The 144179-nt window shown below is 38.1% G+C and overlaps 1 protein-coding gene across 6 annotated transcripts; it reads left to right on the top strand.

Annotated features, from left to right (window-relative positions):
• Positions 1 to 69529: 69529 nt before the first annotated feature.
• SLC38A11 (solute carrier family 38 member 11) lies at positions 69530 to 143651 on the top strand. 6 transcript variants are annotated; one of them, XM_079924289.1, is made up of 13 exons: positions 69530 to 69963; positions 70446 to 70563; positions 72319 to 72393; positions 78582 to 78716; positions 79588 to 79653; positions 83087 to 83193; positions 85193 to 85272; positions 106134 to 106204; positions 107223 to 107384; positions 110414 to 110526; positions 113882 to 114013; positions 134487 to 134564; positions 143565 to 143579. In XM_079924289.1, the coding sequence occupies exons 1-12, from the start codon at positions 69925 to 69927 to the stop codon at positions 134517 to 134519; spliced, it is 1131 nt and encodes a 376-aa protein (XP_079780415.1). In that variant the 5' UTR covers positions 69530 to 69924; the 3' UTR covers positions 134520 to 134564; positions 143565 to 143579. The 6 variants fall into 6 exon arrangements, with proteins under 6 accessions (XP_079780415.1, XP_079780414.1, XP_079780412.1 ...); XM_079924288.1 differs by lacking the exon at positions 134487 to 134564 and having other exon boundaries at positions 143565 to 143651; XM_079924286.1 differs by lacking the exons at positions 78582 to 78716; positions 134487 to 134564; positions 143565 to 143579 and adding exons at positions 78717 to 78743; positions 122176 to 123867.
• Positions 143652 to 144179: the final 528 nt, after the last annotated feature.

Raw genomic sequence — 144179 nt, 5'->3', positions numbered from 1 at the left:
GAAAGAGGATGAAACATGATGAGAGAAGCAGAATTGAAAGAGGGAGAAAAAGCATTCTGGTGGCATTGCAGACCCTGGTGTCGGGTTGTTCAGCTCCACCATGCACAAACCCTTTTCTGCTTAAGCTGGTTCAGGAAATTAAAAAGTCAAATGGCACAGGAAATCCTTTCAACCTCACTAAACTCACTCAAGGATTCAAGTTTTCCAACTTCTAATCAGAATTATTAGTGTTGGATGGCAATCAGGTGTCAAACTGAAACTGCGGGTAGTCATCAGTTACATCCATTAAACTATATCACCTGCCACCTGAAGGTCATTCCGGTTGACTGAGTCCCAGACCAAATAAACAAAGCCTGCTCCTTCAGCAAATCCTCCAATAGATGGTCCCCGGTAGAAGGCCCTGTGGATATCTGTCGATGCTGTAACAAGGGGCGCTGTGGCCTTCCAGGCTGTTCCAGGAGGCTGTCCCACCTGGAGGGACAGTCTGTTCCCCGCAGTCGTAGGCATGTGACAGAAGAAGCAGATGTCACAGTGGAGCCACTGATCTTCCTGGGGAAAACTAGAGACCATGGTGTGGAAGGGCCCACCTCCCTTCCACTTGCTTAATAAGCAATAAACTGTAACCTGCCTTCACTGATCCAGCTCACTTTAATTGTTTATACAAAAATTTGCATATCCTCTAAGTGTCACATAGCCTAAACAATAAGTAAGAAGACCCCTTTACTGTCCCTATAGAGAGTATCTCTGACACAAGAGTCTTAAGATGTTTGCTCAAGTTGTTTTTCAGGAACTTGGAGTCAGCTGTAGTCTAGTTTGAGCTCAAACCTGTTAAGACTGGTTGGGACCACCGCCCCTCCAGCTGGGCATGCACAAGTGTCTAATCGGTGACTTTTTGACGTCAGAGGGCCAAAAACTCCACCCTCAGAACATACTAACACAGCTATTTTCTGAACATGCTTCCCATGAAGAAGCATGTACCTTAGTTGCACCTGCACAGAACGACAATTACCTCATTTTTTTCATATCTCCAATCATTTTTCCTCATGCCTTAGGCCACCCTGCTTCTTTTTCCCATAAATACCCCAAGGCCCTTGCCTTTCAGGAGGCTGATTTGCGACTTGTTATCCCATCTCCTTGCTTGGCTGTCTTGGGAATAAACCCTCCCTCTGCTGCAAACCTTGACGTCTCAGGTTGACTTGCTGCACGTTGGGCAAAAATACATGGTTCAATAACGAAATCTTCAGGATGGAATTTTTTTAATAAAGGTTTGTATGAACACAAGAATCTACTAGGCAATTCACACAATAACTATTAGAAAAGAATTTTAAAACTCCTTGCTTTTAAGTTAAAAGTTCTCTATTTACAACTCAGAAGTCTTCCAGAATTAAAAAAATATAAATATGTGGCTATGTTAATTTGGCCACTAGCTTCCAAAAGTTTGTAACATTATTTTGAGATGAGAATAAAAGCAAATTGCAAATTTTGCTCTAAAATGACCAACAATTTGAAATATTGAAAGGTTAATACAAAAGGCTCTTTGAGTCTGATGGATATTTTGCAGTTCTGAAAAAGATTTCTATATTGATTGAATATATTCTAAATTGATTTTTGAAATTTTAGAGTCTAGTAAGCCATGTGTAGGTTTTTCAGGTATACACAAATAGCACTGACCTGTTTACACTTCCCCTTAAAACAACCAATTCTTTAAATACTGGCCCTCGCATTGACAACCCATTGTATTTAATCATAGTGTAATACGCGCTAAAAGCAATATGCTAGGCGCTGGCTAGAAACCGCAGATCCAAAGTAATTTTTCAAATGGAAATTAATTCAGCAGTCTAGGGAAATACTATCACAAAACAATGCCCTGCTGAATCTCATTAAATCAATTTGGAAAGGCATATGGGTGGAAAGGTAAAAATAAATCAATAAGATTAAAAAGGAAGTATATTACTTCACAACAAAAAGAGAGGAGTTATAGTATCTGGTTGCTAAGTAACAGGATTTTAAGTAAGAATTATTTGTCTTCCTTATAGGATAAGGCAATTTTGAGGATTAGAGCAAAATACTGTTTGCATATGGTCCAATTTATACAAACTGCATTTCCCTCAACAAGACCTCACTCCACCTTTGAAGAGGGAGATGAGCTTTCACCGGCAGAGCCATTGCCTAGCAACAAGATGCTAAGAAGGCAAGCTGAGTCCTCTCCAGAAAGAGCTCTCTCTTTCTCTCCCCATTGCATTGCAATGACCTCTAGCACAAACTGATGCCCTTGAGAGAACCACCTTAACAACCAGAAAGCTACGGGGGAAGAGTTTTGCTAAGATCGCTACAAGGTCTAAGCTTCTTCTTTTGTTTTTAAACAGATGACACAGTGCTCACTCCTCGGTGCTTAGCACTGCACAAAGCATTTTCACAAACACGCTTTTATTTCTTTTTAGCCCCTGACTCTCATCAGTATTGAGTCGTATGACTAGTTATGGGCCTTGGGTCTATCTGATCTTACCTGACTTCCAAATGTTTGCTGAAAAGAACTGCTCTCCATCAGCTTTGCTTTGGCTTCAAATGTTACATTCCCCACCCCCGCCATACAACATGCAGGGTAGCAAATCCTCTTTTAATCTCTCCTTCACAGTGTGAAGAGTCCTCTGCTCCTCTTACCCTTTATTCCCACCTCCTTGATAAAGATTCTAAGTATTCTTTTCTTAAATTGGGTCCCTACTAAGTACTCAGTGCTAGGTGCTGGAGATAAAATTAGGAAAAAGACATAGCTCCCATTGGAGCTTACAGGGCTCCATGGGAGGAGATAGGAGAGGCACGCAATCGCCAAGAACAGTGAGAAGCAGTGGGGCAGGCTGCCTGGAGAGAGTACCTCTACTGTGACCTGACGAGTCTGGAGGATTTAGTCAGGCAAAAGAATGGAATGGCTGGAAAGTGAGGTGGGATGGAGGTGGGGAAAAGGCATCTGGCTGAGAGAACAAAGACGTTCTCAAGAGATAGGGATCCTGTGGCAGGGAGACTAGGTTACCTCTATCTTTATAGTTCAATATTCACTAGTTTTCAGTTATGAGTCAAACTGATCCAATAACTTTCTGTTACAACCTAGGATACAGCCAGAGATGGTTCACAAATCTAATACAAAAGCTGTTGCACTTCACCAATCTTTTATTCAAACTGTGTTTCATCGAAATGTGCTTCCATGTGTCTCCAAACAGGAGACAGGGCTTGGACTGTGCTCAAAATAATTATTCTTAAGGATATAGGATGGTACCGTTGAATATTTATTAAGTAAATCTTCTGTCAAATTGTAACTACCCAAGAAAAATTAGGAAATGTATTCTGAGCAAACACTGCTTGCAAATGCCTGTGTTCACAGGTACTTAGCTATTCCTGGACACAGGTCCGATTTTTCTTTTAAAGGAGAAAAGCAGGCAAATCGATCGACTACGATTGTTTAAAAAGATAAAACATGCGATTTAATTTTTGAAGGGGTGTTTCTGAAAACGCTACGCCCAAATTTAGAGCTTCAGGTTTCTCTGATTTGCTCTTCAGGGTGAGCATCTACTCTGCCCCTCTGCTGCCCTCATGCGAGTTGATGGAGCATAGCAGCACAGAAAATCTGGCCTCCGAGAAACCTGCCAGGTCCTCGGGCAGGGATGACATGACAAGCAAAAGCCTTTCTCACAGATTCCAGGAATCTGGATTTGTTGTGACTCAATCACTGTGCAGATGGGTTTCTGTCGAATAATATTTTCAGGGCTTGTTTCAAAGAGACGAGAGTTTTTCCAACATCTCAAAATATATATTTAGATAATAGTAAGGATGAGGAAAGCAAGATTTAATTGGCTAATTAAGGTTTCAACTTGTACAATTACAGAACAATTATTGCTCCGCCAAGAACTAAACCTTACTGGGGTTTTTTTCCACCTTAGAAGTGTTACACCATTCTTTGCTAGTGGAATGGTATACATCAGGGACTTTAACCTTCTTATTTTACTTGAGCTATTTCCTCTAAAAAAAAAAAAAAAGAAAGAAAGCTATCTTTGTTAACTTGTATTGCGTAGAAAATGTGAAAAAAATTCTTCCTGAGCTAACTTTCCTGGAATTTCCTTCAAATATGCCAGTTCCTTCTTCTTTATTTCTATTCTGCGCCTTACAGATTGTAAGTATTGTCATAGCTCCATAGATCACACTTCTGCAGATGATTCTCAAATGGTCCTCCAACTTCTCTGTATACTAGACACTAATCTTTGAATGTCTCAACACAATCTTGATATAAAAGGATGATTCCTCTTGCCTTAAAACCTGCTTCCATCCTGATTGTCCTATATTCTTGGGGAGTATTCTTGTCATTTTTCCAGGCTTAACATTCAAAAGCTTTTTTTGAATCCCCTTTCCTCTTTCCTCTGTATTCATTTTCCAACCAGTCAATGCTACGAACACTGCCATGGGCTTGCTTACAATAGATTGAAGATTCCTGGTGAAAATAGATGCTTAGGAAAGATTTATTGAATGGATGATTCAGCAGATGGATGGGTGGATGGATGGGGAGGAAAAGATAGATATTAGATAATCATAATTTTGAAAACATTCTAAGAGGAGAAGTAGGCTGTAACAGGGAGGTGGAATCGAATTCGAGTCAGGAGTACAAAAGGAATAGGCTTCCATGATGAAGTGATTTTTAAGCTAATGTTTATAAGACAAGAGATTGTTGATCTGGTAAAAAGAAGGAGGAAAGCATTCCAGGCAGAGAGAATGGTCAGTTCTTAAACTCTGAGGTAGGAAGGAGCTTGACATATTCATGAAACTGCAGCATGGACAGAGGAGAGAGGAGGGCAGGTTTTTCCTCTCCTTTGGCATATTTACAGTTTACTCTGTTTTATTTTTAATCAACTCTGAATACCTTTAGATAGGAAATACAGCTTCAGAAGCCCCAGGCCCCCACCATTCCCTATAGTCTTATAGGCAGGTGGATCACACACTCACGCCTACCTAATTTGGGGCTAGACACTTTCGTTAACCTCCGAACTGGTCACCCTGCATCTGGACACTCTCTACTCCACAACACTCAGCACAGTTTGGCAAATTACATATCATAAAGACTAAGTATTATAGTTGAGATGAAAATCGAGCCTTAGAACCCATGTGATTAGAGATTTATCCTCAGAGGGGGGGAAAAATCTGTGGAAAATTTTTAACAAGGGAAGTGACACATTCTGATTTGAGTTTATAAAATACACTAACGCCTTTCCATAACAGAGTAAGTGTGGTCCAGAATTTTCCACTGCTATTATATGTGGAGTTTTGTTATGGTTAGGTTAATGAAGTGACCTGGATCAGCCACAAGGACAGTAGGCTGTCAGTCATTGGAGTGCAGAAGAGCTGCCCAAATTCCTCCAAATTGGGTGGGGTCTGCATCCTAGCCTCTGTTTGGCACCATCTAGTGGCAGCTGCCCATTCTAGGTTAAATACTGGTAGGGATGATTGAGTGCTTTGGAAGGGATTTCTAAGACAGTAGCAGCAATGTCAGAAATCTTTTGTTTTGCTGATACCATCTAGGGAAATAGGACTGGAGAAAACTGGGGGAGTGGAAGTCTCTTTTCCACTTCCCAAAATAGGAGTTCCTAAAATTCAGTGGGCCTTGAAGTTCAGTGGGCCTTGCCGTCTTGTACGGGCCTCTCTAATGAAAGATAAAAACTTTACCCCACCTCTGTTTGAAAATGGCGGAAGGATGGGAAGTAGTAACCAATCACATCCTCTCCAAATTCGCTTAATTACTGGTGGGTGTCATGGGCTTTTACAGTAATACTGCAGCTGTTATGTGGAAAGTGGATTGTAGGTGGAAGAGAGCTTGTTTAGTGAGCAAATCATTAGGAGGCAATTGCAATGGCTCAAGTGAGAGGTGAAGGTTTACGAAACTAAAGTGGCAGCATGAGAAATGGAGTAAGGGGGCAGAGTTAAGAGATTTAGAAATCAGAATCAGCTTGACTCAGTGACTGGATGCCAGCAAGTAGAGGAGGAAAAGTGCCAAGAACTATCTGTGATTACCCAGGTTTCTAAAATGAAAAAGTTGGTTATGGTGGCCAGTTTACTGAAATACTTGGGAAAAGAGATATGCAGGTAAATATCACGAGTTCAGTTTTGAACAGGTGTTTGAGATCCTCTGAGACATTGAAGTGGATTTGTTGCTTAAGCAAATGGATATGCATGTCTTAGAGCTCAAACAAAGGATCGTGGCCGGAGGTGTAAATTAGGGACCTGTCACTGAACAGATGGTAATAAAAGTGGTTAGCAAGAATGTGATTGCTTGGGGAAACGGGGTTGATTAACAAGAAAAGAAGGACTGAGACTCAAGAATGAGGAAAATGAGGAGAATGAGGTATTACAGAAACCAAAAGAAGAAAATGCTTCCAGATAGGATGAGCCATAAACCATGCTGAAGCCTGTTCAGAGGTGAGGCAAGTCAGGACAGAAAACAGTGTGGCTGTGACTTCTGGAGGGCACTGGTGACCTTAGCAAGGAGAGTTGTATGCAAGAAGTGGGAGTAAAACCCAGACTGGAGTTATTTGTTAATTTATTAAAAAGTTAGGAAATGCAAAGTAACCTGTTTGATTTTTGTTTTTGTTATTAATTGAAGTATAGTTCATTTACAATGTTGTGTCAGTTTCAAGTGTACAGCAAAGTGTAACCTGTTTGATTTTATATAACTGAGCAGACTTAAGCAGTGATCCTCAATACTTCTTCGAAACTTTGAAAAACCTGAGCAGTAAAGAAAAAAAGGCAGAGCTATAGATGAGAGGAATTTTTGCTTTTCAGATAAGAGAGATTTGAGAATGTTGAAAGAAAGGGACCAATAATGAGGGGGAAAGGAAGGATAGAGGATAGAGAAGAGAGATGACAAGAAAGGTTCTTGAGGAACTGGGAAAGAATGGCGTCGAGAACACAGGAGATCGGCCTTTGATTAGAGGAGGAAGAGTCCCGCTATTGCTTTAGGAGAGGAGGGGTGCAGACCACAGGAGTCTCATAGATTCTGTGGTTGAAGTTCCCACTGTCTTCAATAAGTTGGAGCTAGACACTTTCGTTAACCTCCGAACTGGTCACCCTGCATCTGGACACTCTCTACTCCACAACACTCAGCACAGTTTGGCAAATTACATATCATAAAGAACTGCTTCAATAATGTCACTTCTCCACTTAAACATCTTCAGTGACTACAGAGAAGGCTACTGAAGAAGAGATGCTGGATACTCTATTATATAGAGAATGGATAAACTACAAGGTCCTACTGCATAGCACAGGGAGCTCTATTCAGTATCCTGTGATAAACCATAATGGAAAAGAATATGAAAAAAGAATGTGTGTGTGTATAGATATAGTTATAGATATATGTATATGAACTGAATCACTTTGCTATACAGCAGAAATTAACACAACATTGTAAATCAACTATACTTCAATAAAATCAATTTAAAATAAAAGAGAGATACTGGATACTCAAAGTTAGAATCAGGTCAAATGGGGGAATTGGCCTTAACTCAGCTGTATACTCACCTAAATCTCTTCACTCCTCTGTCCCTGTCTAGCCAAACTCTTTTCTTTATGCATTCCAGCCTCCCCGAGCTGTTGCCACTTATGTCATGACATATCATTGATCGTCAAGGTTTACTTCTTATTTTCTCCATAACTTTCACTGGTGACTCTCTTAGGGAAGCCCAGCAACTCTCATTTGGTTCTTCTGTGTACTAACTTACCTTTCATTTGAACTTCTCAGGACTTTACCCAAAGCCTCCAAAGGCAGGTACCATATTTCCATTGGTCATTATAACTAAGAGACTAGCAGAGTACAATATTTTTGCAATAGTCACAGAGAAAGAAAAACAAGAACAAGACAAGGGGTCTTCAAAAAGTCACTTCTTTTGCAGCATTGTGCTAACACTCACAGCCATATTTTTATAGGAATGTTCAACACATATTTCTTAATGGAAATATGCTCAAAAGAATTCTCTTCAGAAAGTCGGAAGAATTAAATTGAGTCTAGTCCTAGTGTAGCTCTAATTAATTGTTTAACCTTGGGCAAGTCACTTCCTCTCTGGGTCTCAGAGTCCTCATTTGTACCAAAAAAAAAAAAAAAAATAGAACAAGTAATCTCTTATTTTTCTTCTAGTCATAAAATTCTATGAACCTCTTTTTGAGAACGAGGCTGATTGTGGGTGAATAGGCATTTTATGATTTAAAGATGGCTACTACAGTGTGATAATTCTTAAAAGGCATAGTCCTTTCTCTGCATTTGGAAGGAAAAAAGTGCTGAATGATGCTTTCATTTTTTTCCCTGAGCCACGTCATCCTTCCTGGGGAAAGCCTACTGCCACCTTTAGAATATTGGACATGGAACAGTGAAATGATAATACTCCTGAATTGCTTGCTGAGAAGCGATGTTTGATGATGATTTCATGGACAGTCTCATGGTACTACCTAATAGGGAAATCTGCTTTTAGATGAGACTCTAAGCATTAAACTCTTCCCATGAAAAAAGAAAAAATCAATACCCCATCATTAAACAGCAAATAACTCTAGTAACAATAACAATTATTTCGCCTCTGCAACTTGTAGCAATTTGTATCTGTGTAAAATAATCAGCTAACATTTTACAGAATTTCTTGGAAAGAAGCACACTTTCAACAAAATAAATAGACTCAGTTTATTGATTAAATGAAGGCATGAACTCATGAATAAATAAAAAGAGCTAAACCCTATTCATTAATAAATATTTAAGCAAAGACTAGGATTTGTAATTCTGTGGTTAGAAATTAAATCTCTGGACCAAGATAGCTACATCCCAGCTCAAAGATCAGTAGCACCTAACAGAAGAAGGGCATTAGTGTGTAGGTATAGCAACAGCCTCCCAAAGATGCCTACACCCTAATTCCTGGAATTTGTGATTATGTTACCTTACATGATAAAAGAGACTTTGCAGATGTGATTAAACTAAATATTTTGAGGTGGAGAGATTATCCTGGATTATCCTGGTGGATCCAATATAACTACAGGGGCCCTTATAAAAGTGAGGCAAGAGGATCAGACTCAAAGAAAGCGATGCAATGAAGGAACCAGAGGTCGGAGTGTTGTGGGCTCATGAGACAAGTACATTATTCACCACAAGCTGTTTTATTCTCCTTCTTCTGTGTGAGTTCTATACACAGCTTTAAAAAAGTGAGAAAGCAAACGCAGAATTATGTGAATATATTTGTCTTACTCTTTAAATGGCTCTACTAAGTCTTTTCATGGTTTATTTTTAGGTAAATGTACTGTTTCCTATTGCTGCTATAACAAATTACCACCACCTTAGTGAATTACAAACACTATTAAAGATTTTCATGCAACGAGTCATAGTTTTTTTCAGTGTGTATGTGCGTGAGTGGGTGTGTATGTACCTAAGTTAACTTGTATAGAAAACACCCAAAGTTCTTATAAGTGTGTGTTCAATCCATCTCAACAAATTCTTTCACTATCCTTATTCTAATTAAAGACCTCCTCTAGATGTTACTAAATATAGGAACATGAGCTGTTCATATCAATTTATCACCAATAGATATAAATGTGATTTTTTTCTGAATAGCAATACTTTACAGCTATCAACATTTGATGGGATCCTATGTTGTAGGAATTCAGAGGCAAAGAAGATGGGACCCATACTCTCAAAGAACTCAGGTCATCCTAGAGGAGAGGATGATTTCAATTGTTTCATAATTTTTTATGAGGATAGTATATCAGAGTAATATTTTAAGTTATTTTAAATCTTATTTCTAGACACATTGTGCCTTTGAAAAAAATATTATAGCCCCTAATAAAGATATACAATCTGTAGAAAGCATTAATTTTGAAAATGCTTCCTGACGGTGCATGGCTTACTTGTATGACTAGACATGGAATGCATATTAAAGCTTCGTTTAGTCTCCAAATACAGTGGAGAATATTTATTTTACCTTTTTCACCGAAACCACAAAACTAAGCACTGTTAAATGTTAACTGCTGAGAGATTCCATGTAACAAATCACCTGAAGATAGGACGGCTCTCTCATTTACACGGAGCCAACGGTCCTATTCCGGAATCCACAACTCAGTAGCAGAAGGGCTTCAATGAATTTGATAACCCCTTGAAACTGCAAGCAACTCTGTGTGTGTGTGTGTGTGTGTGTGTGTGTGTGTGTGTGCGCACGCTTTTGGCTATAGGGTCAATAAACACAATCAGCGCTTAAAGGGGTCTGTAAAGAGAACTATACCCTTCCATAGGCTAATTTCAGTAAGCAAAAGGTTATGTACTTGAAGCGAGTTTCATTCTTAACCTAATTACACCTTTCCGGTTGTACCTAGATCAAATAATTTTATCTTTTAATGTATCAATATCACATTTTTACTTCCTAAAATAGGGCTAATGATGATTCCCTGATGCCCCATATTATCCAAGGCTCCATTTGGAGACAGATAGAGGGAATAAATACCCTGACCTCACTCTCTTTTTTCCCTGATCTCATGCTAGAACTCCCTGTCAGCTGAACGTAACTGTAAGCCAAAGTGCAAAATTGCCTCTTGATGCGGTCCATACAGCCTGTCTTCCCCATGACAAAAAGAAGGGTATAGAAGGGTGGAGAGTGGATCCTGGGGTAGTGAGTAAAAGAAAGCTATCTGGCACATGCCCTCAGGTATGAAGTTCTTAAAGTTCAATGTACTAAGACATGGTCTTTACATTTGCTCTTCCAGCTCCTTCAAGTCCTTGCTCAAATGTTATCTCTTTGGTGAGACTTTCTCTCATCACCTTATTGAAGTAACAACACATGCCCCTGACTCTCCACCTCCCTTTCCTGCTTGGAGTTTGATGGTAGAACGATCACTTTAGATGAGCTTCACACTTCACTTGCTTATTTTTTTATTGTCAGTCTCTCCCCACTAGACCATAAGCTCCAAGAAAACAGAGAATATTTTGTCTCCTGGAACATCGCTTATCTTCAATGCCTATATCAGCAACGTCTGGTACCCAGTAGGCCTCTAAGCTATGGCCTGGGGTTGCTGCAAGAATTAAATAAGATGATACATTTAAACCATTAGGAATAAATGCTCAAGTGTACCTATTATTAGCCTAGTGTGTGCTCAGTATTTGTTAAACAAATGAATGGCTATAGTAAGACATGGAAAAATGAAATCCATACAGGATGTAATTTGTCCATGTCGTTGCTTAGTGATATATGAGGGGTCTTTAATGTGAACCAGAAAATAAATCTATGTTAGAGTGAGGGCTTTCGCGTCAAACTGCTCACAATCAAATCCATCCCTTACTACCTGTATGACTCTGACCAAGTATTTAACTTTTCTACCCCTGAGTTTTCTCACCAATCTAACCCAGAGAGAACAGAGCCTTGGCATACTAAATGATCAATATCACTTGTTACTATAGACACTGAAAGCCAAACTGAAAATAAAAAAACTTTTCTTTTAATCTGACAGGCTGTCAGACATTCACAAATTTTAAGAATTTCGTTTGCATGCTGATAAATAAAAAGCTATAATTAATCTATTCAGAACTTCTCATTGCCAAGGTCCTTTCCTTTCAAGACAGGACTAAACCATAGACATTTAGGGAAAAATACTTCAAAACAAGCAATGTTCCAAGAGGTAAAATATAACTTCAAAAATCCTTTTATGTGTTTGTTAAAAGTAATCCTCAAAGCAGGTGTTATTAAAACTTTCTATTTTCTGTCATCCAACAGTGTTATTTCACAATCATTAATAATTAATCATAGGTCTCTGATTCATTCTTGCACACTCTAAAAATAGGAACCCATGAATAGGCTTAGATCCTCAGCAACAGAATATTGAGTACTCTATCAGCCTAACCTGGGTACCTATTCGCATTTTGCAAACAGATTTGTCTTGGGATTGCTAAATTGGAAGGTATCTCATGGCAAAGTCAGACAACATATTTTTCTTATGTGCAGTTATTTCAAATTCATCTCACTAAAAGCCTCTACATTTCTTCTGTTCTCTCTGCCTGGGGGTTGAGAGCAACAGAGTTTGTGCTACCATCTTGAGACCTTGAACATGGAGGCCAAGCATCAGATTTGAAGCCTGCAAAACCAGCACCAACCTGGCCAGCTACCTGATGGGATTTTCCGATGTCCACCATGTGGCAGATATTTGAACGAGCTCTGATGAGTGAGAAAATGTCATTAATACTGGTAGCATCTAACTTTTTATTTAAATTTTAATTTAATTTGTTAAAATAAACAGTGCAAGGCACTACTCTATACACTTTACAAATATGAGTTTATTTAGTCTTCATAACAACCCCCTGGTGAAACCTATGGAAAAGTTTAAGTATGCCTCCAAGAGTCACACCATAATAAATGAGTCCAGGATTGACACCCAGGCAGCCTGGGTCCTGAATCCAAGAGCCTAAGCCTCAAGCAATCCAACAAACCAGTAAATCATGGATTTGGTTGACAAATTTCCATACAGCTCTTGCCTTAACAGCAGGACAAATGTGGGGATGGGTTGGATGTGTATATGTGTTTCTTAGCTTAGTATTCAAAATATTCAACTTACCAAGTGATAGCCTATGTATGGACTTCACTAACATGAAATAATAATCAGGGGACAATAGAGTTGAGCATAAAGACGTATAACATAGCCTGATATAAAATAGTGGTGCAATAGCTTAAGATACTTGACACTTTGCAATAGGTAGTTCTGGGCTCACCTGAGAGCAGAAAACAGCATTTGCTTTTTTTCCCCATGAAAAGTAGTCATTCTCTTTCTATCTCAGATAGATGACAGACAGAGAGGTGGATAGATAGTATCAATGAAAAACATATTGCCTGCCAAATCAGTAAACAAAGGATGTTGCAGAGATTACACCCCTCAACCACCCACCCCCGACGGTGCACCCTGAGGACACTCAGCATACTGGCACCAGATAACTGAGGTGCGCATCAAAGGAATGATTTCAGGGAGCCCAGACTCTTGCATCTTCTCGTACATAGAAAAGCGATAAATTCCTTAACTTGAGATATCAATTTTTCTTTAACTAACAGTAATTCTGGACTTCCCTGGTGGCACGGTGGTTAAGAATCCGCCTGCCAATGCAGGGTACACGGGTTCGAGCCCTGGTCCGGGAAGATCCCACATGCCGTGGAGCAGCTAAGCCCACGCACCACAACTACCGAGCCTGCGCTCTAGAGCCCGTGAGCCACAACTACTGAGCCCGTGTGCCACAACTACTGAAGCCCACATGCCTAGAGCCCATGCTCCGCAATGAGAAGCCTGTGCACCACAACGACGAGTAGCCCCCGCTCGCCACAACTAGAGAAAACCCACACGCAGCAACGAAGACCAAACACAGCCAAAAATAAGCAAATAAAATAAATAAATTAAAAAAAAAGAAAAAACAGTAATCCTTTGGTGTTCTGACTACCTGGTCTTTGTTGCAAAAACCCCTATATAGCCTGGCTCTCCCCTGCCTCTTCAGAGAAGTCCCTCAGAACGATCTGAGAGGCAGCAGTATCCCAGGCTTAAGTCCTCAGTTCTGTCCGCCGAATAAAACACAATTCTCAACTTGCAAGTTGTGCATTTTTTTCTGTTGACACTATATAGATAGAGATAACCCCCACTTCCTCATGTGACCCAAATTCCTCTTTTTTCTTTTTCTCTCCCACAAATTAGATATACTTTCAAGTCTGAGCTCACACACGTCTCTCTGGATACCTGCAGCGTCCAGTACAGTAGCCATGAACACAAGTGGCTACATAAATTCATTAAAATAGGCAAGTTAAAATTTTATTTCCTTGGTCCATTTGACACATGTGGCTAGTAGCTATCACTGGATAGCACAGATATGGAGCAGGTTCATCACCACAGAAAGTTCTGCTCTAGAGAAAGATGGGAGCCACTGCCCTTTCTGTCCCCTGAAAGTGGTACTAATTCATTCATCTTGTCTGAGTTACTCTATTTTTGTCATCACAGAGCTACACAATTAAGTTTAAGAAAACCATCTACTATAAATATTGAAATTATTTGGCAACATTTACTTTATCAGACACTTCCTTCAGTCTGCCAACATTTCTTGATCAAGATCATTGGCAAGATTCCATGGATTTTTCAAGTATTTTTTTTTTCTTACATGACATCCTTCCAAGTAGCTAGAATAGAGAACTTAGTATATGTGAATTTTTAAAATCAAAGCAAATACAATTACAGAGCTTATTCTTTTCTTTACCCAAAAGTTTCATTTAAATGTATGCATTATTAGGGAAAAATCATCTTTACCACATTGCTTTCTATCCTGACGTGGCCTCAACTCACTTTGTCTCTCAGAATTGTGTCCAAATAAATGAAACAATTGCTGTGGGCTTTCCACATTTTTTCACTGGTAAACTGGCAACAATTAAGCCACTGAGTCAGCAACTAATAAAATTTAGACAAGAAAAACATGATTATTTTATTCTAAAGATTAGACTAGTTCCTCCATAATCTCTTTTGCTAAAGTGAATTATAAAATCTACTAATGCATTTATCCATCAGATGCTTAATTATCACTTACTATATGCCTGAAACTGTATTAGATGTGCCCTAAAATTTCTTACAATACTGTTGGGCTAAAATTACTGAAATAAAAAAGTGTTAGCCATTGCCCTTTGAGTTCCCATAGGGTGACGGTGACCACCTAAATTCAAATCTCTACTCACATTCTCCAAAGACTACACAGATTCAAAAAGGGAGCAAATAAAACCACTGGACCGTTGGTAACCCATGCCTACAGCACAATCAGGAGACAGAGAATATGACAAACTTCCATTTACAATGTAAACAAGGAATAAACCTCCAAAGCTGTAGAACCACGCCGGGGCTCAGGCCAGGGCAAAAGCGAGGAGAGGGCAAGCGAGGAGAGGGCAGTGGGGCCCACTAGCAACAGAACCCTAAAAGATATAAATCACTCCTAGAAGGAGAAAGTTCCGCCTGGACTGGAGAAATACTTAGAACAGGGATGAGACCTGGGGGATCAGAGCATTGGCTCCTGAAGAATTGACAGGAAGGGACAGAAAAGTGCACAGGAGCAGAGACAGCAGTTTGGGAAAGTATGGGCTCTGGGGTGGAGGCAGGGAACCTGGTGGTGGGGTGGCGGAGGCATCCCTTGGAGGCTTGGTGGTAAAGGAGGAGCAAGGGTTAGAAATTAAGGAAAACTAAGAAACCAAAGAGGATCAGAACCAGAATGTATACCAACTGGTCTCACCAAAAAGTGCTACAACAGGATAAGGCATTCTCGAACTAAGAATCCCAGCAAACCACTCAAATCTCTCACCTCTGCACACAGAGAATCAAGGTGATAGAAAATAATTTTAAACATGGAACAACCCAGAGAACACAGTACTCGTGAGTCCATCCTTAGGATCTACTAGCGGGGAAGTTTCAGCCCGCCAGATATGAATTGGGAAACTAGAAAAAGGACTTATGGTGAGCACTAAATATATATAATATATATATTTAATGGTAGATCAAAGACTACAATAAAGGTGGAAAAAAGGTGAAAGAATAGTATGTAACTGTTACATATTTGGGTAAAATTTTAAAATATAACTAAAGAAATGGGAGGAAAAAGGAGAAGAAAAAAGAAACACATTCACTGAATATCATATAGTAATAAAAGGGTATCATTTTCAGGTGACAAACAAAATAGTAGAAGTGTAACCACTAGAAAAAATACAAACTTTCCTAAACACCAAATTGAATACTCTGCCCACTCCAGCTCCCTCAAAGAAAGCAAAGAAACAGACCACATGGAGAAACATGGAAATTATAACAATAAGTATATACAGTAAATATAAAAAACAATGGGTTGAAACCAAACATCTTAGTCATACCAATATATGAAAATGAGATTAATTTAACTATTAAAGAGATTTTCAAATTGACTCACAAAGTAGAACCCAATTCTGTGCTACATGCGGTAGATACACGTGAAACAGAGATTCAGGAATGCTAAAAATAAAGGGATGGACAAAAATTTTTTCAGGCTAAAAGAAAAGCAAGGTTGACAATCAAGGAAGGGCATGCTAAAATGATAAAGGTCAAATTTATAATGATGATAATATATATGGTTTTTTTTAGCTGTACGCGGGCCTCTCACCGCTGTGGCCTCTTCTGTTGTGGAGCACAGGCTCCGGACGCACAGACCCAGCGGCCATGACTCACGCACGGGCCCAGCTGCTTCGCACCATGTGGGATCCTCCCAGACCGGGGCACGAACCCGCGTCCCCTGCATCGGCAGGCGGACCCTCAACCACTGCGCCACCAGGGAAACCCATGATGATAATATTCTTAAATACTCATGAACACCACGACAACCTTCATAAAACAGAAACTCCAAGAAATGCCAAAAGAAATGGTCAAAATCTCAGTAATAATAATGAGAGTTTACTGTATCATTCCCAGGCCAAGAAAACCAAGTGGACAAAGAACAAGGAATGATACCATTATTCATGTTATGTATGAATAAGGTAGATCCTGTGAATCTAGATTTAATTTTACTACCAATAATAATTTACATATTTTCTTCTCAAGTGCATATAGAACATTCACAGAAATTGACCATATTTCACATAGAAACCCTCAGTAATTTCCATAAAAGTATAAATAATTCAAACAATATTCTTTAATCAGAGTACAATATAAATAGAAATTAATGACAAAAATTTTTAATGTCTTTTCCAGCTGAAAATGTAAAAACTCTCTACTAAACATCTCTTTGGTAAAAAGGGAAATACTAGGTTAAACTGAAGAATTTCTTTTTTAAAAGGTGATAATAAAAATATAATAAATGAGGGCTTCCCTGGTGGCGCAGTGGTTGAGAGTCCGCCTGCCGATGCAGGGGACACAGGTTCGTGCCCCGGTCCAGGAAGATCCCACATGCCGCGGAGCGGCTGGGCCCGTGAACCATGGCTACTGAGCCTGCGCATCCGGAGCCTGTGCTCCGCAACGGGAGAGGCCACAACACTGAGAGGCCCGTTTACCGCAAAAAAAAAAAAATATATATATATATATATATATATAAAATAAATGAAATATAATTTAAGCTATGATCAGAGGGAAATTCATAGCCTTTAACAGTTATATCAATAAAAATAAAATAATAAAAATTTATGAATTTAAATCCCAACCTGAAATTCTAGGAAAAACATGCAAACAAACAAACATTGTAAACCATAAGAAATCACAAGAAAGTAATAAAAGCAGAAATTATTAGAATTAATAAATGATAATGCTGGGCTTTGTGGGGGAAACCACTTGCTAACTTATTTAGGAATAGGATAGGAGGCATAAATGTATAAAATAAGATATAACCACTGATAGAGAGGGAATTAAAATATTTAAGAGCCTATTTTGTACAACTCAGTGCTAATAATACAGAGATGAAATACAAATTTCCTAGTAAGTTTAATTGATCAAAATTGATCCCATTAAATATAGGTACTCATTTCCATTGAAAAAAAGACTAATTTCCATTGAAAAAAATAGAAAAATTATCAAAAAACTACCCTATTGAACAGGCAATAGACCCAGATGGCTTCACAAGAGAATTCTACCAAACGTTCAAAGACCAGATAATTCTAATTATGCTTAAATTATTCCAGAATATAGAAAAAGAAAGAATACCTCCAAACTTTTTTTTATAAAGCAGGTAGAACATTGCTAATTAAATCTAACGAAGATGATACCAGAAAACCAGTTAGTTACTCCTCACCTCACAAATGTAAGAAATTGTACTCCCCCAACCACAAGGCTTAGGGAGGAATAAGTATGGAAAGCCCTGAGATCAGCTTCGCACAAGCACTAGGCGTCTACACTGCCCTACTTGCCCTGCTGGGGATACCTAAGCCCAGGATTGAGTCTGCAGGTACAGAGCCGGGGTATTGCATCATCCCAAAGAAATGGAAGGAGAAGCTTTTAATTGAGCCTCTTGCAGACAGGCTAGGCTGCCTCCTTCCCCTGGGCAAAGCTATCATCCTACATGAGTTCAAAACATCTCCCTTTTCCCCATCCCTCAAGTCAGGGGTCTCCCACAGTTCCCTCTGTTTTTCTCTCCCTATTCTTCTGGGGTGGATTTGGGAGGTGGGGGTCAAAGAGTCAGTATTCCTGCTAGATCCACCCCTTAGGTGAAACTGGAACCTCAGCAGAGAAAGAAAATTTGACTGGTTTGACTAAAAGTCAACATTCTTGAAAGGGAGTGGTGGAGGATAAAGTTAAAAAGTTGTGTCAGAATTATGAAGGTTGGCAAATGACTTAATTTTGGCTTTAAACTAGATTTGGTAGACCTATGAATGTTTTCCAGTGAAGGAAGATTTCAATAGTGCTATAGAAAGATCAATCTAGTGATCATCACATAGGAGGCTATTGTAGTATCCTGGAGAGCCCTGCTACTCAAAGTATGACCCACAGGCCAACAGCATAGGCATCACCTGGGAACTTGTTAAAATGCAAACTCCCAGGCCCGACCCCAGACCTATGGAGTCAGATCTGGATTTTAATAAAATCCTCAGAGAATGTATGTGTACATTAATATGTGAGAAGCAATGCCCTAGACATAAAATAGCCCCTGAAAAAAAGAAGGGATAGATGCAAAAGAAACTGTGCTTCAAAGAAATAATAAAGGTCAGAGAAGTCAATAAGGTTTCAAGATTAGGTTGCAGGAGTATGTGAAAACTGGCCCAAGAAGAAAATTCATAATGGGTTTGACTGTAGTTAATGGCTTACAGCTGCATTGCTGCTAACTTTCAAAATAATTTAAATTGTTAAATCATAGTAATATTTCAATTTGGAAAAAAAATCAATGGAAACCCTGCTATTACTACCTTAACTCTCGAAGATTTTACATGGCTTATGTTTTAAATGAAGCTATCCATCAGATTTTCCATTTTCTGTCTTACAATGTGGTAGATTTAGTCTTCCTCCAAATTCCCTTTGTCACTAACCTGGGCATTTCTCCAAGCCCAAAGATAGTAATGAAAATTATAGGCTCTTCCTACATACTTTTCTTTTTTAAGCAACTAGATCTGGGTTCCATATTAGCAAGCCTCAATCTTTCCCAATTTGCAGAGGCTTTTTTTTTTTTTTTAAACACAAGCAACTCCACAGTCCTGTCCAGAATAAAAAGCCTTCAAAAGAAGCTAAGCTCATTAGTGTGCAATTAAGGATGCTGATTTATATGGTTTATATAATTTCTTACCAGACTGACTTGAAGTATTATAAATATCATGATAGAATTATAGAAATGTGGAAGTATCTTAAACAGTCAAGTGTTGAAAAAGCCAATCAATATAGAGTGTTGTCAATTTGGTTAATATGATATAAACAATATAGAAATAATAATACAGAAATAGAAAGGTGAGCCCCTCTGTGTAACACAAATGTATCAACACCACTCTAAAAATGTTTTACCTTCAAGCTAAAGTCAAAATTAAGAAAATTTAGCTGATCTCAGTAACATACTGGTTCCCTCTCAAAAACAACAGAAAACTTATCTAAAGACATGTTGAGCAATTAAATCTATGCTTACACTTAAAACTGAATAGTAATAGAAAAAGACAATTTTTAGAAGTATCTCTGCATTTTAAAAAAATGCCCCTTAGAAGAAAGAAAAAGATGTCTTACAACCTAATAATTTTTAAATTAATTTTCCATAATTACATATCCTCTTCCTTTGATCTCTTAATCTTTTAAAATTTCTACTCTTTTTCTCTGAGACTCACCTTTCACTTCCACACTCATCTTATGCCTCCCTTGTCTGAATCTGTTTTTCCTCATTCTATGGTCATGATCTACAACAAACACACTTTCATATAATCTCTCTAATTAAAACTTTATTACCAGGACTTCCCTAGTTGTGCAGTGGTTAAGAATCTGCCTGCCAATGCAGGGGACACGGGTTCGAACCCTGGTCCGGGAAGACCCCACATGCCGCGGAGCAACTAAGCCCATGCGCCACAACTACTGAGCCCGCGTGCCACAACTACTGAAGCCCACGTGCCTAGAGCCCATGCTCTGCAACAAGAGAAGCCACCACCCTCGCACCATAATGAAAAGTAGCCCTCAGTCACCACAACTAGAGAAAATCCCTCGCACGGCAACGAAGACCCAACGCAGCCAAAAAATAATTAATTAAAATTTAAAAGTTCACACTAAAAAAATAAACTTTATGGCCTATATTTCAGTATCAAAAACTCAAAAATTGGTGCATGGGGAGTGTTCAGGGATTCTGCTGGTCTCTGTAATTCTTCTATGTAATTAGTTTTATTACATATCTAAACAATATAGGATACACGATCTTTTCTCCCTGAGCACTTGACATGCACAAACTCGTTATTCATCCCTTGCTCACAAATTTTTCTCAAAAGTGTTATGTGCACATTCCTTTAGGATATACTGCTTCAGAGAAATTATGAAGACTGTGTATGGAATGTCTCACTTTCCTTTATGCTGATTGTTCAGAAGTTAAATTGCTTGTTGGACTGTGTTAATATCTTTGCTTCACAAAATTTTTGGCTTCCTGATATTAAAGACATGGACACTATCAATTCAAACATTTGTTATTAGAACAGCATTATTCTTACAGAATGGCAGAGACTATTCAGGGAATAGCTTTGAAAAAACAATTGTTACCAGAATACACCTTGACCCTAGATTATGCAAAATAATTATTCATCATATAAAAATCTCAGTGGAACCCAGAAGTTTTAATTGGTCAAGGCAAAGGAGAAAAATAAATGAGGCAACATTTCCTAGATAAGAGTCCTGGGACTTGCTTGCAGGATAATTAACTTTTAATTAAACAAAAGGTAAAAGAAGTGCTATTGAAATCAAACTGGGTGAATAGGGAAAGGGATCTAAAATATACATTTATGCTGACATATATATGGTCTTGGAAAATGGGCGAATTATGAGTGGGTCGTTTTGTATAGTCAGTGATGTAGATATTTCATAAATAAATAACTTTTTATCAGTCTCAGTGGAATGGACCTAGCTAGAAGTCATTTTCACTCTCTCATCATATCCCAAATGAAGCATTAATGTCTACAACTCTGTGCTTATAATAAAATTTGCATGGGTTTAGCCCCATATTTGAACAATCTAAAACTTTCCCTGTAGGTTTAATTTCCTTAGCTCCCCATTTTAAAGACTTTTTTCAGTAAAGAGAATTATGGTGGTATGAATTGTCTTCATTTGGCTTGTTATTATTCATTTTTCCCACAAAATTGCTTTGTGAGAATTCTCTGGTGCTTAGAGCTTTCTTAGAATAAATAAGCATGCTCCTTTTTATTCTGCCCTATATGCTTTTTAAGATGGAAGTAAAATTTGAAAAAATTTTATTCTAGCAAATGTAATATCCCTCCACATTCTTTTTAGCATGCTAAAACAATTTGATTTAAATAAGCCACATATTAAAATCTTAAAGATCAGATAATCAGTCTTCTATTTAAACTATTCCATACAACAGAAAAAATAAATTCCCCCAATTAATTTTATGAAGATATGATGAGCAAAATTTTTAAATCCTGATAACATAGTTTTTATTTTATTTTATTGGAGTAAAATTGCTTTACAATGTTGTGTTAGTTTCTGCTGTACAATGAAGCGAATCAGCTATATGTATACCTATAGCCCCTCCCTCTTGGACCTCCCTCCCACTCCACTATCCCACCCGTCTAGGTCGTCACAGAGCACCAAGCTGAGCTCCCTGTACTAATACAGCAGGTTCCCACTAAATATCTATTTTACACATAGTAGTGTATCTATATCAAACCTAATCTCCCAATTCGTCCCACCCTCCCCATCCCTGCCATGTCCACATGTCTGTTCTCTACATCTATGTCTCTATTCCTGCCCTACAAATAGGTTCATCTGTACCATTTTTCTACATTCCACACATAAGTATTAATATACGATATTTGTTTTTCCCTTTCTGGCTCACTTCACTCTGTATGACAGACTCCAGGTACATCGACATCCCTACAAATGACGCAATTTCGTTCCTTTTTATGGCTGAGTAATATTCCATTGTATTTACGTACCACACCTTCTTTACCCATTCATCTATCATTAGACATTTGGGTAGTTTCCATGTCCTGGCTATTGCAAATGGTGCTGCAATGAACACTGGGGTACATGTGTCTTTTTGAATTATGGTTTTCTCAGGGTATATGTCAAGTAGTGGGATTGCTGGGTCATATGGTAGTTCTATTTTTAGTTTTTTAAGAAATTTCCATACTGTTCTCCATAGTGGCTGTATCAATTTACATTCCCACCAACAGTGCAAAAGGGTTCCCTTTTCTCCACACCCTCTCCAGCATTTATTGTTTGTAGATTTTTTGATGATGGTCATTCTGACTGGTGTGAGGTGATACCTCATGGTAGTTTTGATTTGCATTTCTTTAATAATCAGTGATGTTGAGCATCTTTTCATGTGCCTCTTGGCCATCTGTATGTCTTTGGTGAAATGTCTATTTAGGTCTTCCCCCCCCTTTTTTTTTTTTTGCGGTATGCAGGCCTCTCACTGTTGTGGCCTCTCCCGTTGCAGAGCACAGGCTCCAGACGCGCAGGCCCAGTGGCCATGACTCACAGGCCCAGCTGCTCCGCGGCATGTGGGATCTTCCCGGACTGCGGCACGAACCCATGTCCCCTGCATCAGCAGGCAGACTCTCAACCACTGCGCCACCAGGGAAGCCCCCCTCATTTTTTAATTGGGTTGTTTGTTTTTTGATATTGAGCTTCATGAGCTGCTTGTATATTTTGGAGATTGGAGATTGTCAGTTGCTTCATTTGCAATTATTTTCTCCAATTCTGAGAGTTGTCTTTTCATCTTAAGTTTTTCTTTGCTGTGCAAAAGCTTTTAAGTTTAATGGGTCCCATTTGTTTATTTTGTTTTTATTTTCATTACTCTAGGAGGTGGGTCAAAAAATATCCTGCTGTGGTTTATGTCAAAGACTGTTTTTGCTATGTTTTTCTCTGAGAGTTTTATAGTGTCTGGTCTTACGTTTAGGTCTTTAATCCATTTGGAGTTTATTTTTGTATATGGTGTTAGGTAGTGTTCTAATTTCATTCTTTTACATGTAGCTGTCCAGTTTTCCCAGCACCACTTATTGAAGAGGCTGCCTTTTCTCCATTGTCTGTTCTTGCCTCGTTTGTCATAAATTAGGTGACCATATGTGCATGGGTTTGTCTCTGGGCTTTCTATCCTGTACCATGGATCTATATTTCTGTTTTTGTGCCAGTACCATACTGTCTTGATTACTGTAGCTTTGTGGTATAGTTTGAAGTCAGGCAGCCTGATTCCTCCAACTCCGTTTTTCTTTCTCAAGATTGCTTTGGTTATTTGGGGTCTTTTGTGTTTCCATACGAATTGCAAGATTTTTTGTTCTAATTCTGTGAAGAATGTCGTTGGTAGTTTGATAGGGATTGTATTGAATCTGTAGATTGCTTTGGGTAGTATAGTCATTTTCACAATATTGATTCTTCCAATCCAAGACTGTGGTCTATTTCTCCACCTGTTTATGTCATCTTTGATTTCTTTCATCAGTGTTTCATAGTTTTCTGAGTACAAATATTTTGCCTCCTTAGGTAGGTTTATTTCTAGGTATTTTATTCTTTTTGTTGTGATGGTAAATAGGATTGTTTCCTTAATTTCTCTTTCTGATTTTTCGTTGTTAGTGTATAGGAATGCAAGAGATTTCTGTGCATTAATTTTGTATCCTGCAACCTTACCAAATTCATTGATTAATTCTAATAGTTTTCTAATGGCATCTTTAGGATTCTCTATGCATAGTATCATTATCTGCAAACAGCGACAGTTTTATTTCTTCTTTTCTAATTTGGATTCCTTTTACTTCTTTCTTTTTTTTTTTTTTTTTTTTTTAATTTTTGGCTGCACTGGGTCTTCGCTGCTGAGCACGGGCTTTCTCTCGTTGCGGTGACCGGGGCCTACTCTTCATTGTGATGTGAGGGCTTCTCATTGCAGTGGCTCATCTTGTTGCAGAGCACGGGCTCTAGGCTTGCGGGCTTCAGTAGTTGTGGCTCATGGGCTCTAAAGCGCAGGCTCAGTAGTTGTGGGGCATGGACTTAGTTACTCTGCAGCATGTGTGATCTTCCCAGACTAGGGCTTGAACCTGTGTCCCCTGCATTTGCAGGAGGATTCTTAACCACTGCACCACCAGGGAAGCCCGGATTCCTTTTATTTCTTTTTCTTCTCTGATTGCCGTGGCTAGGACTTCCAAAACTATGTTGAACAAGAGTGGCAAGAATGGACATCCTTGTCTCATTCCTGATCTTAGTGGAAATTATTTCAGTTTTTCACCATTGAGAATGATGTTTGCTGTGGGTTTGCTCTTATTATGTTTCCCATTTTCTGGAGAGTTTTTAACATAATAGGGTGTTGAATCTTGTCAAAAGCTTTTTCTGCATCTATTGAGATGATCATATGGTTTTTATTCCTTAATTTGTTAATATGGTGTGTCACATTCATTGATTTGTGCATATTGAAGAATCCTTGCATTCCTGGGATAAATCCCACTTGATCATGGTGTATGATCTTTTTAATGTGTTGCTGAATTCTACTAGTATTTTGTTCAGGATTTTTGCATCTCTGTTCATCAGTGATATTGGTCTGTAATTTTCTTTTTTGTGATATATTTTTCTGGTTTTGATATCAGGGTGATGGTTACCTCATAGAACGAATTTGGGAGTGTTCCTCCCTCTGCAATTTTTTGGAAGAGTTTGAGAAGGATCAGTGTTAGCTCTTTTCTAAATGTTTGATAGAATTCGCCTGTGAAGCTGTCTGGTCCTAGACTTTTGTTTGTTGGAAGATTTTTAATTACAGTTTCAATATCATTATGTGTGATAGGTCTGTTTATATTTTCTAATTCTTCCTGGTTCAGTCTTGAAAATCGTACATTTCCAAGAATTTGTCCATTTCTTTTTGGTTGTCCATTTTATTGGCATATAGTTGTTTGTAGTAGTCTCTTATAATCCTTTTTATTTCTGCAGTGTCAGTTGTGATTTCTCCTTTTTCATTTCTAATTTTATTGATTTGTGTCTTCTCCCTTTTTTTTCTTGATGAGTCTGGCTAAAGGTTTATCAATTTTGTTTATCTTCTCAAAGAACCAACTTTTAGTTTTATTGATCTTTACTATTGTTTTCTTCATTTCTATTTCATTTATTTCTGCTCTGACCTGTATGATTTCTTTCCTTCTACTGATTTTGGGTTTTCTTTGTTCTTCTTTTTCTAGTTGCTTTAAGTGTAAGGTTAGATTGCTTATTTGAGATTTTTCTTGTTTCTTGAGGTGAGATTGAATTGCTATAAACTTCCCTCTTAGAACTGCTTTTGCTGTGTCCCATAGATTTTGGGTCATTGTGTTTTCATTGTTATTTGTTTCTATGTATTTTTTTTTCTTCTCCGATTTCTTCAGTGATCTCTTGGTTATTTAGTAGCACACTGTTTAGCCTTCATGTATTTGTGGTTTTTACAGTTTTTTTCCTGTAATTGATTTCCAAACTCATAGTGGTGTGGTCAGAAAAGATGTTTAATAAGATTTCGATTTTCTTAAATTTTCCGAGGCTTGATTTGTGACCCAAGATGTGATCTATCCTGGAGCATGGTCCATGTGCACATGAGAAGATAATGTATTCTGCCACTGCAGGTGGAATGTCCTATAAATATCAGTTAAATCTATCTGGTCTATTGTGTCATTTAAAGCTTGTGTTTCCTTATTTAATTTCTGTTTGGATGATCTGTCCATTGGTGTAAGTGGGGAGTTAAAGTCCCCTACTATTATTGTGTTACTGTCAATTTCCCCTTTTATGGTTGTTAGCATTTGCCTTATGTATTGAGGTGCTCCTATGCTGGATGCATAAATATTTATAATTGTTATATCTTCTTCTTGGATTGACTCCTTGATAATTATGTAGTGTTCTTCCTTATCTCTTGTAATAGTTTTTATTTTAAAGTCTATTTTATCTTATATGAGTATTGCTAGTACTCCAGCTTTCTTTTGATTTCCATTTGCATGGAATATCTTTTTCCATCCCTTCACTTTCAGTCTGTATGTGTCCCTAGGTCTGAAGTAGGTCTCTTGTAGACAGCATATATATGGGTCTTGTTTTTGTATCCATTCAGCCAGTCTGTGTCTTTTGTTGGAGCATTTAATCCATTTACATTCAAAGTTATTATCTATATGTATGTTACTATTACTATTTTCTTAATTTTGGGGGGTTTGTTTTTGTGGGTCTTTTTCTTCTCTTGTGTTTCCTGCCTAGAGAAGTTCCTTTAGCATTTGTTGTAAAGCTGGTTTGGTGGTGCTGAATTCTCTTAGCTTTTGCTTGTCTGTAAAGCTTTTGATTTCTTTGTCAAATCTGAATGAGCTCTTTATTGGGTAGAGTAATCTTGGTTGTAGGTTTTTCTCTTTCATCACTTTAAGTATATCCTGCCACTCCCTTCTGGCCTGCAGAGTTTCTGCTGAAAAATCAGCTGATAACCTTATCAGGATTCCTTTGTATGTTATTTTTTGCTTTTCCCTTACTTTTAATATTTTTTCTTGAATTTTTGTTAGTTTGATTAATATGTATCTTAATCAAAGGTGTGTCTCCTAGGGTTTCTTCTGAATGGGATACTCTGCGCTTCCTGGACTTGAGTGACTATTTCCTTTCTCATATTAGGGAACTTTTCCACTATAATCTCTTTGAATATTTTCTCAGATCCTTTCTTTAACTTCTTCTGGGACCCCTATAATTCGAATGTTGGTACATTTAGTGTTGTCCCAGAGGTCTCTGAGATTGACTTTATTTCTTTTCATTCTTTTTTCTTTATTCTGCTCCTCAGCAGTTATTTCCACCATTCTGTCTTCCAGCTCATTTATTCATTCTTCTGCCTCAGTTATTCTGTTATTGATTCCTTCTAGTGTATTTTTCTTTTCAGTTATAGTGTTGTTCATCTCTGTTTGTTTGTTCTTTAGTTCTTCTAGATCTTTGTTAAACATTTCTTGTATTTTCTCAATCCGTGCCTCCATTCTATTTCTGAGATTCTCGATCATCTTTACTATCATTACTCTGAATTCTTTCTCAGGTAGGTTGCCTATTTCCTCTGCCTTTATTTGGTGTTGTAGGTTTTTACCTTACTCCTTCATCTGTGACATATTCTTTTTGTCATCTCATTTTTTTTTTTTTTTTTGATGGGTGGGATTGTGTTCCTGTCTTACTGGTGGTTTGACCTGAGGCTTCTAAGACTGGAGTTTGTAGGCTGTTGGGTAGAGCTGGTTCTTGCTGACGAGATGAGGACCTCTGGGGGACCTTATTCCAATGAATATTCCCTGGGGTCTGAGGTTCTCTGTTAGTCCAATGGTTCGGACTCAGAGCTCCTACTGCAGGAGCTCAGGCCTGACCCCTGGCTCAGGAACCAAGATCCCACAAGCTGCATGGGCCAGCAAAAAACAAAAAAAAAGAAAAAGAAAAAAAGGAGCAGAACAATAACAAAGAGTAAAAAATAAAATAAGATTAGAAAACTAACAGATATGTTAGAAAGAATAAAAAAATAAAAATACAGATGAAACAACAACCAGAAGGTAAAACAGAACCACAATAGTAAAAAAAAAGGAGAAAAAAGAGAAAAAAGCCAGAAAAGGCCTTGGCTATGGAGGGCGGGGCTTAGGCAGGGACTGGGTTTAGGTGGTGGTTGGGGCCTATGCTTAGGACCCACAGAGTCGGAAAAGGCCCTGGAGGGTTGGGGAGTGGGACTTAGGCTCAACGCAGCAGGAGTTGAGTTGGGCCCAGGAGTACCTCTGGCCTTGGAGGGCTGAGGACCAGGTCCAGGACCACAGCAGGCTCACTGGGCCCAAGTGGGCAGGGGAAAAGCTAAGCGTGTTCTCCCTTGATCCTCCACCCTGGAGGGCCCCACACCGCTGGCCTCTCTCCTTCCCTCCCCCCACCCATGCCCTCCTATGTCCCTAGGACCCACGCAGCCGGAGGGGGCCCTGGAAGGCAGGGGACCAGACCTGGAAGCCCAACAGGCTTCCTGGGGCTGAGTGGGTGGGGGCTTCCCCTGATCCCTTGGTCCTGGAGGTCCCCCCCCCACCGTCAGCCTCTCCTCCTCTTCCCCCCCTCCTCCCTCCCTCCTATGCCCCTAGGACCCCTGCAGCCAGGTGGTGGGGAGGGGGGCCTCAGAGGGCCGAGGACCAAGCCCAGGAGCTCAGCAGGCTTCCCAGGGCCCAAGTGGATGGGGGAAACACCCGCCGCACCTCCCCTGATCCTCCAGTCCTGGAGGGTCCCCCCCCCACCGTTTGCCTCTCCTCCTCTCCCCCCTTCCTCTCTCCCTCCCATGCCCCTAAGGCTCACGAGGCTGGAGAGGGCCCCGGAGAACAGAGGACCAGGCCCAGGAGCCCAGCAGGCTTCCCAGGGCCCAACTGGGCAGGGGAAACGCTAGGCACGCTCCCCCCCGATCCCCCAAGTCCCTGAGGGTCCCTCTAGGCATGGGAACCCCTCCCCACTCCCAGCCACCCCTCAGGGGTGGGTGCCAGTCCTGTCCAGCCTCCACTTCTCCTCCCCCCTCACTCCCCACCACGTCCTACCCAGTCGCTCAGGGGTTCCTCCCATCTCCTTGGGTGCCAAGGTCCCCCCCCAGCATCTGGCAAGAGCCCTAGTTGTGAGGAGACACAAACTCTGTGTTCTTCCCCCGCCGCCATCTAAATCCTGATAACATATGGGTTGATCGATGTCTCTTACAAATTTGGATGCAAAATTATAAATGAAGTAATAACAAGTCAATTCAACAGTATGTTAAAAGCCTGATATGATGATAAAGTAGAATTTCTATTAGCAATAAAACTATTGTTCATAATTGGAATACGTAACATCACATATACAAATACAAGCAAAAGGTATATGACCTATAAAAAGTCAACTGGAAATTCCTACAGTTATTCCTGTGTAAAGAACTCTAAGTAAAATATGATTAAGAAGAAATTAAATATGCTAAAGACTAAAAGAAACAGAGAGAAAAAAAGTAAAATCCTGAAACCATTTTTATTAAAGTCCAGAATAATGTTGGAATACTTACTAGGACTATGATTATTTAAAATTTGTTTGGAATTTCTAACAATTGCAATAGTATAAAAAAGTAAAATATTTGCTATGAATGTTGGAAGAAACAAAATCATCTATACGTGCAGATGAAATTATTATGTAGCTAGAAAACCCAAGAAAGTCTATTGAAAAGCATTAGAATTAATAAGAAAATTTGATAAGGGGCATACAAAATAAATATGCTACAATCAATAGTTTTACTATTTTATCATTAATACAGATAGAAATGAAAATTAAATCAAAACATTCTCATAACAACAGAAGCGTGAAGTTCCTAGGAAGGTACAAGGGCTATATAAAGAAAACAATAATATATTACATATTATATCCATATTATAACCATTCCAAATTAATAAATACATGTAGCATAATTCCACAAACATTAAAATTTACTATGAAGCTACTGAACAGAAACTCTCCATTTCTCCTCAGTATAATTCATTTTTGTCATTCCATGTCAGTAAAATTTTAAAAAATTCAAACTAAACAAAAACAGCATCATTTTTCAGTCTTCACATTCTCAATTTAAAAAAAAAAAAAGAAAAAGGTAACCCCAGTGCTGGCAAGGATGCAGGGAAACCAACACTCTTTTACATCAATGCTGGGAGTCTAAGTTATCGCAAACATTTTAGAAAGAAATCAAGAATTATCTATTAAAATTAAAACTTCATGGGACTTCCCTGGTGGTCCAGTGGTTAAGAAACCACCTTCCAATGCAGGGGACACGGGTTTGATCCCTGGTTGGGGAACTAATATCCCACACGCGGCGGGGTAACTAAGCACGTGCACCTCAACTAGAGAGAAGCCTGCGTGCTGCAACAAAAGATCTTGCATGCAGCAACGAAGATCCCTCAAGGAGCAACTAAGACCCGACTCAGCCAAAAATAAAATTAAATAAATTTTTTTTAAGTTTAAAAAAAATTTTAAAACTTCACATACTTTTGACCCCCAAATTCTATTTTTTTAAATGTATCTGACAGAAAGAAAAAAAAAAAAGGCATTATTATGTAGTGGTATTTCTATAATGATTTTACTGAAGTATTATTTATGGTGATAAAAATTAAAACTGAAGATATTTATATGTCTATAAGCTAGGAAATACATCTTAGTGATGTGTTTTTCTACTATTTTTTTTCAGGCAAAGAAACATATATTTATATATGTTTATATATGTTTATGTGTACCAAGAACAATGCTGGAAGGATATACAGCATATATTAAGTTGATTACCTCAGGAGGTGGGGAGGTAAGACTGGAGACACTGGAGTAGGGGGATGCTACTGTTTTTCCTTTATTTATCCTGGAAATCTTCCATTTGTTAAAAGAACATGATAGGACTTCCCTGGTGGCACAGTGGTTAAGAATCCGCCTGCCAGTGCATGGGACACGGGTTCAACCCCTGGTCCGGGAAAATTCCACATGCCCTGGAGCAACTAAGCCTGTGTGCCACAACTACTGAGCCCGCACTCTAGAGCCCACGAGCCACAACTACTGAGCCCGTGTACCACAACTACTGAAGCCCATGCGCCCTAGAGCCCGTGCTCCACAAGAGAAGCCACCACTCACCACAACTAGAGAAAGCCCGTGTGCAGCACAAAGACGCAACGCAGCCAAAAATAAAATTAAACTTAAAAAAAATATATTTTTAAAGGTGATATTAAAAAAAAAAAAGAACGTGATAATAAATCATGAAAATTTTTGGCCAGAATAGAGTTTAAAGTTATCTTGTCCATTCACCTTATTTTACAAATGGGTAAGTAAAGCTCAATGTTCAGGTTCCCCAGGTTATGCAGCCATGGCTCAAAAGGAGAGTTTTGACTCTCAGATCAGCACTCTAACTCAAAATATAAAATCAAATTCTGAAAATAAGTTTCAGCTAACTCTATAGCAAACTCTTTTATGAGCCCATTGCATGATACTACTAATTGCTTGTCTTCTGATCTGCCTATGTGATTTACACATGACACACACACATTCTTTCCCTAGCGTATAATGTGTTAAAATTCCAATAAGTTAATTTAAAATCAATACTCCCTTAGATAAATGAAGTTATCTCTGTTGTCAGAAGATAAAAGACAAAGGTGATATTCAAAATATTTATCAGTAGGTATAACACAGCCTTGAACAATCAGCCCTCAGACACCAGCCCAGTCAAAACAGGTACCAAAGGTCCAGGTGTAAACATGTTAGAAACAGCAATATCAGACCTGCTTAATGCTTAAATATGCTGACACATTATATCTTTAAAAGGATTAGGATATCTTACTTGAAAATCTCATACCATACTAAATCAATTTTCCTACTAAAGCACCATTTTTTTTAAAGAACCATTTCTTTTAATTAATTAATTTTATTTATTTATTTATTTTGGCTGCATTGCGTCTTCATTGCAGTACGCAGGCTTCTCAATGTGGTGGCTTCTCTTGTTGCAGAGCAGGGCTCTAGGCGCGCGGACTTCAGTAGTTGTGGCGCACGGGCTTAGCTGCTCTGCGGCATGTGGGATCTTCCCGGACCAGGGCTCGAACCCATGTCCCGGGCATTGGCAGGTGGATTCTTAAGCACTGCGCCACCAGGGAAGTCCCTAAAGAACCATTCTGACAAACATTTTGGTTGTCACTAAGAGCCAAGCTGCTAATGGATATGGCTTCGTAATACTATTTGACATAAATAATACTAATAGTAGAAGTTGACTGATTTACCTAACAAGGTTTTCATGTATAGAACAAGAAATATAAATATTCACTCCACAAATATTTACTGAATGTATTCCATTTCCCAGGTCCTCCCCTAGGTACCGGGCATGCTGAAGAACAGATTTGATTCTTGCCTTCATGGGGTTCACGAACTATGAGCAAGACAGTCATTGATCAAGTAAACAAAGAGGTGAGTATACAATTCCAAATATGAACAGGGTGCCATGAAATAGAGTAATGAGGAAGGGGGTTCATTATGTAGATTAGGTGGTCAGGAATGGCCTGTCTGGGAAAATGACATTTCATCCATTAGAGTCAAGAAGTCAACCTTACGAAAGTAGGGAACAAGTTCTCCAGCCAAGGCAAGTGGTCTGCTTTTTACTTATGAGACTGGCTTATTTTTTTTAAATGAATCACAATGCCTAATTGGTACTTCACTGGTGCTCAATATACATTTACTTATTGAATCTAACCATTGGATCCTGTGCACTATTCCATCCTCTTAGCAAAGGGCTGTTTATGTGTTGAACTATGGTACGATGGGGCACTTTAAGAAGAAATAAAATATTTTGAAAGTACTATAAGTTTCACATGTTTATTTGCCACTTACACACTGACAGTAAAAGACCTAAAGCATATATACAAATAATAACATAATCAAACATATATACAATTAACCCTTTATATAGTTCTGTCTTTGTGGTTCTCATCCTTTTTCCCCCATGTCCATAATATTCACAGTTCAATACCTCCCCTTCGGTATCATCTAATTACATGGAATGATTCCCATCTGGGAAAAGGAGTTGAGAGGGGTCACAGAGGTCTGCATCACAATGAGTGAGGATCCTGTGCAGTTTGAAAAGAATTCCTTGGATACCGTGTTATGCTGTCTTCTAGGGAGTGTATCCTTCTGCTCCTTCCCATTTAAGAATAACTGTGGTGTATTATGACTATCTCAGTTCAGAGCATTGATTGCTTACCTATCACATGCTTAGCACTGTGCTTGGCTCTGTGGAGAACCCCAAAGCACGTTCATGCCTCAGCTCACTACAGGCCATGTTCAACCCCTATGGCTCTTTTGAACAGGGCCTTCTAGCTGCATAATGCAAGTCTTACCTATCTTCTCAGACCTACTATTAACTGAGCTCTTTTGACCACACCCTCCTCTTGAATCTATATTCTCCCTTGGCATCCATGACAACAGTCAGGGATCCTTTGCTTTCCTGGCTCATCTTCCTTTCCTTGCCCCATGGAATGCTGGTTTTCCCTGAAGTTTCACAATTAGTCCATTAATGTCAGCAATCTCTTACCCACTTGGAGCTTCTACCATCACACACACACTGGTGGGTCCCAACTCTGCATCTGTGGCCCAGATCTCTCTCCATATTCTACATTCTGACCTCCTGTGCCCTCCTGACATCTCCACTTAGATGTCTCACAGATAGTTCATGATAAACGCAGACTCTTTTACTTTGCCCTGGATCTATGCTTCCTCCTCTAACCCCTATACTTATAATGGCTCCTTAGACCATTCAAGAATCTGGAAGTTATCCTAGTCTCTTCCCTCCTTCTCGCCTTCCATATTCAATTGATCACTTGATCCTGAGAGTTTTGCCCTCTTAAAATTCCTTTATGCTTTTCTTCTTTTCCTTGGTTAGGCTCTTAAATTTAATTTCCTTGGAGAAATTCAACAGTAATTTTAAACTAGTCTCTGCCTTCCTAATTACCTTCTCCAACTACAAGTCATCCAATGTATCTTCCATAAGACCACCAAAGGGACTGTATTAGAATATGAAAGTACAGTATCAAGTTAAACTTAGTGTTTAGTGGCAATATTAAGGGTTAGAAAATTCAGGAAAGAGAAAACTACATCCCCTTTCCTCATCATGGACTCCCTCCAACAGGATTAGGTTTCTAAGAAACAATGTCACCTGAAATACCTCGCTTGTGAACTCTACAGGAACTCTGACCAAGAAATTTCCATCATTGGGCTTCCCTGGTGGCGCAGTGGTTGAGTCCGCCTGCCGATGCAGGGGACACGGGTTCGTGCCCCGGTCCGGGAAGATCCCACATGCCGCGGAGCGGCTGGGCCCGTGAGCCATGGCCGCTGAGCCTGCGCTCCGCAATGCGAGAGGCCACAACAGTGAGAGGCCCGCATACCGCAAAAAAAAAAAAAAAAAGAAAGAAATTTCCATCATTAAGATTGGCTATGGAGACTTCCCTAGTGGCACAGTGGTTAAGAATCCGCCAACCAATGCAGGGGACATGAGTTTGATCCCTGGTCCAGGAACATCCCACATGCCGTGGAGCAACTAAGCCCGTGCGCCACAACTACTGAGCCCGTGCACCTAGAGTCCATGTTCCACAACAAGAGAAGCCACCACAGTGAGAAGCCTGTGCACCACAAGGTTTTCATGTATAGAACAAGAAATATAAACATTCACTCCACAAATATTTACTGAATGTATCCCATTTCCCAGGTCCTCCCCTAGGTACCGGTCATGCTGCAGAACAGATTTGATTCTTGCCTTCATGGGGTTCACGGTCTATGAGCAAGACAGTCATTGATCAAGTAAACAAAGAGGTGAGTATACAATTCCAAATATGAACAGGGTGCCATGAAATAGAGTAATGAGGAAGGGGGTACGAAGAGTAGCCCCTTCTTGCCACAACTAGAGAAAGTCCACGGGCAGCAACGAAGATCCAACACAGCCAAAAATAAATTAATTTAAAAAAAGAAAAAATACTGGCTATGTGTAAGGACAAAGGAAATGGAGTATAGGACATTGCTTTAGTAATTTACAAGAAATCATGCAGTTATGTTTCAGGGACTAGTCTCCACATTAATGCTCTGATTTGTGTCCTGATGAAATGAGACAAAAACCAGGAAAATTGGAAAGTGATATAGAGATGCAAGAACAGGCTCTAGGAATGAAATTGAAGGTCTACTATATAATTATAGGGTCCCAAAGATGTCCTTCAGGTAATTCCCCGTCTAACTTTTTGCTTGTCTTGCTGATATCACCCTTCTTTTCACTTCATTCAGGAGATTTTCATTGAGCATGTCTTCTGTGCCTTACCCTGAACACTGTAGGGTATCAAAGAGAAATATAAAACATAGTTCCCATCCTCAAGGAGCTTACAATCTAATTGAGGAGATAACACATACAAGGCAAACACACATGAAAATATACTAAATGAGGAGTTACAAAAATAAGTGGTAACAGAGGGCTTCCCTGGTGGCACAGTGGTTGAGAGTCTGCCTGCCAATGCAGGGGACGCGGGTTCGTGCCCCAGTCCGGGAGGGTCCCACGTGCCGCGGCCGCTGAGCCTGCGCGTCCGGAGCCTGTGCTCCGCGACGGGAGAGGCCACGGCGGTGAGAGGCCCGCATACCACAAAAACAAAAACAAACAAACAAACAAAAATCAAAAAATAATAATAAGTAGTAACAGAGAGTAGACAAGTATAGTAAGGATGACAGAAGAAGCAGCTCGCATGTGGGGTCCACCAGCAAGGCATGGTGAAAGGGAAATGGAATCTGCACTGGTGTCACTGCCAAGAGATTTTGTGATATGTACACATTTTTGTATGTAGCATATTTGAAGGGGGGCATTTAGAAGGTCCCCCACTCCAGAGGGTGATGATATAGACCAGAAAAAGTACATCAAAAATGTACTTTAAAAGCAAATCATCTTGATGGGGCTCTGTAATTATGAATTTCAATTTTAAATGTCATGATAACTTCTCACACATGAAGACTAACAACTTGGTCTAATTATTTGGTTTTCTGCCTAAGTATTGGTAAAAGTCACATAGAATTATTTCTTCTGCTCTTTGAATATCAATCAGGGAGTGGTGGGTTTCATCTGAAGATCTTCCACACCACAAAGCCCTCCAGATACAGCTCTGCATTTTGTAGAGCAAATCTTAAAAGAAGTAAAATGCTGCCCTCTAGTGGTCAATGTACAAAACTGATGAAAACTTTCATTGACCCTTACTCATTATTCAATAGCGGCTGAGGCCTAGGCACAGAGCAGTATTCAGGTTTTAAAAGGGTTTGCAATTTAAAGGACTAGAGCACTTTGATGTGATACAAGTAAACCCTTCAAGAAATGAAATTCTGAATCAGACCGGATTAAAGTGTTTCAAAATGGGGCCCAACACTCTAATTACCATGATAGCGTATAAACAGATTTTTCCTGCAAGGAGTTCAAAATTTGACTTAAAATCCAATTATCTTAATTTATGATCCAATCCTTACCATACAGAGAACTATTTAGACTAACTGTTCCATAGAAAATGTATCAGAACCTATCTCTTGTTGTTCCCAGCCAGATGTGTTCTTTCCCTGATCCGAATTCCAGTCAGACTTGATTCAACATTTGTACAGGTCTTGTGTCCTGTTGGCAAGGAATATTTTTAGTCTTTTTGTGCCCTCTAGGATGGGCATGGCGCTTGGGGAGTACTTAATAAATGTTTGAATGAATGAGGAATGGACAGATGGATATGTGATCGAGGGTAGAACAATCACCCTTATTTAAGGAGAGAAAAAAATACTATTCATTGCACAAATACAAATACTGGCTCAGAGGCCACAGTGCACAGCTTTTTTTAAAAAATCAGAAAGGCAAGAACAACTCCAAATCAAGCCTAGGATCACTACTGTACTCCGTTGACAGCAGAAATGGACACTGGCTCTGCCTGCTACTTCTGTAGGCCCTACAAGGATTATGCAGGTGCTTGAGCACAAAAGCAGAGGAGTAGAAAACCTGAGAAGGTTGAAACAGGTCCCTCACCCTACTACCGTTAGCTCAGGCACTGTTTCTGGTCCAGGTGCTCTGTGAATGATCGGTGATGTTGGTGGTTGTGATGCAATAACATGTAACAATATTAAAAGCCTGCCTGCTTCAGACTGTTTACATGACCCCTGCTTGCCCTTGAAGGAGCCAGCTGGGAAAGTGTGGAGTCTTCAGCAGGCATTTAGACTTGGCTCCAGGCTTCTCCACACAAGATCCCACTTGTTCCCTCCACTGCGGGTTGTTTGAAGCTTCCTGCTCTTCGGCCCCATTCCTCTAAGCTCAACTCCCATTTTCTGGAAAGCTATAGATAACTTGACTTGGTCATAGTACAACAGACTCCAGCGTAGTTTTTTGTATCTACCTCTGCCTCTCAGCACCACGGTGTGAATAAAAAACTCAGTGTTGTGCTCTGCTTGGGCAGTGTGACAACTAGACAACAGGCTTGCCTTTCAGCCAGGATTCCAGTTCCCTAGAGATCAGGAGGTATTGGAAGAGACAGGGCATAAGAGGCAAAAATGAACAAACTAAGGGAACATGCCCCCCCTCACACAGAACATATACAGCACAATCAACACACACACACACACACACACACACACACACACACACACACACGTGCAATTCTAACTGCCAAACTCTCTTCTAAAGGATGTTTGAGACCAGCACCATTTTCTTACCGTCTACTAATTCCTTGACTTCCTTTTACCACAATACACAGACCTCTCTCTTAAGGAACTCCGGTGATCTTCTTGGTGAATACCGTGATCTTTTCTCAGTTCTTATTCTCTTTGGTGTCTCTTCAACATTGGACACTTCTGATATCTTTGATCACCCATTCCCAGAACAGTCTCATGATTTTCCTCCCAAGATAATCATTGGTTAGCAGGAGTCCAAACCACTTCCATTTTTTAATAGTCCAAACAATTTGGTATGTTTTAAATGTGTGCTGTTATTAAATTCAAAGTTTTAATACATACTCACAAAATACCGTGGTGTGATCTCACTTGGAGATCACATCATAAATCTAAACCTGAAGTCATGATGACTGTGAAGGCCCACCATGCAAGGACAGTGACAAGCGTGTCCTGCTTTTCTATCTGGCTTCTGCCTCTCCTTCAGTAACTCTTCTTCCTCTTTTTTGCTGCAAGATTCAGTCCTCAGTCCCAATATCAATTCACTTACATTCTGTTGGCCTACTGCTCCTGCCTTCTAATGCCAATGATCATTTCCTACTAATGACTACACAATTGATTTCCCAAACCTAACCTCTCACCTAAGCCTGGATTCCAATACCTCCACAGTTGCCTGCAGGACATCTAAACCTTTCTATCTGCAAACTGAACACATCACCCTCCTTCTGAGGAGCAAACTAGCTTTCCTATTTCTCCTGTCTTAAATCTCAACTCAGCAAAAGCCAAGGGTTCCGTATATGGCTACTTACCTGTCCTATTTGATGAGAAAATAGGATGCTGCGATAGAGAAATACAACTGAAGGAGCTTGAAGCAGAGAAATCTATCTGAAGGAAATTGGTAGATAAAGCTATTTATAATGTGATGGAAGGAAGTTGTTATACCGTTCCAGAACAAGAAAGCCCACAAAATAAAAGACAGAACTCTCAACTTTTATAAGGACACTGGGGCATAGGTTATGGGTAGAGAGGGAACTGTTAAGGTTGTCCAAACAGTTTAGGTATCTCTTAACAAAGTAGGAAGCTATCTCCTTCATGCCATAGATCCAAGTCCTATTCCTTAACTACACACATGTCATGGTAATAAGCTGAAAAATACAATTTTAAAATTACACTTAACTTTTGTTTATCCCTCCATAAATTATTCATTCTGTGGATTTTTATAGGCAATTTTCAATCCCAGTATTAAAATAATCTCTCAGGAAATCTCATTATAGTGTAAGGTCATCCAGCAGCACCATGTACAATCTGTCCTCCTCAAAGATGTACCAGAGTCAATCTTAAGCAAGTTATTGCAGCCACGAGTGTCTTCACTGAAGACACACTATGCATATTACCACAAGGAAGGAGATCATGTGATGTTGGCAACTTCCCTGTGAAAAACCCTTCTAAGATGAGAGATTATGATTTCTTGCTTTCTTTTTTTTTCAGATGTAAACACTTTTAACAATGTATGGGAACATGCCTCACAAAATGTGTTAGTAAATGAGGGTTTTTTAAATTTTTATTAACTCTCAAAGGCCACTCACTGACACAATAAACAAGATTATCAGAGCAACTTTAGTACCATTCCTGAGCAGGTGAAAAATGCCTGATATCAGCACTATTTTAACATAGCAGGGAAAGTCCTAGTCTATATTGTTAGATATGAAAAACAAACTCAGAAGTATGTATCTGAAGAGAAAACAATTTTTCAAATTTACAAAATATATCTGTACATTGAAATCGCAAAGGAATCCACTATTAGACTTTAGCATGGTGTCCATATAAATAAAAAGCAATCAGGGGAAACAAAGGCCTAAAAACAGAACTGACTGAATGGACCACCACCTCAAGGATGAGCAGGCTTTTCAATATTGGAGAATCCCTACAAAGGGTCTAGGAAACTGGATAGGTGGTGGGAAAGCATCCTATGGGGTAGACCCTCAACCCCAGTCTTGCCCTTCCAGCCTCTAAACCCCGCCCTGGGCCTGGTCCCGCAGCCCCGCCCCTGGGTGTGGGCAGGGTCTTCGGCCGGTAGCCCCGTATACAACACTGTTTCTAGCCTCTACCTCGTCCCTTTGTCCCCAGTTGCCGCGCTTAGCGGAGCCAAAGGCCCATCCACATCCACGCCAGAGGGAACTACGTACAACTTGTGTGAAGTGGTCTAACCTGGCTGATGCCCGAAGCCCCGCCCCTACTCTCTGAGGCAGGGAACGGAAGTGACGCAAGCGGTTCAGTCTGTCTGTCTGGCACCGAGTCTCTGTCTCCCAGAGCGATTCCACTTTCGTGGGGGTCAGTCCCATCCCGGCTTGGTGAGGCCCGCGCAAACGAGAGGGTCCTGAGCTGGATGAGGGCGTCCAAGAACAAGTTTGTCCCAGGAGGCTTCAGGGGCCTCCTTGGGGCGGCCTGGCCCGCTCTGCTCACGTGTGCTGGGACCGCGGGTCCTCCAGGTCCAGCTGTGACCTAGAGATCGCTCCTGTGATCGGCTGAACCGAGTTGGGAGATGCATCCAGACAGCGTCCACCAGGTCTTTCCACCCGTTCTCTACCTCTGTTCAGAAGTCTTCAGAGTCAGGTTTGTTCATTTTTTTACGAACACGGCACAATCAGTACCTTCATGATAACCAGAAGGCGCGGGGGCCTGAGCAACCTGGCTGGAACAGCGGATATTCATGTCCTCATGGGCTAAAGGCACAGGCTTCCGAACAGGGAAGCACGTGCCTGACAGAACCCATAGACGCCTCTTGCCGCACCTACGACCTCGCTGAAGGCGGGGGCTCAGGTCCGGGCGAACGTGAGAGGAGGGGCCAGGCCTGACCAAGGAGACCCCTCTGAAAGCCCGAGCCAAACCTGTCCTTTAATGCGCTCCGTACATCCCAGAGCACTCTCTTAACGCGGGCCTCACCAAGGACACGCTGCAACGCAGGATGACCAAAGCGACTCCCTCCTTCTTGCTTTCTGAAGTTTGCATCAAACAGAAAAATGAGCTTCTTAGAGTCACAATGAGTATTACCTTGACCTACCCTAAATGAGGTAAGATAATCGTGATTGGATATCATCATTGGACCACAATTTCTGTCCTGAGAAAAGTAATAAGGATTGAAACTTTAGAAGAGCCACCCATTCTTATTTCAGAAACCTGGCTGTAGGAAGTGGACCCTCTCTGCTTAAAAATCTGGAGTGGCCTAGGCTACTCAACCAATTTTAGGGATCTAGATTATTCAGATAACTGGAGATTCCTAACTTCACAGAAAACGCAGGAGCAGTGCATGAAATACCTGAGTATGGCAGGGCGTTGCATTTTGTAGGAAAGAAGGGGAAACTGAAACCCTTTGTACAGTCTCTTCCTCAGTGCACTGTACTTTCTCTTTTGTTGTAATAAGAAGGTCTGGCCCAGAGGAGAAAAAGCATCCCAAATTTTGGCATTTCCTAAGACACCTGGCCTGAAATTCCATAGCCATCCAGGGCTACATCATCAAAAAACACAAAAACTTTTAAGTATGAGCAAGATATAATTATGAAGGAGAATTTCCTTTTATATATAACAAATCAGTATGTATACGTTTCAAAACTAAAGGTAAGTTATTTTTAAATTATCCATTTTTAAATGCTCTGTACAAATATTCCTGTAGACAGGATTTCTAAATATAAACTGTTAATTCTATTTACAAATGAAATATAATAGTGTATTGAACAAATATGTTTAATATGCAGGAATGTGAACTGAAGTTCAACTTTTACTTTGGGACAACAGCTATTTTTCCAAGAGATTTATCAAGATTATAGAGAAGGCTATGTGGCTGGATTCCTCCAGCAAATGGTGGCCTACCTCTATAAATTTCTATCACAGAGTTTTTTTGTCCTTATTCTAACCTGAACAAATTAATAACTCAATTTCCATCACAAATAAATCAGAAAGAAGCTTTGGTGAATTTACCTTGTAAGAGGAAAACTTGAAAAAAGAAAATAGCACAATATTACATAATGTGTAACAACATTCACCAGGAAAATTCTACAATTAATATAAACCAAATATATTTAGTAAAATAAGAGTTTATTATTTATCATTCAGCTATCAGTTCTAATATATTTTCTTCACTCTTCTAATTTTTTTCTATTTTTAATACACCTATTCCTACAAACATGCCCAAGTCTCCATGAGCCAACGTGAGATGGTTGCTTGATGCTATCTTAAATTATAGTTTCATCTTCATCAGTCTCATCACATGCAAATATTTGCAAAGATACTGACTCTAAACATCTTTCCTCAATTTCCATAGTTCCCTTACTCCCTGGTTTCCATTCCTACAACTCTTTTGAAACTTGCTCATGAAGACTGTTACTAATAATCTAACTCTTGAGTCCAATAACATTTTCTCCATCTTCATCTCAGTCAATTTTAATCAATATTTGACCCCACTAATGTCTTCCTTTTCCTTGAAACTTATTTTTCAGCAGTTTTAATCTGGCTGATCCCCTGCATTTCTTTATGGTAGTTCCCTTTCATTCCCTACCTCTCCCACTCACTGAGAGCTTTTCTCTGGTTCTCACTTCTCCTCTCATATACAACCCCTAGTTCATACAGCCCCATTTTGTATCTCCGCTCTCTCATTTTCCTAGGCTTAAACACTTGGAGAAATTTTCTCTTACCGCTCCCCTAAAATATGAGTTTACCTAATGGAGATTTAATAGAGCAAATGCTTTCTCCACAAAGATATCTTTGGACCTCTAAAAATTCAACACTGTTCTCAAATAAATTCTCTCCCTTTGTATTATTAATGGAAGCTAAACACAATTCTCCAAAATCACAGTTCCCCTCCCAGAATTGCTTAAGAAAATCAGCCCATATAGTCAGCTGAGATCTAAGGGATATTTAATAACAGAAATATCAATGCATCTCTGTGCTCCTTTCGGATATTGACAGCAACTTTCATTTGGGGTCAGGGTAGATGCTTAAACATTTTAGCAAGATGATCTTTTATTCATTGGCCAGGACTGATGCAGACTCTGCCCACTTCTTCCCTAAATTCACCCACATAATACTGAACTAACACTGTGATAAAGCAGGAATATACAAAAGCATACACCTAATAATTAAGATCCCAGCAAAGCTTTGGTGGTATAACTTGAAGGGAAACCCAGTCATTTAACAAGATGAGAGAGAAAAAAGTAAATCATAGTCAACGACAGATCTATTCTTAGTTTCAGTTCTATGCCATCAACAGTCCTGAAACCCAGAAGCAAAGGTTACATGCCTGACCCTACCTGAAAACTTCAGTGTAGTCCAGTCTTAATGCAATCTTGAATTCATCCAAAATTAGCAACAATGGTCCCCCTCTTAAATAGGCTTTTATTGTCATTGTCATTTCCCCCTAAAGTCATTGCATTCACCCATTGTGTGTTTCATTTGGGAAGTCCTTGACTGGGCTATGAATCTCTTTCCTCACTCCCAGTAGTTTTTTGGTTTTTTTTTCTTCAAACCTTCAAGTGTTCCCTTGGGACTTGAGTAACTTCATGCTCAGGATATGTACAACGTGAAGGTGACTGCTGGACAAAGGATGGGTTCCAGGAATCCCGAAAGTTTGTGGGAGACCTTACCAAAGTTTAGTCCTAAAAGTCATGATGACCAAACATTTTATAGCTAAACAATTGGTGTTCCTACACCATAAGATCATCTTCTTGGTAGGTGACACTTTGACCGATATAAGTTATTATTTAATTCCATGAGCTCCTACAACTCATGCTTTCAGACTAGAACTTCTGGTTCCAGCTCATTTGTAGAGATTCACGATTTATGCTCTTGTGATGGTTAATTTATCTTTAGCATATTTCCATCAGAAAAAAAATGCTCTAAATCCACATTTTAAAATGACTCTATCATTGCAGCATTATTCACAATGGATAAAAGGTGGAAGCAACCCAAATGTTCATCAATGGATGAATGAATTAAAAAATGTGGTCTATACATACAATAGAATATTACTCAGCCTTAACAAGTAAGAGAATTCTGACACATACTGCAACATGGATGAAACTTTAGGACATGTGTACAGTGAAATAAGCCAATCACGAAAAGAAGTTACTGTATGATTTTACAATACTTATATGACTTACCTGGAGTAGTCAAATTTATAGAGACATTAAGAGTGGTGGTTGCCAGGGGCTGGGGGAGAGGAGAATGGGGAGTTATTGTTTAAAGGGTAAGAGTTTCAGTTTTGTAAAATGAAAAATGTTCTGAAGATGAATGGTGGTGATGTTTGCAGAACAATATGAATGTGCTTAATACCACTGAACTGTACACTTTAAAATGGTAAAGATGGTAAATTTTATGTTATGTATATTTTAACACAATGAAAAAATTGGGGGGGGAAATGACTCTGGTGCCGTATCACTATCCTAGGACAAGTGTGTACTTTTTCTTCCCAATGCAATGTTTTCTCATAATATAAAGTACTCATCCTCTCAGACACCCCTATTCACACTGCATACATCCAGGTTCTGATTTCAAATATAATCATTCCAGTCATGGATTATATATAGTTAATTCTCAGTGGTACAGGTTGAAGAATGACTTACCAAACCCTCAGATAACAAAAGACAAGCAACAGAGTTTTAAATAACCTAGGTGGTGATCACTTGCCCACCTGGTGTTTATATTTACTCACCTCACTGAGTAGCCATCTCTCTTTTGTCTAGTGAACTTCAGTCTCATTAACCCACTTAGCAGCAAATACGAGCACAGCTGGCTCTGATCAAAAGGTGTTCCAACTTTAACGAGGGACTTTGGATTTGTACAGAGAAGTCTGAGTCCAGAGCCATGCTTTTAAGCCACTCCACTATATTGCCTGGATGAAACATAAAAACACTTTAAAAATTATAATTTATATTATCAGCAATGTAGTCATATTAATTATAATCATTACAAAGATTTGAGTCATTAAATCTATTTAAAGAGAAAAATCTGAGATCATTAAGAGTAGTTTCATAAGGGCAAAAATGTGCATGTCAAATTTAGAAAGCCCATAGAAACAAAAAACAGTAAATTAACTCCTTTAAAATAGGGAGAAAGGGATAATTTATAAAATCAACTTTGGAAATTTTTCCAGAACTAAAAGGAAAAGAAAATGTATTAATAGTTGAAGATAATAAAGAAATTAAGAGACTTGCTAAACAAATTGTGGAACATCCACACCCAGGAATACTACTCGGTAATGAAAAGGAATGAACTGTTGATACATACAACAACTTAGATGGATCCCAAGGGCTTTATGATGAGTGAAGCCAATCTCAAAACGTCACATACTATTTGATTTCACTTATTCTCAAATTACAAAATTATAGCTATTGAGATCAGGCTAACAGTTTCCAGGGACTAGGGATAGTAAGGGGTAAGGAGTGTGACTATAAAGGGAAGGAGATCTTTGTGTAGGTGGACTAGTTCTATATCTTGATTGTGATTGTGCTTACACAAATCTATGTATGCGATAAAATGGCATTTAACACGGTATTAGATTCCTGGTTTGATACTGTAATATAGTTATGTAAGGTGTAACCATTGAGGGAATATGGATGAAGCATACAGAAGATTTCTCTCTATTATTTTTGCAATATACTGTGAATCTGTAATTACCTCAAAATAAAAAGTTTTAAAAAATGATAGATGTGCTCACTAAATTGAAGAGATCCGATACACATACATGAAGGAAGAAGTTGAAGAAAGTAACAATCAAGAAGAAATAGAGGAAAATTATGCTAAGCCAAAGAAATACCTGTTTCTATTTTAAAAGGGCCAATCAGGCAAAATCAATGTAATGTAACCCACAGCTACAAATATATTTGATATTTACAGATTTCAAGGATAATGAAAATTCCTATAGGCAGAAACTACAAACAATACACAAAGGGAAAAATAATTCAAGTTGACATTACACTTTCTTTTTATAACACTAAATTTCAGTAGTGACTAGAGCAAATTCTACGCAAATAGCTTTTAAAATTTGAAATTACTTTGAAACCTTATTTAAAATACAGATTCCTGGACCGTATTTTTGTAGATTCTGAGGCAGATGGCCCAAGAATCATTATTTGAATAATACTGTTCTACTGAGTTTTGCAGAGAAATGATTTATATTTAAAAAAAAAAAAAAACCTGAAGCTAGTTAAACTTTTATTAGAAACCAGGAAAGCAAGGATCCTTTGACACTTCTTGAAAAAAAAAAGTACTTGATACTTAAAAAACTACTACAGCTGACTAAAAGAACAAATAAAAATTATAAAATCTCAAGAGGTTATATGATATTTAAAAATTGGTAACATGTAATTCACCCATTAAAATTAGCATTAATACGTAATCAGTAGTTTTTAACACAACTGTGTTACATAATTATAAAAATATTTCTTGGGAAAGAGAATACATGATATTAAAAAAAGAAATTCTTAATGTCAAAGAATTTGATCTAAATAAAATCATTAATACATGTTTTGTGGCTTTTTTTGGTGTTTTTATTTTATTTTTTAATTTATTTTATTTATTTTTTAACATCTTTATTGGAGTATTTATATTGTTGTGTTAGTTGCTGCTGTATAACAGTGAATCAGCTATATGTATACATATATCCCCATGTGCCCTCCCTCTTGCGTCTCCCTCCCACCTTCCCTATCCCAACCCTCTAGGTGGTCACAAAGCAGGAGCTGATCTCCCTGTGCTATGCGGCTGCTTCCCACTAGCTATCTATTTTACATTTGGTAGTGTAATACGTGTTTTGAGGGAGGAAAAAAGGGGAAAGTAAGAACTTTATGAGTCTTGTGTTATACAGGAGAATTAAGAGTAACCTTATATTCTTGTCATTGGTTTAAAATTACATATATATGTATATTAAGCTGTTTATATATAAAAATTATACATTTATGTAATATGTAGAAAATATATGTAAATTATAAAGCTAACACCGTAGAACAGAAATGGGACAAACGCACATTCTACAAATACTTGTAGGAAAAAATAAGTAATAGGAAAAAGATAATTTTCAGTGACACATAATACACAGGTGAGAAGAAACAATAAGTAAAAACCATAAATTATAAAATAAAATGGCAGCGGGAATTCCCTAGTGGTCCAATGGTTAGGACTCAGCGCTGTCACTGCCATGGCCTGGGTTTAATCCGTGGTCGGGGAACGAAGATCCTGCACGCCATGTGGCATGGCCAATAAATAAATAAATAAATAAAATGGCAAAATAAAACCATAAATCATTTGCCATAGTAAATGTAAATGGCTTAAGAGGAAAATACCGTCAGATTGGATCAAAAGGTAAAATTGAAGTCATTGTTAATTACAGGAAGCATACATATAAACAAATTGAGAAAGAAATGTTGTAAATTTCCCTGGGGTTCAAAGAGGTTCAGAAAGTTTCTTCAGTCAAAATAAATATTTAAAAGTCAGAGAAGCAGAGAAGTAAAAACATTAGAATCAAAGTGTCATGTATCATGGCCAAAAATATGAAATGAGAAAAAATTATTATTATATATCTATAAAAGTTATAGTGCACAATAAAAATATAGTAATTGTGAGCAATACATATAGCATAGAAATACGTAAAATATAAACTATTAAGAAAGAAATTAAAATTTACTTAAAATTTAACATAACTTTTAACAAGTAGATCAAGGAGATGAAACAATTTCAAGAAGAATTATAAGAATTACAAGAAGAATTACATTATAAAGAATGCACACTTTTCCACAACATGCACAGAACAAATATTAAAATGCCTCTATCAGTTTTAATAAAGTAGCATTTTTATTCATCCACCCCAAAGGGTATATTCTTTTCATATCCATCATGAAACTCAGGATGTTTAGAAGTAATCAGTATTCTCCAATCCTTAAAAGATCTTAGCCCTAAAGATGGGAGTTATCCCCGATTTGGTTGCTGTCTCATAAGACTCTTAGAGGCCGCATGTAAATAAAAGTCACACCAGCCTCTTTACACACTTTACCTGACTATACTAGACTGAATAAAAGCCTCCAAATATGTCCCAATCCTAATACCCCGAAACTGTGAGTGTTACCATACATGGCAAAAAGTTCTCTGCAGATGTGATAAAGGATCTTGAGATGTAAAGATTATCCTGGATTATTCAGGTGAACCCTAAATATGATCACAAGTCTTTTTTATAAGAGGAAGGCAGAAGGAAATTTTACCGCACAAGAGGAGAAAGCAATGGGACCCTAGGGCAGAGACTGAAGTGGTAAGGCCACAAGCCAAGGAATGCCAGCAGCCACTAGAGCTAGAAAAGTTAAGGAATAAATTCTCGCCTTTGGCCTCCAAAGAGAATGTGGCCCTGCTGACAGCTTGGTTTAAGTCCAGTGATACTGATTTCAGACTTCTGGCCTTCAGAATTGTGAATTAATAAATCTGTGCTGCTTTTCTACAAATGTTAGGACATTCAGACAAGTTTGAGCAGGGAGATTCAAGCATTAAATTCAACCCTCTCTCCGCATATATGAAATAAGAGGAGCTTAGTGATTTATCATACTCCGTATTTTATTGTACTGTCATTTTTTGTTTATTAAGTTTGGTTAATACAATCTTGACAGCAGGGTGGAATGTAATTTAAATTTTAATATTTTCAGCTACAACAACAGCAATGTATTATTTCTGCATATGGAAAGATACCAGTTCTCTGATTGACTGATATAGCAAAGGGGACCAATATATACCCTCAGGTTCCTTTTTAAAAATAGAAGTGAAAGATCATCTCTCCATGTCACTGATATCATGACATAATAGTTGGTTTGAATTATTCACTAAATTTCTTGGTGCCAAAGATGCCATCAAGTTTTAGAATATATATTTAGATATTTAAAATGGGGCTATAGCACAGGAAATATAGCCAATATTTTATAATAATTTTAAACAGAATATAATCTCTTTTTATAATAATATAAAAATATTGAATCACTATGTTATACACCTGAAACTAGTATAATATTGTAAATCAACTATACTTCACTAAAAAATAGAATTATTTAATTTTCAAAAAATATAAAAAATAAATCTGTGCCGTTTTAAGCCATCAAGTGTGTGTTTTAAGTCACCTGCCACAGGAAACAAATACACTGACCTTCTCACTGGGTATCTACCTAGTTCCTCTCTATGAGATTCTCAATGTATCAGCAATGATACCATTATTTTCCTTGTCATCCAATCACCATGAATGTCTCTTCTTCTTATCTCTATAACCAAAGTTGGGGTGGGGGGGAGAAATAGAGTGAATTTTTATCCCATCCCCTTCTTTTTTGGTGAATAAATTAAATTTTTAAAAATCTCCACAAGAGACAACTACATATCATTTAAAAGTGAAATCACCTCAGTTTGTATTCTTGTCCTCTCCTGGTGAAACTGCCAGAAATGAAGAAAGTATCTTAGCAACCTAAAGACAGTGGAGATAAAATAGATGCAAGAAAAGTACAGTGCTTAGCCAAGTCTTTAAAACAGTTTCTTACATCTCTTTCTTTTACCAAAACATTAGGTTGCTAATACACTTATCACTATAATTTTATTTTTCATTAATACTTTTGGTGGAAAAGTGACATGTTTAAGAGATGTAGAAGCTATAATAAAGCCATTTGCCCTAAGAACCAAGAAGCACACAATCTAATTAATGTAGTCCTTTTTTTTAAATTTTATTTACTTATTTATTTTTGGCTGTGTTGGGTCTTCGTTGTTGCATGCAGGCTTTCTGTAGTTGTGGCGAGCGGGGGCTACTCTTCATTGCGGTGCACAGGCTTCTCATTGCGTTGGCTCCTCTTGTTGAGGAGCTCGAGCTCTAGGTGCGCGGGCTTCAGTAGTTGCGGCTCAAGGGCTCTAGAGCACAGGCTCAGTAGTTGTGGTGCATGGGCTTAGTTGCTTCGTGGCATGTGGAATCTTCCTGGACCAGGGCTCAAACTCGTGTCCCCTGCATTGGCAGGCAGATTCTTAACCACTGTGCCACCAGAGAAGTCCTCTAATGTAGTACTTCTTTACAGATTTCCTGCACCTTGATTTACTTGGGACTTAACTTTCAAAAGATTCAAGTTGGCGGCTTCAATAAAAAAGTGGATCCTGTATTTCCTTCAATACTCAACCAAAAGGGACATAAAACGAACATTTTTTTGATGCCAGTATCCACGGTAAGAACTAGTTTGGGTCAGCTCAGTGAATGTATCCATGCTTATATTTTTCTTCCTGAAATTGTTGAAAGCACTTTCACTGCTCTAAAGTAAATAGGAAGTAAACACTGCGGATTAATCACAGTTTAACCAGAAAAACAGAAACAACTTCCAGTGTTCACAGAAGAAGGAATGGAAAATACACAGGTTCATGGAGAATGGTGAGGCTGAGAGTTTAACAGGGCACTATAAAATAACCCTGGCGACGGGCAACAGCAGAAAGTTTTATCTTTCTTAAGCTAGATGGATAATGGGAAAATAGGCAATTCCTGGAACCAAGAGGCCAGGATGACCCTATGGAAACTAGAAACTGTGGTGGGTCTGGATGCAGTGGAGGCTGGAGCAGTGAAGGAGATAAAAACCATGAGAGAAGCCATCTGAGGCTGAGAAGAGGAGGGGGTGATCTTGATTTCTTTCTCCTCCAAACTCAGTCTTTACCCGGCCCTCCAATCTTCCACCATTGACTTAAGCCAGCCTCTCCCTCACTTAATCCTGCCAGATGTCAGCTAACACTGGAGCCTGGAAAAGTCACCTGGAGGGGATCATCTGCACCATCGGAGTATATAGGAGAGGAGGATTGAACGTAGGGCAGTTGGGCCCAGGACCAGAACACCTCTGGTAAAATGATTTTATAATGTTAGATAACGTAAAATACCATATAATTCAACCCTTTCGTTTCACAGAGAGCAAATGAGGTCCAGGGAGATTAAATCATTTACCCAAAGGCAAGCTTTTAAGTCCCAGCACACAGCGTGCTTTTATTAGGATCTACTATTTACCATGAAACGTTTTCTGTTTAATTGAAGCCACATGGTGAAGTGCTTGGGAGCTGGGCCCATTTCCTATTCATCCCTAGTATCTGATTCAGCAGCTGATGCACAGAAAACACTCAACAAAATATTTATCAAACTAACACAAATTAAAAGAGAAAACATAGCCCATTGGCTGATTTAAGGTAGTTTTAAATATTTTCAAATTAATATGAAGTCCTGCGCAATTAAACAAAAGAGACTGCCAAAGCTATACCTCTTAAATGTTTTAAAGCAGTGGTCCCCAACCTTTTTGGTACCAGGGACCGGTTTCATGGAAGACAATTTTTCCACGGACCAGGGTGGGGCTGGTGATTTGAGAGGCCACTTCTCAATGTACACTAAAATTCAATGAAGAAAAAAAGCATACACAAAGCAAGTACTTCAGAATAAGAAAAAATCAGACTTAAAATGAGCTGTCCATGTAATGTGCCATGTTAGAGAGGAAAAATAATTAAAATATGCCTCAAAGGCTAAGTGATTTTTTCTGTTAAAGAATACTACAAAGGAGGAGGTTTGGGGTAAACAATTCCATCAAAATGGCCAAATCAACATGCTTAACAGGAGTTTCCTGTTCTTGACATCTGAGCCTTATTAGAATGCTCTATTTCCTGTATTTCCTTGCCTAAATAGAATCTTACTCCAGGCAACTTTTTGTCTGAACATCTGTGTGTAAAAACCAGGGACTTTTATCAAATAGTTTCTCACTGGCCACTTAATGTTAACAAAGCACTGAAATGGACTGATGCCCTGGGGTGTGCAATGGAGTGTCCCAGCCCATCAGTTAGCTGCACATAGCACAAATACAGCTCATCTGAGGCAAGGCTAAATGCAATTACAGAACTGAGGGGTAATACACAGAGCACTGTCTTTTTAGGCAATTCACCTCTGAAATGCTTATGAAATAATTGCTTAAAAAATAGTAATAAGGTAGGAAACAAAGATACTACCTAATATGTAGGTCTCCCCAAATAAACACACATTTAAAGGTTCATTTTTTAATAAGTTATCTGAAACCTGAAATACATTTTCATGAAGGGCAATAAATTCTGAGTGATGGTTAAGTTTTTATCACAGAGCTAAAGAAATAACTGTGGCAAAATAGTAATTGAACAAAACATAAATTCAATAAAATGGTATAAACATCAATGTTTTTAAATTAATTTTCATTGGAGTATAGTTGCTTTACAAAAAAATCAATGTTTTAAATTTATCTTGATTTAAATATAAAGAGAATTAAATTGAGAATGAGAAAATGCGGCTTTTAACCTTCGTTCTGGCACTACCTATGTGGCCTTGAGCAATTGCCTGGAGATCATACTTGACAGACAGAAGAGAACATACAATTTCTTTTAAATTCTTGAGAATTAGTTTTAGCTCTCTCCTTTCATAACTTGCTCAATGACTCATAAATACCAGAGAATGCTTTAAACTTTACTCAATTCCTTAGATGAGTGACATTTTCTATATACAGTTAATACAAGCTCAACAAAAATTTATTGAGGGCCTTTTGAATTGTGGGTACTGTGTCTGAACAAACTATTTTAAAAGATACTTCATAAAAGTCATCAGTAAAATGCAAATTAAAATCAAATGAGGTTTCACTAATATCTACTAGGTTGTCTAATATTTTAAAGCTGCCAATATCAAATATTGGGAAGGATGTAGAGCAACCAGAACACTCATACACTGCTGATGGGAGAGCAAAATTGTACATCACTTATGAAGCTAAACATACATTTACCATGTTACTCAAAAATACCACTAAGTGTTCACCAAGTGAAAACAACTGTCCATACAAAGACTTGTACACGAATGGTCACAATAGCTTTATTCATAATAGCTGAAAACGCGAAACAACTCAAATACACAAGTAAATTGATAAACAAATTATGCTGTATCAATTAGTGGAATACTACTGAACAATAAAAAGGAATGAACTAATGATACACTCATTGACATGAATGAATCTCAAAATCATTATCCTAAGTTAGCGAAGCCAGACACAAATGAATACATACTATATGATTTCATTTGCATGAAATTTTACAGTGGAAAATCTCATCTATAATGACAGAAAGCAGATTAGAGGTTGCCTGAGCTCAGGGCTGGAGGAGGATTGACTATAAAAATGTACCAGGAAACTCACTGGGGTGATGGAGATATTCTATATCCTGATTGGCAAGATCGTTACACAGATGTATGGCTTTTTCAAAACTCAGAGCATACACTTAAAATGAGGACTGCCAAATTGCCAGGAGCTTCTGAGGGAGTAAACAACCTTGGTGGAAAAGTTCTGAGACCATAAGAGTCTATTACCTAATTGTCATAGGGGCTATTGGAAATACCATTTGGTAATGAGGGAACATTTTCCTACTGAATAAATTTGAAGCGGAGAAGCAAGAAACAAAAATGAAGTTGTGCTTTAATTACAGTGTTTGCTACGCCAATGCAACTTTGAAACAAGCAAGGTAACACCATGAACCATCCCCTGGCCTCCAGTCACCTCCTCACTGGTTCCAATCAGATTGCCTAGAAAATGAAGCTTCCATCAGTTACGACTGAGACCAGAGTTGTTTTGCTAAAATGTAGATGCTGCTGTTCCTTTCTTTAAAATGTGTGTAGCTATTAAAAACTAAAATGGTAGAGAGAGGATCTTAAAAAGAGCATATGGAAACTGTGCACATGATTTAGACTGTAAGTAGCAGCTGACAGTGTTAAGAAGAGTTAGCCTTTTCTTGTTCTACTGTGCACAATAAGAAGCACCTAAGTTCTTCTGCGTGGAGACAGTAAAGAGTCCACATCACTACACCCAGACTGGAACCTAGCCTCTGGGAAGAAAGAGGAAGGAAGAATGGATTGAGGCAATTGGTAGAGGGAAGAAATTTTTAAAAATAAAAAAAAAGAGGAAAAAAAGGAGAATTCCAAGATTCCTGAGGTAGACTCTATTAGGGCTGGCTGGTGACATGATGATAAAAGTTTTTAAATATTTGTACCATCCTCTGGACCCCAAATGTAACTCTCTAGAGATGCTGGGTAGCCAAACTGACTACATAGAAGTCTAGATGATCAGATGTCCCCACAGTATTGATCCCAGGACCCGGGCTTCCTACTTCTTTAAGGACTAGATCACTGGATCTTGCAAAATGAATTATGAATCATTTAACCACCAAAGACCATGTTTCTCTGACTGTTAATATTTTTATCACTGGAATCAGTGAAGGGGTTGCCTCCCTTGAATCTTAGCAGCAGACACATCATACATAAAAAGATGTCAGTGGGGCTTCCCTGGTGGCTCAGTGGTTGAGAATCTGACTGCCAATGCAGGGGACACGGGTTCAAGCCCTGGTCTGGGAAGATCCCACATGCCGCGGAGCAACTAGGCCCGTGAGCTACAACTATTGAGCCTGCGCATCTGGAGCCTGTGCTCCGCAACAAGAGAGGCCGCGATAGTGAGAGACCTGCACACCGCGATGAAGAGTGGCCCCCACTTGCCTCAACTAGATAAAGCCCTCGCACAGAAACGAAGACCCAACACAGCCAAAAATAAATATAAAAATTAATTAATAAATTTTAAAAGAAAAGATGTCAGTGGCTTATCAGAAAAGTGACTAGAGGTCATTTGAATCAAAACAGAAACCTATCACAAATGGATTATGGCATAATAATAATTTCAGAGTTTGTTGCGTTTTACATTTCATTTTTTAACATCATTTTTAATCCTACCTTTACCCATAAATAATTGGGAAGTTGATAAATGAAACTTACATAAAACAAGTATATATAGTCACATAATGCTTAAAATAGAAAATTATTTCAAAAGGAATTTCTAAAAGGGAAATATATCTTCAACTAGGGTACAGAAAAATGGACAAATAACAAAAAAATGTTGTTGTTTTTCCCTCTAGCTGAATCAGTGAAGAGTTATGGTGCCTGATAACCACTGGGTTAAGTTCCAATCCCTCCTCCAGTCAACGGCCAGACCATTGGACTAGCTACTATGGCTTCCCTGCCAAGCACTGGGGAATATGGCTGAGGAAAACAGTTTGAGCTAAAGGTGGCCCTGAGCCATGGCCTGAACCATAACCAGTATACAGGGAAACACTACATAGTTTTCAGTTTCCTCTGGAACCTATAATTCCCCAAATCCTGACACAAGGTAGGTTTGGAGGTGGACCTTGATCATTAAAAGTAAGATAAGGGTGTGGTTATGGCAATTCCCCATATGGGAAATAAGACAGAAAAGAGCAAAAGTGTACATGATTTATTTTCATTTTCTTCATTTAATTTGGGGTGTGTGTGTGTGTGTGTGTGTTTGGGGAAAGGAATGCATTAAACTTATCAGATTGCTCGTATTTTTCCCTAGAAGTCACCCGTGGGGAAAATTTATAGACTTTTTGATAGAACATATTCCATACCAAAAAAATTCTCTGATTTTTACATTAAATTTTAAAACACACACACACACACACACACACACACACACACATACACACACACAGTCTTATGTCTACTTACTCTGGTTGTTGCTACTATTCCACATTTCCAATCATTAAGTCCATGGGTTCTTTCCTTTAGATAATTTACTTTTTAATTGCAGTATGTTTTACATTATTAAATTACCATATTTTCTGCCTTTGTAGTAGGGACACTTAAGGCCAGGACAGCATTATGCATACAAAGACTCAGTAAGGGCTTTGCTGTCCTGTGTTTCCCACCACATCTGGGTCAGGTCCCTGCGAAGCAAGGTCGTGAGAATGTGACCGCCTTCTGCGTTGCTCTTTTTCTGGCCCTTAGGGAAATGCAGGTCCTTTTGGACATTAAGCTGAAGAAGGTAGTAGTATTTAGAACAAATATGCATGGATTCTTATCATTCTTGCCTGTACTATTTTAAAACTTCTTTTTATAATTGGGCTGAGTTCCTGACTGGCTATGTGGTAAGAGGACACTTTGTTTACACTGACATTTTTCTAGAAAACATCATAGAGTCTCATATTGAGAAAGAGATAGGTTGTAATAGCTGTGGGAAAAAAAACACAGCTGAGGAAGGGAAAATTAAAGCAAAATTAACTAAAATTTAAAACAAATGCCTTCTTTAAAAAAAAGAAAGAATCAAGTAAAAAATGCTTTGTTTCATTCTTGCTTTCACTCCATTTTCCCACATGACTTTTAATGTAGAGAAATCAGCCACTAATAAGAATGAAGCCACTTACTACAACATATGAGTTTAATTTTATGAAATATAGTGTTTCATATTTTTAAAAAATATTTTACATCTCAACAAATTGAGTTCCTTCTCTACTTTTTGTTTAGTAGTATATACATGGTACCTCCACAGTTAACAGGAGGAAAGTATATAGTAACGGTCAATATTACAAACTGAAAAATAATGAGAAATAATAATAAAACTAACTAAAATCTGCTTTTCTCTAGTTCCAAACACACTTTTTATTTTTATATTATTTACCCCAATAATACGTTTCCACCTTATTTTTCATATCAGGAATTGCCATAACCTCCCCTTATCTTACTTTTAATGATCAAGGTCCAACTCCAATCCAACCCTGCATCACAGAATTGGGAAATTACAAGTTCCAGAGGAAACTGAAAAATATGTAGTGTTTCCATTTATACTGGTCATGGTTCAGGCCATGGCCCAGGCCCACCTTTAGCTCAAACTGTTTTCCTCAGCCATATTCCCCAGTGTTTGGCAGGGAAGCCATAGTACTTAGTCCAATGGTCTGGCCACTGACTGGATAAGAGATTGGAACCTAACCCAAAGAAAACTCATCTCTAGGCTGGCAACTTCCCAGGAGGAGGTACAGCTCAAAAGGCTGTGCTCAATGGGGGTGAAGGTATTTAGCTGAACCTGTCAAATTCACTTCCTCCAGAATTTGCCCAGGAAAATTGAGTGACTAGCTGGTCAGTTGCAAGAGAGGAATGGATAGATCCACAGAAAGAAGCCAAATTTCCATGAAATAAAGATCACTATGGCCATGATAAACACAGAAAGCAAACAGTCATGGCTATCTGGAACACTGCCAAGTTTCTAGTCCTAAATCCACTATGTAAATTCTTCTAATAACCACCTCTCCTCATTCCTAAGAAAGCTCAAGTATGTTTCTGTTACTTGCAAGCAAAGAAGAACACCCAGCATCCTTCCTATCCTTCATCATTCCTCACACACTCTAACATGCAACATCCCTGCCCATGGTCATACCCATGTTTAAACATCTCCAGCAGAAATTTACCATTCAAGTTATCAGAGTATATCTCTAGGTAATTAGATTATAAAGCCATTTCCTATGTTGAGTAAATCTTTACTTCCCTGAATCTTATATTCTCCAGCTATTTAAAGCTTCATGAGACCATTCATCATTCTGATTACTCTCTTCTGAAAATGTCACAGCATATTTGTAAATTTCCCAAACCATGGCTTCCATAGCTGAAAACATTTGTCCATGTGTGGTGTGACCAACACAGATGGCCTGAACTACCACTTTTGTTGTTCTGTGTAATATGTTTCAAGTACTGTAGGTTAAAACTGTCTTCAATGACGTTGTTGAAACATTTTAAACTTACTGTTAACCAAAAGCACTAACAGCTCATTTTGAAATGAGTTTCAGATAACCTACATGTCCCCCCGCCATGGACCTATGTAGTTGGGTTTTAGATCCAAGATCAGGATATTAAGTTTATGAGTTAAATTTTATCTTTGCTGGGCTAAATTTTATCAGTTTCCAGTCTTCCATCAAATGTCCCTGACCATCCACCCCAGCCTTTCATGATCACTTGATCCTCTATATTGCTGTAGCAAATGCATCTATTGCATTCATTTGGTGCATCATTTATACAACTTAATCAAGTTATTTATCCTTTAGTGAAGGTTGACTTCAAAGTGCAGAGCTGATGTATCATATTTTTGGAACCTAGAGAGTGCTATACTCAAAAACTTTATTTGTAACTAGTAATGATCGAAAAACGAATATTGTAAGCATATCCAGTGGGTCCTACACTGTTTTTCTGGTCAATGCCTGTGAGCTTACAGATATGTGACAGGAGTGGCCTTATGCAATGGAGCCTTGTACATTCTTTCTCATTATGGAGGATGAGTGGATAATCCTCTTGAAACACGAATGGACTTTTGCCTTCAACTGTTAGTATTTTGGATGTCCTTTGCATCTATTTAAAATATTTCTAGCAAACATTTGTAAAACAGCACCTGTCATAGGTAGCTGAAAGGGTCATTTGGCTTGAGTCTTCAAGGTTTGAAAATTCTCAGAATTAGACATTAACTCTAAATGAAGTTGTACATACAGCTACAGAGATACACTATAGAGGTTAAATTATGTCACTCACAATAAATTTTAAAATCATGTCCCATTAAAACGCCACTTCATTTTCATGCATTAGGAATAAATATATTAAATATTAATATATCCTATAATTATTGTATGAATCACAGAATGACAATGCACTGTATTTTGCAGTTAAAGACAAAGCATTAGTTTGTTAAATGGAAATATTTAAGATTACATCACAACTTTGTATTGCCCTGTTCCATAATATCTTTATTTTTTCCAATATTCTGGTTGCACTAATAAATGGAGATGAGCCAGCACTTTCTCAGTTTCACAGAGGCCCTCGAGGCAAATGAGCATCATAATCTCATTACTGAAGTATTCTCCTGATGGTCCTTATTTCTGGCCACATTAAACTTATTCTCACCTAACAACAAGGCTTTTTACAAGCTGATTCCTCTCAAGATTGTTTCTTCCATTTGGTACATTTTTAATGAGCAGCAGCAATTGTATGAATCACTGTGCTAGGTTCAGTGAAGAAAAAAAAACATCATCATCAATAGATCAAAATAAATGTGATCCTTTCCTTTCCCTCAAGGAGCTTATCATGCCCACTGATAAGTTCCAATTACCAACAGCACAAAGTAAAGGACTGGGTATTGTATTTTAGGAATAAATAAAATGTCCTGAGACCAGAGAGAAGGAGACATAAATCAGATTAGTAGATTTGGGAAAAGTTGGCCAGCTCCATATTTCTACACTATGGGCAATCCTGGCTCTAGTCATAAAGTTCTTTTTTGTGCCTTTGCTCCCACTTCCTGATTTTAACCCCACTTGCCATTCTTGGCGAGAAAGAATATTTCTGGTGCACATCATGCAGGAGGCTATGCCCCAGCTGGGAGAGGATACAGAGTCACAGTTGTCGCTAACAATTCTGCTGCCGAAATTCCACCCTACTCTTTGCTCCAGGACTGCAAGTTCTTGAACTGATATAGTTGAGAGTACTATCTTGCAGGGTCTCTGATCTTCCTATCCACCCACTTGAGGGGTACACAATATCCTTTCTCTCAGTTTAATTCAACTGACATGGGGCTAAAATATTGCAAATGAAACTTCATGAAAACAAAAGGAGAAGAAATATCACCATAGGTGAATGAGCCCTTACTTATTTTAGTGCAACCTTCATAGATGACCTTGACTGGAAAAGCACTAAAGGGCACACACACCCAATTTCATTTCTTCAACCCTGTCAATGTGAGTGTGCTTCCTCATCCAAAACTGTGAGCATATTTATTAATAAGTGATAAAAACTGGTACTCTTTGATTATAAATCTCAGCTTGCCCACCTTTGTCATGAATTATGTTATTCTCATTGCGGTGGACATGAAGGGACTGAGCTGTAACAGCCATTCACATCCAGCTTCTGGAGCTTGGGAAATGGTTCTGATTTTACAAAGTAAATATTGTGAGCTGCAAACATGAAGGATCAAATTTGAGTTTGAATTCCCAATAAAAAGATTTATTTCCATGCAACATTGTAAATCAACTATACTCCAATAAAATTTTTTTAAAGATGCAAGGAAGACTTATCAATTAAAAAAAGAGGAATATTTGTTTCCATAGAGACTTAAAATTGCATTCTCTATCACAGATGCAGAGAGGACAGGCAGTAGAGCAGAATAAGCTGAGCATACACTCAAGTCGAAGTCAGAGCTGCTGTTTTGCTGGGTCAGTTCTCGGGATAATGATTAAAGACTAAGAATCTGTGTGATGAGTGAAGCAGACCCTGAAACAAGACATTGACAACCAGTACTTTCCAGGGCCCTAAGGATCTAAGGAAAGGACCAACACAGGACACACAGAAGAGGACCAACATCGTATTGAAGAGAGCATATTCCCAGCCATATTAGCCAAGGTTTCTTACCAGTTCATTAGTAAGGCAAAACTAAAAATATCAAAATCTAACAATTTATAGTTTATTTTATATGCTTGTAATTGTAAACTGTATATATATATTAATACAGAGTTTAATTAAGCACAATAAATCCTCCTATCACTTCCACAAGGAATTCGGTTAAAGGACCACATTAGGTGTTGTAATAGAGAAATATCCAGATTGAATGAATCTTATCTGACTATCAGAATGATAGTCTTGGTACCCAGAGGTTGTGTATTAATGAGGATTAGATTTGTCTATAAGTGACAAATCCCAAATAAAAGTACTTTAAACACGATCAAAGTTTTATTTTCATCTCACATCACCTGAACAATCCAGATCTGGCATAACCAGCAGGGACCCAGATCCTTTCTATCTTGTTACTCAGCCTTGTTTCCAACAGGTGGCTGGCTCAGGATAAAGCTCCAGTTTCATCCATTGTGTCTCTGTACTCCAGCCGGCAGGAAGGAGCAAAAGAGAGGTAAAGGTATTACCCTTTCCTTTAAGAACTTATATTCTGCCTACATTCTTGATCCTAACTTAGCCACAACCAGCTGCAAGTGAAAAGGTGAATTTTATTCCTCTTTCTAAGTGGCCATGGTCCAGACAAAAATCCTCTGTCATGGTGGAAGAATAAAGACGGTTTCTGCTGCAGTAGCCAAAATTCCCTCTACCATATATAAATTTAGCCTAACAAATTATTTTTCTGTTTGGATATAGCAGCAGCAAACATTTATTGAGAGCATATTCTGTGCCAAGCAATTAACTAAAACCTTTAAAAATACTGTTATAGGCTGAATTCTGTCCTCCAATTAAGATATGTTGGATCCTAACTCAAATACCTTAGAACGTGACCTTATTTGGAAATAAAGACCCTTATTGGGTCTTTATTTGGGTCTTTCCAGGTGTAGTCAAGTTAAGATGAGGTCATTAAGGCAGACCCTAATCCAATATGGTTAGTGTCCTTATAAAAAGGTGAACTTGGACACAGACCTACACAGAGGGAAGAGTAAGTGAAGAGTCACAGAGAGAATACCATGTGAAGATGGAGTAATGAAGTGATGCATCTACCACCAGAAGCTAGGAAGAGGTAAGAAAGGATTCCCCTACGTGTTTCAGAGGGAGCATGGCACTGATGATACCTTGATTTTGGACTTCTAGCCTCCAGAACTGTGAAAATAAATTTCTGTTATTTTAAGTCACCCAGTTTATGGTACTTTGTTACAGCAGCTGTAGGAAACTAACACTAATAGGTTATTTCATTTAATCCCACAACTACTCCTATGAAAGAAGTAGTTATTTTTCCTTTTTTACAAATAAGGAAATTAACTCAAAAAGTGAAGCAACTAGCAAAGATCCCTTGAGCTTTGAATGACCCCTAGGTTTTTCTGATTCCAGTCCCTCAACTCCTAATCTGCTATACTAACTAAAGAATTAACAAAGATCCTTGTTTTTTAAATCTTCCATCCCTTCTCAGCTTGGACACCACTGGAAGAAAAACTATGAATTGCTATGCAAATATTTCGATGTTATTATCCGCCAGGTGTCTCTGTAGCATGATGTTGTAACTGATCCTCAAAACTGGGACACTTTGGAGAATGCGATTATGCGATTCATAATTACAGTGGCACAAGAAGCCTAAACCAGGACTATCTTGGGCAAACCAGGTTTTACAGTTACACTAATTTTAACTCATTCCTGAGTGCCCCGTCCACTCTGACTCCTAACCAAAAATATCATTATAGTGGCTTACAGAATTCTAATAATTAGGTCAGAAAACATCAAAATACCTTAACTATGCAATAATAATAACATAGTACCACAAGAATAAGCTATTCCTGGATAATGAGTAATATAGAGATCACAGAATATAGTTACAAGAATGATTTTTTAAGATGATAAATCCATTTTAAAAAGAACATACTTTGATTATTTAGCCAAAAGTATCTGAGCAGTCCTTCCAGACCTCTAAAGACTGAGGACCCCACCTTTGGAAAGTTAAAAAAAGCAAAAAAGAAAGGTTTATCTTGTTTCAGACTCTGCATATTAAGGCTCTACTAATGCTAGTAGAATTAATAATCTAATACTGTGGAGCATAACAAGCATTCATTTTTACAAAAAACAAAATTACTCCTCTTCTAGACTCCTTTCCAAAGTTGAGGAAAAAGTAACTTCCCTGGGGATGTGGGTTGAAAATTGTTGTCTTTAGTCTCATCCAAACTTGAACCTTAATGTCAGAAAGAAGTCAGGTTAGCTATCAGGGAGAGCTTTGTAAATTCACATTTCTGCCAAGATACAGCCTTCCCTGATTATTTCTAAAACAGCCAGGTGCTCTTAGAGGTCACCTAGTCTGGACTGTAACCAAATAATGAAGAAAAGTAATAATTCTACCTAAGCATAGTATACTACTTACATAATTATACAATCTGATAAAAAGCTCAAATTTAGGCTCTCTAACATTCCTGAAAGTCTGGCTTCCATGGCCTTTATCTGGGGCTAAGACAGGCTCAAAAACTGTTTACCTGCATGTGAACATTCACTTATCCTCTACTTCAAACATTGTATAATCTGAGTAAAATGCAAGGCTCTAAATGCTCACTGTGTTTACCTCTGCATGGAAGGATTTCCAGTGACTATGTGTTCTATTCTTTCTTCCTCCTGTTTTTTCATTGAGAATAGAGTACTTTTGAAATTAAACAAATAATACTTTTCAAGCTAGAAAAAAAAGATCTCTAAGAAAGATCATTAAAATAAGTATAAAGAAATTTTGGGTTCTGATCCAGCATATAAGAAGCTGGAATATGTCACTCTGTCTTAAAAAAACAAGTGAAAATCTAACCAAACTGAAAAATCAACAACTCTTCTGAGACCCTTCAGAGAAGTAAGGCCACAGGGCAAACCACTGCCCCCAAAATTAGACAGACCAACAGACAAATACAAGGAATCACAAACCTCCAGGGGAACCAGCACCAGATAGGGAAACCTGAGCTGTAACTGATGAATTTCTGGAGGCTTAACATTACAAGTCTGAGAGATAAAAAGTCCAGGGGTACCTAGTCATAAGGGGCCCCCACACTTTTGTGAATTTTACTTCCAGGAGCTCAACCAAGTTCTCACAGTAAATACTGGAGAAAAATCTCCTCTTGCTTCCTGCAGGAGAAGGGGAAAGGAGCTATTTTTAAACACTCCAGAGCATTCTGTACTTCTTAACAAAGTCTGCCCTCAGGATAAACTATTTAACTAGAGCCTAACCTGCTGGGGTTTTATCAGAGTTTTAAATGACCTGGGGGAAGCTCCAGCCTACTATAATCATCCTGTTCCAACTACGGGGGAGGAGAGTATTGAGAAGCACACGTGGAATTCACAGTGCAGAGGTACAGGCTTACTAAAAGACTGAGATCTACTCATAGGACCATAGAATGCTTCCCCTCCCTCATCTTCACCATCATGTTACTAAAGGTCTATTTACAGCAGTTCCTTTTACCCAGTACATCATGTCCGGCTATCAAAAAAAAAATTATGACATACTAAAAGCTAAAAAAACAGTCTGAAGAGACAGAGCAAGCATTAGAACCAGACTCTGATTTGGGAGGGATGCTGGAATTATCAGACCAGGAATTTTTAAACTACGATTAAGATGCTAATTATTCTAATAGATAAAGTAGACAGCATGCAAGAACAGATGGGCAGTGTAAGCAGACAGACGGAAATCTTAAGAAAGAACCAAAATAAAATAATACAAGTAAAAAACACTGTAACAGAAATGAAGACTGCCTTGATGGGCTTATTTGTAGACCAGATGTGGCTGAAGAAAGAATCACTGACCTTGAGGATATCTAAACAGAAACCTCTAAAAATGAAAAGAAAAAAAAAAAGACTGAAACAAAAAATACCATCCCAGAACAGAATATCCAAAAACTGTGGGACAACTACAAAAGGTGTAACAGGGCTTCCCTGGTGGCACAGTGGTTGAGAGTCCGCCTGCCAATGCAGGGGACACGGGTTCGTGTGCCAGTCCGGGAATATCCCACATGCCACGGAGCAGCTGGGCCCGTGAGCCATGGCCGCTGAGCCTGCGTGTCCAGAGCCTGTGCTCTGCATCGGGAGAGACCACAACAGTGAGAGGCCCGCGTACCGCAAACAAACAACAAAAAAAAAAGGTGTAACAGTTGGACAATAGAAATACCAGAAGAAGAAGAGAGAGGAACAGAAGATATATTTGAGAAAACAATGACTGAAAATTTCCCAAATTAATATCAGACACCAAACCACAGATCCAGGAAGTTCAGAAAACACCAAAGAGGATAAATACAAAAAACTACTGCACTTAAATATCATTTTCAAACTACAGAAAACCAAAGATAAAGAAAAAATTCTGAAAAAAACCAGGGGAAAAAACAACCACCTGACTTATAGAGGAACAAAGGTAAGAATTATATCCAACTTCTCCTCAGAGACAACATAGTCAAGACGAAAGTGAAGTGAAATCTTTAACGTGCTGAGAGAAAAAAACCTATCAACCTAGAATTCTGTACCCTGCAAAAGTATCCTTCAAAAGTGAAGGAGAAATAAAGACGTTCTCAGACAAACAAAAGCTGACAGAATTTGTTACCAGTAAACCTGCATTGCAAAATTTTAAAATAAGTTATTTAGAGAGAAGGAAAATGATATGCCAGAAACTTGGATCTACATAAACAAGAGAGGAGCATTGCAGGAGTGACTGAAGGTAAAATAAAAACTTTTATTCTTTTCTTTTTTAATTTTAATTTTCTTTTTATTATTTATTTTTTGCTGCACTGGGTCTTCGTTGCTGTGCGCGGGCTTTCTCTAGTTGCTGTGAGCAGGGGCTACTCTTTGTTGTAGTGTGCAGGCTTCTCATTGCAGTGGCTTCTCTTGTTGTGGAGCACAGGCTCTAGGCATGTGGGCTTCAGTAGTTGCAGCAGGCGGGCTCAGTAGTTGTAGCATGCGGGCCCTAGAGCATGCAGGCTTCAGTAGTTGTGGTGCATGGGCTTAGTTGCTCCGCAGCATGTGGGATCTTCCTGGACCAGGGATTGAACCCATGTACCCTGCACTGGCAGGCGGATTCTTAACCACTGCACCACCAGGGAAGTCCCTTTCTTTTATTCTTAATTGATCTAACAGATAACCGTTTGTTCAAAATAATAATAGCAACGATGTATTCAATCATATGTGCTTACGTGTGTACTATTAGAATGGTGAAAATGTAGAACACTGACAACACCAAATGCTGGCAGGAACTCTCATTCATTCATTGTACCATTCAATATAAAAGCCACTTTGAAAGACAGTTTGGTGGTTTCTTACAAAGGTAAACATAAGCTTACCATAGGATCCAGCAACTGTACTCCTTGGTATTTACCCAAAGGAGATGAAAACCTATGTCTACACAAAAACCCACACACCGATGTTTATAGCATCAATATTCAAAATTGCCAAAACTTGGAAGGAACCAAGATGTCCTTCAGTGGGTGAGCGGATAAATAAACTGTGGTACATAGACAATGGAACATTATTTAGTGCTAAAAAGAAATGAGAGGGGCTTCCCTGGTAGCGCAGTGGTTAAGAATCTACCTGCCAATGCAGTGGACACGGGTTCAAGACCTGGTCCAGGAAGATCCCACATGCCGTGAAGCAACTAAGCCTGTGCACCACAACTACTGAGCCTGTGCTCTAGAGCCCGTGAGCCACAACTACTGAAGCCCAGGAACCTAGAGCCTGTGCTTTGCAACAAGAGAAGCCACTGCAACGAGAAGCCCGCACATCACTACAAAGAGCAGCCCCCGCTTGCTGCATCTAGAGAAAGCCCGTGTGCAGCAAAAAAGACCCAATGCAGCCAAAAATAAATAAAATAAAATAAATAAATTTATTTTAAAAAAAAGAAATGAGTTACCAAGCCATGAAAAAAAAAGGGAGGAAATTTACATGCATATTACTAAGTGAAATAAGCCAATCTGAAAAGGCTACATGTTGTATGATCCCAACTAGACGACATTCTAGAAAAGGGTAAACTCTGGAGATAGTAAAAATATTAGTGGTTGCCAGGGATTGAGGGGAGGGAGGACAGGGATAAATCAGCTGAGCACAGAGGATTTTTAAGGCAGTGAAACTATTCTGTATGATACTATAATGGTGGATACATATCATTATTCATTTGTCCAAACCCATAGAATGTACAACACCAAGAGTAAACTTTAATGTAAACTACGAACTGTGGGTGATGATATGTCAATGTAGGTTCATCAGTTGTAACAAATATACAACTCTGGTGGGGAATGTTCTTCATAGGGGAGGCTATGGATGTTTGGAGACAAAGCATATATGGTAAATCTCTGTACCTTCTGCTCAGTGTTGCAGTGAACCTAAAACTGTTCAAAATAAAATAAATTCAAAAATGCAAATTAATTAATTAAAAACTAACCACCAAAAAAAAAAATAGTATAGAAATCCTATCTTAGTTTTCTATCATCATGCAACAAATAGACCCCAACTGGTGGTCTAAAACAACAGTAAACATTTTTGTGGATGAGGAAGGAGGAAGCAGGTTGGTTGAGTGGCCCTGGCTCAGGTTGCATCTGGGATGTTGGCTGGGGCCAACATCTGAAGGGTTGAGTGGGGCTAAGGGATCATTTTTCAACATGACTTACTCACATAGCATTGGCAGAGGGTTCAGTTTCTTCTATGAGACCCTTGAATGTCCTCATGACATTGCAGCTGGCTTTTCCCAGAGGGAGTGATCTGAAAGAGAACAAAGCAGAAACCACAATGACTTTTATGACTTAGTATCAGAGATGAAACATGTCACTTCCATCATATGCAGTTTATTAGAAACAAGTCACTGAGTCCAGCGCACACCCAGGGAAGGGAAATGAAACTCCACTTCTTGATGGGAGGAGTATCAAGAATTTGTAAACATGTTTTAAACCACCCAGAGAGCCCTATTCACAAAAACGAAGTCACCACTGTCACATACACAGACAAATATTTAATATATTGAAAAAATTTATAAAGTTATCACTGAAAGTAGAAATACAAAATTTATTAAAAATTCTCCGTTTTACTTTACTTTCTACTTTTAAAAATCAAATATAGTTCTTTGGTAGATTAAAAAAAGGAAACTTTTACAAGCTCTATAAATTTACACCGTAGGTGTTTGTTGTCAATATGGTGAAACTAATAGTTTTTAATCAATAAATCAATTTGGACAGAATTGATATCTTTGGAATATTTAGTCTACTTATCCATGAATTTGGTATTTCTCTCCATTTATTCAAGCCTTATTTAATGTCTTTTGATTGTTACAGTTTTCTCTGATGAGTTTGCGTGTGTCTGTAGTTGAATTTATTCCTAAGTATTTGGTATTCTTTGACACTATTATAAATTAGCTTCTTTTTTCATTATTATATCTAGTTGTTTGTTGCTGCTGTAAAAATTAATATATTTTCAGGCAAATCTTATATCTATTAAGCTCCCTAAATTCTCTTATTGCTTCTAATATTTTCCTTTAAAGTCTGTTGAATTTTTCTTTTTAAACAATTTCATCATCCCAAAATGACAGCTTTATTTCTACGTTTCCAATCCTCATACCTATAAATTCTTTTCCTCTTCTTATTGCTTTAGGCTACGGACTCCAACATCATGTAAAATAAGGGTCATTATCATGTGCATTTTTGTTTCATTTCTTAGTTAAATGGAAATGCTTCCAAAATTTCCCCATTAATGAAGATATCTGCTATAGTTTATCAGTTTAAGGAAGTTGTCTTCTGTTTCTAAGTTACAAAGAGGTTTTCTCCAATCATGAATTCAACATTATCAAATGTTTTATTCTATATCTAGTAAAACAATTACATCGTTTTCTCTTGTAATCTGTTAATGTGGGAAATTACAGTTTTTGGGGGGTTAACCCATCCTTTCATACTTGGGGTATACTCAACTTGGTCATGATATTGTTAGCTTTTTCATACACTGTTAGCTTCAATCTACTAACATTTTATTCAGGATTTTGAATCTATATTTTTTAGTGAAAGGGCTATAATTTTCTTTCTTTTAATGTACTTGTATCAGGATTAAGATTACTAATTTTAAATATTTCAAAACTGTAAACTTTGCGTAAAAAAAAGCACAATTTTAGAAGAAAGAAGCTGGAAGAAGATATGTACAAAATATGTAACTGACATACAGTTGGCCCCCCACATATATAAATAACTCTTACAGATGAATAAGAAAAAGACTAACAATCAAATCAAATGGGCAAAGGATAAAAAAAAAATGAAATTAACAGGAAAACCAAAATATTTAATTATATTCATTAAACATTATAAAAAGATCCTCAACATCACTATAGATTAAGAAAATACAAATCTATACAATATTTATATACCATTTTAAAACTCACCACAACGTCAAAACTTAAAAAGAAACTAAGTCCTGATGTTAACAGTGCAGAGCAGGAATTCCATCCCTGCTGGTGGAAAAATAATTGGGGCTATCAATTTGTAGACCAGTTTGGAAATATTTAGTGAAGTTGAAAATATGCATGAACTACTTTCTCATAATTCTACTTCTAGAGAAACTGTCATTTAATATGCTCCAGAAGAGTACAAAATTAGAAAAAATCTTAATGTCTTTCTGTAGGAAGATGGCTAACTGAACAGTGACACAGATAAAATGAATAGACTGTGTATCTGCATGAATCTATATAATACATCTTGAAAACAGTACACTGGGTAAACAATAATGCTAGGAGGAAAATAGTGCAGTATGGGACCATCTTTGTAAATCTTGAAAATACTCAAATCATTGTTATATATCATTTATGGCTACAAATGAATGAATTAAAATATAAAGCATGAATACAAAAGATATACACAAACTTCATGAATTGGATGAGTCTAGCGACGTAGGGAAAGGAATTCGGAAGGGTAAAGGGGTTTCTGTTGTGACATTAAATGTTTATTTTCGCAATTTGAAGAAAATATGACAAAATATTAGTATTTGTTACTTTGATAGTGGAGAGTATATGAAATTTATAGTACTCTTTAGGTTTTTCTATGTTTTTTAAATGCTTCATAATTTTAAATAAATGTTTATGAAAAAAGAACCACTTGAATTATTTGAGAAGTAAATGTTGCGTTATATTACCGCTCTAACTATCCTTGAAATTGTTCTCTACGTATTCTGTCTCTTTGTGATTGAATATTCTCTGGGCCTGCTTCCTCACCTGTAATGTAAGAGGGGTGAACAGATGGTCATTTCAGATTCTTTCTAGCTCAGATACTCTAAGTGCCTTTCCTTCCCCATCCGCTGACACCCTGTCCCGCCACCATTTTTTTTTTTTTTTTTTTTTTTTGCTGTACGCGGGCCTCTCACTGTTGTGGCTCCTCCCGCCGCGGAGCACAGGCTCCGGACGCGCAGGCCCAGCAGCCATGGCTCACGGGCCCAGCCGCTCCGCGGCATGTGGGATCCTCCCGGACCGGGTCACGAACCCGTGTCCCCTGCATCGGCAGGCGGACTCCCAACCACTGCGCCACCAGGGAAGCCCCCGCCACCTTTTTAAGGTTCGTTACCTGACTCCATCTTTCTTTCCATTCTCCAAGTCTCCTTTTCTGAAAAGTCACCCGGAAACACTTGACCAAAGCATGCTCAGTAATCAAATTTGCTAAAACTCGAGAAAAGCTTTTTAACAGTTCCACATTTTCATCTGTCAGCTCTGACGGAAATCGGTGTAGGGAGCAGCAGGAGGAAGCAATAGAAAAGACGCTCCCTGGGAACAGGTGTGCTAGTGCGTTCTTACCTGGACGTCAGACTCCAGCCAAGGAGCAGATAATTTGGGAATGGACTATAAGGCCAGCTTAACTCTGTACAATCCGAGCAAGTCAGCGTGGACGCAACATATTGTACTTTGCAGCAGTTGGTTGGGTGGGAGGCGAGGGGAGAGAGGCCGCAGCTGGAGGTTTAAAAAAAAAAAAGACAAGGAAAAAAAGGCGAGGTGCTGGGAGAGAGGGCTGCCCGAATCAGAAACACCCTGTAGCGTCTCCGCCTCAGGAGGAAGGCGTATTTCGCAACCTCCGAGGGAAATCGCCTCGGCCGCGGCGTCCAAGTGAGCTGCGGCCGCAGCCCGCGCAGCCCGCGCAGCCCGCGCAGCCCGCGCAGCCCGCGCAGCCCGCGCAGCCCGCGCAGCCCGCGCAGCCCGCGCAGCCCGCCCCCAACTCGCCTGCCGCGCGCTGACCCCGGGCTTGGAGGTCGCGGAGGAGGCTGTTCTGGCGAGTCGAGTACCCGCGCCCGCGAACCTTCCACCTGCAGAGGACCCGGGTGCAGCCATGGGCTACCAGGGTCAGCGGCCCGTCGTCCCGCCACAGGTAACGAGACTGGGGCTGGTTCTGAAGGCAGGTCATTCGTTCGTTCACCCTGCAACAGCGTTTAGCTACCTTCACCCAGCGTCTTGATGTAGCACCACAGAAGGTTCTCCAGGAGAAAAAAGAAATTTTGCCTTGATCTTTTTTTTTTCATAGCGGGCACTTTTCAATATAACCCCTTTAATTTCACAAAAATCACATCCTTTGCTCCCTAAGAGATTCTAAAGTACTAGGATTTCATGCAGTAGTCCACGAACTTGGTGCAGCTGTAATCAGGACATTTTAGGATGGAGTTTGTTCACAGGCTCTGTTTGAATTACTTGATATTGTTGTTACTCTATTATTATCCTCATTTTCTTATCGTTATTGGCATTACTTATTACTAATATCATGTTAGTCTCCTAAATTGCATATTTGTCTTACAGTTTTCTGAATTTTTGAGCTAGTTAAATATTTTTTAATTGCACTTTTATATACTAAAATAGAGCCATCTAGATGACAGAGAAACCCTCGTTTCTGAACATAAGGACAAAGGGAAAACTTGTCGTCAGTCTGCTGCTGTTTTTAATGTTGTCAACTCGATTATAGGATCTGGTATAATAGGTAAGTTTTTTTTTTAATTTTCAGTGAAAAGGCCAAATTTAAGACACTTATTATGTTGCTAGTATTCATAGGTTAATTTTAAAGGAAAAAATCTTAAATGATAAAATTGGTAATTGTTTTTTCATAAAAGCCTTCCCTTTTTTCCAATGTAACAATGTGCACACATCAGTCTCTCTTATACTAAAAATGGGGTGGTGATTCACACTCTTTCCACATTTGAGAGCATCCTCCGTGTGTGATAGATTAAGGTGGAGCTGCAGATGGGAGATTGCTGAATTTTTTTTTCATAGGCTGCATCGTCAAGTGATAATGTTACCTAATTTACTTTTTTCCCTGTTCCTGGAGTGGCCAACCGTTACTTGAATCACCTTTCCATAACCTTCTAGAGGTGTTGAACCTCCAGATACTTGCAAATATTGGAGATACAAAAGTTTAATGTGAAAACATAACAATCGTGAAGAATCAAATCCACGTAATATTTCCTTACCCATTTATAGAGTATTAAATTTTAAAGTACAAACTTATTATGATATATCAGTTGTAAATATAATTTAATCAATAAATAGAAATGGTTTTTTAAATGATTTTTTAAAACAAAGGAGCCAAATAATCAGAATTGAAAGAAATGAGCCTCTCATATTTTCCCAATTTGAAGCAAAGGAAAAGTTCAGAAAAAATTAAGTGCGTTGCGTTATAATAATAAAGGCAGTTATTTTTTCAGCGCTTTTGTTATTTGAAACATCCAATGTAAGAAAAAGCAAGGACAAAACAAAATCCTGCAAATACTCATTGAGAATATTACTTTTTCCTGTAAAGTTATGACATTTTAGTCTCAGTCATCTGGATTGAGTTACTTTTCTTAACTTTCACAAGTTGATGTATTTCTTGATTTTACTTTCCATATACAGACAATTTTTTTTTTCAAATGGTAAATAAACTGTAGGAAACTGAGGCAAAGTAGTAGCAAGTAGGCGTAAAGACTTTTTTGAAATTCAGCCTCCATGTACCATAGAGGTGTAGGCCGAATCCCAGAGTTAATTCCTGATATGAACACTTTAAGCTGATTCATGTCAACTTAAAAAGTACTTCTTAATTAGGCTCAGCAGATTTTTGAAAGGGGAAAGTTTTCAGAGAATAAATATTCTGGGTGGAATTATTTTAAGTACATTTTATTTTAAATGTTTCATTGTCCATAATCTAAAATTGCCCATTTCCAAAAAAGATTCATAAGAAATAACATTACATACTCCTTTCAGCTTTATAAAAAATACTTTTGCCTTCTCATTTTCCTCTCCTTTTCCTACAGAGTTGCCCATTTTGACCCCAGGGTTGGTCTTTCCTCAAATCTCATAACCCTTCTATACTCTTGTTATCATCTCTGTTTTCCCGGCCAGCACATAAAGGAGAGCTCTGGGTCATTACTCTCCACATATTCTAGGTCATATGTCCCCCTCACCCTGAAGGGAACATTATTTGTGTGAACTGTCATCTGTTTTTCATTTGATGCTTTCTTACTCTTATTTTTCCACCTCATAAACTTGCTCACTTGACATGCCCTTAACTTACAACATTTTATTCTGAAATAGGCGTTAATATGCTAACATTTAATTTTAATATTCATATACACTGTTTAAAACTATGTCATATAAATATGTCAATTTACTTAGCCTATTATATACAGAAATTGGGGGAAAACTTCCGTGTTTCCATATGTTTTATTAATGTGATGAGTGGGACATTTTATGTTTTTTCCAGGATTGCCTTATTCAATGAAGCAAGCTGGCTTTCCTCTGGGAATATTGCTTTTATTCTGGGTTTCATATGTTACAGGTAAAATGCTATGTAATTGATTATTCCTGCAATTTAAATTGTGCAATGACTGTTTTACACAAACACACACACACACACACACACACACACGCCCTGTAATTGAATTTCCTAATTAAAAAGTGCATCAAAGAATCCTAAAGAATTTAAACATTTGTATCTGAGGAGATTTACTTTCCTTGCTAATCCTCTGAACAGATTAGAAAAGCATTATATATTACCAAGCTTAAATCCTTTTCATGTGCCTTTTCACTTTATGCCAAACGTGGTAGATAGAGGAGTCACTTTAAAGACTGATTAAGGCCAAGACCGTACTCTGAAAATGCAGACATCAGGGATTCCTTTCCCACAAAAACCTCGGGCAGGTGCACACAGATGAACTCTGCTTGAGCTCTGTTTGTGCAGGTGGCACCAAGAGCCCCGGTGCTCAACCAGCAGGGATCCCCACTCCCTCCCCACCTTACCCCGCCTGCCCAGCCTCCTGCCTGCCACTGTCTTCAAGGGCAGCAATAAGGTGCTTCTGTATCGCTTCTTCTGTTCTGCTTCCCGCTTTCCGTGTAACATGTTCATTCACACCCATTCCCCCGTCTGAGTGCAGGCTTTACAACTCCTAATCATCTTCTCTTCCTGTTGTTCTCACCCCTGCCCTGTCGTCCCCGCAGTTCACCTCAAGGCAAACACAAGGTCTTTCCTCTACCTTAGTATCACTGCGAAAGAGGCAGCAATCACAAACAGACACCCACTGCAGTGGTTGCTGCTAGGGGGCTGCTATGTGTGATCACCTAGATGCCCTTTACCAGGTAATACAAAACACCTCAGCTGTCCCCTGCTCCAGAGTGGCGACCTGGGCCTTAACAGTATCACCTTCCTGTGAGGTTATGAACCCCAGCCACCATTTCCCCGAAGACTGAGTAACAGAAACCCCAAAGCTGTCCTCCTTGCCTCTGGGAGGGACCAATGTGCGGGGCCGTTGGAGCTCCAGAGCGCCACCACTGCAGGGCTTGGGCTGCAGCTGCTCTCCCCCGAGATCGAGATCGAGTCCTGGTGAGCTGTTCCCCTGCCCTATCTTTTCACTCCCCTTCTCCTAAGAGCACTCCCTCAAATCTCTTGCTCAAGAATCTCTGTCTCAGCTCTACTTCTAGAGACTCTGACTAAGATGCCATCCCTCATAAAATCTCAGGCTTCCAAAACCAGCCTGTAACTCAGCTGTTTTTCCTCAGGCTCAGGAAGAAAGTAAAGCATGCAGCAGGTACCAAAGTCAGAGCGGCAGAGGCCCTCAACTCCCTTCCTCCCTGCTTCTCACCACCGACCACTCCCTAAACCTAAGATGCTTTTAGCTTCTACAGCTCTTAATTTGTAGCTTAAGATCCATAATTTAGTAATGTGGAATCTGTGACTTTGTGCTTATTCAGAGTTGCTGATGTTTAACAAGTGTATTTTATTTATGAGCACATTTATCACACTCAAAAACCCTATTCAAGGATTTACCCTTGTCGTTTTTAATTTCCTGTTTTCCAGTCAATCAGTACTGACAAATAATTAATTTCCTCCCAGGCATAATAACCAAGGCTTGTTTAAGTGCATTATGAACATGTACACACATTGTAAACCAGTAGACAGAAAGCATTTAAAAATATATATCACCTAAGGATTCAATCAATAATTAAGGAGAATGAATAGTTTCTTAAAGCCAAGTCACGTTATACATACATAGATCATAATGTGAATAACTCTCTCAACTGATGCTATACGTAAACCTACAGCAATGTCTGTGAGCAGTCCTTTGCAAAGTTATATGTTGCAACTAATCAGCAGAAATTAGTTACTCAGTAATTTGGCTGCATGATGAAAATCCTTAAATAATTTTGATAAATTAAGGATGACCACACAGACACAAAAAATAATTATAGACTGTGATTCATTTTGTTCCTTAATTAGGATTTTAAGAGCAAAATCTACAAGTAGGGTTATAATATTGAATTGTTCTTTAAATTGACACTAATTATACAGTTGTTTGTCTCTACAATTATTCTTTTGTCTTTTTAAGGCCTTTGTCTTTTCAATGAGTTATGTCCAGTTCAACAAGTAGTGTTTCTAAGTTCTGTTTTCATGTTTGTGAAATGTTGGAGAACAAGAAAGAATTGTAAATATTTACAACAAATGATTTTATTTTAATTTACTTTAAGGTTCTCATATTTGTTGATTAGAGTAAAATAATTTTTATTGTCCAAGTATACATAATGATGTAAAAGAAAATTTTCCTGTTAAGTAACGTACACTCATTCATGGATTATCTAAAATTTGCATACAGTACATTTAAAGGGAGATCAAAATGTTATAGTGATATTTGAGATTCCTAAAACTTTTGAGAGCTTTATCTATAGCCCGTATAGCATTTGTTATTGACTGAATTCTTAGCAAATTGTTACTTTTAAGCAGTACATTTTGAACTGTTGTACAATTCAGCAGTCTCATCCCAAGCATACAGTTCTTCACCAAAACTTTACAACATCTGTGAAACTGGTTACCTCCTGTTACTCCAGTCCTCACTGATTCTCTTCCTTGGCCAATAAGTTGCTTTTCAGTTTTCCTGCCTTTAGCATCTGTCTTTTGCTTTCTGATCCGTCCTCCATATTACTGCAAAAGTTATCTTTACGAAACCTCAGCCTGATCTGATATTCCCCCAGTCAAAACGTTCCAAGACTCTATAATGACAACAGAAAAAAATTTATTGCATTTAAATTCTTTCATGGTTCGGCCACAGTCTGCATTTCTGGTCTTATCTCCCACTAATATGACCTCTCTTTCACCCTGTCACCGACACTGCCCTGTGTGGGACTTATGTTTTAGCCATTCTGGACTATTCCATTACCCACATGTAGAATATACCTTCACACTGACTTCCCATAGATAGTCCCCCTGCTTGACATTTTTTTTTTCTTCTCTACCTGGTGAAATCCTGTTTATCCTTCAAGGCACTACTCAGCTCTTCTGTGAAGCTTTTCCTAGTTTTAAACAAAGGATATAGGATGAATTACTATGTCATTTGTGCTTGCAGAATATTTTAAAATATATTTATTAAGTCATTTATCATATTACATTTGAATCAGATATATAGACACCTAGCAATCCTGCTTTATTGATCACTGATTCATTCAACAGATATTTACTGACACTGCTGCCATTATAACAATGATAGCAATGATAGCTATAGCAATGATAGCATTATTCCTGCCCACATGAAGCTCACAATGTAGTACATTCGGCAGAAAAAAACACACATAATTATAATACTTCATGAAAAATACCATAATACAAATATGTGCATGACAATAGGGATACTGGCATTTAATCCAGCCTTAAAGGAGCAGACATGTTTTGGGGAGGAAAAGACAGCTTCACTGACTGTTTATGAAAAAATGTGAGAGAGCAAAGAAAATGGAAGGGTACTCCAAGCAGACGGTAATGTGGAAATGCAAGCGAGAACTATGTAAGTGATTCAGCCTGGCTAAAGTATAGGGTTGATGTTGGTAAGTGGAAAGAGATGAAGTTAGAGAGGTTTGCAGAGGCATTTTTGAAGGCTCCCATGTAATGATAATCATTACCATTTCCTGAAGACTGGCTAGATGCCAAGCATAATGCAGCCACTATACTTAATCCTTCTGACTCCATAAAGTAGGTATTCATGTTCTACTTTTTATGGAGGAGGAAATTGAGACCAGTAGGTTAACATGATTTGCCCAAGGTCTGCAGGTACTGGCAACAGAGTTGAGATTTTGGTTAAATGCATGGATTCTGGAGCTAGACTACCAGGGTCTGAGTCCTGTCTCTCCTTTATTCTGTGAAATTTAGCAATTTACTTAAGCTTCTGTGCCTCACTTTTCTCATCTATCAAATGGGGGATCATAATGGCACCTACTTAGGGCTGTTGTGATGATGAAACACGTTAATATACATAAAGCATTTAGAAAAAGGTCTGGCAGACAGAAAGTGTTGTGAAGTATTTGCTAGTGTTTTTGTGGTTTTTATCATCGTTACCGTCAGTATCATCAGACTCCAAATACAATGTTTTTCCACCTCAACACACAGCCTATAGAAGATAACTAAAAATAGCATGAGTTCTCATTCATTTAGCCTCCATAGTGTGCCAAGCATTGTGGTAGGCATTTAAACATCATCATCCTCATAGACTCTTCAAGGTTGGGGTATTGCCGTACTTTACAGATGAAACTCAGAGTCCTTCATCCAAGATCCCACAGCTAATAAACAGTTTTTTTCTGAAAAAAAATTATGAAAAAGTGTTGGTTTTTATCCAAAGGCATCAAAGTATTCCCCTGGAGGATTTTAAGCAGAAAACATGGTCAGATTTATTCTGTGGTCAGATTCATCTGGTACAGGGGGGAGGTCAAGAAAGTCTTAGTAGGGAGGGGATAGTGGATGAGAGAACTAATAGGAGTTTTTGCAGTAATCCAAGCAAGACGTGATAAAGGCCTAAGCCCTAAAGTAAAACAGGTTAGAGACTAGAAGTGAGGAGATATAGTTGAATAATTTATGATGCAGTAGTTAATGGACTTAGTGACCAAAGGAAAATAGAAGGTGATGGATAATGAGAAGTCTAGTGTGATTCTCAAGTTTATCTTGATATTATTCACAGTTTGGAGAAATATGAATGCAGAAGCAGGTTCCAAAACAAATATATAAATTTTAATTTGGATACCTGAAATCAAGATGCCTATGAGGTCTTCAAGGTAAAATGTTTATTAGGCAGCTAGATGTAGAAATCTGGAGTTTTGGAAGAAATCTGGGCTGGAGGTACAAATTTGGGAGTTACTAACATCTTTATGAAAATTGAAAGCATGACCATGAATAGGATCACATTAGGACATCTTGAAGAGTGAGGAAAAAGTCCAAGAATCCAGGGTTTGAAGAGAGTTAAAGAAACGTGAAAAACTAAATGGCCCAAAAGATAGGAGGAAATCCAAGAGAAAGTGATGTCAGAAAGGCCAAGGGAGGATGGTTGAGAAACAAGGGAATGGTAAACAGGGAGAAAATGCTACTGAAAAAGCAAATATGATTAATATTTAGGAGGTATCAATTGGATTTATCAACTTGGAGCTCATTGATGAACTTGTTAAAAGAAGTTTCAGTGAACTGGGGGTGGGGAATCAAGGTGGAAACAACATTGCAATGATTTGTATTTTCTTCTTTGTATTCTAGTACATTTCCAAATAACTTGATTAAAAATTCACCTGTGATGGAAGCATGAGCAAGAAAAAAGAAAAAGCAAGAATCACACCCTCTGTGTAGCTGTGTACCCAATACAACTGCAGTGTCATTCACTAGGTGTTCAAAAAACATTAGGTTAAATGAAAGAGACTTTTAGTTATATATTTTCTGTATATTTGTGTCTTCAATTTCAACACTAAAAGTGGAACTTGGGAATTCTCTGGCGTTCCAGTGGTTAGGACTCCGAGCTCTTACTGCCAAGGGCACGGTTCAATCCCTGGTCAGGGTACTAAGATCCCACAAGCCACACGATGCGGCCAAATAAATAAATAAACAAAAAGAAAATTGGCCATCTCTGTTTTTTAAAAAAAAAAGTGGAACTTAAATCTCTAAAATGTAAATTTCAAAAAAAAATTCTTAGAGTGCTCTCTTAACTATAATAATAATATAGTAAAGTAAACCATAATAACTATAAAGTTACTAGTTGTACTTTGTTATAAAACAAATGATCTGACTCTCCTAAATCTATTTTTTCTTCTGAATGCTTCCAGCACGTTTTATTCTCGGTCTTCACATGTTGAACGCCTATGAGATATTGGATTACCTACATTCTGTTGCTTGGACAATTGAGCCACAACCTGTTAATAGTCATCGCACTGGTTAGGTTAAGAAAGTAAAATGGAAAATTGAAGCTTTAACTCTAGTCTGCATACCCTCATCTGTCCAGTTCATTGCATGGATATATGAAGTCTATTTGCATCTCGATTGAAAAATAGATAACTGGAAACAGTACAGTCTTATGAAAGATAAAGTTTTATGAAAAGAAAGTAAGACTTGCCATGCTAATTTACTGTAGCATTAAACTCTTCTTTAAAGTTCTTTTTTTCTTTAAGTCAAAACACTAAAAAAAAAAAAATTGTACTAAATGTAATCTGACATTTGTTTAATGGTTATTTTTGCCACAGACTTTTCCCTTGTTTTATTGATAAAAGGAGGGGCCCTCTCTGGGACAGACACTTACCAGTCTTTGGTCAATAAAACTTTTGGCTTTCCAGGATATCTCCTACTGTCTGTTCTACAATTTTTGTATCCTTTCATAGGTAAGGATGAATATGAAATTGAATATTGTAAGTATTTTCATAAACGGCCATTTCTGAATAAAATAGTTTTAATAGTCATTAAAGAATACTAGTAGTTGAAATATTTTCCACATTAAGTGTTTATCTTTAGCCATTTTTCCCTTGTTTTCTGTTCCTTTTGGTCAGTTTTCTGAGTATTTCATTGAAATAAAGTGAGCGTGATTCTGAGTTAATGCTTGTGATTCCCTAGCTTGATGAAAAATAGAATGATAGATTTCTTCTAAGGCTAAAATTTTTTTGAAAACCTAAGGATTTGTGGAAGTCATGTCCAAGGCCAACGTGCTGTTTAAAGTTTGCACCCAGCACTTCTTAAATAAGCAAAATGTTAACGTTCATCAGTGGCCAAATTGACTTCATTTTCAAAATAAGTAATACAGAAGCTATTGTTCAAACTAGTTTCTTATGTCTCTTCAGAAAGCTAAGAATATATTTCTCCAAAATTTTACTTTTTCAAATGAGGTGATATTTTGGAGCCTTGACAGTTTTCTATTATTGTTCCTCACTTTGAGCAAAATATGTGTTCCTAAAGAGTATTTGGAAACTGAACTTTAATAACAAAATAAATTGCATTTTAAATGACTACCAAAACTCACTATTATTTAAAGATGTTCTGGAAAGAATCAATTTGTGAAGGGAAAATCTTTTGTAATACAAACTGATATTCTCCCACAAATCTTCTGTCTAGTTATTTTTAAAGTTGTACATATTTGTAATCACAATATATATTTGAAAGTAGACTATTTGGGAAGTGATAACTGATTACTTTCAAAATATTCAAGATGAAATATGTGATGGCTTGTTGGTGACTGTATTGTTTTAATTATGTGTTTAGCCATGATAAGTTACAACATAATAACTGGAGATACTTTGAGCAAAGTTTTCCAAAGAATCCCTGGAGGTAAGTCAGTATATTTATTTTATATAGTTTTCCATAGTTAATGTGATTCATAATAATTTAAAAATAAAATATTTGCAAGTGGAGGAATTGGATGACTTCAAATATCCAGTAATATCCATGATCCAATCTGATCCTAAAGTATTAATCTCTTATATATAGTTTATTTCTAATTTAGCTGTTTAAAAATTATTATTTATATAATTAAAATACTTTATATTTTAAATATCTTATGTATCACTATCTGTAGTATCATTTTTTCATGTAGTGTTTATACTACATCATTTCTTAAATAAGCAAGCTAATCTTTGTCCCCATTATTTGTATTAAGCTACAATTTAATATAGTAAAATTAACCCTTTTTAATGTATAGTCCTATGAGTTTTGACACATGCATATAGTCATATAACCACAGCCACAATCAAAATACAGAACCATTCCGTTATCCCCCCAGATTTTCCTCATTCCCCTTTGTAGTCAAACTTTCTCTCATCTCCAGCCTTAGGGAACCACTGATCTGATTTCTCTTCCTACTTTTGCTTTTCCCAGAATGTCAAATAAATGGCATCTTATAGGAGCTAGCCTTTTGGGTCTGGCCTCTTTCACTTAGTATAGTACATTTGAGATTCTCCATGTTTTGGAGTTTATTAGTAACGTGTTCTTTTTTTCAATTGCTGAGGATTATTTCATTATATGGATATAAACATTTTATCTATCATCCAGTTGAGGGACATTTGGGTTGTTTCCTGTTTGGCTTGATTCTGAAAAAGCCACTGTGAACATTTTAAGTAAACCTTTTCAGCATGTGCCACAACGCCACTCCCTGTTCATCCTTTCACCATATCATGGCTATTTGAATAATTCAGAGATTGTGAGTCTTTTTGCTTTGAAGAGTTCCTCGTCCAAGCCACATAATCCCCATTTCATAGTCGCCTAACTTTATAGTTGTTATTATCCTTCAAATTGATACAAAAACACCTTTTCTCTTAGTGTGTGAATCACCCATCCTAGAAACATGCCAACAAAATGAAACAAAACGTAAAACTGGAAATTGTGCCTATTCCTCTCACAGGGTTTAGTGGAAACTGAAACCAAGGAGATTTGAGCGTCAAATCACTGACCCACTACTTGCTAGCTGTGTGACCTTGAGAAGGTTAATGCCCTCGCTGAGTTCTAGCCCCTCATCTCTAAATTATGAATTAGAGTATCACCTGCTTCATAGAATTATGGTGTGAAACGAGAGACAACGCAGACAGTGCCTAGCATATAGGAGGTGTACCCAGCACTGTTAGCTGTTATCTGTAGGTGCTGTCATAGCCCCCAGCCTCCAAATCCTGTTTTCATAAACTGAGATTAGGTGAGTGGATAGAATGTTAAGGAAAATGAGAAGAATATAATACCATATATACAATATGATCTAAATTATGTAAATTTTCTATTTCCATAAATAAGGAAAAAATAAAAAACATATATCCACATATAAACTGTGGTTATCTTTTAATTGTGCGATTCATGGGAATTTTTTGTTTCCTTTGCTTTTTTCAGTTTTTCAAAGGAGCATTATTAATTTAGAAAAAATTCTTTCTTTTTTCTTATTTAAGAAGTAATACATATGTATGAGGAAAATGTTAGAAAACATAGCATAGTCTCTTTCTCTTGGGACAACCAAGTAGGCGTAATCCTACCAACACTTCCTTCCTTCTTTCCTTTTCTCCTTCTTTTTTAATCTATACTTTCAGAATTTTAAGGATACATGTAACTTCAGACATCCGTATAAATAAGATAACACTATATTAGTAGAGCAAACAGTTTGAAATGGTAAACAGACCAGATACACAAATAATTTAATTCATATTATGTTTACCAGAAATATGTAAGTAGTTGAGTTCAAGGGTTTTGGAACTTGACTTTCCTGTTTTATTGTTTTGACTCACAACGTTATGACGATTGTTTAGTTATGACTGAGTTAAACAAAAACCCACGATTAATATTTCCATTCTGGTATATACGTGTGTGTGTTTGTGTGTGTGTGTATAACTTATGCCATTTTGAAATTCCCACCTTGGAACTTCCTTATACATTAGTTTATTAGCCATATAAGAAAACTAGTCTTACTCTTCAGAGTAATAGCTCTCTTTTTTTGTTTTTGTTTTTTACCACATTCACTTACTTATTTGACAGACTTGGCTTCTACAGATTTTAGATTTTGCAGAAATTAATGCACAAAGACTTGGTACCACTGAGGACATTTCGAAAGTATAATCACATGATCTCTGAAGGAATTCAATATGAGCTAAAAATTTAAACAATAGTGTCTTCATTGGAATACATACATAGCTCCTAAAGTGAATACTGTGATTAGCACAGCTTTAAATATATATATATATATAAATCCTTGTAAGTATGTTTTATTTTATGTTTACAAATTTTGTTTGTATTTGATCTCTCTCTCTCTCTCTCTCTCTCTCGCGCGCGCACACACACACACACACACACACACACACACACACTATATATATATATATATATATATATATATATTATTTCCTTGTTTTGATAGCCAAGAGTCTGCAGTGAATAAATACCAGGTTTCAGCAGCTTCCCTATGACATCTTCCCTATCCAAAAAGTTGCTTTGTCTGCTTTCCTTCAGGGAAATCACTTCTTTCTCAATAGAAGGGTAGAAATATAGTGAATATTTTTATCAAAGCCTTGAGGTTTGAAATTTTAAGTTGTACTGATCAAGTCTCTCTGGAGTACAGAAGTTAGAAAAAAAAAAGCCACAGAACCTACCATTTCCCCATGTTGCTTACTTTATGAATGAAGGGTTTTGCCATTAGAGGGTTTAGGACAAGGAGTGACATAATGTCTTTAGCCTTTGGAAAGGATCTCTGTAGTTTCTAGGTTAAAAGTATACACTAAGGGGGCTTCCTTGGTGGTGCAGTGGTTGAGAGTCTGCCTGCCAGTGCAGGGGACACGAGTTCGTGCCCCGGTCCAGGAAGATCCCACGTGCCGCGGAGCCTCACGTCCGGAGCCTGTGCTCTGCAACGGGAGAGGCCACAACAGTGAGAGGCCCGCGTAACGCAAAAAAAAAAAAAAAAAAAAAAAAAAAAAAATATATATATATATATATATATACACACATACACTAAGGGGACAAAGGAAGGAAGAAGCAGGACAACTGATGCAGAGGCTACTAAAATAATTTGAATGCAAAATATTATAACATTATTTGAATTATAGGTTCATCCTTAAGTTACTTTGTATTTACATTTTTCGTGAATTATTTCTGTTTTTACATGGTTGTATGGAATTTATTCAAAATTGTCATTTATGTAGCGCTTTGTATTAATTAAGTCATTTTTTTAATTAAATATTTGACTACTTGTGTCACTGGTGTTACTCATAAACACTTTATAATATTTATTGTGTTTTAGTTGATCCTGAAAACTTGCTTATTGGTCACCATTTCATTATTGTGCTTTCCACTGTTGCCTTTACTCTGCCTTTGTCCTTGTATCGAGATATAGCGAAACTTGGAAAGGTAATTTTTACATTTTAAATAGGCAAAGAAATGCACTTTGTTACCTGCATTAATTTTGTCAAACTGCTATCTCTATGGCCAAGTTCTTAATTACAGTATTCATCTTTAGTTTCTTTTAGTTTACTTATAATTGTATTGGAGTAAACTATGTTTGATATTTTATCTTATTTGGGGGAACTGATGGTTAAATACTTGATGACTATGAAATAAATAGGTCCTCTCTTTTCTTTTTTTAAGGTAGATACTCTGACACAGACAGCATACTTTAATTTTAGAAAATATAAAGAACTCTATTTAAACCAAGTCTATTTACTGAAAAATCTAGTCTATTTTCTATCATTCTTTGTAGATAGTCATTTAAACAATTTAAAATTACATTAACTTTAATGAAGTAAGAATGAATCACTTCATTGGCTTAAAATTTTTTTGTAAATTACAATGTCTATTGTGCCCATTTTTTATCCAGTGAATTTAAATGTCAATATTTGATTGATTAATTGTTGAGAATTTGGCCAATATTTATGATTCTTATTGCTAAAGAGAAATGGTTATTTATTTCTAATGAAACCAACCAAGTACGTATTCAACTCACCACATATGCTTATCTGCATGCATTAGCCTTTATCTGGCTGTATTTTATTTCCTTACTCTCATGAAGTGTTTGTATTTTACTCAGAATATTATTGGTGTTGCATCCTCATTATGCCAAACATTCTGATAAAAAAAATTTTTTTTAAGTTATTCATGTGTTTTTACATTCTATTTTGAAAAATCCAATAGTTAATTAGTTTTACTTTTCACTGTGATGTTTCGTGTGTATCCACAGTGATGAAGCCCCCTCTTCCAGGTAGAGCTGAGAATGGGGATGATATTCCAGAGTTTTCTGACCATGCTCCTTCCTTCCATAAGAGGCATCTAGAAATAAACTGAAGTGTATTAAAAGGAACTTTTTTGGTGAATTTTCTGAAATGTCTGAACTGTTTTCCATTCCACATGCTCAATGTAGACATAAATGCTTCCTTCTGAGAGCAAAAGGCAAGGCATTTATGAAAAGAAAGCTAATGTTCCATCATATTACTAATACTTGAACATTTTGACCCTAAGTGTCCCTTAAAAATGTCATATTGATGTATTTAAATAAATCTCCCATGAGCAAAGCAGAGTAGTTAGAAAACACTGATCTGGAGTCAGGCTGAGCCTCTGAGTTCCCCACGGGCCACTTTCTAGCTATGTGACCGGATTCTTTCCCAATATCTGAGTGGATCAGAGGACTTATAATAGAACCTTCTCTCTAGTTAAAAACTAACAACCCAGGAAACAAGATTAATGACAAATGAAATAAAAGCAATTTTATATTTTTCTTATCAGACAAAAATTTCTAAATTGTGCTTATCCATTTAAAAAATTAAGAGTAGAACACAGATTTAATGTTAAGAGTGCAAAGAACACATATACACACAGACCAGTTTATATTGTAACCAGTTAAAATAGTGACAGAAGAGAGAGGAAGTAGCAGAGAAGACTCTAGAAACACAGACCAAAGGACAAAACCACAGAGGAAAATTAGACTTAATAGAGCTAGAAAGCAGCAAGGAAAAAGCAGAGGCATCCCAAAATGTGTGTGAGTGGGTGGGGGGACGTTGTATAGGAAGGGGCAGGGTAGGATAACGACAGAAGCAAGAAGCAATTATAGATAGAAAAAAGCACAAGTCAACACTAAAATAAAACCTGAAGAAAAATGGAAACATAATTTCCCTTTATGAAATAGTCATATTTGGTACTTGTTCTATTTGGGGGGGAAAAGAACTAAGACTAAGATCTAATAAAAAATTTACCTGCCTTAGATTATCAATACCAATCTGTAAGAATAAACTACTAAAGAATTGTATTTTAAAAACTGTACATAAGTTTACTCAAGTAAAAAGTGAATCACCTAATATTTTCAATAAAATTGTCTCTATTCTAAACTGACCATATATCTTTACATTTTCTTTTTCAGATCTCTCTTATTTCTACAGTTTTAACAACTCTGATTCTTGGAATTGTAATGGCAAGGGTAGTTTCATTGGGTCCACACATGTAAGTTTTGTTGCTTCATTGGTTGATATTTGATTTATACCCATCATTCAGATGTTCATATGATATATTATAAATGCAGAAACATAAAGTTATAATGGTACCAGAAGCATCATTTATCTTCAGTATTTGACAAAATGAGAGAAAATGATTACGTTTAAGTAGTAGCTGATGGGATTAAACTGAGTTTGCTTATTATTTTAATGGCCTGCCTAAAGAATTAAAATAAGGAAGGGATTTTGAATAGTGAGAAATAGGAACAAGGTAGAGAAGTGGTAGATGGCAGAAAGAGGAGAAATGGTAGATGGTAGAAATTTCTGTATCTATCTCACAGATGGATTTGTTCTTAACAAAGTTTTCACCAGTCTAGGTTGAAATGAGAAGAGTAAAGAATATAGTGGATGTTTTTCTCTATTTAATGAAATGTGGTCACCTTGAAAACCACCCTTTATTCTCTACTAAGATTATATTCTTTAATTGTGTTAAAATGCTTTGTCATTTGTGAACTAATAGTGATAGTTGGTAATGATATTTGTTTGTTTTTTACATTATTATTTGGCCAAATAAAATGTTGGGAACTTGGCATTGGTTCCACAAATTTTAAAAATGTTACTTAGCCGTGAAATTCAAAGTAGAGATTCTACTGATCTAAACCACACAGTTCTTATGCTTTGATTATAGAATAGATTTATCAGATAAGGACTGGGTAGTTTGTATCCACAGTCCCAAGAGAATGCAGTAATGAAACTAGCTTAAAATAGCTTTAAACACAAAATTGGGTTCCCACAATGCACAATAACTATTTGTTGAATAAATTAATAAATAATACATTATGGAGTTTCCATGACACCTTAAATATTTTCTTTATCTTACATAAGACAAATAAAATTAATTTAAGACAATCTCTAACATAGTGCAAGGAACATGCTGGGTCTTCAGTTGTTATCTGTGAGGAAAAAAAGAAACTTGGTGAATAGCTATAACTGATAATGCCATCCCCCAGGTTAACTTATTTTTTTCCTACTGAACATTGTTCTGCAAAACCACTTCATCTTCCACTATATATGACTTATGTCAGGCTTCTTAATTTACCAGGAAAATACCAAAATTTATGCCTTAAATTTATTTGAAAGGAAGTATGAAATATCTAGACTAACTACATTTCATATGGTCTTTTCTTTAAAAAAAAAAACTTTTTTTAAGGTTTTCAATAAAAGGAGATAGCATAAATATCTGTAATGTTTATATTAATGTTATCTTCAAATAACTTAATCCCAGTTCATAGTTGTATTAGTCAGTTTGGCCTGCTGGAACAAAGTACTACAGACGGGGTGACATGAACAACAGATATTTATTTTCTCATAGTTCTGCAGGCTGGCAGCTTGGTTGGGTTCTGGTGAGGGATTTCTTCCTGACTTGCAGATGCCTGCCTTTCCTGCTGTGTCCTCATGTGGCAGACAGAGGGAGAGACAGCAAGCTCTCTGGTGTCTCCTCTTATAAAGGCACTAATCCCAGTAAGAGTGTCCTACCCTCATGACCTCTTCTAAACCTAATTATCTCCCAAAGTCCTCATCCTTACATACCATCACGAATTTGGGTTAGGGCTTCAACATGAATTTTGTGGGGAGCACAATTCAGTCCATAGCGATAGTGTTTTTGAAATGTACCTGGTTCACTTCAATATGGCCATTTATTCCTTCATCTAGTAAACACTTATTGAGTACCTGTGGCTTCTAACTATTTTGCTGTGCAGCACTTACTGCACATTGTTCACGATCAACTATGGATGAGGGATTTATTTTAAAAAGAAAAAGAAATGACAATACAGTATTAGGAGTGCAAAATAGAAGCATAAATGAGGGGCAGTGTCAGCACCGAAGAAGAGAGTTCTTGATAGTCTGAATTAAGGAAGGCTTCCTAGAGGAAGAGAAATATGATCTGGACGTTTTGAAAGAGGAATCTGAATTTTTCCAGATAGATAAGGGTGTGAAAGGCATTACAGGCCTGGGAAAGGTAAGCTTAAAAGCACAAAAACACATATTAAATTCTACTGGATGTATTTAACATCTATAATATTGGTACTGTATTCTGCTCTGGTTTTCAGAAGCTGAATTCACAGCAACGAAAGGCTAATAAGTGTATTGAACAAAATACACTAATAATTTTTGCTTAAAATTTTTACTTTTATAAGCCAGAACTATTTTAATTGAAGCCTTTATCATGTAGAGAATAAAGTTATAATAAAAGGTGTTAATAGATTTGGGAAATAGAGTACTATGAGGGAATATTGAGGGGAAAAAAAGCAAGCAGCTAAAAGTTGGAAGTAAATAAATAAGCCATTAGTTGAGCCCAAGCAGAACAGTTTAAAGCAATGATTTTCAACTCTGGCTTCACATTAGAATTACCTGAGTAGCTTTAAAAAATGCTGATGCCAGGGCCCTACTTGCAGAGATTCTGAAGGAATTGATGTAGGGGTCAGGCAACTGGATTTATTACTTAATGGTTTTGAGTTTGTGAACAAAGATCTCGAGCCTCTTGGTTTGAAGAGATTAAAATCATGAGTACACATTTTAACTGACACATTTCTAAAAATAGGCCAGAGATTTTGTTATTTTAGTTACTGTTGTGTCGTTATTTTTCATGATTCATCCTTCAGTTATTTTTTTCAGTGTCTTCTATATACAAAATGTGTGTGAAATACTATTGTGAACACAAAGAGAAAGTATCTCTGCTCTGAGGGGTGCACAGTTTAGTGGGGAAGATAAGATGATACAAATGACTGTCATATAGGCAGTGTATCTTGATACAAAGGAAAGAGGAAGGAGAAGCCACTTCCTGGTGGTGCTAAATGAATTGATTTTTATGGCCAAGAGCTATTTATTTCTGTTATAAACAAAATGTGACCTGTATCTTTTTAACCTTCCTCTAGTGCTGATAATCATATTTTATCTGAGTCTCTGAAATTTTTCTAATAACAGGGATTATTTAGTTAACTCTTTCAATATTTAAATGTTAAGGAAGTGTGTTTTTTAATACTGTGCTGCCTTTTATTTCTGTTTGAATACTACTGCAAACAACTTCTGTTTGTCCAGATTTACAATCAGGCTAATCAAATCCCGTGTTTAGGGGCTGGCATAGTAGCTAGTCAGGCAGGCTTTTCTCTGAAAATATGACAGCCACGAATGCTTATAATCCATAAAACATGAGAAATTCAATACCCCATGTGTGTTTTTCCTCATTTTTTTGTTCAGATGAATGATCAGAAACCCTGTACTTTTTCATAGGACTTTTAAAGTGGTATTTGAAAAAGATCTTTAAACCCCGTATCAGAAAAGAGGAAGGTCTGCAATGGCGACTGGTATTGACCTTGTTACTATGGAAACACCTTTGTAGTGGTTGTGTTTTAAAAATAAAACATACAATTCAATTTCCTTTTCCATAACTCATAGGGCCATAAACTCTGCTTTTTGATATGATTTCAAATATCTCACAGTCCAATGACTTTCATTTCTTTTTGGAAATAATGTGCAGTTTTATTGTGTTTTCTAACCTTTCGCTTTCTAAAAACTGAGGTGACAACGCAATCTAATTGCTTTCCAGAAAGTGTGCTAGTATCAAAGTGCAATAACACATTTCTCCCATTTTTTTTCAAACTACAATCAGAGGCATTATCACTGTGAAAACCTTCATTCTGTGCCTCATTAATATTCAGTTCTTTACATTCAGGATGGAAATGATAGCATGCAGTCCAAATTTATAACTAGTCTCCCTTCATATAACATCTCTTTTACAGCATTTTAATCAATAGTGTACTGTGTTCCAAACATAATTTCAAAAAATGTGTCTACACTTTTAACAGGTATTTATGCATATAAAATGTGCCTTTTCCAAGGATCTCAATACATACTAGTTTTGTTACCCCTTATTCATTCCAATCCTGAAATTCCACAATTATAGCTATATATAAAGAGGAACTAGAGGGGATTAAAGAAGGATCAGAAAAAAATGGGTAAAGACAAAGGAATAGTGCATATTTGAAAAGGGAATGATTAGTTCTGGCAGATACCAGCCACTGATTTGTTTTGATGGTGCATAAATTATTGCCGTTTTTGTTGCAGACGACAACAACCGTAGAACCATAACTGGTTGAGGCAAGAGAGAATTTATTGACACACACAGCTATAAAGTTCAAGGCTATTTCTGTTATTAGGTTTGGTTGGATTTAGGAGCTCAGTCAACAAAATCATAGTTTTTCTTTTTTTATCCTTTGGCTTCATATCCTATTTTGGCTCTAGTGTCTGAAAGACTTTCCCCTTATTGTGACAAGACGGCAATGGCAATCTTAGCCTACATCTATTCAAGTCCAAGTCCATAAAAATAGAAAGAGCTTTCTCTTTTATTTTACCTCAAACCTCAATTCCAGTATTAGTTCTGATTGGCTCTAGTGAGGACCCATGACGATCATGCCTTGTACTGAGTTGCTTATGTTTATGTTACATGACTACCTTTGAAGCTAAGGATGGGATCAGCTCAGCTAAAGCACACAGACTCTGAGCAGAGGAAAAGGTATCCCAAAGGAAATCAAGGCAATGATGATGCCACAGGAAGCGGGAGTAGGCTGCATGGTGTAAACTACAGATATCCACTTGAGGTGACAGGAGGTTACTGGTGACCTTCAGGCGTTTCAATCAAATGATAAAGTTGGAAAGTAGCTTAGAGAGAATTAAGATCTAAGTGAATTTGGCCAAAAAAGAAAAAAAACCCTTTTGTTTTTTAAGAGCCTCAATGAATGAAAATCTCAGGACAAAACAGTGGCTTAAGGCAGTAAGAAGTCTAAAAACTACCGTTTTTACCATGGGAGATATGGAACATGTTATAGACCAAGGCAGAAGATGGAGTGAAAGTCCCCCAGGAGATCTTGAAAAGTTGGAATTCATGATATAGAGTGCTCCTTGGAGAGGATTGAAGTCATGAGATAATGAAAATGATCTTAGGACATTAAAAATTTCATACAAAAACATTCTCTGGCAAAGAATATGTTCCTAAGGCTGCTTCCATGCTAACAAAATTTGCTCGCTCATTTGCTAAAATACCATTTGACTCTGTTCTGTAGCACTGCTAGAGCTAGTGTTAAGTTTTCCCAGACCAACTGCTGACATGAAGCAACAAATAGAACCATCATGTGACTTGAGTCTGCATGAAAATAGAAAAAAACAGCTGTAAGACAATATGTTCTCTGAGAAGATCAGTCCAGTCCCTGTGTTAGTGGAGCTGAAGGAGCAGCCTGGGTTGCTCAGTGTTAAGGACTCATCCCACTCATCATCAATTTTTTTTTTTTTTTTGCGGTACGCGGGCCTCTCACTGTTGTGGCCTCTCCCGTTTCGGAGTACAGGCTCCGGATGCGCAGGCTCAGCGGCCATGGCTCACGGACCCAGCCGCTCCACGGCATGTGGGATCCTCCTGGACCGGGGCACGAACCTGTGTCTCCTGCATCAGCAGGTGGACTCTCAACCACTGTGCCACCAGGGAAGCCCATCAATTATTTTTTTATAAATGGCTGCCTTAGTGAAATGTGCCACCTGTGTGTTATTTCCGATAAGAAGCCAGACTGGTCTGTGGTACAGATTAACAACCAAAGAGCAAAAATCGAGTCACCTGTTCTTTCAGCTAATAAGCATTTATTAAATGTCTGGCTTATGCCAGTCACTCTTCTAGGTATTGAGGCTGCCAAGATGAGGAAAGCACAGTCCATGACCTCAGATATTTATAGTTTGTGAATGGGGAGAATAGACAGTTAATCTCAATATAATATTTAATAGAATTATGGCAAAACGCAATGGAAACAGGAAGGGCCCTTAGCCCAACCTGGGCAGGCAAGTAATATTTCAAGATAAGACAGTATGTGATCTGCTGTTTTTAAAACAATGTACTGGGATTAGCTGGGTCAAAAAAGGAGAGAAGGGAGGAGTGGGAAGCTACTGTTGGCAGAAATGAGTGAGGCCCAGAGGTGTGAGGTGTATAAGGACCTAAAGATTTAACGTTAACAGGAGGTACCTGGAGAAGAAGGACACTGCCACTGGTTGGGGGAACTATCAAAGAAAATAAAAGTGCATCCCTTGAGAATTTTCTCAAAAACTCTCTCTTGCTTTTATGTTTCTCCTCGAATATATATTTATCATAGTTTTAACAATGGTCATGTCTCCATATTATCTCTTTTGAAAAACTGCCGAATATTGGTGCTTTCCTAATCTACTGACCTCTGCTCTCTCATCACCACCACCTGTACAGCGTCTGTGTTAGGGAAGTAACTAGAATGTTGGTGATCCTGAGTTGAAAGTTCAGCTAGAGAGAACGAAGAAATGATCGTAGAGAGGTTGGTAGAGACCAACATGGAAGGAAAGCTTTACATGTAGTGCCAAGAAAGTTGGATTTGTTCTTTAGTTGATGGGACATTGAAAGTTCTTCAGCAGGACAGTAACCACAGCGAATCTTCATTTTGGACTTCTCGCACCGCAGAGGTGAGGATAGATAGGGGTTAAAGGCCTGGGAGGAGGCTCTCTGGAGGCAAGCATCCAGGCAAAAGACAACTGGAACAGTATAAAGGCAAGATTGGCAGAAAAGAAAAGGAAACAGAGGAGGGTGTTGCCAAGGTTTCCAGCTTGGACAACCAGAATTGTAGATGGTCCAGAACTCACCACCAAAAGGAGAAAATGAAAAAGTCTGTCCATCCAGTAAAGCATTTACTAAATGCTTGGGAACATCGATGAAAAACCCCAGCTTATTTTAAGTTGTTAACCAGGATAAAAAAGGAAGCAGGTCTGGAAAAAACATAAATTTTTAATTTTAATATCAATTTTGAGTAACCCTTGGGGTGGAGAGAGAGGAAAAGGAAGTTTTGGAAATGCAAGTTTAGAGTTTAGGGAGAGTCTGATATGAACAGGATTGTACAGGGACAGCATATAATAATAAGGTGGGGTGGGGAATTCCCTGCCTGCCCCTTGGTTGGGACTCCTCGCTTCCACTGTTGGTGGGGAGGGAGGGGGGCACGGGTTCGATCCCTGGTCGGGGAACTGGGATCCCACAAGCTGCATGGCACAGCCAATAATAATAATAATGTGAAGAGATTATTATTAGTAGAACCCCAATGGTAAATACAATTGACCCTTGAACAGCATGCGTTTGAACTGCTCGGGTCCATTTATTCGGGAATTTTTTTTTCAATAGTAAATACTGCAGTACTACACAATCACAATTGTTTGAATCCACAAATGCGAAACTCAGATAGGGAGGGTCAACTATAGGTTATACTTGGATTTTCGACTGCTCTGACGGTCAGTGCCCCTAAGCCCTGCATTGTTCAAGGGTCAACTTCCATCATCTGGAGTTCACATCTGAAATTACATTTATTTTAATATAAACCTTGAGCACTTCCGTTTAAAAACAAAAGGATCCGGGCCTCCCTGGTGGCGCAGTGGTTGAGAGTCCGCCTGCCGCTGCAGGAGACACGGCTCGTGCCCCGGTCCGGGAAGATCCCACATGCCGCGGAGCGGCTGGGCCCGTGAGCCATGAACGCTGAGCCTGCGCGTCTGGAGCCTGTGCTCCGCAACGGGAGAGGCCACAACAGTAAGAGGCCCACGTACCGCAAAAAAAAAAAAAAAAAAAAAAAAGGATCCGTTTTGATGTTTAGGGTGATACCAGGAAGAATGTTCCTGAACAGCTGTATGTGTTCATGTGGACCACAGCTGTCTATAGAACAGACTCAGAAGAAAAGTGAGGTGGGAGCGAGGAAATGGCAGAGAGCTGTCAGCTGATGTGGAGCTAGGGAAGTGGGCAGATCTGCTTATGTCACTAATAGCTTGTGGTGTGACAGGAAATGTGGAGCCTTTGTGTGCCAACCAGAGCACTTAACTCCCAGATGTATCTGGTTGAAGAGGTTAATATGTAAGGCTCTCTTAAGAAAAACCGCAGGCTCTGCCGAGATTGTCTGATTTGGAAGGTGCCTGTGTTTAGCTGAAAAGAGTTTGGTCAGGTACAACAGACACATGTGGTGTCTGACCTCCTGATCGGAGGTCAGATGTTCTGGTGATCAGAAGCAATCCCTATGCAGCTTGTTTTCTCCAGTCTGTGAAGACTGGAGATGTATTTGGTGGGACTTGCTTCCTACTTGCTTATTACTACAAATATACTGTTATAAAGATAAGGAAAAGTATGTCTTTCAAAATAGGATGCAAAACCTGAATCCAAGAACCCAAACTGAGATAATTTTGCAAAATGAATTTAAGCCCCGAAAACCTCCCCACCTCGCACACATAAGGAAAAGGCTTCTAAAAATTTTATAATTAAGCATGTCTGGATTTTTCAGAGTAAGAGAAGCAATCATTCTTGTAAAAGTATTTGCAAACTGCTACAAGCCAATCTGTATTCCTGTCAGTATTAAAATATGTTAAAACACTGGAAGCATTGCTTTTTAAATGATCTGAACCTTATGATAAACCTTCATTATGTTGCCATGATTTATTTGAAGTTTTGTAAGACATTTTAAAAGATCCTGCCTCTTCCCAGTATTGCTTTCATTTGGATTTATTTTTCTCAAAAGAATATTCACATATTTTTACAACATCAAATATTACAAATTGCTTTTAATGAAATAGAGCTGCCTCCTACCAAATCCTTTCCTATTTCAGCTGTATCTTTTGGCGTTTACATTTTTACTTCTAGGTAATGTGCTTGTAACTGCTATTTCTGGATTCTTACTGTTGTCATATAGTAGATGAGGATTTAGCTCTTTCAAATTATTTTTCTTCTTCTTCTATATCATAATATGTGAAGACGTAACACAAGTTTCAAAGTTAGTTATATTTCCCTTCTGTTACGTTTTTTCTAGAATCGAGACTTGCTTTTGGTTTTGTTTTTAATCATGTTTAGTTGGATGTTCAGTTTAGCTTTAAAAAAAATAAAAAATTTGATTTTTTCAAAGCCGTTTTAGGTTCACAGCAAAGTTGAGAGAGTGGTACAGAGTTTTCCCACAAATGCCCTGCCATTATCAACATCCCCTACTAGAGTGGTACATTGGTGACAGTTGATGAATCTAGGTTAGTCCATCATAATCACCCAAAGTCCATAGTTTACATTAGAGTTCACTCTTGGTATTGTACATTCTGTGGGTTTGGACAAATGTGTAATGACATGTATCCATAACTATATTATCATACAGTGCATTTTCACTGCCCTAAACATCCTATGTGTTTCCTCTATTCATCCCTTCTCCCCCACCCCTAACCACTGGCAACTACTGATCTTTTTACTGTCTCCCCAGTTTTGCCTTTTCCAGAATGAAATACAGTTGAAATCATATAGTATGTAGCCTTTTCAGAATGGCTTCTTGCACTTAGTAATATGCATTTAAGGTTCCTGTCTTTTCGTGGCTTGATAGCTCATCTCTTTTTAGTACTGAGTAATATTCTATCATCTGGATGTACCAGAGTTTACCCATTCACCTTCTGAAGGCCATGTTGGTGGCCTCCGAGTTTTGGTAGTTATGAAGAAAGCTGCTATAAACATCGGTGTGGCAGGTTTTTGTGTGGATCATATGTTTTCAGATTCTTTGGGTAAACACCAAGCAATGTGATTGCTGGATCCTATGATAAGAGTATGTTTAGTTTTATAAGAAACCATCAAACTGTCTTCCAAAGTAGCTGTACCAATTTGCATTTCCACTAGCAAAGAATGAGGGTTCGTATTGCTCTACATCCTCACCAACATTTGGAGTTGTCAGTGTTCTAGATTTTGGCCAGTCTAATGGCTGTACTTTTTTTTTTCTTTCTTTCAAGATGTATAGTGGTATCTCAGTGTTGTTTTAATTTGAACTTCCCTGGTGACATATGGTTGGGAGCATCTTTTCATATGCCTGTTTGCTCTCAGGATCTGTTCTTTGGTGAGGGGTCTATTAGGGGGTCAGTGGATCTTTGCCCATTTTTAAATTGAGTTGTGTGTGTTCTTATTGTTGAGTCTGAAGTGTTCTTTGTATATTTTGGAGATAATGAGTCCTTTGTGAAATGTGTCTTTTAAAAATATTTTCTCCTAGTTTAGCTTTTGACTTTGATTATTTTTGTTACTCCTTTTCCAAATGCTCGAACATATAAGATAATCTACCAATCTTGTTATTTTTCCTAGAGAGGAGTCTCAGAGCCTTCGTCCTCTTGCTCCTTTCTAGATAGAGTGATTTCTCAGTTTGCTGCCCCATTGTCTTTCTAGGACTTCCTTTCACCTCTTTTTTTGTGTTAGACACCCTACTTCCAGTTTCTCACATCTTTCTTTTTTTCTTTGTTTTCTCCTTTTGCTGGAGCATCCTGAGTAGCTTTCTGGTGTGTCTGAGTCCTTTATACACGGGGGTTTAGCAAAGTGAGTTAGCTCTTTCACATCTTTAGCTCCCTCTATGTCATTGTAACTTAACACCAAGAATAACCCTTAATCTATGTGCATGTGTGTATAGATAGAATCTTAAAAATGTAAAAGGATAATTTTATACTTTTTTTCCTTTCAAGTCTAAGATGTAATCCAAGTGGTGATTAAATAATCAGGCAATTTGCCTCTCTGTCCATTTTAGATGTCCAGTATCTTAAGGTTTAATGAGTGCCCTCTTTTATTCAAACATTGAATTTATTCATTTTGAATTTATTCAAACAAAGATTCCATTGGTGGTAGTCTCCACACCACTGTAGCAAAATTTATATCAGCACAGAGAAGCTACAGCTTAGCTGGGGAACTGATAGCTGGGCTAAGCTGTACCCTGGAGGGGGGTTGAGCAGCTCCACGTGCCCTGAGATTACCCAAGGGGTTTTCTGCAGCTGGAAGCTGCACTAATTTGGCAGACCCAGTTGTGCAGAAAACTGTATGGGGTATGGAGGGTGGGATGGAATACCGAACATTTATCTGTCAATATCTAAAGCATAAATGAATTTTTTCATCTTTTTCACCATAATCAAAACCAAACGGCTGCCCGTTTGGTTGCATTTGTACCATCTGTTATCAAGATTAAACGTTTGCTTATTTAAAATAAGATAGCTAGGGCTTCCCTGGTGGCGCAGTGGTTGAGAGTCCGCCTGCCTATGCAGGGGACACGGGTTCGTGCCCCGGCCTGGGAAGATCCCACATGCTCTTCTCACATGCCGCGGAGCAGCTAGGCCAGTGACCCATGGCCGCTGAGCCTGCGCGTCCAGAGCCTGTGGTCTGCAACGGGAGAGGCCACAACAGTGAGAGGCCCGCGTACCGCAAAAAATAAAAAATAAATTTAAAAAAAAAAAGATAGCTTGCCTTTCTCAAGGTCCCTTCATTCTCTAAAAGAATATGAATACCATGATGAAGATTGCATTTCACGAACTTGCAGGTCCTTACACCCAGACTGAGACATGTATTGTTACTTTAGTGATAACATGAGGAAAGGGAAAAAGAGCAGAAGAAGGCCCATCTAACACTGATTGTCCACTATATACCACACTGTCTCATTCATTTTCTCATAACCTTTGTGTCAGATATACAAAATACAATTAATATCGTCTCTGTTCTACAGCAGAAAACACTAAGACCAGTGTCATTAAGTAGTCTGCCCAAAGTCACCCTGCTAGTATATCATAAAGTTAAAATTTAAATCCTGCAGCGCCAGATGGAGGTACACGCGGTCACTGTGCGCGAGTGGCTGTCCCCCTGGACGCAGGGGGACCCTGCCAACCCCTCCCTCCCGGCAGATCACGCCAACCCCAGAGGAGACACGGAGCGACACAGTCAGAGCAGGGCCATGAGAGAGGGCTTTGGCATGGTGACCGCCAAGCATCCCCTCCCCAAGGGTTTGTAACTGCCCAGAGGAATGTTCTCTTCTCCATGTTATTTATTTTGACTGTGTGCTCTATATTTGTCTCAGAGATGAAAGTTAAGTTTTGCGTTTACCGTTACAAGGAGTAAAATAACAAAACGAGAGTCGAGAATTGATAATAGTCATTTGCAGATCACAACCAGCTTTTCCCACGAAGGGACCAAATCTTAAAAGCCTAATTTAGGTCTCAGTGAGACATTTTTGAATGTGTCTGAAGGGTTATTTGCAGAAGGAGGTATCTTAGGCATGACCATAGATGCTGCTCTCGGACAGTCGCTGGTGGAGACATTGCACAGCTAGGTCTGGTTTCTCACTTTCCTGTCTGATTCAGAAAGAGCTTTACTTCCCTGCAGGAGTGAGACTTCATTTGCACCTTTGGTTTTTATTTTATTTTATTTTGTTTTCAATAGCCATCTCTCCATAGAATGTGTATACAAATATCGGAAATCATAATCTGATCTTTAAAGTTTATCTCATATTATTTAAGAATGACCCGAATTTTTTTATTAATTGCCTTTTGAAAATCTGCAGTTAGGAAGTAATGTACATGTAGGATTTAGGAATGTCAGTCAGAAAATTATGTTTTGAGAAATGTAATTATTTTATTTACCTTCTAAAGCCAAATATTCTTAGGCAGAAGTTCTTTGTTATTTTAGTTTCACTTTCTTTTGAGGGTCTTTCCTTGTCATGAGTGCACAACGCCCACCTGTTTGACCCGTGGCCCTGCATGGCCTCACTCACCTTGGCCAACCCCCGGGCAGGCCTGATGGCCACCAGGACGCCCACACAGACACCACGGTCAGCACATGCTGACCTGATGCGGGAGGCGTGGGGCGAGGCCAGAAGAGAGGAGGGGAGGAGAAGCGAGGAGGAGGGGCAGGGCCAGGGCTCCCGCAGGCTCCAAACCAGGGAGCAGGGCTCCCTGAGGCCTCACACTTCTTTGCCCTTGTGTGGCAATGTCCACCAGCGCCTGTGTGGACATCAAGAGATATGCTGGCCTCTGGGTGGTGACAGCCTAAAGAAGGGTGAGAAGGCCCTTGACCCTCTCATCTGGAGAGCAGCGAAAGGGGCAGGTCAGCATGAGAGGGTCTTCCGAGGCTTATTTGAAATCAGACACCCCAGGTGTGTGAGGTCCCACCTAGAGTGACTGTGAGACTCGAGGTTTGTAAACTTGCCCCTAGTTTGCTAAGATGATCTAAAATAATGTTTACTGTTCCAAGTTAGAGAAGAGAGAGAGAGAGAACGGGTCTGTGCGGCCCCCTGTGCAGGTCGGCTGGTCTGAAGATGAAGTCTGCCGTGTTACTGATCAGGCCAGACACGCTCGTGTCACCGCATCACCTGGGTCTCTCTTGTGCAGAAAACAGCACGGTGTTTTTAATCTGCTTGTGTTCCCTCACAGTATGCTGTTAGAAGGTTAATTGATAAGATTAAAGTAGGCTTAATCACAAAGATGTTTAGTGTTTAAAAAAATTCCCCAGCAAGTATTGGAACTTCTAAAATACGTATATCATTTGTACAGGGTTAATCTTGGAAATTATACTTGAAAACTTTATTCTACTCTTCATTTTAAGTTGGAAATTGTTTTTGACAAATTGTTTTGTACCATTGGAAAAGAAAAATGGTAATTTATGTTCTTAAAAAAAAATTTTTAATCCAAATCGGCCTGACCCCAAAGCTCATTAACTTTTTCCATTTCAGCTCTCTGTATTCCATATGTTTTTCCTTAGTCGAGAGAAAGTTCCTTCACAGTGGAAATTAAGTTCATTATTGTTCTAGTTGTCCCTTATTGATAATATTAATCACAGTTTTATCTATAGCCAGCAAATAATCACATTAAATGAAAGAAGCAGGTAGGAGCCAGATGGGGATAAAGAGCTGGTTTATGCATTACTAGGTAACATTAACAGTTGCTGAAGAGATGCTATCGACCGCAGTGGACTAACTTCAAAACTGTTGGCTTCCATTGCAAACTCTAGACACACACCAGTAAATGTGGTTGGTTTCAGTTCTCAGGGAAATGAACTTTGACGGTGCCAACAGAAGAATCTAAAACAAAAAGAAACCAGAGAGTAGTTCTTATTTTGGGGTTTCTTCAGAAGAAAATTAGCCTCTCTTTTTACAAAAGAAATACTCCTGAAGAGTTGTATGTTAATATGTTTGATTTTGAAAAATCATTTGAAAACCATTTCCTGTTACAGGTTACTTATTGTGAATTATTCTTTAAAATTAAAAAAAAAGGAAAGTGCTCATCCTATAATTTAATCACTTTGTAATAACAGATTAGTCTTTACTTCGTTCATATTTAATAATATTTCAATATGACTACTATGTACTCTGTTTTCCCCCTATGTCTGTATTCATAATGACAATTTTGATTTGTTTCTCCCAGTTTGTTATTTTTTTTGCTTTCTTCATCTTCTTTTTCTTTTCTTCTTCTTGTTTTTTTCTTTCTCAAATTCTCTAGTAGCCATGGTTCTTTATAAGTTAACAAAGTATTCTTCTTGTCTACTGTTACACTCATCTCCTCCATTCTTCTTCTTGCCTCTCAGGAAGTTCAGTTGGTAAATAGTAGCTGAAACTTACCGCATAAGCTACACTGCAGGAAAAATAAATCCTCTTTAAGTAATTTCTTTAACTCTTCTAGACCATTAGAAGCTAATTAGGTTTTCTGCAACAAAAGTTACCTATACCACTCCTTTTAGATCTATGTTGTCCAACACAGTAGCAACCAGCCACATGTGACTATTTTTTTTATTTTATGATTTTTTATTGAAGTATAGTTAATTGACAATGTTGTGTTAGTTGCAAATGTTAATTTACAGTGTTGTTTACAGCAAAGTGATTCAGTTATACATGTAAATGTATATATATAAATATATATGTAGGCTCTTTCGGATTCTTTTCCATTATAGGTTATTATAAGATATTGAGTATATTTCCCTGTGCTATACAGTAGGTCGTTGTTGTTTGCCTATTGTATATATAGTAGTGTGTATATATGTTAATCCCAAACTCCTAATTTATCTCCCCCTACATGTGACTATTTAAATTAGATAAAATTAAATGGAATTAAAAATTAATTAACTCTAGCCATAGTATTAAATGCTCAGTAGCCACATGTGCATAGTGGTCACCATATTGCACAGCACAGATGTAGAACATTTCCATCAGCACAGAAAGCAATTGTAGAGGAGCAAAATTCGCCATGCCAAAAGGTGTCTCTTTGGCAGGTGGATTATTTCGAGCTGAAAACAAGACCCAAAAGACTCAGGAAGTACCTTTGACCTTCTTCCTCACTACCTAAAAGAATTCAGATAGAGGGACGTTCCTGGAATAGAGCAATCACCAGAGATACCTGCAAAGAATATGTGCTAGGTGTGGTGGAGAAACTTGGCAAGGGCTAGAGATCAGGGTCTGCTAAATGTCCCATGTCTCCACATGGCCCAGCAGACATTTCTTTACCAAACATTTACTTTTCCACCTTCATGTGAATTGCCTTCCTCCCCTTCGAAGTCCCAAACCACTACCCCCAACATCCTTGTTTGCCTTTAGCTAAAGATGGTATTTAATGTGAGGGCTTTGGCCATTTTGGCGAGTTACTCAGTTCCCTTGAGTCTCTCCCATGTATACCTGTCATTAAACTTCTGTTTGATTTTCTCCTGTTAACCTGTCTCATGTCAATTTAACTCTTAGAGCAGCTAGAAGAACCTAGAATAGCGGAAAATGTCTTCCTCCCCAACACACTATTGTATGCTGCTATTCTATATTATCATACAGAATAAAAAATATTTGACCTCTTTGTTTTGTCTTTTTCTCTGCAGCATTTCCAGTGGCCATAACACTGATTGCCACATTGGTAGTGTTCAGCAAATATTTGTTGAAAATTGAATGATTTGAATGACTTTCCAGTAGGAAGAATGTAATTTCAGTTATAGACTATTTATGGAAATTTAAGCTTAAAAATTAAGTTCAAATCCAAAAAGGTTTCATGTAGAAAATATTGTATAATTATATAAAGTTCAGAAAGTTTTAAATTGGGCTAAATCTTTTTGAAATAATTTTCTATATTTGGTTCCAGTCTTTATCAACAATAGACTATCATATTTAAAAGTCAATGTACTTCTCTTTCCATAGCAATAACTATAATTCTTAAGTTGGATTCATTTTTCTTTTCCCAGACATAACTATTATTCCTAAGTTGGTTTGAATCATTCCTGTTCATGCTTCTATACTTATACTATGCATTTACGTATTAGTATTGATTAGTATGTTTGTAAAATATTCATAAATAATCACTATGGTAAAAAAAATGTACATTCTCTAATATAACTCACTATTTTTCCCTCAATATTGTATTCAGTATATTTCCATTTTGATAAAATTAGCACTGGGTGACTCTTTTTAATTGCTGTACAGCATACAATCTGATGGTTTAGAAATTTAGAAATGTAATTGTTTGCTTATAAGCTTTGAGTACCTTAAACTTTACTAGATATTGCCAAGATCTTCTCCAAACTGTTTTATAGTTTACAGTTCCCTCCATAATAATTGTATCTTGTCCTAGCAACTTCTCAACATTGCTATTATTGAATTAGGTTTAAAATTTTTTTTTAATGTATTTCATTTGAGTTTTTCTAATTATGAAGGAGGGTGAGCAACATACAGCATATTTGTTGGCCATTCTCATTTCCTTTTCTGTCAATTACCTGTTGTCTATTGTTCATTGGAATATCTTTTTATTATGATATGCAGTAGCATTTAATATACACTGGATAATAACCCTTTCTTGGTTATATACAAGACACATTTCATCTCCCAATTTTTAGCTTTTCTTTATTTTTTAACTTTGAATATGGATTAATTTATTATACATTTTATATTAATATTTACCTTCCATTGATTTTATCAGGTTTATCAATTTTTACCTTTATGGTTTTTGCCTTTATAGGTTTTGTTTTGTTTTGTTTTTGCGGTTCGTGGGCCTCTCACGGTTGTGGCCTCTCCCGTTGCGGAGCACAGGCTCTGGACGTGCAGGCTCAGTGGCCATGGCTCACAGGCCCAGCCGCTCCATGGCATGTGGGATCTTCCCGGACCGGGGCACGAACCCGTGTCCCCTGCATCGGCAGGCGGACTCTCAACCACTGAGCCACCAGGGAAGCCTGCCTTTATAGGTTTAAAACAATCTCTCCTCCATCGATATTATGTTTTATTCTTTGAAATTTAATATTAATTTGGAGAGAATTGACATCTACATGATATTGAGTCTTCCCATTCATAAATATGGATATGCTGTATCTCTCCATTTGTTTGTCTTTCAATAAAATTATGTCATGACATTAATATTATGCATATCTTTAAAAATAGTGTTTTTGTTGTCACTGCCATTTAAAAAACATTTTAACTGGTTCTTTTTTGTATACATCAACCCTATTAATTTTTGTGTATTAAGCTTGTATCCAGTGAAGTTGCTGAATGCTCTTATTAATCCCAATAGCTTGTCAGTAGATTCCCCTGAATTTTCTGTGTACATAATTATATTGTGTCCAAATAATTTATCACTTTCCAATGATTACATATCTTATCACTATCTTATTTTATTGCATTAGCTAAGAGTTCCAATAGTATATTCTGAAAGCTGTGATAGTGAACATCCTCATCTAGTTTCTGCCTTTAATTGTAATATTTCTAATTTTTCACTTTTAAGTATGTCACTTGCTATAGGTTTTGGTATATATTCCTTATTAGGTTAAGGAAGTTCTATTTTAATAATAGCGTGCTTAGCATGCTTGTCAAAATAAATACTGGATTGTATGCTTTCCTACCTATTTTGAAATGGTCAGTCATAAGCTTTTTTCTCCATTAATCTGTTAATGTGATGACTTATACTAAAAGATTTTTCTATTACTGAACTACTCTTGCACTTATTGGAAAAAACTCTTCTTAGACATGATTTTTTTCTTAAACATTGCTTGATTGCATTTGATAATATTTCATTTTCTATTTCAGCATCTATATTCTAAAGTCAGAGCGGTCTGTAACTTCATTTTCTCATCCACACTGAGTATCAATGTTTCATAAAGTATACCAAGAAACTTTCTCTTTTCTTTTTTCTGTGGAACCATTTTTCTGGAACTCAATCCCAGGCTAATTTATAAAAGGTTGGAAAACCATATTCAGTGTCTCTTTCCTTTATCTAGATTTGGACACACATTTTTTTCCTATCTGTAACATGTTTTTGGTATTTTCCATCTTATAAAATCAGTATCATTAAGCTGAACACAGAAAATCCAAAATCATCATAGGTACTATTTCACACTCCATCTTATCTAGGAATATCAAGGAACCATATGGACCAGGAAAAACCTTTTAAACTTAAATGAAACAAGAAAAATAAAAATAAAACTCCTACCTTTTCATTACTAATATAAGAGTTAAAAAGTAGGACACCACCACAATCTGTACTGAAAGGAAAAATGAATATTATTCACCTGGGAATACCCTACCAGGGAAAGTAGATCATTTAAAACATATTAGAAAGTTAAAAATCTTCAAGCTTCTACAATTGTTAGTGCTGCCTTTTCTCAAAAAAATGTTTAAGGACTGTGGACAAAATTTGTATTTTTCCACATTAACATTGGAATTTGACAGGTATGCTGCTGTCGGTAATGGTCACTGCAATGAGTAGTGGAAGCAGCAGGTGGCAGCAGCTCCCACTCAACAAACTATGGGTTTCTGAGCAAGCACTGTAACAGCAGGAGGCCTCCCTTGCTTGCTCCTTAGTTCTTTTGTGTCTGTAATGCTCATTTCAAATATGGAAAGAAGTAATATAATGCATAAATCCCACTAACTTTGACAAAACAGATGAGACGTTTTTGTGTCTACATTGAGAATGAATAACAAACTTAGGAAATAGATGGATTTATACCTAGTACCTTTATGCTTTCTAGGACCCTTCTTCCCTGTCCCCCTCTTCTATCTTATGCCTTTTTTGGATCTCACTGAAGCCTTTCCTTTTCAGGGAAGCTGGCCATACTTTTGGACATTTGCTACCTTCTATTAAATGAAACTGTATAATAATAACAATGTTAATACATAAGCTGATAATACTAGTGACCATTTATTGAATACTTACTGTATGCTAGGCTCTCCTCCAAAGTTTTTTTTTTTGTTTTGCGGTACGCGGGCCGCTCACTGCTGTGGCCTCTCCCATTGCGGAGCACAGGCTCCGGACGCGCAGGCTCAGCGGCCATGGCTCACGGGCCCAGCCGCTCCGCGGCATGTGGGTTCTTCCCGGACCGGAGCACGAACCCGTGTTCCCTGCATCGGCAGGCGGACTCTCAACCACTGCGCCACCAGGGAAGCCCTCTTCCAAAGTTTTACATATTTTTCTTATTTAATTTACACAATAACTCAGTGAATTTGGTACTATTATTATTATCCTCATTTTATAGATATCAAAACTGAAGCACAGAAAGGTTAAGTACTTTGCCTAAGATACATAGCTAATAAGTGGATGGGGCCAGATCACACAGGCTGTCTGATCTTGGAGCCTGTGCTCTTCACTGCTACTCAGGGATTTGTTAAACAGGGAGACCAATCCCTGCCTATAGACAGGTTGGCAAATATTTTAATTCCACTAAGAAAGAGACTTATTCAAGCTATTTAAAGTACATATATTTCTAAAACCTCTTTGAGAAGTGTATATACAGGTGGGAATTTGAGGCGACTGGCAGTTCAGTAAGGAAGAGACAGACCAAAGAGACAGATCTCAACTTCTTTACTTACTGTTTGTGGAAGCTTGACCAGATATGTCACCACCCAGAGCTTGACTTTCCTAGTACATTAAATGGTGATAATAATACTTAGGTGTTATTGTGAAGATTGAGATAGCATAGGATAGTTCCTAAAACATAGTTAAGTACCTTTTCAATTAATATTAGTTCAAGTCTACCTTTCTCAATAAACTGTAGCGCCAACTGTGAATTTCCCTTGGGTAGGATGAACCTGGAAGAGTTAAAGGGAAATAGAGGGCAGCATTGAGGGCTTCCCTGGTGGCGCAGTGGTTGAGAGTCCGCCTGCCGATGCAGGGGACACGGGTTCTTGCCCCGGTCTGTGAAGACCCCATGTGCCGCGGAGCGGCTGGGCCCGTGAGCCATGGCCGCTGAGCCTGCGCGTCCAGAGCCTGTGCTCCGCAATGGGAGAGGCCACAACAGTGAGAGTCCGCATGCCGCAAAAAAAAAAAAAAAAAAAAAAAAAAAAAGGCAGCATTGATTAACTGAGGAAGAACTTTGCATTATTAATGTTTGAATCTCCCTCAACAAGTATCTCAAATGATGAGTGCATAACAAATGTTTGTTGTTAAATTGATAAGTAGATAAAGTCACAGAGTTAAGTGGTCAATTCTAAATATGCAAAACTAGAGTCTCTCCAAGTCATGGGCATGCATTTTCAAGGACTGAGGTTAACAGTAACATTGGTATTCCCAGGAAATTTATTTACAATTTAAAAAGATGGGGATTTCCCCGGCTGTCCAGGGGTTTAGACTCTGCGCTTCCAATGCAGGGGGCACGGGTTCAATCCCTGGTCGGGGAATTAAGATCCCACATGCCGGGCAGCACAGCCAAAAAAAAAAAAAAAAAAATTAGGGCTTCCCTGGTGGCGCAGTGGTTGAGAGTCCGCCTGCCGATGCAGGGGACGCGGGTTCATGCCCTTGTCCGGGAAGATCCCACATGCCGCGGAGCGACTGGGCTCCTGAGCCATGGCCGCTGAGCCTGCGCGTCCGGAGCCTGTGCTCCACAACGGGAGAGGCCACAACAGTGAGAGGCCCGCGTACCGCAAAAAAAAAAAAAAAAAAAAAAAAAGGTGAATGGGAGCCCCTTATTAATTTCTGACTTAAAGATGTTCAATTTATAGTGTGACATCATTTCTTGTTTTCTTTTATGCTTATGCTTGCATTTGTTTAATCATTCATCAAATTAACTGATTTCTCTTCTAGACCAAAAACAGAAGATGCCTGGATATTTGCAAAGCCCAATGCTATTCAGGCTGTTGGTGTAATGTCGTTTGGTGAGTAGATGGTTTCCAAGGCCCTTTCTGAATATGGAGTCTTCTGTACTAGGAAAAAGTGCTGTGGGGCTTCCCTGGTGGCACAGTGGTTAAGAATCCGCCTGCCAATGCAAGGGACACGGGTTCAAGCCCTGGCCTGGGAAGATCCCACATGCTGCGGAGCAACTAAGCCCGTGTGCTACAACTACTGAGCCTGAGCTCTAGAGCCCACAAGCCACAACTACTGAGCCCACGTGCCACAACTACTGAAGCCTGCGTGCCTAGAGCCCATGCTCCACAATGAGAAGCCACGACAATGAGAAGCCCGCACACCGCAACGAAGAGTAGCCCCCACTCACCACAAGTAAAGAAAGCTTGTGCACAGCAACAACGACCCAACACAGCCAAAAATAAATAAGTAAATTTGTTTTTTTAAAAAAAGGTGCTGTGTGTCTGGAGAGCAGACGTCCTAAGTTTTAGACTTCCCATTAGCAGCGTATGATCCAGTTTGTGCCAACATAAAATTAGGCTGAAACTTTTCTCACTCATCACCAGAATGTGCTTCAATTTGGACAAGTCTCTTCCTCATGCAGAAAACTCATTTAAGTCTTCTTATTTCTTAACTTGAAAATCTAGCAAGTGTTATGGACTTCTTCAAAACCTTGCACACAAAGTATTGTGAATTGGCCATCTAAAGTTACTCTGTTATATCCCAGATGGGAAAGGAAGCCCTGGACTGAAAATATGGTGTTGTTTAGATTTCCTTTAAGATTGGAAAGGCCACTGGGAAATGGGAGAGAAAGTTGGCTAGGCCTGGTATATATCAAGAGTGACATGAGGAGAATATAAGCCTAATGTGAATGAAATTTCTCATTCCTACAGCTGTTAGAAAGATTATTTCTGACATATTTAGTAAATTAGTATATCTGAACTTCAGTTCATTAGTATTTCAAAGTAGCGTACATCTCTGAATTTTCTGAAGGAAAGGGAGAACTATGGTGCTTGCTTTAATAATGCTTTTTTTTCCCTTGTATTGCAGCATTTATTTGCCACCATAACTGCTTCTTAGTTTATGGTTCTTTGGAAGAACCCACAGTAGCTAAGTGGTCTCGCATCATCCATGTGTCCACCTTGATTTCTGTATTTATCAGTATTCTCTTTGCTACATGCGGATACTTGACATTTACTGGCTACACCCAAGGTAAAATGAAAAATTCAGTATTAGCATATTTTGGTGTTCATATGGAGTGGTGCTATCACTTCTCATTTTAAGTACAATTATACCCAATGTTCTACTTCAGAGTAGAACCCATTCTCTCCCCTACCTTCCTGCCTCTCCTAATTTTCCTGATTTTCTCCTTTTTAAACTGCTAAGCTTCTTCTGTAGTCCATTCTCCCTCCTTCCACGGTATCACTTCAAAGCACATGAATTCCAGCTTCCCTCTCTACTAGTCCACTGCAGTTTCACTTTCGAGGACACCAATATCCTCCCACTCTTCAAAACTAACAGTCTTCTTGGTTCTGATTTTCATGGACCTCTCTGAGTCACTTAACAGTTCTGTACATTCTTTCTTTCCTCCCGCAGAGAAAAGAGCACTACCATACCATCATTCACTCCCTTAATATTTTTTTCTTTCTGAGTGATTCATCTTTACTTTCTCCTACCTCCTCTCCCTCTCTCCCCACAAAACCCCATTAACTGGCTCAAGCAAGTTGGCTTTTTTTCTCTCAACAAATTCTTGGAGATTTTCATTGTTTTAACTCTAGTCCAGAACTTTCTTTTCATCTCCAGCCTCTTGCCTGCAGGACATTTCTACTTAGTTGTTTCACTCTTGCCGTAAACACAAAATACATCTTTCCCACAAAACCAGGCCTTTCCCTCCTCACCCCAACTCTCATCCCAGGACCCCACACTGAATTCACTTCTCTTTTCTTCTGTTCATCCAGGCCCAACAACGGAATGGTCATCTCTTCTACATCCTTGACCCTTACATTCACTCATCTCTGTAGTGTGAGAGTTAGGGTATTCTGACAGCCTGCTAAATACTATGATTCATGCATTTCACAGCTTTTGCAGGTTTGTTATCTCATTTGACCTTCAGACAACCCTAAGAAGGTAAGTGGAATAACTAGTTTTACCCCCTGCCTAGAACACAAAGAGGCGGAGTAACTTGCCCAAGCTGGCTGCTGACAAAGTAGAAAACACATCTCCTAACTTTCAGTCCCATTTTCTTTCCATTCCATCTTGTCATCTACCCCATTTTGGATACATATGGCCCATAAAAAACTGTCTCTTAGCCTCTAGTTCTGCTTAGCTTACTTTTCAGATGACACTGAAGTACTCTTGGGTGGGTGGTACATTGTTCCAAATGCAGGTTACAGGTGACTATGATTATAGGGAGAGATTTCTCAAGAAATAAAGAAGATGGCTTCATAAAAGAGTGCTGAATAACAAAATCCCAGTGCCATCGAAACTATAATACCGGTGTGTGCCATTAGAGTGCAGTAATGAAGTGACCTTGAAAATCTTGATTAAAATTGTTTCAAAACATTGCCATGTATCACTATTGCTACATAGTTTGCAAAGACAAATAGCCTGTAGGCTCCAGTCTGCACAGGACCTTGGTTTTAAATGCCTTTTCTATAAGACATAAACCCTTTTTCTTAGTCACACCTTCCTGGTGTTTTTATCATTAGTAATTCTGCAGATATAATTAAGTCTTTATATAACAAAGCTGACAGGTTGGTTTTGGTTTTGGTTGTCTGTTTTTGTTTTTTTTTCTTTCTTTCTTTTCTAGCTATAATTCCCTAAAATACACTTAGACTCAACCTAGAATAAGCTGAGGTTGTTTCTTCAGGCCATTTTGCCTTAGGCAAATCTAGTCTTGTTTGCGCACACTGCATGCTTCTTTTCCCTTTCATTACATAAACTCCAGCTTGTGAGGCAGTGAGAACTCTACATTGTTCTTGAATTTCCCAGTGACTTTTGAAAAGGTACAGGGCCTGTTTTTTAGTGGAGGTTAGTGAACAGGGAGCTTTGGGCCTTTTTTCTCAGAGTGTTGGAACCCTTTCAATCAACCTTGGATGAACCTCTGCCACTACTGCTTTGTGATTTAATCTCCTTCTGCCCAAAAGGAACACTAAAAAGTAATGTACATTTACTCCAATTGACAGGGGGAGGGGAAAAGAGTCACTTAAAGTAAGTCTTGGGAAGAGGCAGGTCATTTAGTCTTTTAATGAAAAAAAAAAAGTACAGAAGTATTATTATTTTGTTTTCTTTGTAAACAGTGTGGTAGTGTGTGACTTTTATCTAATTTTCTAGTCAATCTCATCGAAAAATGTGACAAACATTTTAAAATGTAAGCATGTTATATTTAGGAAATAAACAGTCTCAAATATTCTTTGTTTCTATATTGGGAAACTTTTTGCTGACATGATCTGTGCCCTCATTAGATCCCTGCATTTCCTCACAGGTGTCTAAGAAAATACAGTCTCTAAATAAGAATTGGTTCAATGTATATATGGTCCATCGTTTAGTTTGGAACTAATTAAATATAATACTCTGCCTGGGAAATAACCATATTTTCACAGTTTTGAATCAGTGCATTTACCTCAGACTCATCAGATAACATGGAAGATAATGTATGTTTGGAATTCCTTGCTGTGGCCCTGAGTTTGTGATTAAACTCTATAGCGTGATATACAGGAAATTCAGCTCCCTACATGTACTAGTCTACTGTTCCTTTCAGGATTGTCCTTGATCTAAGAATAACATTTCAAAAGGAAATTTGTTTATTTTAACAGACTTTTTTTTTTTTTTTTAATAATGAAGTCACTTACTTACCAGAAACAAAGACCAGAAGCAAGTTTATAAAACCAGTGCACAAGAATTTAGGGAGTTGATTCTGGTGTAAGAAGACAATGGATAAAAGTATTTTTCAGAACTTGGTACAAATATAAGGCTAATCTTCTAAAAACAAACACTGAGAGTAAGAAAAAAACTATTAGTGATGAATTTGCTTTCAAGTGGAACATGTGCTACTTTTAATGCCCATCAGTAATTATATAGTTTTTGAATGCAAAATTTATGTTTAGATTTGGCAGTCTATTCTATTAAATTAAATGACGTTTATGCAGCTTCACTTATATAATATCCAATATCTCATTTATTAGATATTTATCTCAATACCCAGTATCTATTAAATACATCTATTTTATATTATTCTCTAGGAGACTTATTTGAAAATTATTGCAGAAATGATGACTTGGTAACATTTGGAAGGTTTTGTTATGGAGTCACTGTCATTTTGACGTACCCGGTTGAATGCTTTGTGACTAGAGAGGTAAGCACAACTTCTTTCCAACACTTTACCTAGGTCATCTCTCTACTGCATTAATTTGGGGCGATTTATAAATCATTTGATTTTGCAAATTCCCAAGTGCATGACAAGTAATATAATGTATAAAATTTTCTCTTTTAACCAGTTTAAAGATAAATTCATATTCAAATATTTACAAGATATTTTTTCAAAAGTTGGATTTGAAAATCATGTTTGGTAGTTTAGTTTATATTAACGTAAGTATAAATATTAATACAACTGCATTCCAAAGTGAATGCCAGCATTTAATAACGTCAGACCAAGATTTTATTTTACTCATTCTTTTTTTTTGTTTTGTTTTGCGGTGTGCGGGCCTCTCACTGTTGTAGCCTCTCCCGTTGCGGAGCACAGGCTCCGGACGCGCGGGCTCAGTGGCCATGGCTCACGGGCCCAGCTGCCCCGCAGCATGTGGGATCTTCCCGGACCGGGACACGAACCCGTGTCCTCTGCATCGACAGGCGGACTCTCAACCACTGCGCCACCCGGGAAGCCCTATTTTACTCATTCTTACAAAGAAATTAAGTACTAAGGTTTAAAACATGTTTTACAAAATTGTTTTTTGGCTAAAATATTTTATAAGTCAACATGTTTTAAAGGCACCACAGGACAGATTTGATGAGTTTTATTAGTTTTAAAAAACTAAAATATTTTATTTTTCATGAAAACCCAAAATTCAATTTAAACCATTAGTTTTACAGATATATTTTATTCTATATTTATAAATTTATAAATGTTTATGTAAATATAAAATAAACATTTCTTTATTCATTCATAAATTTATAAATATGTTTATATATTATTTACTTATATCTGTATATTCAGATATTTCACTTATAAAGTCAACTCCAAGTTATGTTATATAGCCCACCTGAATTTGTAGAGGAAGATTAGGTAAAAGAGAACTAATTCTTTTTGTGTAAAATTGGATAATGTGGCTTGTCAGGAATCCTTTATACAGGATGCTAAAAATCCACTGTACCATTTAGCAGAAAAACATGATCCTGCTTCATAGTGGTTCTTTCAGGAATCACACTGAAAAGGCTTAGTCTTAGGATCTATTCCTAGAGGCTGTTTACACAGTGCACCATGTCAATGGGTCTAATGTGTGAAGCGAAATGCCTACAGAGCTTCAGATACACTAATGGACAGGCTTCTAGAGGCACACCAGTGCTTACCTTATGCCACTTCTGCAGATAGGGAACTGCACAAGAAAAAGAAATGAGGAAATGTTCAGCACTATGTATATCCTTTGCAGTTAATCACTTGTCCTCACTTACAAATGTATAACTCATAGGCCAGCTCTCCTCAAATATAGGGAGCAGTAGACAGAACTTGATGAATATCTTTTAAATTGAAGAGCCTTTAAAATTTTTGCCAACTATTGTTGGATGCCAGAAATGGTTTTATTTTAGTTTCTGCCCAGTACTTTAGGTTCAAATCTGATCTCTAGATCAGCAATAATAAATGGTGCATTCTCATGTGGTTTCTGGTGAACTGCTTGTGGTCTGTCAGAGTCACTCCACCTGTATAGCTTATGTCTTCAGTACTTGGAACTTGTGTTTCCTTTCTAGCTGCCATGACAGGAAGACAGAACTGAACCAAGATCTCTGCCATGGTAGCAAATACTAGGCAGAGGAACTTTGCATATACATCACCCGTTCACTTCCTTTTTCTTTCTCTCCTTTCTGCACACACACACACACACACACACACACACACACACACACACAAATATACAGTTGGCCTAAATATAATCAAAGCTGTTTCTATTCACAGGTAAAGTAGCCAGCCAAGTACAGGGGTGCCACAAAGCCAGTCTGTGCCTAATAAATACTCGCACTAGCCTGCCCCACTCAGTGATCTTCATCTATAAGAATGAACTTCAGGGGCTTCCCTGGTGGCGCAGTGGTTGAGAGTCTGCCTGCTGATGCAGGGAACGCAGGTTCGTGCCCCGGTCTGGGAAGATCCCACATGCCACGGAGTGGCTGGGCCCGTGAGCCGTGGCCGCTGAGCCTGCGCGTCCGGAGACTGTGTCGGAGCCTGTGCTCTGCAATGGGAGAGACCACAACAGTGAGAGGCCTGTGTACCGCAAAAAAAAAAAAAAAAAAAAAAAGAATGAACTTCAAATTAGATAATATTTGGAAGGACATTACCAATTGTAAAACCATAAATGAGTAAGAGTGATTAGTATCCCCATTTAATTATTAACAGTTATGGCAGTATCCCGTCAATGGGGGACTGTTACTCAACTAGGAATGCTACGTATCACAGTCATTAAGGTCCCCCAGCATCTGACCCTCTCCCACCATTTCCAATACTTGTCTCATGGTTCTTTTGCATAAAGCTACCACCCTATTCAGGCTGTCTCCTCCTTGTCCCCCATAGGTATCTTTACTGTTCTTACCTCTTTGCTCTTTTTCACACTGTTGCCTTGGTCTATAATTCTGTTCTAAATCCCATCCATGTTTCAAGTCCTACCTCAAGCCAAGGTAGGACAAGCACATTTCAGGAATACTGTAAAGCCAATTACTCTCAGGGAATCAGATCTAGATAACTAAAGCACTGTCTAGTTCTGAATTGTATTTGATCTTTTTAATCTGTCAAAAATTGATCACTATTTGTTCCATTAGATTGGTTGGATCTCTCCAATTAGGATGTTAATTTCTGAGACTAGGAATCATCTCCTAGACATTTTCTCTTAGCAAGTCAGTAAATAAGTAACTGTTGATCGATTTCCTGATCTGAGTATCAATGGAAAATGGTAATCAACTCTTCTCCATTTTTGTTGAGGAAAGGCGAGATAAAATAGACTTGGCTTGTATCAAATAGGATTTAGATTATATGAAATTAATTTCCTGTTAGTAAAGGATATTACACACCCATTATTATTAAAGGATATTGTGCTAACCCCTTCCTTAGAGGTCATTCAAATAATCTAAATAGCATCTGTAGTTTGTGTAAGTGGTAACCTTGTTGGACTCAAGGAGGAAGGATAAGGTAACTTCCCAAGGTCTCTCCTACACTTGAGAAATATATTTATACACACATTAGTATGCCGTGTTCTGAGTCTGGAATGTAATCCACTGCCTGTCTGATAGTTCAACAAAGAATACTTGTTATTGATATGTGTGTGTGTCTATGTGTAAATACTTTGGAAACGATAGAACATTCATTCATATGGCTTTGGCTTAAGATTTGATTGATTGCCTAATTGGTAGTGTTTTATACAGTCCTAACTACTATAATATAAAATACTCTCTTAATAAGTCCTGCACAACTCTGAGACTCCCTCTCTAAATAATCTGTTTATATTTGGCAGGTAATTGCCAATGTGTTTTTTGGTGGGACTCTTTCGTCAGTTCTCCACATTATCATAACAGTGGTTATCATTACTGTGGCCACACTTGTGTCATTGCTGATTGATTGCCTTGGAATAGTTTTAGAGCTCAATGTAAGTACATTTAAAGATTCTAAGAATCCCTTTTAAAATAATGTTTACATTTAACATGAGATGTATTTTCCCTTAACAAAGGTGTCACTTTCTAAAGTGGAATGAAAATGTGTTTGTTATATTATAGTAAATATTTATAAAGATGATATTGTGTACTTTATAGGACTATATTTTTAGAGCAGTGGTTCTCCAGTGGGGGAAACATTGCCCTTCCCTCTCCACCTGCAGGGGACATTTAGCAATGTCTAGAGACATTTTTAGTTGCCACAACTGGGTAGGCTGGTGCTAGTGGTATCTAGTGGGTAGAGGACAGGAATGTGGCTAACCATCCCACAATGTGCAGGGTAACCCCTACTACAAAGAATTATCCAATCCAAAATATCAATAGTGCTGAAATTACGATATTGGTTTAAAGGACTTTTTTCATATTCTGTTTTCTGTAGAACATACATATTACTGAAAATAACAATAAATTAAACGGATCTGGAAAGTCCTATGCAGAGTGAAGATAGGTCTAGAGAGATTAATTAAAATATGTAATGAAGAGACTTATATCCACACCCCATATTCACTTACCCTGGCGCAAGTTCTTCTTTTTTTCTTTGAAGTGTTTTTTTCTCCCTCTAGACTTTACTTTGTAGTCTCTACTGCTGCTTCCCAAATCTAGGTCCTCATCATATCACATCTGAATTAGTACTGGCGTTTTGCTTCAACTAGCATATATTTAAGCTCTGCTTCCAATTTATCACCATCCTGCTTAAAAATCTCCACTTTCCTACCAACAAGCATAAAATCTGTTGCCTTTATGATCTGACCCCAAACCTTCTATGGAAAGTTTTTTACCATTAACTTCCCATAATCTGCCCTCAGCTCTAGTCGATCTTATTTTTGACCTACGAGTAAGCCATATTAATTCTTTCTTTTATCCTTTGGCTTATGTTTATTCTTTCCTGTAATTATTATTTTCCTTTCCTTTCTATGCAAATATTACAAAGATTTAAAATTTAGTACATTTTCTAACTTGTTTATTTGTTGATCAGATATATATTGCATAATTACAGTTGAGCCTTGAACAACATGGGTTTGAACTGCACAGGTCCACTTGTGTACAGATTTTTTTCAATAAATATGTGCTACATGAACCTCAGTTGGTTGAATCTGCAGATATGGAGGAACCAAGTATGTGGAGGGCTGACTATAAGTTATACACGGATTTTCGACTGCTCAGAAACCCCTTAACCCTTACATTATTCGAGGGTCAAGTATACTGTATTCCACACAACAGAGATACAAGGATGGGAGGAAATCAGAAAGGATCCATGCTATCGTGGAGCTTACAATCTCACAAATAAAAGTTCAGCTGCTATATAGGCAATGAAGAAAAGAAAGAGGTATAAGTAGACTCCGAAAAGACATTTTTGAGAAAAGATTGACAGAATTTGGTAACCAATTCAACTGGGAGGACAGGGGGATAGAGGGACACATCAAGAATGACTTCTTGGGATCCAGCAATTCCTCTTCTGGGTATTTATCCAAAGAAAAACAAAAACACTAATTTGAAAATATATATGCACCCTGAAGTACATGGCAGCATTATTTACAGTAGCCAAGATATGGAAACAACCTAAGTGTCCATCAATAGATGAATGAATAAAGAAGATGTGGTATGTATATACAATGGAATACTACTTGGGCAAAACAAAATGAAATCATAGTTGGATCCAGAGTGTATTATGCTAAGCGAAATAAGTCACACAGAAAAAGACAAATACTGTATTATCTTACTTATATGTGGAATCTAAGAAAGATTAAAAAAAAAATGAAAACAGGCTCATAGATACGGAGAACAAATGAGTGGTTGCCAGAAGGGAGTGGTGAGGGGGGTGAAATAGGTCAAGGAGATTAAGAGATACAGACTTCCAGTTATAGAATAAATAAGCCATGTGTATGTAATATACAGCATAAGGAATATGGTCTATAGTACTGTAATAACTTCGTATGGGGACAGATGATTTACTAGACTCATTGTGGTGATCATTTTATAATGTATGTAAATGTCAAATCACTATGTAGTACACCTAAAACTAACATAATATCGTATGTCAACTATATGTCAGTTTTTAAAAGTGACCAAAAGAAAAAAAGAATGACTCCTTGGTTCTACTTTGTGGAAGTAGGATAATGATGGCATTTGGTGAAACATGAATAAAAGTGAATCTACCACTTTAGAGTCTTTCGTCTTCCCCTTCTACAGTCCTAATGAAATTTCTACTCAGAATCACACCACTTAGCATTCATCAATCATGCCCCCACAGGGAGGGCAAGCTTTTCAGATGGAATCCCAAGTTATCATTTACTCACTCCACTGAGAGTTAAGGGGAAGGGGAAGGTATTACTGTCAGTGCCCGAGACATTGTTCCCTCCAAGTGCCATTTGGATTTGAAGGTCCAGGCAAAGGTAGTGGAAGATTCAGTCAGGAACACTATTGGGAATTTTCCTGCATCAGAGTATGTGCAAAGTAGGGAGTAGGCAGCTCCCCTGAAACCGCATGGGACTAGGGAAACATCTATTCCATTAGCAATGGAAAGAAGGCTCATAGGAGAGATGGATCATTATTAAAAGTAACTTTTACCTACATCCTAATTTTGCATAGGCCAAAGGCTAGTAGGTTCACTCAAAATCATTTCATGTTCCAACCTTGGTCTACATGAAGGGATGACTGCTACCTAAATGTGCTAACTTGATTTATGTATTATCTTGTATTATGTACTGTTTGGACTGTCCGTAAGCTTGCCTTGCCTGCCTATGTGCAAGTTCTTTGGAGACAAGAATGGTACTTAGCTGCCTCCTCCATCTTCCACAGTATATAGCACAGTGCCAAGAACACAGTGCTCCAAATTACTGCATGGGCGATTGCCCTTGGGAGCACAGTTGAGGAGCTATTTCTACAAATGCCCCTGGACATAAGAGACATTCTTAGTGTAGCACCAGGAAATTAAGTGTTACAAAAAATTGTTGGGGTTGACAGTAATGGTAACCCTCTAATTATGCTGAGGACATGATCGGCATGACTCCCAGCTCTGTTATTTCTTATTTTGTGAAATGTCTCATTTGAGTTCGCATGTTTGTTTGTTTGTTAGAATATTGTAGGATTGTCATATGAGAGAAAATGTCTTTATCAAGTGCCTTGCCACTCACTATTTTGATAGCCTAAGAATGTTTTGTTCCCTTTAAGTTAAGCGAGCATACACATATTGCTTATGTTTCAGGAATGATATATTTTTGTAAATTTGACCATTACTTTCTGTTCACTGTGAATCACACTCACACAATAAAATTATAAGCACATAATCACATTAAATATTCCCTGTTATGCTTATGTTGAAATTTTTGGTGGTTAAGACAGAATTCTGGTGTTGTAGTCAAAGAATAATATTTGGTGAATATCTGTTATAAAGTCAAGATCTGAGCTGGCTTAGAGGACTATTTTTAAAAATTTAATACATGATTCTAGATCCTTAGATTTTTTAAAAACCTGGTTATGTAAACATTCATAAAAAACAGAGTGTTAAATTGTCATGATCTAATAACTCAATTACACTAGTTTTAAAGCACTTTGTAGGAATTCATAAAATCTAAGATCTGCATTCTCTTCCAGACCACTTGAGTGCATATTTTTCCAGTCAACAAATGTCTTTTGGTTAGCACAATATCATAGTCAGGTCTTTGTTCAACTCCGTTTTGTGTGGGCATTTGTCATGTTTCATAAAGCCAGATCAAGCATCATTTCTGTCAGTAATGCAAGCCAGGTCACGCAACACTTTAGAAGTAGCTAAAGCATGTGGTGTTCCCCTTCTGAGCAACAGTGTGAGCTAGCATGTAGGGAGCATTTACTCTGTGCCAAGTGTTTTGCATGCATTATCCTCTTAATCTGTATTAATTGTATAGATGAAGAAACTGAGGCACAGAGTGATTGGAGTGATTAAATAGGTCACACTAGTTTTTGTTTTTAATTAAAGTATAGTTGATTTATAATAGATTACTTCCAGGTGTACAACATAGTGATTCAATATTTTTATAGATTATATTCCATTTAAAGTTAATATAAAATAATGGCTATATTTTCCTATGCTGTACAATATATCCTTGTAGCTTATCTATCTTATACATAATAGTTTATATCTCTTCATCTCCTTCCCCTATCCTGCCCTTTCCACCTTCACCCCTCCCCACTGGTAACCACTAGTTTGTTCTCTATATCTGTGAGTCTGTTTCTTTTTTGTTATAGTCACTACTTTGTTTTATTTTTTACATTGCACATATAAGTGACAACATACAGTATTTGTCTTTCTCTGATTTATTTCACTAAGCATAATACGCTCTAGGTCCATCCATGTTATTGCAAATGGCAGAATTTCATTCTTTTTTATGTCTGAGTAATATTTCTCTGTGTGTGTGTGTATGTGTATGGATACCACACCTTTTTCCATTCATCTGTTAATAAACACTTAAATAGGTCACACTAGTTTTAAGTGGTAGAATCAAGAATAAGTAGAGGGCTTCCCTGGTGGCGCAGTGGTTAAGAATCCACCTGCCAATGCAGGAGACACGGGTTCGATCTCTGGCCCAGTAAGATCCCACATGTTGCAGAGCAACTAAGCCCGTGCGCCACAACTACTGAGCCTGTGCTCTAGAGCCCGCGAGCCACAACTACTGAGCCCATGTGCCACAACTACTGAGCCCATGTGCCACAACTACTGAAGCCCGCGGGCCTAGAGCCCGTGCTCTGCAACAAGAGAAGCCACGACGAGAAGCCCACGCACCAAAACAAAGAGCAGCCCCCACTCGCCACAACTAGCGAAAGCCCGCGCACAGCAACAAAGACCTAATACAGCCAAAAATAAAAACAAATAAATAAATTTATTTTTAAAAAAAAGAATAAGTAGAATATGGACCTTTACAAATGAGATGTGTAATAGAATCAGACCTTCAACTTGCAAAGTTAAGGGAATGCTGTTACTTAGTATAACTAAAATAATACAGAATAAATTATTCAGGGTTATATTAGTTATTTAATAAAAAGCAAAACCCCATTTAGAACTTAGCTTCCCTTTTATTTTATTGTTTTCATGGCGGCAGACAACGACATATTTTCCAAGTCCAGTGCACTCTCAATTTTAAAGGAGTCATTTTAGAAACAAATAAAATAAATGTAGGTTCCATTCTTGGTAATAAGAATCCAGCATCTTGGCACTGACGTTGCTCTTAGAGAGAAGAGGCATCTGCAGTAATTGGGTCCTATGGGTTTCTACGTGCAGCAGAGCAAAGAGAAGAGATGAAGCAGCTGGTGCTTGTGGTCAGAGTAACCAGCCCAGCAAGCACTGTGTGCAGCTTACAGTGGAAGGAGGACAGCAAACCAGTTACCCAGCAAGAGCCCACATACAGAGTGAGGGAGCCATAGTCCAAGCTGCCAAAGACCTGTGAGCTAGAGTTTCTTTCTAAGGTATAGGAACACATTTCACGAGTCCAAATTGATTACTGAGTAGAAATTTTCAATATGTATAAGCATTCTTTTATTTAGTTTTCAGCTTCCTTGCATAAATGAGAGGTTTATATTCAGGTAGGAGAACTCAGATACTTTTCCAATCTGTATTGCCCGTAAAGATCTTCAACACTTTCTGTTATTTCCCCCTTGCAAACTACAAAATGCGCTGGCATCTGTGGTGTTATTATCAAAGGATAGTGCTTTCCCCCCACCCTTTATAATTAAGGCTATATTTTCTTGTCTCTTTGATAAATTGTTATGGTATTTATGTCCTGTCAAGAAATTTCAAAAATTATCCCAAAGCCAGTGGTGTAACCTCGGGCAAGGCTATATTAGATAGATCAAATTAGCTGGACTCATTTGTAGGGAATAGAGCAGATGGAACTGTTCTATCATTTTACTGATGATCTTAGGTCCTAACAACAATCTCTAGCAAGACGGAGCTCTCAAATATTAGGAAAGTAACCGCGATCAAGACAAGATACTCAACTGGACTTCTTCCAGTACAAACATCAGCTATACAATTTTCCCACTAATTCCCACTACTTTCTCAACCCTTAAAAATTATGGCATAAACAGAACACCCATTACTTTGCACTGCCCAGCAAGTTAGGTTTGGAAGAGTCCCAAATGCTGACTGATGACAGCTTCTTAGCAGCAGCTGGTGGCAGTTTTCATCCTGATAGCACTTTCACACTCCACAGTTCCAGATGAAGTAGTTTCACATGTTTGTTCCTATGAAGAGAAGAGACTCTCTCTCTCTCTCTCCACACACACACACACACACACACACACACACACACACACACACGCATACATATATAATTGTTTTCAAAAATTATTTCATAGAAATCAAAGGATAATTATTGTAAGCACAGATTGAGTTCTACAGTATTTTTTATAACTTGAAAAACATTGTCAGTTTCAAGTGACATGATGGAGCCTAAGGAATCCATAATTCATTTAACTCTGGCCATATGAAAACTAATCCTTTATATGCTGTGTACCTTTGTAGGTAATCATTTGTATTCATGTGCTATGAATAGCAAAATTATATTGTCCATATATTTTAAATTAGAATATGGTACCTCTTAGAATTTTCTCATTCTTATATCTCTGACTGTAGAAATATTTTCCATGAAGTGTGGTCCCTTCTATTCTTCCCCAGATTTTTAGATGCTGCCTGGCTAGTCTGACTTCATAATTTGTCCCCCTCAATTGATATTTCTCCAGACTTTTGCTGTTTTTGTAAAAATAAAAAAGTTACATTTTTGAAATCATAGTCATATATTTCTTGTATGAGAGTAGTAATTAGTGTAAAATACAGTAAACTTAGTAAATGGTGATACTGAAAAAAACTTTCTTTTAAAACTATTTTTAAGGTCTAATCTGTTCTTTTACATCATCCAATTTCAAAATCAGTTTTCTATGATTTTTCCCTAGGGACAATCTACCAAAATAATGTGTCAAAAGCTTTCAGACCATAGTGATAGGCATATAGGGTTTCATTATACTATCCTTTCTACTTTTCTGTATAGTTACAAATTTCCATAATAACTTTTTCAGGTATGGAAAATATATTTTTTATGGAAAGCTTCTTTTGTATTCTAAACCATATCATATTGGTTATTGTGTGTTTTAAAAATTTTCTGTATTATGGTTTAAGAAAATATCATTCGTCATTTGTCACATCATATAAATATATTTTGTTAATAATATGTGTTACGTTTTGTTTAATATATAATTAATTTTTAACATAATTAGAAAAAATATTACCTAAAGTGCATTAAATTTTAACATTACTTCATTCACAGAGTTACTAGTGCAGATTTGGCCTCCTCAAGGGGAAAGTCTCTTTCCTTTGAAGTCAGTAACTCTTGGTCTTTCTATAATAGACAACACCACTTCCCATAATTTTCAATCTAACATTCCTCCTCAGGTTGGACTTATATCCATAAGCCAATGTGGGGGAAGGGTGAATGAGTCATAGTTATTTAGTTCTGCTGTGAATTTTCTAGGGTAATAATGTGTTTAGTTTTACTTGAAAGAGGATTTAGAAATGCTACTTCATGCTAAGTACCCTTAGGGGTACAGTTTTCCTTTCTCATACAGACAGGCACCTACTTTCATACAAAGTCAAGGAAAGAGGAGAGGAGAGATAAGACGTTATGCCCTATATACACCTCCCAATAGTCCCCTTTTGTACACAGCTGACAAACAGACCTCTCAGCTTTGAATGGCATAATAGATAACCAGCAATTTGAAATGAAGAGTATAAGGAAATATGATGTGACTGAAAATATGGGAACTTTTAAGAGTTTGCCAGGAGTCAGTCTTACCATCTGCTTTATTTTATATTATTTTCTGATTATTATTTAAGCCTGATATACTATTATATTATTTTGCTTTTCTCATTTGTAAATATACCATCAGTAAGGGAAAAACCTATTCCTAAGTCTTTCTTGGAATTATTTTTCTTTCCTCTGTTTGATTTAACTGAACCTATCAAACTTTTAACATGCATGATGACAAATACATTTTGTAAATGTTTTTTAAAAACTGTCCAAGGAACGCTCCATTCAGTAACATCATCTTATTTCTTGTTTTGAATACGCAGGGTGTGCTCTGTGCAGCTCCCCTAATTTTTATCATCCCATCAGCATGTTATCTGAAACTGTCTGAAGAACCGAGGACACACTCAGATAAGATTATGTCCTGTGTCATGCTTCCCATTGGTGCTGTGGTGATGGCTGTTGGATTTGTCATGGCCGTCACCAATCCTCAAGACTGCACCCACGGGCAGGAAATGTTCTACTGCTTTCCCGACAATTTCTCCCTCACAAACATCTCAATTTCTCACTTTCAACTGACAACACAACTTTCAATTTTAAACGTCAGCATCTTTCAGTGAGTTGCGTGCTTTAAAAAATAGGTATTTTTCATAGACTTCTAAACTGCGCAATAACATTCACACATGTTTTAGTCTCTATATTATAAAAGTATTACTTTGGCATTTATCAAGACTTGGTTTTTCTTTACTCTTTAGTCCAGTATAAAAGATAAAAAGGAGGGAATTCCCTAGCGGCCCAGTGGTTAGGACTCCACGCTTTCACTGCCGAGGACCCTAGTTGGGGAACTAAGATCCCGCAAGCCACACAGTGTGGGGGGAAAAAAAAAAAGGAAAAGAAAGTTGAATGTATTTTATCTTAAACTGGGACAAAATAATGTTTTGTTCTCATGACGGGGCTGCGCTAATCTTAAATGCAGGAGGAGCAGTGAAGCCTGTGGCGTCTGCTACCAACCTCCCAAAGCAGTATTCTCTTATTGAGTATGTGAGCCAATATATTGTGCTGTAAAATGAGTAGATGATTGTGGGTTGCAATGTTGTGTATGTGTCCATTATGAGAAAAATACATTTTTTGTCTTAAAAGAAGGACTCAAAGGGAAGGAAACCTCAAGACTATTAAGGAGACTAGATATCCCAAGAGCAAAGTGAAGCTGTCCGTTATGATTTCAGCAGCATCCCTTGTTTAGAGGAAAGTGAATCCCTGGAGAAATGAGTAAAGTCCTTCCCATGTTACAAAGCGTGACTAATAGACTAGGTATACAGAGCTAGGTGTGTGAGGGAGCAAAATTACCTCGCAGTTTTGATCCTGTGGGAATATGATGGTGGTACCATTAAATGAATTATAAAATGGGAGGCAACCACAAGTTGTTCTGAGGCACAAGCTTAAAGAGATCAGCTCTGCATCAGCTTTGGACCCGTTGAATGTGAAGTGCTGGCAGGAATGAACAACTGGAAGCTGAACTTTCAGACTAGAGCCTTGAGAGAAGAATCAGGGCACAAAAGAGGCAGTCTCACTACTCTGGGGGGTCCTCAGAGAGATTCTTGGGCGCTCTCGTTGACTAGATTCTCCGGAAGCAGACAGTTAGATGGAGTTTGGCCTTCGGGGTATTTATTAGGGATTATAACTAGTGGGACAGAGGGGGAAAGCAGGATCAGGTGGGCACACGGAACTGCAGTGCAGGCTGGCAAAGCCCCAGCCAAGTCCATAAGGAGTCTGGAGCATACGTGACCCGTCAGAGTTGTCTCAGTTCAAATGAAATAGCCAAGTTTTAATACCGCTACTTCCATCAGTCCTTGAATGTGGGCAGCTCTTTGCAGCTGAGCAAACCCCAAAGGGACTGAGAGCTAGAGGTGATCTGCTGGTGGCTGGGACACTAATACTTCCTGTGCGGGGTCTGGGAGGCACAGCTGTGTTTGCCACAGCTGACCTCAGTTTTTAATGAGATTTTTTAAATATCTCTTAAGGGGGATTTCATGTTTTCATATCTATAACAATCTTTTAAAAGTAACAAGAAAATTTGGGCCCATCTGGATGGCTACCTTAAATCAAGTAGATTTAATTTCTCACCTTTTCATCTGTATTTCAATCAAGTTGACAATCCATAGTACTGTTTTAATTGTTGTCAAATAATGAGAAAATATCACAAACAGAGAATACACACCTGACGTATCTGTAAAAATCACAGGCCAAAAAAAAATATTCCCGCAGGAAGTGTAAAGGGATAGTTTCACAGCAGTTTGAATACAGACGTGGTGAAAGCTGAGTTGTCATGTGACTAATAGTAAGAAAGGCCTCTTGAAAGCAAAGGAAGCTGCCCCTTAGCCGGCAGGGCCGTGCTTGGGCTTTGTGTGGTAGCATTCGCTTCAACAAAACATCATCCGGGTCACTAAATTAATTTAAATTCTATTGGCTGTATAGCTTTTCTGTATTTCATTTGTAGAGTTGTTTTTTTTATAGTTGGTTAAGAATCATAAGGTGATTTGTGTCCATTTTTAGATCAATACATGTTTTGGTAAAATGCTTATAAAAATACTTTCATTCCGTACTGAGGGAATGTAAGAAATTTTTGCAGCAGTCCTTCTCTACGTTACTCAGGACTGAGAAACACTGACCTACATAGTTGTTAGATAAAGTCATGAGAGAGATTTCCAAGGGTGTACAAAGAAAAGTACGTCAAGGATAACGTAATTTAGTACTTAACCTTCTATTATCTTGTACTCTTGCTATTGCTTCAGATACATTAACCTTGATTCAAGTAGGTGAAAAGCTCCGGGTAAGAACTGAGTGCTGCATTAATGCCTAATATATATTTGTTCTGGTTTTGTGTGTGTGTTTTCCAAATCAACTGCAGAACAAGACTACCTTGGGCCCAGTTATTAGCTGCAAGGATTACCACTTTCAAATTATGATAGAATAAATGTTACAAACACATCTGTTTCACAGGAATACTTACATTTATTTTGCCAGTGTGCATAACTTTGAGAACCACCCCCATCAATTTAATGAGATTTCCACTGAAACTCATTCCTTCCCTGCTACTTCTTGCCCTTAACAAAACAACTTGAATATTTAATCCAGTTTTTGAAGTTGTCACTACATTTGACCTTATAAAGTTCTTCTTAGTTTTAAAGAGGAGGGGAGGGAATAGTATATTTATACTATTATATTATAATAATTATATATATTAATATATATTATATAATAATAATAATATATATCTAATAATATACTACTATATTATTATACTAATGCAAACATCTAGCAATACATTTCCTTTAAGGATATAGATTGGATGGCATCTGTATAACTTACAAATCGGGTCGTTATGCATGTCACTTATAATTGGTTCTTTAACCGCAACCCAAATATCAGAACAGGTAGACTGCTTTGCCTCTGACCAGCCCCAATGGTGTCAAGCAATAATTGTTGACTCTTGTCTTTCCTAAAAGAACTCTGAAATCCAGGTTATTGAAGTAGGAAAATCCCAACTAGTCCTTTGCTGGAGTCATACTGCACACATCTACTTAATTAGATGAGCGATAAAAAGATAAATGTATTGGATAGCAGCAGGCCTCCTTCTGGTTGATCTGTGGCAGTCTTCTCAGGGAAGTGGTACTAGTCCATTTTTTAGTATAGCTGGCCGCTGACAGGACCAGGCGTTGTCAGGTATTCTCAAGCATGGACCAACCAATGACCATGAGGTAAGGTACCCATAAATGCTTAACTGACTTTAATGGAGGTAATAATTAGCTACACCAATCAGATAACCTCCTTGAAGAATTTGTAATTATTCTAAAAAGAGTATAAAGGACTTGCCCAGATTACAGAGTAGACACGCAGAGTGGACAAGAGGCACCATGACCTAGAGAACACATAGACTGGAAGACAAAGAAAACAGTACAGTCATTCTCTAGAGCAGTGGTTCACAAAGTTCAACACGTGTCAGAATCATTGGTGGGCTTGTCGAAATGCAGATTGCTGGGGCCCACATGCGGAGTTTCTGGTTCGGTGCTCTGGGATGAAGCCTGAGAATTTGCATTTGTTCAAAATTCCCAGGTGATGCGGTTGCTGTTGATTCAAAGGTCACATTTGAATAAGGATGGAGGTTGGACATAATAGAGATGCCAGATGGGGCCGTGTGTTTAGAGGCTGGGCAGGGCGTAGAATGCCAGGTTGGAGGTCAGGAAGAAACTGAGAGTGGAGACAGAAGGGAGAGCTCTTGTCAGAGAGTAACTGTACTTATCCTTCATCTCTTTGAAAAATCCTTTGGCGAAGCTTACAGAGAGGAGAGGAGAGACCAAGACAGCGAGATTAGGGAAGAGTAATGACAAGGGAGGGGAGGAGAGTTAACAAAGAAGAAAACAGAGATTATGGTCTAAAGTCAACACAGCTGCAGTGGTTAAGCTACAAACCTGGTTTGGAACCTACAGGCATTCAGGGAAGATTGCATGAGCTTCATAGCTCTTATGAGAAGGAAGAAAATATACCAGTTCCTCAAAAGTACAGCAAGTTTTCCTAGGACTAAACTCAGTAAAATGTCTTACTTGGAAAAAAAATCTTATTTGGAACATGAGTAAAATTGGGTTATACTCATAATAACATCATGCTGATAAAGAATTCATGTGGCTATCTTTATAGGACATTTCAATAGTCATTTTCTAATATTTGCTCATTGAAAATGAAGATTATGAATAAATTTAGCTTTGGAATTTTTATTATATTTTTCACTTATAGCAATATGCTAAATGTCTCATTTTAAAAAAAAAAGGCACATACAGATTTAATCTGTCCTTCACTCCTAACACCTACCTGATTCTGGTCCTTACCAACTCACACCCAGACTAATGCCACAGCCTCTTACCTGAGCATTCTGCCTTCAGGCTCTCCTCCCTTCAAGATGATTTGTGTATCACTCCAAGGATCATCTTATTAAACTGATGCTTTGATAACACCAAACGCTTGCTCAGAAGCTTTTCATGAATCTCTTGTGCTTATAGGATAAAGTACAAACTCCGTGGCCTGTATTCAAACTTTTTATAGAATGGCCTCAATATATCTCGCCTCATCTCCCATGACTGCAGGAAGGAGCCCTTTTTTCTGACATAACTAAAGCACTGTTTTACACTAAAATTGCTTTCTGCCCCTTTTGCCATTGCCCTTGAATTCTTGCCATCCTCTCATCTGAAGTATCCAAACCTTCCTTTCCCACCCTCATCAAATTCTATCAGTCCTCCAATCTTCTCCCTGTGCCATCCCTGACAACTCTAGCTGCAGGTTAATTTTCCTCCTTTGGAATTCTGTAATTCTTATGTTATATGAAGAAACCATGTCCTGCCAACCGGACTAAAAGTTCCTTGAGGACAGTGTGTTTTAAAGCCTCTTTTTACTCTTAATAGTCCATGGCATGGTACCTTGAATGTACTAAACACTTAAGTATTTGAAGTGAGATTGGTAGTATAGAAGGAAAATGGCTGATTGTACATATAGCCATACATATTCTTTTAATAGGATTTTTCTATCTATAATGATTGTCATTCAGTAAAGTAGCAAGTTAATGTGATACAGTCATTCATCCAACAAGGTGGTTTAGATAATTGAGTTTCTCGTTTTGCTTTATTAAGCATCGACCCTTCAGAGAATTTATTTAGAATATTCTTTTTTTTTTACATATAAGCACATACGTTTATTCTTAATTTTAATAATATTAAAGACACAATTTACAAATAATAATAGAGTATTCAGTACTGTATCATAAGTTCTTTATAGCCAATTGAATATTACAGGGTGCTTCGGTTGGTTGATGCTGAACTCTCATATCTGTAAGCAACCTATGATTGTAGTTCAACCATGATTTGACAAATGGAGTTCCATTCCAATTCACTCATTTCCCAATAAATTTATTGTCACTAAATCTGAAATGTGATCTACTATTAATCTATTTTTATCCTCATATAAACTATACTCATTAAATTGAAATTTCTTTCAATTTTAGCACTACATTATTTCAGAACCTCATCACCTGTCAGTGAAGTGAGTGACTATTGTGTTGAATTGCATAATAGTTTTCAAATACTGGAAGAATATTTCCTTAATGTTCTATGCTATTCATAATGTGATGGCCATAGACACACCACACTTTTAGTTTAATCTGCATTTTTTACATTTTTCTCAATTATTTTCTTAAGTTTAGACTATTTGGAATATTCTTAAAAGGTCTCTTCAAGTGCGTACCAATCAGCACATAGTTTTTCACTTGTTTTGACTGCTAAATAAAAATTTACTTGTCTCTTTTTTTTTTTTAATGCTGTTCGCAGACCTCTCACCGCTGTGGCCTCTCCCGTGCGTTGCGGAGCACAGGCTCCGGACGCGCAGGCTCAGCGGCCATAGCTGACGGGCTCAGCCGCTCGGCAGCATGTGGGATCCTCCCGCACCAGGGTACGAACCCGTGTCCCCTGCATCGGCAGGTGGACTCTCAACCACTGCACCACCAGGGAAGCCCTCATCTCTTTTGTAATTACAAGTTCTTTGAGACCTAAGACCATGTCGTATTTAGTTCTATTTTTTGCCAGTGTATGCTCATATATCTTAGTAATTTGAGTTGCTTGGGTAAACATTTAATGACTTGAATTTACCTAATTCCGATGTATTTAACTAAAATTTATAATTTACCAGGAAAACTTACCTTAATTCCTTCATTTAATATTATTCCTAAAGAAATAGTCAAAACCTTAAAGCAAAATGTGTTTATGGTTCAGATACAATTACCACCTTGTTTAATCTCATCTGACAGCTCAGTAATTTGATAGAGCACAAAAAAGAAGAGGTGGTTTAGGAACATGCAGGCAACAATTTAAGAAAAACACCCCAGACAACAAATGAGTTTGCAGTTTAAAATGTGAAAGACTGAAAACTTTTATTTCCAAGGCACAGTGTATTATCTTTTAATTTTGTGTTGCCAGAGGACAACAAGGCCAGTTCCAGAAAAATAAATCCAGTCCAGGCTTCTTACAGTCACGTCTCTCTCAGAACAGTATTGTTCCTTAAATCTTTAGGTTCTGGGAGAAAAAAGTAGTAAAGCGTCTTCTAAGACAGAGGAAAAATTATTGTACCCGAGAATGGCAGCCTTTAGGTGACTTCTGACTTTTCCTACACCACTTTGCATTCTTATAAAGTCCTAAAAAGAATTTTCTAAGTTATACCGGTTTTTTTTGGTTTTGTTTTTTACATCTTTATTGGAGTATAATTGCTTTACAATGGTGTGTTAGTTTCTGCTTTATAACAAAGTGAATCAGTTATACATATACATATGTTCCCATATTTCTTCCCTCTTGCGTCTCCCTCCCTCCCACCCTCCCTATCCCACCCCTCCAGGCGGTCACAAATCTAGAAACAATAAATGCTGGAGAGGGTGTGGAGAAAAGGGAACACTCTTGCACTGCTGGTGGGAATGTGAATTGGTACAGCCACTATGGAGAACAGTATGGAGTTTCCTTAAAAAACTACAAATAGAACTAACATACGACCCAGCAATCCCACTAAGTTATACCTTTTAACTGTTGCTTCTCCACGTGCAAGACATAGACAAACTGGAAGTTGAGTGATGCGACCTTGGGTTTTAATGTGCTTTATGTTTCAAAGCATTTCAAAATGAATTTAGATTTGTTTAAAAAGCTGAAAGAATAGACAGGGAAGGAAATCAACATTAAATATTTAGAAAAACTTTGGGTTTTGTAGAAGTGGCTAGTTGATTGCACAAACACAGCGGGAGATGCTCCCTATTCTAGAAGACAATCTGACCCTTCAAAATAGACATTTTAAACAAGAGATTAAGAAATTTTAAAATATTAGCTTGAGGTAGAAATTTGTCTCGGAAACAGATGATTTTAAATGTGTAACCTAAATGCCAGCTGAGGACTCCTCGCCCCCAAGTGAATTGGTTAAACTTGATCTTAAACCCCATTCCACACTCAGGAGCCTACTCCATAATTCTGGTAAATTAGCCTGGTTTACATTCTCACGCTTCTCTATGCCACCATAAAGCAGGGTTCTTTTGCGCTGTACCTGAAAAACTCCACGATACTCCAGATGCAAAACACACAGTCCCTGCATCATTTTCCATAAAAATCTATTCACATCATGCATTGTGTATTTGTTGTGTTGTTGTTGTGCCTTTTGAAGATTTAGAGTGCTTAGGAGGAAGGGTCACACCCTGGGGCATGGCCTTCGACCAGTCTTTAGGCTTCACCTCCTAAACATCTCTACTCTTCATTTTTCATCTCCTTCAGATTAACAAGCAAATATTTCCCTGTGACTTTCTCAGCGAGGTCCCAGAACCTCCAGGCCTCTAGAAGACCCCTATTCCACTTTACCCCATACCTTGTCATTGTATTTTTTTGACACAAATGCCATTCTCTTCCTAAGAAGAATTCAGGTGGAAGCTGTCAGCACATCCATATTTTTCCATTTCCTGACATATAGGTACTCTGTCATTTATATTCTGAATTGCACTTCTGGACTTCACTCTCCTTAAAAAGAGAAACAAGGGACTTCCCTGACAGTCTAGTAGTTAAGACTCAGGGTTCCCAATACAGGGGACACGGGTTCTGTCCCTGGTCAGGGAACTAAGATCCCGCATGCTGCATGGCGTGGCTAAAAAAAAAGAGAAACGAGAAGACTTCTGCTTGCATAAAGTTAAAACTCAGTTCATGGCGTTAAATAGGAGCGGTTCCATCCAAATGGGTAACACAAGGTTGACCAGCTCCCGCTGTGGTTTCCCAACACAGTGAACCCTCATGGCTTAAAGCTGTGCTCCCACAAGCCCCTCTTGTGTATCTCCAGCCATTGTAGTTTCTCACCTCAACATCTGTACTATTCTCCAAACAACCGCTGTGTGTCTGCCTACTTCCTTTGCATGCCAGATAAAACTGGCCTTTCAGAATTAGATTACTGCAGGCCCAGCTGTAGTAGGTGGATAATCATCTGCTTTATAAGTGAGGAGAATATGAAAAGTCCCTCTACTCATTTTCTCAAATATCTTGTGTAAATGATGCCATGGTATCTGACATATTGTTGATTGCTCTGCATTATTTAAAATAGAGACATCCCTTAACACGGGGGCATTAATTAGGGGATCCAGATTGACAATTAGGAAGTGTAACTCTAAGAGGATGAGAATGCTGCCTCCCCACTTCTGTCCGTCTCCCTAAATTCTAGTAGCACTTAAGATTTTGCCCAAATGCCTCCTCCTCTGAAAGTTCCCCCCAGCCATTTCCAGCAGACCATAACTTTTCTTTTCTTTTTTTTAAAATAATGAATGTGGGGAATTCCCTGGCAGTCCAGTGGTTAAGACTCAGCAGTTTCACTGCTGTGGGCCTGGGTTCCATCCCTTTTCGGGGAACTAAGATCCCACAAGCTGCATGGCACGGCCAAAAAAATAAATACATAAATAAAATAAAATAATGAGTTTTTATTTCTCTCACAGTTTAAAAAATGTAAACATTCTGTAATTCAGCCACAGCCTTTATTTCCAGATGACTTCTTCATTGGGCCTCAGTTCCTTTTAAATAACAGACTCTTGTTCCAGAAGCCAGTTAGCTTTTCATCATGTTTTCTGTCTAGACAACATCCAAAGACAAATCCCAAAGGGGCAAGTATATGTACCCAGTAGTCACGTACAGTCTGAAGTAAGTTCATCATGAACGCTGGGGCCTTGGTGCCAACAACAACCCCACGACCAAGGGCAGCGGTAAGCCCAGCCACCAGCCAGACCATGACTTTTCTTCTGCAAGACAACGGGTATATGTCTGACAATTAATAGAAGGAACAACCTAGTGTAAATAAGAACTTTCTAACAATTAGAGGCAACGGATGTCAGCATGGGCTACCCTGGAACTTAGTGAGCCTTCTGGGCCTGGAACAACTTAGAAGCTGGACAGACAATTGCCCACAGCGTGGTAGGGGCAGTTCACGTGCTGGATAAAAACTGAACTTGATCTTTAAGGTCTCCCCAAATGCTCAGCTTCTAGGTACAGCTTTGTGTCCTCTAATAAAATAAAATACAGAGTTCTTATGGAATTCCTTCATCACTTATTTTTGCACACCTTTTTTTTTCTAAATAAATATTAAACAGCTTAAAACCAGTGGTCCTTCATATTTTTTTCAGTGCTTAGACTGCCTTGCACAGAATTAGTGATCAGAAAAATTTATGGATTGAACCATGAAAGCTGGTTTTGAAGGGAGGTTAAGAAAGGGAAGGGAAAACAACCTTGAGAGAATAAAGCAGACATGAAGCAGCATCACCAAGCACCAAACGTCTAGGGATTAGGTCCCACTGAAGAATAAGAGCTCACAGGGAGTTAGAGGGATCCTTCAACAGCTTCCTTTGTTCTACCATCGGGTCTGCACAGGAGTTACTGCTGCCACTGCTAACCAGCATGTGAGACCAGTTCTCATTCTCTTCTTGTCATCATTCCTGATTTTCTACTTACGGGAAAGATATTTGCAGGAGACACTAAAAGAACTGTTTAATAATTGTGTCAAATAGATCCATAAATTCTTTAATTTCCCTCTATGATTGGAGGAAATTCTCTAAAAGCAGAATAGAACCCAATTACAGACAAGATAAAGACAAATGCATCAAACCCATGATTGGGTTCACAAATGTGCAGCATCTATTGGTGATTAAGAGCTGGGAGGTGGTTATACTGCCTTACCCTGGAAAGTAGGGTCTGTGGACCCTCAGCATTGGTATCGCTCCGGGAGCTCTTTAAAAATGCAGAATCTCAGGCTCCACCCCAAACCTAATGAACCAGAATCTGCGTTATAACAAGAGCCCCAAGTTGTTCCTGTTCAAGTTTGAAAAGCACCAGTGTGCAAGTGGCCGTGTCCGTCGGGAAGGAGGCTTATCAAAATCAGCTAGGAATCTTAGTTAAATAGGAAACCACCTCCTGGAGAGTCTATTATGCCTATGTTAGGGCTTCTGTTACTGATGAGAATGTGTGATAACATATTTCTGGGAATTGGGGTAGGAAAAATAACTGTAAATCACTCATTTATGGCAATAACAATTAAGTCCACTTCTGTTTATTGTGTTTTTTGGGGGAACAATCATACATTTAAAAAATGATTTTTTCCAACATTGTCTAATATTGAACACACTAGCCATATATTTTCGTGAGCTCATAATAGCAATTTTTTGGTAACTGTAGTAGAAACAATGTTACAAATTAGGAAAGCTTAAGACATCCTGTTGATTTCTGCTTTGTATGTGAAGAGCCCTAATGAATGTCAGAAAGTTTTTAGCATGGAAATGTGCTTTCAGTTTATGATTATATCTGTCATAAACAAAGCGGGGGTGGAGAGTAGAAATAAGTAGGAATATCTTGGCAATAAATGTTTAAAGACTAAGCATAGTATTTATATTTGAATGCATAAAGAGGACAACCTAATAGATTAATGGATGGAAGTCACCAACAGTACTCTTTCTGTTGCTTCTAGATTAAGTAGTTGATTAAACAAAATATTCACGGTCATAGACATGCTCTTTAATTAGGCTGAAGAGCAGCCTAAAATACATTTTACTTTAATGAAGATGAACATGTAATTACTTTGTTAACATTAAAAACTTAATGAAAGGAGTATGCTCTATGTGGAACTAAGCAATAACTGAGTCATACAATTTAATTTAAATTTAGCGAGGGTCTGGTATCCAGAGAAGGGAGAGTATTCCTCATTCTAACGTCAGGAACTCTTGGGCTTCCCTGGTGGCGCAGTGGTTGGGAATCCGCCTGCCAATGCAGGGGACATGGGTTCAAGCCCTGTCTGGGAAGATCCCACATGCCGCGGAGCAACGAAGCCCGTGCGCCACAACTACTGAAGCCCGCGTGCCTACAGCCCACAAGCCGCAGCTGGAGAAAGCCCGCGCGCAGCAACGGGGACACAATGCAGCCAAAAATAAATAAATATAATAAATAAAAAATTTTCTTAAAAAAGAAGTCTTGACTATGAGGGTGAGCCACAAGAAGTCGTATCTAGGAGACTGGGTTTCCTCAGCCACAGGTGTGACAGGGCTTGAGATCTTAGTCCAAAGTTAGAAAGATGAATCTCAACTTTGTCCTTATTCTCATAAACAAGTGATTTAACCTTTCTGATCCTCACTTTCCTCACCTGTAAAATGAAGAAATCATAGTATCCTAGGTTTCCATGAGAGCTTTTCCTGTATTTATTGACAATTTGAATTACTGTGTACTGTATTACACATACTTATTTTCTCCCATTGGAGTTTTTGCTTTTCTTCTTGATGAATTAATGATATCATGCCTTTATGAATAAGGTACTAACTTAAAAAATTTTGTTATTGATCATTTTACCTGATGAAACTTTTTTATTTTATATAGGCAAATATATATATTTTAAGATTTTTCAATAGTTTTTGTAAAAGTTGTTTTTCCACTTAAGGATATAGATGGTCCCCGACTTACACTGGTTCTGACTTACAATTTCTTGATTTTATGATTATGCAAAAGCAATACGGATTCAGTAGAAACTGTACTTTGAATTGTGAACTGTGATCTTTTCTCAGGCCAGACATACGTGGTACGATCCTCTCTGGTGATGCGGGGAGTGGCAGCAGCTCCAAGTCGGCCATGAGACCAGGAGGGTAAACAATGATACACTTAAAAGCATTCTGTACCCATACAAGCATTCTGTTTTTCACTTTCAGTGCAGTATTCCGTAAATTACATGAGATATTCAACACTTTATTATAAAATAGGCTTTGTGTTAGATGATTTTGCCCAACTGGAGGCTAATGTTAATGTTCTGAGCATGTTGAAGGTAGGCTAGACTCAGCTATGATGTTCAGTGGTGTATTAAATGCATTTCAAATTATACTATTTACAACTTCTGATGGGTTTATCAGAAGATGGGTTTAACCCCATCATAAGTTAAGGAAGGGTTTAACCCCATCATAAGTTGAAGAAGATCTGTAGATAATACTTTACACCAGTATTCTAGTTTTGAATTAATTACAGTTCACTCACGTCTTTTATTTTTATTATAAAGTGCACATTGTAAATTAAAATGGAATGACATAGCACAAAGGGAAAATTAAAATCATCACACTGTTAATATTTTGGTTCACTACCATCCAGCCATTTTTCTATGTTATATTTTCTCCAAAGTTGGGACAATGCTATTGTGATATAATAAGAAATATATATTTGGTCTCGGCCTCCAGTTTCTGACACAGAGCTCCTAAAACTGTAATTTCCTAAGTGATAGGGTGCTAGAAGCATCTTTTGTCCTAATAGTTGGTCTTTGACTCAGATTCCTGACACCAGAGTTTTTAAGACCCTTGGAATCTTTAGAAAGATGAGTGTCTTTTTGTATGCTAATGAAAGGACTGGTGGCTAGGGGCCCCTAGATAGCTTCAGGTTGGGGGTTGGTCACCAGAAAGACAAAAGGTTGAACTTTTATTGCCACCTTCAACCTGTGGGAAGGGGAGAGGGACTGTAGTAGAGTTAATCACCAACAGTCAATTATTTAATCAACCATTCTTTTTTTTTTTTTAAATATATTTATTTATTTAAAATTTTTGGCTGCGTTGGGTCTTTGTTGCTGCACACCGGCTTTCTCTAGTTGCGGTGAGCGGGGGCTACTCTTTGCTGTGGTGCGTGGGCTTCTCATTGCAGTGGCTTCTCTTGCTGCGGAGCATGGGCTCTAGGCGCACGGGCTTCAGTAGTTGTGGCACATGTGCTTAGTTGCTCCGTGGCATGTGCGGTTCTTCCCTGACCAGGGCTCGAGGCCGTGTGCCCTGCGTTGGCAGGCGGACTCTTAACCACTGCGCCACCAGGGAAGTCCCTCAACCATTCTTAAAACACAATAATTTGACTGTACATCCCCACAGTGATATGCTTTGAAAACAAAAGGAACATTAATAAAACCCCACACTACTTTATATTTTATTGTTGGTATTTGTGGTAGTGTAGGCATTGTTATTCCAAGGCTATTACATGGATATTGTGGCTGGATGCAAATGAGAAATTATAGCGGTGCCCTTAAAAATCAGGATTTTGGACATAGGATGCAGATATAACATCAATAAAATTCTGTAAAATTCCTGCAGTCCTAAAATTGAATTGAAAATATCTGTGTGAATTCAAAAAGTATTTTATCTTAAAAGAATTAACTTATTTTCTAGCTCTGACCACTGCAAAGGGCTAGAAAGAATGACCAGTGCATAACATATTGAGCACAGCAATACCAAAACTGTGTTCTCCAAGTACCTTCCCAATAAAAGGAACCAAGGCTCTTTGAAGAAATGGCTCAATGCAGAAGTGGAACAGAAAATGTGCAAAATAAAAATGGATGACCAAAAACAAAGAAGCAGAACTATCAAAAAAACAAGGAAGTCAGCTTGCAGAGCTTTGCTTCCACTGGTCGAAGACAGGATGATATGAGCATCAATCAGGATAATAATAGCAGTGGTTTAAAATAACTCCTTTATTATTATAAAATATTGGCTATATTCCCTGTTTTGTACAATATACCCTTGTAGCTTACTTTATACATAATAGTTTGTACCTCTTTGGGAACTAGTTTTTTTGAGTATTAAGAAAAAAATGTATGAGCTTGTAATCTTTTGGTCTTTGTGAAAGAAATTTTATCTGTACCCAACTTAAAGAATAGTTAGTATAAGATGATAGAGTTAGCTCCTGGAACTCAAATAATATTTATTAGTAATACTTTATTTTCCTGTTTGCAAAAATAAAACGGAAGTGAAAATATTATCAAGTATTTTTTTCTTAGCTTTCTATTATCTTTTTAATGTGACAGATGTAGTTGGCTAGAATACAGACAAAGCCAGCTTATCCTCTAATCATGTAGAAGACTTATCATTATTATCTGCTGAGAGGTTTTTTTTCATAAATATAGTTTGCCAGTATGCAAATGTGACTAAAAGACATACAGTTTCCAGATGGGACACTCAAATTAAGGCACAAATAAAAAGTCTCTCCTCAATGGGTGCCCTCAGACACTTGCTTTGGACAAATTTCTGGGTGATCACAAGGCAGGATACTCCCCCCAACACCACACACGGAAGATCACCGTCTTTTTCTTTTTTCACTTTTCTTCCCAGTAATACTCAACCCTGGTGATGTCCACAGGAACACAGCACCCTCAGAATGCATAACTTACACAACTCATTTAGGATCACAGAATCATAAACGAAAACATTTGAGAAGGCTCTGAGTCTCTATTACAGTGTGAGAAAATTTCAGAATACAAATGATATAGTGTTGAGGTAATTTGCAAGTATACAGTCTCACATTCCTCAATAAACTTGGCACTGGTTTAAAGCTTTAAATAATCTGTTCTTGGATGGCTTCACTTTTATTCCCCTTAGATGCAGCTGGCCCCTCCTTTGGCCTTGACCCAGGGTCACTGTCCTTTCTTGCTAGACTTTACCATCATCCCAGGCCTCCTCTGAGTTTTACTTCTACTGATTTCCTAGACCCTTAGAGAACCAGGCTCCTTTCCAGTCTGGGGCCCAAGTCAAGCTTTCTGCACTCACATGAAAACTGTTCTGGTAGCTCCAAACGTGAGCTGAGAATTTTCTGCCCAACCTTCCTCTGGAGTCTGGGCAATGACAGTTTCCCTGAGCTAAACATCCTCCCATAATCAATATGTTCTGAGTTTCCTCTTAATTGTTTTACTTTTTTTTTCCTCCCTCCTTCCTATGCTTCCAATTTTTAAAGAACTTAATTATTATTCACTCCTGATCACATACACCTAAGGCATCCCCACCACCACCCTCCACACCAAATTCTAACGGCAGTTTCTATGAAAATGCCCAGGCTCTAAATGCATCCCTGGACTTGTGAACTCTACCTCACAGTTGAATGCTTTGGCCCAGCAAAACATGGAGAATCACATTTCCCAACTTAAATGCAGACTTATGGCAGAATATGGCTGTCACCACATGTAGCACACATCCCTAGGGATCATTCAGATTCCCTGGATCCTCTCTGCAAGAACTGACCTTGAGCTGTTGGAGCCCCTTCTGCCCTTGTTCTTTGTACAGAGAAGCAGAAGTTCCTGAAAGGCACTGCATTCCTGGGAAAACCTATAGCCAAGTACTGACTTGTGTGGGAGTTTGACAGACCATTCTTTGCCTCAGAGTGGGACAAATCTAACATGTAATTTATGATCCAGAGTACCCTGTGGAATCTGAGACTCAGAAATCACGGGCAATTTCTCTCTCGCTTGTCTTGTTCCCCCTTTTCAGTCCTGCTTCCTCCACTTCCTTACCTGCTTCTCCCAGGAGCACTTCCTTAATAAATGTCAAATATTAATACATGAATCCTCATCTCAAGGTCAGCTTCTAGAGAGTTCAAACTGAGTCCACGCCATAAACATGCCAACATTTAATTACAATCCCCCGAATTCTGTAAAACTGGTCATCCCGGGATTACCAAAATTTGAGAGGAAAAAGTTTGTACCTCCTTTCTAGTCCCCCCCCCGCAAAATCTAGGGAATAAATTATCCCCTCCTAGGGAATTCCCAGGCGGTCCAGTGGTTAGGATGCTGCACTTTCATTGCCGAGGGCACAGGTTCAATCCCTGGTGGGGGAACTAAGATCCTGCAAGCCATGTGGCACAACCAAAAAAAAAAAAAAGAAAAGAAAAAAACAATTATCCCCTGCTAATTTTTTATATTGTATTAGTTTCTTGGGTATTGGCTTTTTAAAAATCTAGTGTTCAATTTCCATATTCTTGAGAATCAAAGTTTACCTATGTGGGGTTTTTTTTAGTAAAAGTTAAACAGAAAAGGGATGGATTTAGTTTATCCATATAGTAACCTGAATACAATCTCTTGCCCTATATCTTTGCTCCCAAATATTTTGGATTATTTTCCTTTATAACACATGGTTCAGAAATGTGATCAGCTCCAGAAACCACTTCAAACAATTGATCTGGTTTATAAGTCAAACCCTAACACATTTCCAAGTTTATTAGGTAATACTTAAACCATGTAACCATACATATAAAAGTTCATAATTTGAATTTTTTCACTTAATATCATATCTTTACTTTTTTATGTTACAAATACATTTTTAAATGCATGAAAATCTTATCAATGAACACACATTTTTATGGTGGATAAATTCACCTTAATTTTATTTTTTCCAATTTTTCTCTATTATGAATATAATACAATATAAACATTTTTTAAACTGTGTGTAAAAAATCTGGAAGGAAATACATCAAAATATTATATTTATGTTAGGATGTTTTTCTTTTTTTCTGCTTGTCTATATTTTTGAGATAATTATCATGGGAATATTTTATTTTCATAATGATAAATGTTAAATACAAATGGACAATAAAATCAAAGAAAATAGAAATGTTTAAAAAACAAAACTTCCTAAAATATGTAAGCTCACATAATTTTTATAGATTTTTAAAGACATCTGCTACACGTTAACCCATGAAGAAAAAGTTCTAGATCACGGTTGTTTCTATTGAAAATCACAAGCTATGCTTCCTCCACCTAGAAGATTGCTTAATATTAGAGCACAATTCATATTTGCTAAATAAATGATATTTTATGGTAAAAAAATAGATTTTATTTAGCTTTGTGTTCATTAACTGATTAAGCAAGATATTTCACGAGTATCACTATTATTTGAGGCAGGGTTTTTGGTGCTTATATAACATGTAGAGATTCAGAATTCATATTCACCTGTAAAAACGCTTAATCAAAAAAAGAACATCTACTTACATAAGCAGGTTGAACATTAAGCAAGATGCAAGAATTTAATATTTGTCTTCCCTAAATGCAAAGTAATTATTTGTGTCTGAGGTGTACACTTATTGGTAATCTGGCTATCATTTTATATATTTAGTCACTGCTTTTCATATCACAGTTCTAAGGAAAGCTTTTAGTCTAGAAAGTGCTTTATATACTGTTGAGTACCTTCAACTTCCATTTCAGAGTCCTCATATTTCAAATGTGAACTTGTCTTAATCAGTTGGAAAGAATGTAGAGATTTATGGAGCTAATTTAAGAAATAGAGCACTTCTACTGAGAAAAGAGTTTTCTCATATCAACACTAGATTAAAAAATGACTCAGTTTGATATAAGAATTTCAGTCATTTATAGGAGAGTTTCTACAATGATTTTTCCCTTAAATTTGTTTCAAATAAATTAAATGTGACATCTCTATATCAACACTCAAAAGGCATTAAAGCATCTAAAATAGTAAAATATCACCAAACTTTATCTCCCACCCAATTTTCACTCAATAATCGCTGTCATAGCATTTCTTTTTTCCAGCTGTTCTGTCTGCCAAGATCAAAACCATAGCAAGAATGGGCATAATTCTTAGTAACAGAAATTAGACATGAGATAAAGCTTTGTAGAACAAACAACCAAAAAAAAAAAAAAAGAAAAGAAAAGAAAAAGATGATTAACATGAGACAGCTAGGCTACCATAGCAAGAGGCTCTGGATAGTCTGTCTCAGGGGGTCTGAACAACAGAATAACTGTCAGTGTTTAGTGGACCCATCTGGATTCAGGCTGAACTGTGTCATTTCCTGAAGACCTTTCCAGTAGCATGAGCTTGTGGTTATTCATGGAGGAAACTCTTTTGTGTCATCTACAAAATTTGATCTCTACAGCTTTAGCTTTATGGAAAAAGTGAGACAAACTTATTTTCCAGGCAATGATTTAAGAAGGAAAAATATTTATGAAGTACTAGATCGTGATGTCTTGCAATTCAAGGTGCAATAAAAAGTGTTTTCTTCACCTAAGAGGTATTTTCATCGATTCAGATAAAAATATATAAATAGCTATATACACGTGTACATTAATGAAGTATCTGAAGTTAATATTTTAAGAGCACATGTAATGTATTAATGATGTCTTGCATGAACTCAAAGCAAGAAAAGTCAGTGTGAACGACGTTTGAATTGAAAAAAAGGCAGGCTGAAACGTCCTCGATAATTATTTTGGCTGAATAAAGTCTGAAGCAATGAAAGAGGTTTCAAAGTTCTTTTACAGAACCCACTGGGCTCAATATAATTCGTAAGCAGTGAAGTATTGGGAAGAATCATGGCAACTTATTTAGATTAAAATATAACAACTAGGGCTTCCCTGGTGGCACAGTGGTTGAGAATCTGCCTGCCAATGCAGGGGACACGGGTTCGAGCCCTGGTCTGGGAAGATCCCACATGCCGCGGAGCAACTGGGCCCGTGAGCCACAATTACTGAGCCTGCGCGTCTGGAGCCTGTGCTCCGCAACAAGAGAGGCCGCGATAGTGAGAGACCCGCGCACCGCGATGAAGAGTGGCCCCCGCTTGCCACAACTAGAGAAAGCCCTCGCACGGAAACAAAGACCCAACACAGCCAAAATAAATAAATAAAAAGCAAACTGTCAACAAGTAAAAATAAATAAACACTATTAAAAAAAAAGATTCATTTAAAGGTGGATTATTTAAAAAAATATATATATATATAACAACTAGTAAAACATTATTCTAGTTGTATTCATCATGCAGAGCCCACCCTCTCCAACTTTGTGAAGCAATTAGAAACAAAACCAAAAACTTTTCTATAGTTATTCTAGTAATTTTGATCAGCTATAACTAATGTATAAGAACATCAATTTTTATCTAAGATATTTTGTCATGCCCTTTATTTATCAGCTAGTAAATATTCCATATATTTACATATCAATTAATCTTCTTCCTTAGTTCTCAGAAATGTGAATGCCAAAGGCAGCACCAAGCTTTTCACACTGTCCCTTATTTGTTAATCACACATATGACACACCTAAGATATTTTGCTAGTGAAGGGCAGCACTTAGGTTGGAATCCTGGCATGGTTCATTGCCACAGGGCTGAAATGTAGAGTACCCTGGGGACCAAGCGCTTCTCCAGCATGTTAAGGCCCTCTGTAGCATTCGTTTAGCTTTCGCTGTTTGTTCAGTATAAGCAAGTAGATAAGCAAATAGTGAATTTAGCTCATACTTGTCCTTCGCCCGTTTTCTTTGCCCTAAACCCCTCTCTACTACTTAGAGATTCACCTCAGTTTCCTCTTCCAACTCTAGTCTGAGGAGTGCCCTTTGTTGCCCTGGCTGCCCACCAAATTTACCCAGAAAAGGCCAAAACAAATAGCACCACTGACAGACATTACAAAATGTCCGTCACTTTGCCAGGAGCTCCAGCAGACTCACAAGCCCCCAGGGGGGTTCCAGGGACTGAGTTCAGTCTAACATACAAATCTCCAGACTTTCTGGAGCTCTCTGCTCCCTATGGATCAATGCTCTTCTCATAGGCAGGAGGTGACGATGATTTCAGTATGATTTTTCTGAGCTTGCCCATGGCCTCTGAGTATAAGAGGTAAAGACAATGTCCCTTCAAGAGGAGACAGGTTGGTAAATAAATGGCTACCCAATCACACCAGGAAAGCAACAGAACTCCAAACTATGCCTGTCCACTAAAAACCCATGGTATAATATTTTTTTTTTTTTTTTTTTTTTTTTGGTACGTGGGCCTCTCACTGCTGTGGCCTCTCCCGTTGCGGAGCACAGGCTCCGGACGCGCAGGCTCAGCGGCCATAGCTCACGGGCCCAGCCGCTCTGCGGCATGTGGGATCTTCCCGGACCGGGGCACGAACCCGTGTCCCCTGCATCGGCAGGCGGACTCTCAACCACTGCGCCACGAGGGAAGCCCTATAATATTTTTAAGTAATGTAGAACTTTACTAACAATGGAAAACCACTGGAGGGCTTTGAGAAGAGGAGATGTATTTTTTTGTTTTTTTTAAGGCATTTCTTTTTTAAAATTTATTTATTTTATTTATTTATTTTTGGCTGTGTTGGGTCTTCGTTGCTGCACGCAGGCTTTCTCTAGTTGCGGCAAGGGGGTGGATCTACCCTTCGTTGTGGTGTGGGGGCTTCTCATTGCGGTGGCTTCTCTTGTTGCAAAGGACGGGCTCTAGGCACGCGCAGCCTTCAGTAGTTGCAGCACGCAGGCTCAGTAGTTGTGGCTCGCAGTCTCAGTAGTTGTGGCTCACAGGCTTAGTTGCTCTGCAGCATGTGGGATCTTCTCAGACCAGAGATTGAACCCGTGTCCCCTGCGTTGGCAGGTGGATTCTCAACCACTGTGCCACCAGGGGAGCCCCAGGAGACATGTTTTTAAAAGGTTATTCTGGCTGCTCTGCAGAATAAACTGAAGAGGACACGTATGGAAGTGAGGAGATGAGTCCAGAGTCCACAGTAGTGGAGAGGGAAGAGAAGATGGTGGCTTGGTTTAAGGCACTGGCACATGGGCGATGTCTATAAGGAAACAGTGCTCCAGTTTAGAAGAGTTTATCTGAGGACCCTCTTTGTGGCAATAATCACACAGCAGAACTTATCACAAAGGTCACTTGTAGTACCCCAAAATACAACTGTCACCTCTATGTAACAGTGTGCCTATTAGCTAACCTGTCTATTCTTCAACTTCCTCTTACATAACATGGGCTAATAGGTTGCCTATGAGTTTATCTTGAGAATTAAAAGCATTAATACCTATAAAGCTCTTAGAACAATTTTGTACATAATACAAATAAATACAGCTATTATTATTAACTTTCTACTTTCTGTATTACAGAATGACAAATGGGAGGGCATAAGTCAAAGTCTTTCAGTAACTGTAATATAAAGAGAAGGACAAAAAGACAACCTTGCTTTACCCCACTGGTAAGTATTATCTAATCTATGACAAGCTAATCCTTCCTACTCACTGACTCTGGTTTTGCAGCACTACAAATGTCTCTATTGAATAGAATTCAGTCTAGCTCACAGCTGATTCCTGCCCTCAGGACCAAAACACAGGAGTCTTTAAAAGACACAAGCAAGATTTTGTTATCCTAACAGGGTCTTCATTACAGGGAAACGTTAGGGTATTTCATCCCTTCTCTGGTTGCATCCTAAAAAATCTCTGACAGTGTCATGTCTCTTCCATGGTTCCAGCTCTTGCTATTAGCACCCTCACCCTTTGCCCAATGATCACTGGTCCAGCTCTCATCATGTGCTGGCTGTAACCTGAGTCCAGCTTCTGCTGTCTGGTAACCACACATTCATCTGTTGCTTCCAGTCTGAGGGTGATCAGAGTTTCTCTGGGTTGCCTTCACCAACCCTTGTCTAGCTTCTCTGTTTTACATCACCTGGGTAACCAATTCCCTGTATTAATTCCCTCTATTTGAAAGACTGAGGGTAGTTTCTG

The sequence above is a fragment of the Stenella coeruleoalba genome, assembly GCF_951394435.1.
Source record: "Stenella coeruleoalba genome assembly, chromosome: 6".
Classification (NCBI taxonomy): Eukaryota; Metazoa; Chordata; class Mammalia; order Artiodactyla; family Delphinidae; genus Stenella; species Stenella coeruleoalba.
Note: the sequence above shows the minus strand (reverse complement) of the source record. Positions and strands in the feature narration are given on the sequence as shown.

What these genes read in the sequence shown, in the direction of transcription:
- SLC38A11 (XM_079924285.1), top strand. Translation starts at nt 69,925, where the DNA reads ATGGGCTACCAGGGTCAGCGGCCCGTCGTCCCGCCACAG. An exon ending in TATAGGATCTGGTATAATAG is followed by an intron (nt 70,564 to 72,318) that starts GTAAGTTTTTTT and finishes TGTTTTTTCCAG; the next exon opens with GATTGCCTTATTCAATGAAG. An exon ending in ATTTACTGGCTACACCCAAG is followed by an intron (nt 107,385 to 110,413) that starts GTAAAATGAAAA and finishes ATTATTCTCTAG; the next exon opens with GAGACTTATTTGAAAATTAT.